The 106,208-nt window shown below is 38.6% G+C and overlaps 6 protein-coding genes, 3 long non-coding RNA genes and 2 pseudogenes across 11 annotated transcripts; 4 read left to right on the top strand and 7 right to left on the bottom strand.

The window, feature by feature from the left end:
• Window positions 1-1,548: 1,548 nt before the first annotated feature.
• LOC125200884 (uncharacterized) lies at window positions 1,549-13,732 on the bottom strand. Its single transcript, XM_048098698.2, has 20 exons — window positions 13,408-13,732; window positions 13,079-13,334; window positions 12,745-12,850; window positions 12,524-12,665; window positions 12,051-12,315; window positions 11,535-11,893; window positions 10,040-10,110; window positions 9,213-9,363; window positions 8,894-9,068; window positions 8,074-8,308; window positions 5,910-6,413; window positions 5,260-5,317; window positions 5,090-5,177; window positions 4,647-4,721; window positions 4,281-4,364; window positions 3,501-3,644; window positions 2,844-2,925; window positions 2,479-2,561; window positions 2,339-2,393; window positions 1,549-2,151 (listed from the first exon to the last, which is right to left on the bottom strand). Exons 1-20 carry the CDS (start codon window positions 13,694-13,696, stop codon window positions 2,092-2,094), a joined length of 3,282 nt encoding a protein of 1,093 aa, XP_047954655.1. The 5' UTR covers window positions 13,697-13,732; the 3' UTR covers window positions 1,549-2,091.
• Window positions 13,733-17,533: 3,801 nt separating this feature from the next.
• Window positions 17,534-21,085, top strand: LOC125197691 (putative late blight resistance protein homolog R1A-10; annotated as a pseudogene). The gene is made up of 2 exons (XR_016135291.1): window positions 17,534-20,194; window positions 20,522-21,085. The product of XR_016135291.1 is annotated as a putative late blight resistance protein homolog R1A-10 (transcript).
• A 7,020-nt stretch (window positions 21,086-28,105) lies between these two features.
• Window positions 28,106-29,513, top strand: LOC125197675 (protein FAR1-RELATED SEQUENCE 5-like). The gene is made up of 3 exons (XM_048096330.1): window positions 28,106-29,010; window positions 29,200-29,430; window positions 29,486-29,513. Exons 1-3 carry the CDS (start codon window positions 28,106-28,108, stop codon window positions 29,511-29,513), a joined length of 1,164 nt encoding a protein of 387 aa, XP_047952287.1.
• Window positions 29,514-29,995: 482 nt separating this feature from the next.
• LOC148932686 (uncharacterized) lies at window positions 29,996-30,952 on the bottom strand. Its single transcript, XM_089064719.1, has 4 exons — window positions 30,893-30,952; window positions 30,685-30,807; window positions 30,457-30,600; window positions 29,996-30,364 (listed from the first exon to the last, which is right to left on the bottom strand). The coding sequence occupies exons 1-4, from the start codon at window positions 30,950-30,952 to the stop codon at window positions 29,996-29,998; spliced, it is 696 nt and encodes a 231-aa protein (XP_088920845.1).
• Window positions 30,953-31,566: 614 nt separating this feature from the next.
• On the bottom strand, window positions 31,567-32,342 carry LOC148932685 (uncharacterized). Its single transcript, XR_016135516.1, has 2 exons — window positions 32,269-32,342; window positions 31,567-31,806 (listed from the first exon to the last, which is right to left on the bottom strand). It is a non-coding gene; the product is annotated as an uncharacterized LOC148932685 (long non-coding RNA).
• Window positions 32,343-38,236: 5,894 nt separating this feature from the next.
• LOC148932684 (uncharacterized) lies at window positions 38,237-39,527 on the bottom strand. Its single transcript, XM_089065204.1, has 2 exons — window positions 38,447-39,527; window positions 38,237-38,241 (listed from the first exon to the last, which is right to left on the bottom strand). Exons 1-2 carry the CDS (start codon window positions 39,525-39,527, stop codon window positions 38,237-38,239), a joined length of 1,086 nt encoding a protein of 361 aa, XP_088921330.1.
• Window positions 39,528-41,843: 2,316 nt separating this feature from the next.
• On the bottom strand, window positions 41,844-42,619 carry LOC148932683 (uncharacterized). Its single transcript, XR_016135517.1, has 2 exons — window positions 42,546-42,619; window positions 41,844-42,083 (listed from the first exon to the last, which is right to left on the bottom strand). It is a non-coding gene; the product is annotated as an uncharacterized LOC148932683 (long non-coding RNA).
• A 525-nt stretch (window positions 42,620-43,144) lies between these two features.
• LOC148932682 (uncharacterized) lies at window positions 43,145-45,106 on the top strand. Of its 2 annotated transcripts, none has more exons than XR_016135514.1 (2): window positions 43,145-43,730; window positions 43,835-45,106. It is a non-coding gene; the product is annotated as an uncharacterized LOC148932682 (long non-coding RNA). The 2 variants fall into 2 exon arrangements; XR_016135515.1 differs by having other exon boundaries at window positions 43,820-45,106.
• A 963-nt stretch (window positions 45,107-46,069) lies between these two features.
• Window positions 46,070-48,509, bottom strand: LOC148932681 (uncharacterized). Its single transcript, XM_089065203.1, has 3 exons — window positions 48,428-48,509; window positions 46,850-47,628; window positions 46,070-46,684 (listed from the first exon to the last, which is right to left on the bottom strand). The coding sequence occupies exons 1-3, from the start codon at window positions 48,507-48,509 to the stop codon at window positions 46,070-46,072; spliced, it is 1,476 nt and encodes a 491-aa protein (XP_088921329.1).
• Window positions 48,510-58,561: 10,052 nt separating this feature from the next.
• Window positions 58,562-61,761, top strand: LOC125212516 (protein indeterminate-domain 12-like). The gene is made up of 4 exons (XM_089063705.1): window positions 58,562-58,779; window positions 58,891-59,251; window positions 59,339-59,735; window positions 61,029-61,761. Exons 2-4 carry the CDS (start codon window positions 59,089-59,091, stop codon window positions 61,591-61,593), a joined length of 1,125 nt encoding a protein of 374 aa, XP_088919831.1. The 5' UTR covers window positions 58,562-58,779; window positions 58,891-59,088; the 3' UTR covers window positions 61,594-61,761.
• Window positions 61,762-78,237: 16,476 nt separating this feature from the next.
• LOC125197659 (uncharacterized) lies at window positions 78,238-84,230 on the bottom strand (annotated as a pseudogene).
• Window positions 84,231-106,208: the final 21,978 nt, after the last annotated feature.

The following is a 106,208-nucleotide window of genomic DNA, read 5'->3' as shown; positions in this document are numbered from 1 at the left end:
GCGTATAATATAGAATAAGCAATTTATATAAAAGAGGAAAGCAATACAAGGTATTAAATCAAGTAAACATGTGATTCAAAATCAGTGTTAAATAAAGCACAAAAAGCACTTCAATGCAAGCACAGAAGCAATAAGTATTTAAAGCAATGGAATTGGTCGTCGATTATTAATTTGAGAAAGCAACTTGAGATATTTTAACAACTAACATATGCAATTTCAGCCCAATACATCAAAACATATTTAACCAAGCAATCTGACTTACGAATTCTATGTGTTGTAATAGAACAACTCATTTACGAATTCAACTAGGAAGATACAAATATCAACTCCCTGAGATTTAATCACAAATTAAAAAATTTCATTTACGAATTCAACTAGGAAGATACAAATATGAACTCCCTGAGATTTAATCACAAATTCAAAAACTTCATTTACGAATTCAACTAGGAAGATACAAATTCGATTGTTCACATATCAAATTCGTGAAGTTGACTTCACATATCAAAATTTACAACTACACGATTACACCGTCCGCTAGTGGCCTCTCGTGTCTATTTAAAAGAATTGGAGCTCGGAAACTTGCACACTACTACATAATTATATATGGATTTATCAACCACAATAATCATTTGTTAATTAATAAAGTTATAATTAAACTCCCTAGTTACCGTATAATAACAAACCGTAATTAACAACGGCAAGAAATAATTAGAAAGAAATATTACAAAATATTGAATTCGGACACTGGATTCCAACTGCTTCGCTTATGACTAATTGGATGCTACCACTGGTGCCAAAAGTATTGTACCAACTATATTCCTTCAATTGTTAATGTTAGTAACTTATAAGAGTACGTGAATTTTTAAATAAGTCCCTCTACGTACGCACAAGCCTACACTTCAAAAAAATAAATTAAAAAAATATGGTTGATATAATTTTAAAGAGTATATGATGCACACTCAAATATTGTTTGGTGTTGGTGGGATGTTTAGAATCTAGCAATTGATGATTATATTGTTTGTTCCGTCAAAAACCTCTAATCAATCCAATATACTGATATAGTATATTCTTTTTAAGATAAGATTGATGGGTAACTCACTGTTAAAAAAATGTGCCTCTCTCACCTAAGTTACGTGCGTAATATGCCACTAACTCTCTCTCCCTAAATAAATGGAAAATTATTATGTTCACCTTAATTATTTCCTTCAAAAAATCTTAATACAGCTATTATTGAGAAAACAATCATATTGCCATTAAAAATTTATGAAATCTACTGATGACTTATATTTCCAGTTCCAAAGGTTGTGGCGCATAAACAATCAAGATTCAAGACCAAAAAAACAAGCAACGTGGAATTATAATTATTCCACCTACGCCATTTATTGATGAATGATGATATTAAAAAAATCCATCTCTCTGTTATCCAATTGGATGCCATCTGCATCACAAGCCCCTCTTATGCTTTTTTTTTTTATATATATAGATGTCTTTATTCCTATAAATAACTCTATTAATTTTTAATGTTTGGTAATTATTTAGAGAAAGAAAAACTAGAAATTGAAAGCACTTGAGAATTGAAAATTGGAAACTGTAGTAACAGAGTGATAATAATATTGGACTACAAGTAGAATGTTTTGAAGGATTCAAGACAAACACAAGCAATAAAGCTCCCCCTAACAACACTCTTCTGCTTCCTGCTGATTTTTCACTTCCATCAATCTGGTAGCAGCTTTCATTCGATTTTAAGACTTGCTTGGCCATAAGCAGACGATGACCAACCCTAAACCCGATGACCACCTCGGGGTGGCTGTACAGCAAGACAACAGATGGATGCCACCTGGCAGGCCACAGCTCAGATGCTAGGAACCATTGCTCTTTACGGGCATACGATTACCAAATTTGATATTTTCCTCCATTTTCCATCCACAAGTTGGGTCTTTTGATCATAGTGACTTCCAGGAGAACCTGAAATTTGGATGGAAAATGGGGATAGCTTCCCATTCGTTAGAACTGGCTCCGTACTTGCTTCTCTTCCCCCCCCCCCCCCCCCCCTCAAAAAATAAGGACGTCAATGATAAGGATTGCCAATCCTTAAGAAGCTGATGTAAAGTAAGGATGCCTCAGAGCATCATCAACACTCAGCCGGCTCTCCTGATTCAAATCCCATATGTAAGAAATTCATACGATCAACACAGTTCAGATTTAAAAAGTCAACATGAGTAACTACATTGATGGAATAACCAAACCAACATATGTATTAGTAAGAATTCATTGAATTATCCAGGATAACTTTTTATAGAAATGACTTAAATACTAAACCACTGAAGAGCAAACTTACAGGATCCCACTCTAGTAAGCCACGTACTAAACGCAAAGCCCATATATTTGGAAATCTGATACAGGGAAAAGGAAATTTGTTAAATAGTGAGGTCAATCCATCAACTAAAATGCACCAATAAAGGGAAAGAGAAGCCTGACCCTAATTGAAGAGGATCTCTACTCCGTATTAGATAAGAGAAATACTCTTCAGAACACTTCCACGGAACTGGTGAACTAGAACTCTGTACACAAGCCACAAAATCGTCATTCTTTGGATGCACGTAATAACCTTCAACAGCTGTTAAACTAATCTCATTTATTTGGCTTGTGACATAATTTATCATGCACATAACACTTAATTGCAAGACTAAGAATGGAAACTGTTAAAAAAGACATTCTAGAGACATCAAAACATAAAACATGAAGTGGGATGATTACGGTTTACCCCAACAAAAGAGCCATTTGACATCCACTTAAGGCATATAGGACCTGGACTCAGAATTCAAAAGGAGAAAAAAGCTCACCTGGCTATTTGTACCCCCATTCTGATGGAGCTTTGAGGAAATTCCAGGGATTAAGATGCACATTTCCATCAATGATCTAAGCCTGGCATCGAAAAACATATTTTTTATTGTTTCCAGTTGCCAAAAAAAGTAAAACACCTATCAATAACCAAGTACATAGACATATTTGTAGTCAGAAAAAATTGGGGGGATATTTGAATTTCAGAAATATAGAAATTAGTTTAATGAGTCACCAATAGATTTATTTGTGTAATTTGTTGTGTTTATGCAGTGATGAAAATACTATATTTTGTCAAATTTCTTATGTATTTATGTTTTATTAGTTTATCCTGTTTAGTTGTGTTAGCTTATTACACTATTGTGTCACATTAGTACATATGCTATTACATAGCATGCAAACAAAATTGCAGGTGGTTTTTCTTCTAGATGTGGTGATTTGAAGGAAGCTTCATCCGATGACAATCAAATCTTAGACGAGCACAAAAACCTTCCATGTTAAGAGATTCACACTTATAAAAGGTTAAACTTCTGATGATGTGGTGTCAACACCAACCTAGAAGTGCCTGAGCTAGAGTCCAGTCGTAAGCAAGCACAACAAGATTGTAATCTATATCTGAAGGGACTGTAATGAAGCTAAAAGTAATACACTGTTCTTACTTGTACGCAAGCTCTTTCAAGTTATCGTTCCAACCTTTGAGCTGTTGATCAAGAAGTGCTTGCGTTTTAGAATTTATTTGAAAAACATTTGGTGATCCTAAGATCATCTCCATGATTACCACACCAACACTCCACATATCATACCTGCCAAGGAACAACACTGAAAAGATCAATCAAATTGCATATAAAAGAGTAATGGATGCATAACAAGATTCTTAGTGTTGCTATAATTTTATTATAGTGGTTATGAAATGCAATTACAATGATGAATTGTTTTCTCACAAGTCAACCCATGCTATTGAGAAAAGTAATGCCAACAGTCAGAGCCTTGAGCAGAAAATAACCATATAAATGGAGACCCAAACTATGAAGAATATAACAGATAGTTGTTTACTAATTCCTCTTGACAATGAGACACATACACGATTAGCTAAATGTTGAGATGCTGGGACCATCCAACAAACTATTTTCTGAGAGTCTAAGAAATGATTAAAAATTCCAGCTAACAATAGAATGTTTGATTTTTTAATGGCAGAATGGATTCAACAACAGGATTGCATGCATGCATTCAAGCTTATAGAATTTGATTCCGAGTTACGTGGAAAAGTTTCTCAAGCACAGAATCACAGATAATTATTACACACCTTAACAGAGGAGGAAGGGTATTCGGATATAAGGAAAGAGAAATCAGTTTAAATCGGTCCAATTAATTATCCTCTCATCTCGCAGAAAAGTAAGTATGGAAACGCAAAAAACAAATTAAAAGAAAATCCAACATACTTTGATGTAACAGTTGAAGGCCCCTTATACCAGCTGACATTCAGAAAAGCTTCCGGGGGAGCATACCCTGACGTTTGTTCATTGCTGTAGGTTGAAAGCAAATCACAGTCAATTAGCAATATAAGAACATAGAAGATGCATCCACGGATAAGATCGGATAGCATGTAAGAATGAGAGGATGGTGGTTCTAACCTATAAATTATGCTTCTGTAAGACAGTTAAAGAAGGTAGAAATAACCTCAAAACCAAATCATTCAGAAATAGAATTGTGGCTTTCTAATCTATTCTAGCTTTGATTCCTCTGTATAAGATCTAGAAAATACACTTGAGGGATGGAAGTAACATGCCATCTGGAGAATGTATTACCTCGATGGTCCAAGAGATCCATAGAAATGTTTCACTGTGAAATCATTCACAGCACTACCAAAGTCAATAATGCGCCTGCAATTGGTAAGAAAAGGGCGTCAGACAGTAGTCCGAGAAATTAAACACATTTGGTTTGATCAATACATCAGAACTTAGTAATGCAGGTTTGCAACAATTGCCTACCAACAAGAATGCTTGTTTTACAGGGATAACCAGAGAAAATCATTTGAACAACAAAATATGGAATACTGTATAATAGTATTCATTGGATTATATGCTAGATTTGTTGTAAGAATGAATAACTGCAGAATACAGTCCAGCTAAAGCAGATAGCTTAAAGGAAAGGTCGTGCATATCTTGGCAGTAAAATAGACTGTACAGTTATCAATTTTTATGAACCAAGATACTGAAACACAAAGGTAAAATATACTAATAATCAGTACATTTTAGTAGTGTAGTTCTCGCTACTATTTGGAGTTGATGTCAAGCAGCTTCCCGAGTCTGGGTCTTCAAAGCATATTACCATGTTTTCTTGCAAGATAACAAATCCTTGATTAGATTTAACTGTGTAGATTTAGGCAAAATAAAGTACAAACCTCATACGCCTTCTTACCAGGTTTGATATCCCTGTGAGTGATGTTGCGATCATGGCAGGACTTAAGCGCCATCAACTAAACAAAACACAAAGTGATGCATCACAGGGCTGAAGTGAGAATCACAGATTCTGTTTTATAATCAAACACCACCTTCTTTTAGTTTTATTTAATCATGGTCTAAAATTGTAAACTATTCCAAGTCCAAGGTGTATCTGGACTCTAATTTGTTATGAGACAGGCAGACGTGTTCAGTGGTGCAGACAAGCCGGAACCAAACTGTTTGACTATGAGAGTGAAACCATACCATGGGTGTGGTTATGTACTGTAACCGAAACCACGGTAGATAAGAGTTTGGTTTCAGTTTGAAGAAGATGGGTTCCCGATTTTCCTTTTAATATCTTCGAATTGTTTATTTTTATATTTGGATTAATGCTTCAATGGTCGAGATTTGTTAATCAATCTTGATGAACGGCCGACATATGTTCACCGTTGGAGGGAAAAACCACCAGTTTTCCTTTTTCTAATTTGTTTTAAACCACTTTATGCGCTGAGGTTTCAGAGCATGAAGTCAGTGGTCCTTAATCATTATAGACCTCTAGAGACAATAAACTAACAGAAGGTGTTCATGCTTCTTAATGTACTACTTAAGTAAATAGTAGTAGCCTACCAACTGCCATATTATATCACGAAATTCCTCTTGTCCAGTTTCTGTTGTCTTCAACCAGTGCCACCATTTTGAAGCACGTAATATCTGAATACGCTTCCCATGATTGCCTCTTTCTTTGTCAGCATCACTGACCACATCTTCTGCAGTATACAGAAGTTTTGACAAGGAAAAACCTTCATGATGAAATACAAGCCATATCTCGTTAGACCGTGATTCAAAAGATTCAACATATCTAGCAATGTGATTTAGTCCTTCTTCATATGCTGTTTCACCCAATCTTTTTTCCCTAAAATTCACATCTTCTGGAATTGAGGAGTCCTCAGTGTCCCGATTAACCGATTTATTTACATTTCCAGAGCCATGTGTACTGCAATGTGACAATTTCCAGAAATCTGGTTCTCTAGGTGGTGATGAACCTTGTAGCGAATTGGAAGCATTTAAGAAGATTTCACCAAAATATTTCTCTCGTAACCCACTCAAGTAAGCACCAATTCCTCTTTCAACCTGCACATAGAAACCGCAAATTGTAATATCAACCATTTGATGACTAATGACTAAGTAAGATCCCAGTTGCCGGTATATTATCCATATATACCGATGCAATTTGCTAGATAAATTAATCAAACACAAAGTGACTAAGAAATATTTTGACAATCCCCATAAAAAGAGAATACGGAAAATGTTACAATAGCATACTTATTCAGATTGTTGATTTAAAATTAGAATTTCAGACGCTTTAAAATCCAACAATGATTGCTTTACATTGATTGCAATCTCGGCATCTAAATAAGAGTACATTTTACTTTTCTTGACACCCAGTGCTGACTCAATCTTTTGAGTTTTATGTGTCAACTAACTGAAAAAACTGATACGTCATTCAAATTAGCAAAACTTACACCTAAGACAATCACCCAGCATAGATACTCAGTTCTACAATGAAGACTAAATAAAGATGAAGGCAATCATCGAACAAAGACTTAGGGGTGTTTGGCTGAGCTTATAAGCTCCTTTAAAACATCTTATGTTAGGGGCTTATAAGCTCTCGAAAGTGTTTGGAAAAGTAAGCCCAGATAGAATTCCTATTGTTGAGATCCCTCTTGCTTTTCTCACATCAACTTGGTAATGATCATGTCTCTTCTATATATATTTGATAACCCTGCCATTTTATAAGGTCTTTAAGGGGGTGGGTGACCCATTTCTACATTAATTCTACTTTTTTGTTAGCCTATTCACAATTCCCTAAGCTAATACTCCCTCTGTCCTACTAGAAATGAAACGTTTTCCTTTTTGGGTTGTCCCATTAAAAATGAAACGTTTCTTAAAATAGAAATAACTTTATTTCTACTTTTCCCTCTCTCTTACTTTACTCTCTCTTCTTTATCTCACAAAACAACACTACATAAAATCTTGTGCCGAAAAGCAAACGTTTCATATTTATTGGGATGGAGGGAGTACAAGAGAGGCCTCAATTTATTCTAGTAAATCTATAATAGAAATCCAATCATTAAATCTCCAAAATTTTAAAAGTGGAAATAGCTTCAAGGACAATCCTACTCAAGTTTTAGTCATTAAGATATGTTGGAAGCCTTGTACATATAGGGGAGAAAAAAATCAGGAATTATAACTTCAAATGAATGTGATTCTCATGTGTGCTTAATGACTTTAATATAGTTCAGTTTTTCTCCTTTCTTAGAAAACGGACATCAATGGCCACTAACTACCAACTCTCCTAGGAAGCATCAAAAAGACTATATTCCCCCTGCATATTTCATCACTATTTTGTTTCCAAAATTACCTCGGGTTGTTCTCATGTAATTATGTACTAGTTTAGAACTGCATCTTCAAGAAAATAAATGGTTTCAACTCCACAATAGCAAGTATTACCTTATGTTTTGTTTGTTCATTTTCTATGGAATGTCATTTCTTAATATAGGTTTGAGTGTACCGTAGTGGCAGAGTGAAATCTTCTAAAAATTCTTATGAAGAAGTTTGTCTATATGAGATTGAAAAGGTTGCCTAGAACCTTAACATTCAAAAGATTGAGGCAATAGCAATCAAGAAAATAGCACAGTGCACCTTATCTGCTTCAAAATGAATTTATAAAAACATTGAGATACAACATGTAAAAACACATCGAAAGAAGATAACGGATTTGATTACATACCATTATACGCTTCAAAATGAACATGTTATCATCAGAATTGCCTCTTTTGCAATCTTCAAAGAACATATTTGTATCTTCATTTTCGTTATGCACAGTACTTCTCTCGTTACTGTAGAAACCATTTTCTTCTACAAACTTCCTTTGGGAATTCTTACCAACTTGAGAACAGTTCCAATTGAAAGCAAGCCAAACTTCACCATATGCTCCACGATCAAACTTCTTCTTCAGTATGTACCTAGAGTGAAGGCATGAAAATATTCGAAATACATAATAACATTATTGGCTAATTGACAAAATGAGACATATTAAATACAATTATTATTTAGGGATATTGGAACAGCTGCTCTATTCAACATACATCTAGGTCATTTCCAGACTATGTCAATAGGCTCATTCAGGTTCTAAAAGAAACAAAACAACCTTTACCTGGAAAAACAATTATGACGTGAAAAACATGGCCATATCCAATTCACAAAGTTATAAATGAGTTTTCAACAGGAAATTAACCAAAAAAATGAGGGGCCCAGTAAGGAAAACTTAAACTCATACAGTTACAATATACTAAGCATTTTATCATGGAACCGTCGTCATGTAAATTGTGTAAAGTAATATGTCGACCTAATAATTTTAACTTGATCACCTAATGCATCAGCTTACGGAATAAGAGAAGCCTAGACTGTAAAATGAATAACATCTGCGGATGACAGAATTAACTAACTCAGTTCATATCAACATCAGCATCTAGTCAAAGTCCCAAATGTCCTTTCACCCTTGGAGCATTAAGAGGAAAGTTACTAACTTCACTAGAGAACTCACCCACCTTGTGTCTGATGTCGCATGCTCATTTTGACCAGAATTGTGTAAAGGAATTGATCCCAGAAAACCAAGGAATCTTGCAAAGCCATCAGAGCTCATGCAGTGATCTTTCTCATCATCAATATATGACCCAAAGTGCATGCATGTGTGCTGATCACTGTAGAAATCAATAGGCCGGCCTGCATATCAAGTTTGCACAAATTTTACCAAGTTTCCACACATTTTATCAAGTGGCATTGTCCGTGAAAAAACTAACAATATGCCACCACTTTATGAGAGCATCAGAGCCAATTCGTTTTCATGAAAATGGAACTTTAACTTACTCCAGGTAAACTGATGTGCACCACTTAAAGCAGTTAATTGCTCCGACACAGGTTCACGGCCATCTTTGTGGATCCAAAATGTGTAATCATCGTTTACATCAAGATTCTCGGATAAATAAAAGCATCTAAAATTGTTGTGTTTTCCTTCAACCTGTAGTAAGAACCAAATTACCATAAAATAATACTCCCTCCATCCCATTATAAGTGAGGCGTATTCCTTTTTAGGCCGTCCCATTATAAGTGAGACATTTCCTTTTATGGAAAAAAGCAACACTCTATAAATCTCTTACTTTATCCTCTCTCCTACTTTTTCTCTCTACTTTTTTTTCACTCCTAAAAACCTGTGCACAAAAGAAATGTCTCACATGTAATGGGATGGAGGGAGTACAATTCTCTCTTTGATCATTTTGAAGTAAGATTGATAACTGAAAACAGAAGGAATAAGTCTAATTTGCTTATGAACAACAGGTTACAAACAAAAGAAACAAACAGTAAAGGTATATAAAAGTATTTGCATCATTTTCTCATATAATTGATAATGATCAGTGCAGCAATGTATCATAAAACAGTCATCCAGACAAAACTATGCACACAAGAAGGATACTAAAAGTGTCTGAAAGCCAAATAAAACCAGCTTAAAAGGACAGAATAACTGTAGGACAGTGGACGACTGGACTCAGTATAGTTACTAAAAGTGTTGGTTGTGTGCTTTTAAATGCAAGCATTGGAGTGAAATTTGGAAAGACACAAGAAAAAAATTGTATAAAAAAATCAAGTTGCTAACCGAAATAGAGGACAAAGCTTGTATTTCTTATTCTAGAACTTACCAGTAATCTATCAAACTTGGTAACATCTGGAAGCGGCCGCAGTTCTGCGAGTATTGAGGTGTTGGCATCAGCTAGACAAATGATAAAGGAGCAGATCAGATTTCAGATGCAGATAATTAAAATATGATTACAGACTCAAAAGTCTCAAGTGAGAATGATACATATGGGAACCAGACAAACATGAATAACCTTGAAACAGCATCATAACTAGGTCAAATAGACATGGTTCTGGGACACCAACGGCAGCTGAAAACCGATTGCTTGAATAATATGGGCTACTGATTGAGAAATATTTTTGTATTTAAAAACAGCAGCATGCATGGACAGGGACCTATTTGCTTCCGTAAAAGATTGAACTTGTTCTTTATGTCAAGATTTGGCATTGCAAAGAATCGTGTACACCATGGTCAAACAGAACACATTGAGATAGATCGACAGTTCATTCCCGAGAAGATTTAAGACTCAGTTATACAACTTGTATACACCCCTACTACCCTACTAAGTCTCAAACTGCACATATACTTATCAAAGCCCTGCTCATGTGCAAATTTGAAGAGCTAAGTCACAAGCTGTGAACATACACTGTAATGATGGAGATTCTGGTATTATATTCCAGATCTCCTCATTATATTGTTCCCTTAATTAGAGTAGGATTTTGTTTTATTCGTTCCTAGGTTTATCGCTCAATATGTTGAGCCTTTATATATACTCTTGTACATACTCAAAAAAATCATACTCCCTCCGTCCAATAAAAATATGTGCAATTGAAATGGCATGAGAATTAATGCACAATTGGTAAAGTAAGAGAGAGGGAGAGAAATGTGGTTGAAGTAGTGTTAGTGGATAGTGGGACCCACATTATTATTAGGGTTTAATGAGTTATAATATTGGCCCATAGTGGTATATGTTGTAAATAAATTGATGTGTATGGGTAATGGGTTGGGGTTAACTTTCTATATAATGGAAATGCCCATATTTTTATGGGACGGACGAAAATTGAAAGTGCACATATTTTTATGGGACGGAGGGAGTATGAAGCCTTTATTAATTCATCAATTCAGATCTGCTACGGGCCCAAGTTATCCAAGTTTTGTCAACAATAATAGTGGCAAATCAACTAATAATTACAAAGTTAAATCATACTTTTTCAATCCCCTGTAAGAATAAAATGATGATAAGAAGCATTTTATTATCTAAAAAAATTTCAGAAAGCTTTTCAACTATTTCCTCGAGAATACCTGGCACTGAGTTGTGACCTTTTAAACATATATTTCATAATAAGGGGAGACCGAAATAATGGTTAATATGTTGCTGTGAATTATTACTCCGCAAAAAGTGAATTTATACAAGAAATAAGAAGATGCAAGATGTCATAGAAATTTAGCCATGCCATGTTTAAACCTAATCTTGGATCAGATATTTATCATGTTTGTAAGTGTATAAAAATTATCCTAAACAATGAGAAAATGTAAACTACTTCGAGAAAAGAGATCACCTGAGTTCACATATATCTTCCGTTCATCTACTACTCCCAAGTAATCAGGTTCCCTGTAAATCTTGCCCCCAAAAGTCGCAATGGAACCAGCTTCTCTCATGTTAATCACTAGAGCTGCCAAATTATCCATACTTCCTTGTTCAAAAGCAGCATTAACTATGCAATCAGCCAATGAGGTTGAACACGTAGAATTGAGTTTCTCCCGGATAGTGAAGCCAGCAAGGGGTTCCCATAGTATATCACAAATGTCTTGGGGGCTAAGCTTTTCAAAGACACCATCCGATGCAGCAATAATATAACTTTCATTGCCAGACAAAGGTTTCCAATCTGTCACCTCAGGCACTGAGATTACGCCAAAGCTGTTAGCATGATAAAAAGAATGAACTGGTCAGTTTCCAGTCATTTTTTTTAAAGTGTAAGTGAATATCTGTAAAGACTAAGTCCCTTGGTTCAAGGTCAGTTATCAATTTGAAGGGCATGTATCAAAATAAATCCTCACAAAAGAAATAGTCTTACTTTTTAAAATGAATGTCCCCGATTGCTCTGGTTACAGCCAATTGGCCATTGACTCGAGCTACACCAGCCCATTTTGAAATATTGCCCCCAGCAGATTCAACCCGGGATTTTTCTACCTCATTGTCAGGATGGTGATCATTTGTAAGCTCCTTAGCAATTAACACTGTCCATCCATTAGACGCCATTCGTTTTAAGTGATTGCGTTCATTTACAGATAAAGAAACACCCTCAGCCCTTCTCTGCTTGATGATCCTAAATACAGTTGCTACAGTTGGCAGCACCAATTGGAAGTTAGAAACAGGAGTTCTCCTCAATTGAAGATACATAGATACAATTTTTTAAGAAACTGTTGTAAGAAGTTTGATTTTATTTAGCATATTACATGGTCCAAGTGAATTAGTAGTCTTCTGCTAATACATAGGGCAGCATAAAACAGTAAATTGATTCTATTTAAACGGCAAGTATGGTCAAACCTTTATTCTCAGGTGGAGACTGATATACTTCAGAGCATAAAAATGCCTTCGAGTCACCTAAATTAGCAACTAGAATTTGAGCTTCTGCTAGGAGTACAACTGCTGCTGTAGTGCCGGAACTCAGGTTGTATCTTGCTGCATCCTTCATTGACCAGATACCCACATAAGAAAATGGCAGGTGACCAGTACCTTAAATCTTCAGTTACCTAAATAAAACTCACCATAGTAAACTTTGCATCAATGTCATGAATTGCTCTTAGCAATGCTTCCCTCAATAAGTCAAAGGGTAAAGATCCATCTAAAATAGTTGACAAAGTCACCTTGAACCTGAAAAACGAGTTCCGTTTACTAATGTCACCTTCATCCCTATGAACTGAAAGGACAGGAGAAAAACACAATGTAAATGAAGAAAACATAGCATACACTCATCATATTTGAACTTATGAATCTTACATATAAAGAGTCCAAACAAATAGATGTATACATATGGTAAAAAGTCATCAAAATTTAGTTCAAGACAAACGCGCACATTATTAATAACAAGAAAAGAGAGACCTCCCGATATTCAGAGTTCGGCCATCAATATCCTCGTATTGAATCTTCTGGAAACCGGCAGCATCTTCCATTTTATCCGGCAGCCTTTTCATCAAATTCCTCGACAAGAAAGCGTAAGTAGTATCCAGAAGAAAGTAAGTATGCAGCACAAAATACTCCAACAGCAACTCAGATGCCATTTCACTAGCTTCCGAACCATTATGTCCATCAAAAACCGCCATTATCCCAACATTAACTTCCTTAACCCCCTTCGGACCTTGATAATAACAAAATAACGGAGTATTCAACCACCGAAATTCCCAGAGACATAATTTTCAGCACAAAGGTACCTGGAAAAGGGATGCGAAGGTCGACAGCGCAAAGAGTGCGATCCTCCTGTGATTTCCGGCGGCCTTGGAGTGTAGCCGACTGACACGTCATTGAGCGCGACTCTAATCGCCGATTGGACTGGGATTTGAAATTCGAGAGGTTCCAGCGAGGGCATTTTGGGGATTGGAAAACCGCCGTCGCGCCGCCTTCGCGGTACACCGCCAAGCACGTCGGCGATTCTCCTCCGACGGGAGAGGTCAGAGCCAAAATCAGGAGAAGTAGATTAAACAGGATGAAGATCATCATCATCTGACGATGGAACCAAAAGGAAGAAAAATTCTTGAGTTTTCATAAAAGTAACGAATTCGGGCTGGCGCGAGACTACCTTTCGTGTAACGAGTTTCCATTCAAATTGGGTTGGGCCTAGGGCCTAGACTTCAGGGCCCAACCGCTTGCAATCTTTACTAAGGCCTATGAACATTTGAATTCTTTCCCCTCTATTTAGTTTTATTACTTTAGATGTTGTTATTAAAGTCCTATATAAATTATACCCACGGACGGAACTAGAAATTAGAATGAGCCGGTGCTGAAAATTAATAACAAATATGGCAAAACATGTGATGCTCTTGAATCTTTGGTAGCGACTAGCCTTTTCTAATAGTACTAATGGTCTATAATGGTGTGTCCAGGATTTTCGATTTGAGAATCCAAAGAACACAGATAGTGATATCTTGATATCATAAGAGCCCACAAATTGAGTTGTTAAGATATTAATTTAATATAAATATGTTACTTCATCCATTTGAGCTTATTTATCCTACTTTGACTCATTTTAAAAATCAAAAAATATTAAGAAAAAGGTTAATGAAACGTGTGTCATTTTATATGAAATATTAATTTTATAATAAATTAAAAGTGGAATGTGCTGTCTATTTTAAAATTTAGTAAATGATAAATGAATATGTATTAGCAGAAAGACCGAATATGATATATGAGATGGATAATTATGGACAAAAAATTAATAAATAAATTGATTAATACAATACTCCTCTCGTCCCACAATAAGAGTCACATTTTGCCATTTCAGTACGTTCCACAATAAAAGTCACATGTTACTTTTACCATAAATGGTAAGTAGGTCTCACGTTCCACTAATTCACTTCACTCGCATTCTATTATAAAAATCAATATAAAAAATGGATCTCATATTCCACTCTTTTTCCAACACACTATTCTTTATACATTTTTTAAAACTTGTGTCCACACCAAATATGACTTTTCTTGTGGAACGAAAGGAGTATATTAAGTACTATTTGATTCTTAAAACATTTTTAAAGATAGAAGAACAAATATTAATTTATTCCTAAACTAATTAGTGACTTAAACGCACTCAAGCATGAAAAATTAAGTCTCAGTCTTCTTTATTAGTTATACTCATTTTTCTGCCATTAAAGTATAGGATAAATAACATTTAAATTATCAAGTTTGGTCAAAATTTGGTCTATTTCTCAAAGTTTGAAATCTGCTAATTAAATCACGAAGTTTCAATCTTTCTAATTTATCCCATGAGTCGAATTTTAGGTGGAATCTTTGTTGGGGTGGATTGATTTCAAGATGGATTGAGACTTAAATCACGAAAAGATGTGTGTATAATCCAAAGTGTAATCACAAGGAGCTTGATCTTAAAGTTGGATTGAGATTTCAAGATGGATTTCAATGTAGAGATGAAAATATTCCACCTAAAATTCGACCTATGGGATACTAGAAAAATTGAAACTTTGTGATTTAATTAGCGGATTTTAAACTTTGTGGGATGGACCAGATTTTGACCAAATTTGATGATTTAAATGGCTATTTACCCTAAATTATACCTTTGAACTGAAAATATATTCATGTAAATTAGGGATGTCAATTGGGTAGACCTATCGGGTTTTAGGTCAACCCTACTCGTGTTGTGGGTCAATCGGGTGCAGGCTAATCGGGTTGTGATTTTTTTCGGGTTATAAACATTCAACCGTAATCCTAAAAAGTTCGGATTTCGGGCTAGCCTAGCGGGTTAATCGGGTTACTACCGATAAGAATAAGATGCGATCATCCAATAAATCATGATGAAAATTAGTTATATTTGTAAAGTATAAAATATTTAATTATGACAAATTTGAGATGTATGCTTAAACTCAATTATAAATATTATTAAATACTAATATTTGAGATATTTCGTAAAATTTTAATGTATGTTTAAGAAATTTAAATACTCTCTTAGTGAGTTTAATTTATTTATCAATTACTATATTAATAAAAATTCAATATATAATTGTACATTTAATATAAAGCTGAAAGTTATTTTTTTAGTTACCTATATCATAAAATTAGTCAATGAAGTGTTGAATTAGGAGTAAAATAAAATAATGATAGAAATTTCATTGGGTTTTTGGGTCTAGCCCTAACGGATTGTGGGTTAATCGGGTGCAGCCGTGCAGGCTTATCGAATTTTAATTTTATCGGGCTAAAAACTATCTAATTTGATTTTTTTTTATTAAAAATAAAATAATGTCGAAACTAACCATTTGTGTTAGTGAAAATGACAACTATAACCATAAAACAAAATAATAAAAGTAGCAAACTATCTAATTTGATTTTTTTTTAGATTCATACCAAAGCATTAAGGATATCAACGTAGGGTTGCGTTAGTGTGCTAACTAATTTAGAGTAATAACTAATAACTTTCAATATTGTGCATTAAAATTATCAACACAAAGACATAATTATATCAATACAACATGTAAATTTAAAATGTCAACACAAAGACATAAGTTTATCAGCACAAGAAGATTGATAAATTTTATGTCTTTGTGTTGATGTTTTTAACATACAAAATTAATATTAGTTATTAGTTATTACCATAACTTAGTTAGTATTTGATCACACACCTATCAACCAGGGTTGCGTTTGTCCTATTAGTTATTAGTTATTACCATAACCAGGGTTGTATTTGATAAATATACACAAAGAAAGAAAATCAAATTCATACTAAATAAGAATATAATTGAAATAAAAAATAAAATACAATATGTACCTAATCTTTGAAATAGAAAATAGGCTAATTGAATTCTAAAATTTTATTTATTACTTCCTCCGTCCATGAAAGTTTGTCCTATTTTTATATTTATGTCTGTCCTTCAAAATTTGTCACATTCCACTTTTTACCATTTATGGTAGTGGACCTCATATTTCATTAACTCATTCTTACTTCCCTTTTATTATAAAACTAATACTCCATCCGTCCCCGATTAAGAGTCACACTTTTCCATTTCGGTCCGTCCACAATTAAGAGTCACACTTAATTTTTACCATAAATAGTAAGTAGGTCTCACATTCCACTAACTCAATTCACTCACATTTTATTATAAAACCAATATAAAAAAATGGGTCTCACATTCCACTAACTTTTTCAACCAACTTTTCTTTATATTTCTTAAAACCCGTGCCCGGTCAAAGTGTGACTCCTAATTGGTGACTGAGGGAGTACTATATAAAAGTAAGACTCACGTTCCACTAACTTTTTCATTACATTTCCTAAAATTCGTGATGGGTCAAAATGGAACAATATTTGGGGGACGGAGGAATAAGTTTAGAATAATATAGTACTTAATTCACAATTTAAAATTTGGTTTCACGTTCTGATTGGATTGGTTTTATGCTATTTTACGCTTTAGGTTTCAGTGCGTTTAACTGGCTGGAGGGGTAGCTTTCAATGGTTTTGCTGGAGATGGCGACAATTTCGCCGGCTGATTTTTTGGCTCTATACAAGAGAAGAAATATAAAGCGAGAAAGAAACAGGATGAGGTGGAAGAGAAATTAGTGACAACTAGGAGACGTAATTCAGTCGGATCAGTTTCTGAGCTTTAGGTAAAAAAACACACTTGATAAATTTATCTTTTTTAATTCCACTTTTAATAGTTTATAGTAGAAAATAACAGATTTAGGAGAAAGCTAATGGTTTAAGGACAAAAATCCCTTAAAAGAAAAGAGAATTGTAGTAATTTTTTAAAATGGAAAGGGTCTATCTATGAATATTCGTGCGTTTTACTGTCCAGTGAGCTTCCTCTCACTGTAACTGTAACTAATTAATGGCATTACTTTACTTCCCTTTGTTTCTTTTGTTAGAGATCTGAAAAATGACTTACAATCTTCAACCACTCATCACCATTCTCCAACGAATCCTTAATCCTGACCAACCAAGATGGATCGTTGATGAAAACAACCCTCAACTTCAATCCCTTATCGATAAAACTACTTCTCTTCAGCAGCTTCTTGATAAATCTTCACTCATTAAACTAGACAACCAAGTCAGAGAAGTAGCACATCGAGCAGAAGACATCATTGAATCCCACATGGTTGATCAAATGCTCCCTGGATATGATTCTGCGATTTTCACTTTTACCACACCAGATCTGCAGCAAGTAATACTAGATTTTGATTCTCTTACAAAGCAAGCAGAGAAGCTCGTGGAGATGGAGGATGAGAAGATGCTTCGAAAACTTGATTCTCCTATGGAACACTTGAAGCTCGTGGAGATGGAGGATAACAAGATGCTTGTGGGAATTGATGGAGATCTGAGGCAGCTCAAGGATCGGCTAACCCGTTTGGAGAAGAAGCTGGAGATCGTCCCCATCGTTGGTATGGGTGGAGTAGGTAAAACCACTCTTACTCGAAAGCTTTATGGAGATCCATTGATTGTTGATCACTTTGCATACCGTGCTTGGACCACTATCTCACAAGACTACAATATGCAACAAGTTCTCAAAACCTTCTTCGTTGCATAATTGGAAGAGAATGTGATCAACCTATTGATAAGTTAAAAGATATGTTGTACAAGAGCTTGTTCGGTAGAAAATACTTGATTGTATTAGATGATATTTGGAGTACCAAATTTTGGGATGAGATGAGGATGTACTTCTCAGATAACAACAATGGGTCACGCATTGTGATCACCACTAGGGGATCTCATGTGGCGAACTATGCTAGCTCTTCGAGTCTGCAATATCAGGTGCGGTTGCTTAGCGAGTCTGAAAGTTGGAATCTGCTTCACCAACTTGTGTATGGAGAAGAGGAGTGCCCACCTATATTACAAGAGATTGGTCAGAAGATCGCCAAGGATTGCGGTGGGCTACCTCTAGCCATCAGTGTGATTGGAGGACTGCTATCTAAGATGGAAAGATCAAAAGATACTTGGGAGAAAATTGGGAATAATGTAATAGCAGCAATTTCTGGAACAGACGAGCGATGCTATAGTATATTGTCTTTAAGTTATAACCATTTGCCGAATCACTTGAAACCATGTTTCTTATACATGGGAGTTTTCCCTGAAGACTGCGAGATTAAAGGCTCCAAACTCGTACATATGTGGGTGGCGGAAGGATTTGTAAAATCAAACGGGGAAAGAAGTTTGGAGGAAGAGGCGGAGGATTGGCTGAAGTCTCTATTAGATAGAAATCTATTTCTAGTTAGAAAATACAAAAAGAATAAAAAACCAAAGAGTTAATGCATGATATGTTGAGGGATATATGCATTAAGAAATCTGCTGAAGACATGTTTCTTTTTGGTCCCAACAAGTTCACATTCTCTAATCCACGCCGCATGAGTTTTCACACGTCAGATGAATTGGTAGATGTTTATGATTCAACAGAGTCAATGTCACTAACTCGATCTGTTATATGCATTGGTTTTCAGAGTGATGAGTTATCATTTGGTGTATTTTTCGCAGCAAGATTGTTAAGGGTGTTGGACTTAATTGATATAAGTTTTAATAGTTTTCCAACTGTAATATTTGAATTTGTCAACCTACACTTTCTTGGTGTCAACTGCTATTTCGAAATACCGGAAGGAATATCAAGATTGTGGAATTTGCAAACCTTGATTGGTTATTGTGAGTTTGAGGTGCCATCTGAGCTGTGGCAGCTCTCCGAGTTAAGGAATCTCAAGGTGTTTGGAATTGGGTTGTTAAAAGATGAGGAAATAAACTACAATGTCCTAAAGAAGCTGCAAAGGATTTCATTGAATCTACGTAAAAAAGAGGCAACAACTTGGGATGGTTTCCTCAAAAGCATTCCAAATATAAAAAAATTGTCAATTAATGATTGCCTCCGAACTACATCCACGACAATTGATCTTTGCCATCTTCACAAGCTTGAAATATTAAAATGTTATCGGATCAGAACTATATACTTTCCAGGCGGTTCCGATTGTTGTTCCAGAGTTATATTCCCTTGTAATATCAGAAAACTATTTTTGGAAGGTTGTGTAATAAATTCAGGAGTGTTGAGGACTTTGTGTGGACTAAATAAGCTGGAAGTGCTCACGATAATTGGATGCAAGTTTAAAAGAGAGGAGGAGACATGTGATGAAGAGCGGGAGGCAACAAATTGAGATGAGTTTGAAAGCGAGGAGGAGACAAGTGATGAAGAGTGGGGGGTAGCATATGATGAAGATTGGGAGGTATCAGATGGAGATGTGTTCTGCTCATTGAAGTTTCTGTATCTTGTAGGTTTGAATCTTGTGCGATGGATAGCTGATGAGACCAATTTTCCTGGACTCTGCCACCTCCGTGTACATCGCTGCCACTGTCTAGAGGAAATCCCCAGCGGCATTGGAGAAATCCCGACACTCAAATTAATTGAGTTAACATATTGCAGCGAATCCGCAGCTGCCTCAGCAGAAAGGATCGAGGAGGAGCAAGTTGAAAATGGAAACAACGATCTCAAACTTCGCATAAAGAGGACTGAGCCGTGATTGCACTTCGAAAAGGTAACTAACCATTTCTTTAGTTTACTAGAAGATGATAAATTTGTGGCACGGTTTAAAAGAAATGTACATGTTCGTAATTGGGCTTCGGCCTTTTCCTTAGTTTTAGGCTAACTAACCAATTTTATTAGTATTAGGATTAAAAACCATCCAAATTTATCTATATCGTAGATTGTGTTTATATTTCGAAGAATTGAAGATGTTACAACTTAGTAAGGTGGAACAAATTAAGAATCATTATTCCTCTCAGACTCCTTAACACGAATGACTAAAGTCGGAATTTGAATTCTCTCATATGGTTGGTCTTACGATTTAATGTTCTATTTGAAGTTAATTTCAGGCAATCTGGAAATAGGGAATGGATACGGTGTACCTGTTGGACGTGCTTATCATGGTGCTCCGCTACACAGTGGTAAGAATATTCCAATAAAAAAGTTGCTTTCACAAGAATGTTTTGAGAAGCCTTGATCCGTATCATCACAAAAGAGCCAAAAGAATGTCGAGCCTCGACAGAATTCAGATGCTCTGTATAAGGCTCTTCTTCCTATATTAACTCATATCACTATATGTTATTGATGTTTGTTGTGAGTTTTTCGAGTTAGTCTGAGTCTCATCTGCGTTTTCTTCCCCACTGTCTTCATAAAACTCTAGAGATTGGATGCTCAATCAACTCAAGTCACAGCACCTGGAAATTATGATTCTTTATCAATGAGATAGTTTTTAACTAAATTACTGCCTACATCAATGTATCTTTGTTGGATTAAAAGTTGGATCAAGTAACAATTCAAAAGAGCAGAACCATTCTCTGCTGGTGTTTGCCTCTCATCTCCAAACTTTGAATTCTAGGGCCCTCTTTTCCGTCCCCAGGGGAGGTTCTACGTAAAAATGCTTAAATTGCATCTCCGAAGAAAATGCCAGAATTCTAATCCACAAAGCTCTCCTTATTAGAAAGGAAAAAATGACTAACAATGGAGAGGACTAATTTTAGGGGATGATTTAAAATGATAAAAAGTAGACTATTTTTTGGAGGTTAGGGGAATATAATATAAGCGTATAAATGGTGTGTTTATAATTTAATTTTGATTTTTTTGTAATTTGATCTATATCTATTCAAAATAGCATTATGATATTTTAGTCGAAAGATAAAATATCATTATAGATATAAATAAAGATATTATGTTAAATAGAGATTGTGTAAAAAATCATTTACCTTTAATGTAATTGTTCTTAACTGTGATAATATATTTTCTCATGTTCGGAAATGCAATTTTGTATTGTAATATAATCTATATTTGGTTGTGCAAACACTCTATTAAATATCGCTAATTACTCTTCTAAATTTCTAATTAATTGTGAATGAAAAAGGAATTGTTGTTCCTAGATGATGAAATTCACAAGTTCCTATTCCTCGTTTATGCGATTTTATCAAATAGAATCATTTTAAATAGAAGAATTTCCATATATATTAACAACCAAATCTATATTCATCATATTTAAGAGGAATAGATGATTGAAGACGATTTTGATTTTCTTGTTAATAATTGAAATTAGAATTATGTAATCGCTCACCTCGTTGATTATTATATTAAATGAAAACACTTAAATCTTTTTCGAAAAAGCATTAAATAAACTCCAAAAACAAAAACATTAATTTCATAACTACAATATACAAATTTGTGTATATATGACTGAATTGTTTTAAAAGTCTAACATTTACTAGATGTATAACAGTATAAGCTCGCGAATATGTAATTCAATTTTTATTATCTAATACTTTAAATAGTGTAGTGTTTTGCAATTTTCAAATTAAAACCAAGTCCCACCTATTTTCAGGTGTTGTTTTAATGCTCTACATTGTAGAAGAAGGAGCAAAACTTATCAAGTTTGAAAAGAATACGAAACTGGAAATAGTTTGAAATTATAGCCACATCCCTTCAAAGAAACAAGTGTTTAAGAATTATTCCACTTTGTTGAAAGTGGGTTAAAAATTAAGGGAATGTGTGTCTTTTATTATATAATAATTCGTTAATAATATTTGAGTGAGATCGAGTTATTGAAATGTGAAATTTATTTATTAAAGATAGTGAAAGTAAAATAAATATTTAATGATGGACAAAGGAAATCATATAAAGTAAAAAGTAGCTTATTGTAGAAAATATATAAATTAAATATTAATTATATCAGTTTCACATTTTCAAATATCATATAAAATAGATATATTGCATTAGAAAAATCTACTAAGAATTAGAAATTGTAAGGTAGCGATTGCAAAATCTGCCTATTGTACTTATAACAAACCTAGTTTCATATGTCATATACAAATTACATTTAAAAATTGCCATGTATAGATTGCAAATTCTACCTATTGTATTTATAACAAAACCTTTCATATAAATTCTAAATCATAATTCTTATTAAGTAAATTATCCAATTCAGTTACATACCATTAATTAATAATATCAATTTATTAATTTTATTACACAATTCAGGTCTATATATATAACAGACACCAAAGACATTAGTAGTAGAACCTTCTGAAAAAAAACAAATCATCAATAATGGAAAACCTACAGAAGAAGCATTTCACACTTGTGGTAGTCCTTTTCACGATCATTGCAGGTTGGCACTATTACAATATGTATATAAATTTGTAACTTGATAGGAAAATGTTGATGTCAAAGTGTAAGTTTTTATAAAATAATGAGTACAGTATAAATAAATTGATTATATAAATGAGATATTTATATGTATGTGGCGATCAAGTTTTTTATCTCGTGCAATTCTTCCTTACCTCTCTGTTGCATATAAATTTTATTAATGTGATAAAACTCACATTTTTAGTTTGAACAAATAATTTATTTAATTTTATTTGTGTTGTTTTAGTGAATGGATTGCGTGTTGATAAGACGTGCAATTTTATACCATTTCCGGGGCTGCCGTGCAGTAGAAGTTCGCCGAATACGTATGAACGTTGTTTAACTGTTTGTCAGCAGAAATTCGGATCTGTCGCAGCTGCAGAGTGTATTAAACAGATTGGAAAAGGAAGTTTCTTCTGTTTGTGTGTTGATTGCAAAGATCCATGAGAAATCTTATGATATCTCAATTGTACAAATTGTGACCGTTCATTGTAAATTGTACGTGGCATGATTTATTAATAAAGATGTGATTTTTCATGGAATAATCAAAAATCCAAAAGTATTTGCTCAAAGATTTGCTCTTAAAAATCTCACCAAACAGCTAAGGAAAAAAAAGAATGGCTTAACCCACAAAAAACCTAGAACAGGCTAAGGGATTGAAGGGAAAGAGATGGAGAATGTGAGTGAAGCAAGAAGCCCAATTGGGACATTAGCTTCTTCTCTAAACCAACCAAGACAACCTGATACAACTCTCACCAATAAACTTTGCATTAGTTTCACAATCCTAAAATCAGTATACTAGAATGCATAGAATGAATAAAGCAATTTGGACTTGATTTTAAAAAAATAAAATAGAGAATAAAAACTCCTAGTAAGGTAATAATATCTTTATTTTATTTTTCAACTATTCCGTGGGCAAAAATGATTATTTTTGAGAATATGGTATGTTATTAAGAATGGGTAGTATTTTGGGCCTTTTGCAAGCTACAATGGAGAAAGTAAGCCCACATTGGCCCAAATACTAGAGAAGGTAAATCCTTGTAGGCCCACATGGTTAAGGCATTTTCAAAGAGAAAAAAGTTTTGCTAGATAAAATTAGTTGATATCAGTAAAATAACGCTGCATCGATCCCATAAAAACCATAAAAATATGTAAACTTTCTATTTTCTTTATCCCATAAAAATATGATTATTTTTATTTATGTAAAATATATGTAAACTTTCTATTTTCTTTATCCCATAAAAATATGAATATTTTCATTTATGTAAAGTTATATCAATTTATTGTTCTTATATATATATATATATATATATATATATATGGGAGCGATCAATTGCTAACTCATCATTTAATTGCTAACTACAACTAATTTAAGGCCATAGGATTTTAGAAAACGTGTGGTCTACAATTTGCCACGTGTAATTTTCGTTTTTATTAATAAAATCAAAAAAAGATAAAAAAAACTCGCCAAATTAGGGTTTTAGATGAAAATGTCAATATAGTGTTTCGGAAATATCAACACAATGCTTTGAGAATGTCAACACGATGCTTTAAGAATGTTAACCCATTGCTTATATTGACATTCTACATGTATTATATTGACATATTTTATATAGTATGTTGATATTTCTGCTTTACGAAAAAATTGAAAAAATTTCGATTTTTTTTTTCAAATTTTGACGTCGGAACATATGCATATATGATATCGTTGGAATCCTTATAAAATTATCTTTAATTTGATATATGTTATATGAATTTAAAGTTTTGGAATTTCTTTTAAAAGTTAGTTATAACTAAACATGTAGTTAATTGACATTAATACCCCTATTGATATTTTATGGAATTAATCCTATGGCTTTATTGACGTATTTTGTTGATCGTATTGATATTTCTTGGTTAATGATCTAGACCCTTAATTTGAATATCTAATGGCTATTATTTAGTTGTAGTTAGCAATTAGGTATTGAGTTAGCAATATAACACTCTCATATATATATATATATATATATATATATAGGATTGTGTTAAAATGACAACACCTCTTAAAGTAACACCATACCACCATTCCTAGCCAATCATTTGTACATGTGGACGAATAATAAGCTGCCATGTGGCAATCATAAAAATTGCTCAAGGGTAAATTTTCACGGACTGCAATATCCAATACACTAGACTGCAATTTTTCCCGACTGCAATATCCAATACGCTAGACTGCAATCTATAGATTGCAGTCTAGCGTTTATACTATTGCAGTCTAGCATATATAATATTGCAGTCTAGCGTGGTGTCACAGTGTCATTTTAAGAGTGTTGTCATTTTAACGCACCCCTATATATATATATAGTTATATATATATATATATATAAAGAGTTGTGATCAATGTCGAACCCTTCTTAAAGACCAAACTAGAGACCAAATTTGGGCCACTCATTTTTCTTTATCTTATGATTATGATTAATTTAGAATTAATTTAATATTTTATTAAATAAAAATGTTTTTAATATATTTTTTTAAATTGTTTTAAATTTTTTTTTAAAATTTTTTAATTTTTTTAAAAAAAATTTTAATTTTTTTTTAATTTTAAAAAAAATATTATAAATTTTTTTTAATTTTTTTTTCACTACATAATGAACTAAATGAATGTATGTTATGAAGTAATTTTTCGCATTCATTATATACTGAATTTACTTCAACTGAAAGATAATTATGTCATAGCATATTATGAAGTAATAAACTAATGAAATGAAGTAGTAAACTAATGAAATGAAGTAATAACATAACTGAATGAAGTAATAAACTAACGGAATGAAGTAATAACATGACTGAATGAAATAATGAACTAATGGAATGAAGTAATAACATGACTGAATGAAGTAATAAACTAACAGAATGAAGTAATAGCATGAATAAATGAAGTAATAAACTAACGGAATGAAGTAATAGCATGACTGAATGAAGTAATAAGCTCATAACAATAACATGACTGAATGAAGTAATAAACTAACGAAATGAAGTAATAACATGACTGAATGAAGTACTAAACTAACGGAATGAAGTAATAACCCTAAACCCAACTGAAAGATAATTATGTCATAACACATTATGAAGTAATAAACTAATGGAATGAAGTAATAGCATGACTGAATGAAGTAATAAACTAACGGAATGAAGTAATAGCATGAATAAATGAAGTAATAAACTAACGGAATGAAGTAATAGCACGACTGAATGAAGTAATAAGTTCATAACATACATTCATTTAGTTCATTATGTAGTGAATATAGTTCATTATTTACTCCAGCAAGTTTTTATCGAATAAAAAAAAATAAAAAAAAATTTAAAAAAATTTAAAAAATAAAAAAAACGTTTTTATTTAATAAAATATTAAATTAATTGTAAATTAATCATAACCATAAGATTAAGAAAAATGAGTGGCCCTAATTTGGTCTCTAGTTCGGTCTTTAAGGGTGGAGTTGTGGTTAATAGGACTCTATATATATATATATAGGGATGTATTCATATACTTTTCCCATCTTTTATACTTTTTCCTTCTCAATCTCTACCATCCATATCAAGATCTTAGGGCCGAAATTAGAGCCTCATTTAATCATTTTTAATCATTAAAAATTGAGAAAATGGCGTTTAGGGAGATTCACATGCACGTCTGTTATGGTAAGTCTTTGATTCACTCCTTCTCAAAATATTGCAGCGATTCCAGACTCAAATATATCTCTCTTCTTCACCGATTAATTTCTCATCATTCTCCATTGAAGGCAATTCTTGTTCTAAATAATCTCACGAAATTTGCATGATTTTGATAAGTCGTTGATAATTATATTTTGTCGGAGCGTCCCCGTAATTTCTTCTACAATGCAAGAAGGTTGTTCGTCTCCAATGGAAGAAGATTATTCTTCAACAATGGAAGAAGGTAATCTTTAGCGAAATCTCTATGAATATTCGGCCCATGTTTCATTTATTCCAAAGGAGAGACACAATCGTTGTTGCTTGTATGTAGGCTGTAGGGTTTTCTGTGCTCGTTTCCTAATTGTATCATTTTTTATTGGTGTTACTGCCACAATCGTGTTCTAGGATCAAGAGTTTAGTTATGGTCTCGGCTAGGGTTTAGAAATCTGGGCGGCCAGGGTGTTATTTGAGTAGATAAAATTAATGTAGATTTAGTACTGTGTAATTTAAAATTTCAATTATATAATGCACGTTTTATAATTCGTAATGCGTTTGTTAGCTGAGACTTGTATTTTGTGATTGTATACAGTGGTTGTTGTTCCTGATTGCTCTTCAGATTTGAAGCCTGTGGTTGGGCAAAAGTTCAAATCATTAGATTTTGGTTTCGTGTTCTATGATGTGTATGCGCGTGCTGTTGGTTTTGATACGCGTAAATCCCAAATGAGGAAAATAGATGGTGTTACTACTTGGTATAGTGTGGTATGCAATAGGGAAGGCAACAAGAAGTCGAGCGAGGATGACCAAGCGAATGCACGGTCTGGTTTTTCGATCAAACGCCGATGGTTATCCAAGCGGTGTGGATGTAAAGCGAGGATATCTTTCAAGTTTTTCTCCGAATGAGGAGTTCCAGGTTATTTTATCGAGGATTTCACCGAGGTTCATAACCATTATATGGTTGAGTCAGAGCATCAGCATTTTATGTCACTCAATCGAAACTTGGAGGACGTACATCACCAATTTATTTTGGATTGTTCGAAGGCTAATATAGGCCCCACACTTACGTTCAATGTTTTGAAGGAAATACTTGGTGGTTTTCAGCTAGTTGGTTGCAACGTTGGGGACATCAGGAATGCTTCTCGAGACATCAAAGCATACGCACATGGTATTGACGTGCAAATGGTTTTGGATGATATGGCTAAGAAGAAGGAGATGTCAGAGGCATTCACATACGAGTACGAGGTTAATGCTAGCAACCAACTGGTTGCTCTTTTTTGGTGTGATGGTTTGATGAAGAGGAATTACCATATGTTCGGTGATATAGTGGCTTTTGACACCACCTATAACACCAATAGGTATGCATGACGTGCATTATAACATTTGAATATGTACATTATTACATGCATTACTATTTTTGTTTTTATGCATTATATGTTTGGAAGTATGAATTATGTTTGCCTTTGCTACGCAGGTATTGTATGATCTTCGCGCCATTCACGAGAAAGGACAATCATGACCAGTAACTTTCGCTGCTGGTTTGGTAAGCAGCGAGAAGACAGGCGCTTTTGCATGGTTGTTTAGACATTTTGTCCAGTGTATGGGGATTGCTCCGAAGATGATCGTTACAGATCAAGATTTGGGCATGAGATCGGCTATTGAAGAGATTCTTGTCGGGACACGCCACAGATGGTGTATGTGGCATATCATGCATAAGTTGGCCAATAAAGTTCCTGGTCGGTTATTGAGGGACGGAGATTTCAAGAAAGAGTTCAATGCCTGCGTCTGGTCGGATCTACTTGAACCCGACGAGTTCGAAGAAGAGTGGAATGGAGTACTTGAACGTTATGGCCTGGAAGACCATGGTTGGTTGAAGACATTGTACGACTACAGGCAATTATGGATACCTGCATACTTCAGAGATTTCCCACTTGGGTCGACGATTAGGACCACCTCGATATCTGAGTCGGAAAACAGCTTCTACAAAAACTTTTTGAAGCCACGCAACAATATTGCCGAATTCTACTTGAATTTCAACCAAGCTTTGGAATTTCAGCGGGATAGAAAAACAAAGTTGGACTACCAAGACGCTAATGCCTTGCCTATATTGGCCACTACCTTGCCGTTCAAGAAACATGCTTCAACGATGTACACAGATAGTATGTTCAAGAAAATACAAGAGGAAATTGTTGAGGGTAATGACAGATGTCGCGTGTTGGGGTTCTCCTCTGTAGACATGGTCGACAACTACAAACTTGGAGACAACCTTCGCAATTCTTACTTTGTTAGACATGATAAGAGTGACGAGTCATACTCCTGCTATTGCAAACTTTTCGGAAGGCAGGGATATCTGTGCAGTCGTATCTTCTTTTTGTTCAGGAACAATGAAGTGAAAAAGATTCCGGATCAATACTGCGCAAGTAGATGGATGAAGACTCCGTTAGTCAAGGCTGTTCATGGTCAGTTTGATGACACTCTACCTACCAAGGCCATCGTTGATGAAAGGTAAAACGTTTCAAAGCAAGGGATTTCGTTGTTCTATGGTTTTCTTCGCCGATTTGAGTCGGACATTGATGTCCTTCGAGCGTTTGTTGGTGGCCTTGAAGATCTTAGAAATTCTCTTCAAGGTGGTAATCCTACAACGTCCGCCTCTGAAAAAAGGTGAATGATTGAACAGTTTTATGGAATGGAAAGGCCCGAAGTTGTCGAGGTCCATCCTCCGGATGTGGTAAAGACGAAGGGGCACGCGAGCAGCTCCGCTAGTCGTCTAATTTCCAAGAGAGAAAAGGCTATCAAGGATGCTACTAGGCCCCTTAGACGGTGTAAGGCATGCGATGAGTTGGGCCATCACGACTCCAGAAATTGTCCAATGCTTAAAGAGCTGGAAAAGGAGAAGGAGCAGCGTAAGAAAGAGGAAATGTTGTTGTATTTTGATTATAACAGCATTATTTTTTTAATTTTTTTTGCATTTTATGTTCAGTATTGAGGTCGATGTCTTCCTACTGTGAACAAGGTTTTGGAAATGATTGGTCATTTTAAATTGGTTTTTGTGCATTATTGTTATCTATATCTTACATTACCATAATGTGAATAACCTTGTATTACATACCTAGTTTCATACATTATAAATGCAGATTTATTACATTATTTTGTTATATGCACTGGTATGTCATTGCATTAGTATCCCGGAAAAGTGCACTATTAATTAATTTACTTACATTATTTGTTTTAATTACATGTTGATTATAGAGATTGTTGTGAAATATTATTTATTCAATAGTTGTGTTCTACATTATTCCCTATATATTTTACATTATTAAGCAACAAATTGTCATTGCTAACTTATGCGCGGCCATTATAAGTTTTTTTGCTGCAAAAATTTAGTACCAAAATATCTAAAACATACCAACCCACAATTTCGATGTTCACCCTTCCAGCATGAGTTATAAAAAAAAACATCTAGTTCATATCCAAATTAAAAACATCTAGTTCACTCGATCCCATAATTCTCGACCCACTTTTCGAAGCTGAATTTAGGCTGTTGATCCATCCAATGCTTCGTGGCTTGTGTTTGGTAGGTCCCAGTCTTCGAGTTATGTGGAGAAATTAGCAGAGCCGTTGCAAACTTCATTCGCAATATTTCCAGACTCTTTGTTCCTTTGGCAGTTAGTCCGCAATCCCAATCTTTCTCCCTCTCTCCAAAGTACGTCTCCATATGCCTCATCACATACACCCCCGTGTCCACCGTGCTGTTGTTGTTCCTCCACGGCATGGTCACGACATGCGCATTACATTTTTTTACCCGTGTCGCCATTTTTGAAACCTTGGACTTCGTAAGTGCTGCTGCAAAGAACTTTTTCTACACCCAAAGAAAACAAAACTTTAACAATTGCATATGATGTTCAATTCGTGGTATATAATGCATAATTGATGGAGTTGAATGTATAGTACCAGCACAGAGGGAGTCTGCCCATATTTTTCTCCGAATGACCCGTGTGTTTCAGCCAAGGTGTGGTCAATGATGTTCATCTTGGAATCTGGAAGATCAAAACAGACCACATACTGATGGGTCGTCCCCCAAACTGGGAAGAAGAACTGCACAACGAAAGGAGCATTACAACACATAATATTATCTCCACTACAACTAAAAATCAACTACATTATTTTACTATAACTCACCATTTCATATTTGTCCCACTGATAGCTGCCCGTTCCAATTGTTTCCTCCAAAACCCTGGTCCAGAACGTATCAAACTGGAATTCTTCTGTCCATTCGGGTTGTGCGTCCACCATTGACTGAATCTGTAGTTTGTTTGTGTTATCAGTTACAAACTTGAAGTTATTATAGTAATTTGACAGAAACATAGAGGGAACGGTGTACACTCACGCATGGTCTTGTAGAGAAGAAAAGCCTAGAAACCGTCTCTGGCGCCTTGTCCTTTTCCATTGTATTCAGGTAAGAGCTCCACGTATCGATAACATCGGGGCTCACCGCCTTGAACGGGGCTAAAGCTTGCAACTCGATCTGCACAGTACTCTTGAAGTTGTCGTGGTAGACAACTGAATCCCTTTACATGTTTGATACGTTAAAACAATTTCACATGTGCCAAAAATAAGAACGTCTAAAGTAAAACATTTACTTGTTCTTATCCGCTGTGCTAAGAACCCAATAGTACAGCTGCTTGTCCACTATGTGTGGCTTTGCCGTCACTCTAACTGCTCTCTCGTTGAATGGAGAACGGGCAGCCAGACTTGGTTTTTTCACTCTACTCGTTGCCTTGTTAACAAAATATAGATAGACATAAATTATAAAAAACACAGCAACAACCATACATGTTACAATTCACATGTCTACTTCTTTAATGTTTGCCTTAACTAAGATTTTTGATACCTCATCCGCACCCGAATCCTGTTGGATGTGTTTCCCTTTCCCTTTTCCTTGATCAACAACCTTCCCAATAACCTTGTATTTAGGACTCACACCTTTTGTCACGACCACAAACTTCCTAATGATAGTGACTGCATCTAAACGTGATTCAATAGCACCTTAGAGTCAAGGGATGAAAAATAATCATGATTTAAAAGAAGAAGCCTAGGACAAAAGTCCCGCAGGTGAAAGTGAAATGGGACAACATAAAGTCAGAGTGCGGTCTAGGTTCACAATCCTTCTAACATAGAATCCTATTACAGCGGAAACGTCCAAGACAAGGCAGTATGTATGGAGACATACTACCCTGGGCTACCTATTGACTTATGCGAGGATTCATGCCCAACACCATCGCCTGCCCGTCCACGTTCAACCTGCACATTTAAAAAGAAACATGCAGGGCTGAGTATTTGATATACTCAGTGAGCACATTGCCAAAAACAGTTTTAATTTTAATTGTCAAGCCACAGTTGAGAGATTCACGGGGTTTTTATTTAAAAGGCCCGAGTCTCTAAATACTTTTCCTTTCATAAGAATTTTGATTGCGCAATCACGTACCATAGATATACCATATCTGAACCTTGTGTGAACCGGGAATGTGGCCACATTCCACGACGGTCACTGGACCGGCCAACCCCTTTTGTTAGCTCACGGTCCCCTTATGTGTACACTAGTCCGAGTAGGGTTTGCGGCCCTACTGGGACCCGAATTCGATTTAACATGAATTGGCATAGCCAAGCAGATAGGTAATCATAAAACAAAACATGGCATGACAACATATTTAAACAAGGATTTCACATTTTCATACTAAAATCACATTTCGAAAGGATGCCCACCTCAAAAGCTAAAGCTCCTTCCGGAAATTCCTTAACTTGGTCTTAGATGACGTTCGAAGACGTCCCTTTAGGAAATAAAAGATACTTAATTAGACTTTTGAAATATCCATTAAGCTTAGACATGAATGCATCCTAAGTGCGATGATCATTTTATTCTTCCTTTAAAATTTTCTAGAAGAGTCCTAGAATTTTTGAATATTAATTAAATCGGTAGATTTAATTAAATTAGAGGAATTGTTCACTTAACTAGAGGGTGCTACCTCACATGCCATTTATTTAAGTACTAAAAATTAGGCTCGAGGTCTATTCATCGTTAGCGTATTATAATTTCTTAAAATTAATCATCCGAGCACTTAAGCTAAGGTCCGGAAAAAATTAGACTTATCTTCGTGGAATTAAATTGCGGACTGTTAATTAATCCATAACATATAAAGGCCCATGATTTAAATAAATTCTTAGTCCATACTTTAAATAATTGGTGGCCCAACCTATTATTAAAGAGGCCCAAAGATTTAATTAGCTTCCTACTATTTACTTCCATTTAGTTAGTGGCCCAAACATTAATTAAGAAAGAGGCCCAAAACTCCCTCATTCCATCGGTCTCTCCCCCTCATTCCATCACAAATTTCCCAAATTCCAAACACCAACCCTAATCAACTTCTCTCTCTTCTTCCTCTCGGCGGTATCGCCGCCAACCGCCATCGTCCGCCGCCGCTTCGTCCTCGTCCGCGGCCGCCCGACGAGCAGGGCTGCCGCCTGCGGCGTCGCTCGGCGCCGCTCCACCCCTCTCCGTTCCCTTATCTTTCTCTTTCTTCCTCCATCGGCGAAATCGCCGCCTCTCTGCCACCGGTGCTCCCTCGTCGCCACCGCGGCTCCGTCTTCCTCTCTTTCTTTCTCTCTCTGTCCCGCTCGTGCCACCGCTGCAGCAGCGAGCGCGGCGGCGCACCGCCGCTATGCACGACCGATCTCCTTCTCCTCCTGCTCGGTCCGCCACTACCGCGGAGTCCGCCGGCATTCTTCCCTTTTTGGGGTCTGTCGCCGCCGCCGTTGTGATAGCACGGGCAGTGGTTACGCTGCCCTGCTTCTGCCCGGAGGTCGCCTTCACAGCAGCCCGGCCTTCCCATCACCGGACGGCCGGAGAGCCCTCCGCCACTGTACTCTCTCGCCTCGCCGTTATTTCGTCAGGTAAGGTTATTTATCATTTTTCCCTCTTTTGTTCTTATTTTCTAAGGTCTTGTCCCTTGAGATTAAAGATTGGTGTTTTAAACTTGTAGCTTTGCAATTGCTAGGTTGTAGTGGATGGATCGGAGCGTGGGGCTGTCCATCGGAGAGCCGAAGCTTGCTGCCGGAAGTCCGGCAGATTCACCTCCTCCAGATAAGTTCTCCAGTTGGCTTAGTCATTAGAGTGTCTACTTACTTCTGTTACTTCATGAATTCAGTGATTTTTGGAGCATTAGTCTTTTTGTTAAGGATGGCTTAGTGGTGGAAGGAGATGTTAATTTGTTGTGTATTTATTGGTGTTACTTGGGCAGATTCTACTAACAATCATATATACACATGCTTGAGAAAAAAAACAAAAAAGAAGAAAAGGGAGGTTTGGGGGAGGGTTTACTGATCTTACTTATGTTGATTGAGGCTTCTAAGTTATAGAGCTTCTATATGATGACATGAAACTTGATTTGAAGGAGAGAAAAGGGGTGGAGGTGCATTACCTCTGGAAAGGTTGAAGGAGTGGCTGTCTTTGTTGAAATTCTCGGCTATGTGCCACTCTTCACTCTCTATCTTGCTGAAAATTTGAAGTGTGGGTGAAAGGAGTTGGTGTGTGGTGTGGAGGGGGATTTATAGGCAGATTGTGTACTCTTGAGCCTTAAATGGCTGCTGCATCGTTTGTTGTCATGCTGCAGAAAATATCACTTTTAGTGATCTCCTTGTCTCTCCTTCATGGCTGCAAAACTTGCATCTTTATGAGTAACTAGTACTAGTTATAAATTGGGGTTTGTTGGGATTTTGGCAGAGATTGAATCTGGACTCTTTGGCTCCTTTCTAGCTATTCTTTTGGTGGTCTATGGAGTAGGTACTCGTGAGAAATAAATGGCTGATGTGTAATAGTTGTTGCAGGGCTGACTTGCCTTCTATGGCAAATCCTTGGTCCTCTATAACTAAAGGAAATGTTGTTCTTTTCTTCAATTAATAGCCCCCTTTATTTTCTTTTGTTTCCTAGCCACTAAACTTGTTTTTTTTTTTTTTACTTATTTTGTAGGTGAAAGAAAAGGCTTGGCTGCCTTGCTGCTGCTTTGAGACGTGGGCCATGCTATCCCGGGCTCGACGGCTCGTTCGGATATGGCGCGGTGGTAGTGCGGCGTGGGCTCGGGAAAAGAAATCCAAGTGCAAGCTACCCTAGACTTTATTTCCTTGAGCTTTCGGTTCATTCAAGAGTATTGTAACATTAATATCCCATCTCATCCTTTTGTAAGACCATCATGAACTTCCAAAGAAACAAATTTTTGGGCATTATGTGGACCTTTTCTTTCGGGAACACTTGAATAGCATTCCTTTTTTTATTCCGCAGCGTACATTAGTTGGTTTAGTTCGTTTGATTATTTCTTTAACTTTTACTTTGCAATTAACACTATTAAGTTCATCAAAGGCTCGAGTTCCATTTATTTTCACGAAACAAGAGAACGATAGATTTCTAGTTCGACGTTAACATATATGAAAAGATAATAAAAGAAGCGGGTGCTACATTCTACCCTCCTTAAAGAAAATTTCGTCCCGAAATTTTGCTTATGTTACTCAAACAGTCCTGGGTACTTTTCTTTCATCTTGTCTTCCAATTCCCACGTAGCTTCCTCGTGACTATGATGTTTCCATAGAACTTTCACCGTTACAATAGATTTATTCCTCAATTCCTTGACCTTCCTATCCAAGATTGCCTCTGGCTTCTCTTCATAGCTTAAGTCTGGTTCCAACACCATCTCCTCTTGGTGGATTATATGTTTTGGGTCGAACACATATTTCCTCAATTGAGACACGTGAAAAACATTGTGCACGTTCCCGAAACTCGGTGGGAGTGCCAATCTGTACGCCACAGGACTCACTTCTTCTAAAATTTCATAGGGTCCGATGAAACGTGGTCTTAGCTTGCCCTTGACGCCGAATCTCGTAATTCCTTTAGACGGGGATACTTTCAGAAAAACTTTGTCTCCCGCCTTGAACTGCAGATCGGTTCGGCGAGCATCTGCGTAAGACTTTTGCCTATCTTGAGCTTCCTTGATTCTCTCACGGATCTGGCGGACGATCTCTATCATCTCCTCTACTGAATCCGGTCCCAGCGTCTTTCTCTCACCGACCTCATCCCAATAAAGCGGTGATCTACACTTCTTCCCATACAGTGCCTCATATGGGGCCATGTTTATGGTTGCCTGATAGCTGTTGTTGTACGCAAACTCTATAAGTGGCAATACTGGCTCCCATTTTCCTCCGCGGTCGAGCACTACGGCCCTCAACATATCTTCTAAGATTTGGATTGTCCTCTCAGACTGCCCATCAGTCTGTGGATGGAATGCCGTACTGAAATTTAACCTGGTGCCTAGCTCTCGCTGCAAGCTTATCCAAAACCTAGAAGTAAATTTTGGGTCACGGTCTGATGTGATCGTCACCGGTACTCCATGTAACCGTATGATCTCTTGCACATAGATCTGAGCTAGCTTGTCCGATCCGTAAGTGATACGAACTGGTACAAAGTGGGCGCTTTTGGTGAGGCGATCTATAATCACCCAAATAGCAGTATTCCCTCGTTGTGACTTTGGCAATCCTGTCACGAAGTCCATTGCAATGTGCTCCCATTTCCACTCGGGAATTTCCAGGGGTTGCAATTTCCCATAGGGTCGTTGATGTAGAGCCTTCACTTGTTGACATGCTAGGCACCTTTCTACAAACGACGCTATGCTCCTCTTCATGCCATCCCACCAAAAATGCTTCTTCATATCTTGATACATTTTTGTACCTCCTGGGTGAGCGGTATAGGGTGTCTCATGCGCTTCGCTCATGATCTCTTTTCTAAGAGCCTCGTCATTGGGCACGCATATTCTCCCTTCAAAAGTGAGGGCGTTATCCGCTTCTTCGCGGTAACTCACCTCTTTTCCTGTCCTCACCTTAAGTCGAATTTTCTCTAATGCTTCATCACTCCTTTGAGCTTCAACAATTCTGGCCCTTAAGTCTGGTTCAATCACTAGAGTGGCGATCCTACTTTCCACCGTCTCTGGTGCTCCCACTATTTCTAGCCGCATCTTGGAAAATTCTCGTATGAGCTCCTCATTCTGTGTGAGGAAAGTGGCCACTTGGGGAATGGTCTTCCTGCTCAAGGCATCTGCCACTACATTAGCCTTGCCTGGGTGGTAATTTATGCCACAGTCATAATCCTTGACTAATTCGAGCCATCTACGTTGTCGCATATTTAAATCCTTCTGCTCGAAAAAGTACTTAAGGCTCTTGTGGTCCGTGAAGATCTCACATCGAACTCCGTAGAGGTGATGTCTCCAAATCTTCAGGGCATGTACCACTGCTGCTAATTCCAGATCATGAGTGGGGTAGTTTAACTCGTGTGGCCTGAGTTGGCGTGACGCGTATGCGATCACCTTGCCATTCTGCATCAATACGCATCCAAGTCCGACTTTTGAAGCATCGGTGTACACTACATAGCCTGCTTCTGGTGCTGGCACGGCTAGGATTGGTGCGGTGGTCAATTTTTCTTTTAATAATTGGAAACTTGCTTCACACTCCGGCGTCCAATTGACCTTAGCTCCTTTCTTGAGCTGTTGAGTCATTGGTCTGGCTATTTTAGAAAATCCTTCAATGAACCTCCGATAATATCCAGCCAAACCTAAGAAACTTCGAATTTCACTCGGTGTTGTCGGTGACTGCCAACGTTGTACTGCCTCCACCTTGGCAGGGTCCACTCGGATCCCATCTGCCGTTACTATGTGTCCGAGGAAATTCACCTCGTTGAGCCAGAACTCACACTTGCTAAACTTAGCATAGAGCTTCTCGGCTCTCAACGTCTCTAAGGTGGTTCTCAGATGTTCCTCGTGTTCCTTCTCGTTCTTCGAGTAGATGAGTACATCGTCTATAAAGACTAGGACGAACTTGTCCAAGTATGGGTGGAACACGCGGTTCATTAAGTCCATGAATACTGCCGGGGCATTTGTGAGTCCGAATGGCATTACAGTGAATTCGTAATGGCCGTATCTGGTGCGGAATGCTGTCTTGGGTACATCGTCATGTCGGACTTTCAGTTGGTGATAACCTGATCTCAAGTCCATTTTCGAGAATACACCAGCCCCTCGAAGTTGGTCAAACAGGTCGTCAATCCTTGGTAGAGGGTACTTGTTTTTGAGCGTCAGTTTGTTCAACTCTCGGTAGTCGATACACATTCTCAATGTTCCGTCCTTCTTCTTCACGAAGAGCACTGGTGCGCCCCATGGTGACACACTAGGTCGGATGAAGCCTAGGTCTAGTAACTCCTGTAGCTGTATTTTGAGTTCTTCTAACTCTTTAGGTGCCATTCTGTATGGTGCCTTCGATACTGGGGCCGATCCTGGTTCGAGATCAATTGTGAATTCTAATTGCCTGTCTGGCGGCAATCCAGGTAGTGCGTCTGGGAAGACATCTGGGAATTCTCGTACCACTGCTACATCTTCAATCTTACGGTCCTCTTTCTCTTCTCCATTCAGGTAAACGAGGTATGCCGGGTATCCTTTCCTTATCATAGTGGTTGCTTGTAGTGCAGAAATTATGGACTTTCGTCGCCTCATGGAGATTCCGTGGAAGATTGTGGGTTCCCTTCCTGGGTATTGCAGCGAGATCTGCCTTTCCTTACAAAGAATGGTAGCGTAGTTTTCGGCTAACCAATCCATTCCCAATATGATGTCGACGCTCCACATCAACATCACATGCAAATTGTGAGCCACTAACCTAAGGTTTCCCATATTGAATTCTACGTTTGAGCAAGTTCGTGTGATGTCTATAAGGCCTCCTACGGGTGAGGACACCCTCATCTTATGTTTTACTTCGTCAGTAGGCAGTTCTAAGGTATCCACACAAGGTGCTGATATGAACGAGTGTGATGCACCAGTATCAAACAAAATGGCTATAGGTATGTTGAGGAGAGTTCCCATACCTGCCAGATTGCCCTGCTCTTGGTTCCCTGGCTCCGTCTTAGGCTGCCTCTGTCTCAGTGCAAAAGCTCTGGGCTGAGTGGGAAGCCTCTGCCGTAACTGCCGCTGGTGTTGCGGAGCTTGGGGTAGGGCCGCTTTTCCTTTCGGCTCAGCTTGAAGTGCCCGCAGTTGTGGACGCTGCCCTTGGTAGTTCTGTCTCCCTCTGACTCCAGCGTTCCTATCCGGGCATTCTCTGGAGAAATGTCCGCCCTTGCCACAGTAGAAGCACCTATCAGTCCCAGCCTTGCACTCCCCATGATGATTCTTCGAGCACTTGGCACAGGCAGGGGCTCTAGGTCGGTACTCCATCATCTGATTTGGAGCAGTTTGCCTTCCACTATTCTGCGGTGGCTTCAGAGCAAGTTGTGGTCTCTTAATTTCATTTGGAGCACGATCTCCATCCCACCTCCTTTTCTCTCGGAAGTTTTGCTGTTGTTGGGGTGGTGCTGCGGCAACAAGTACAGTTGACTTCTCTTTGGGCATGGCTGCCTCAATGTCCAAGGCTCGACTCAATGATTCAGGGTACGACAACCCTCCAAGGCTTGCCAAGGCCATCTTTATTTCGTACCTCAGACCGGCACAAAACTTCTCAGCCATCTTCTCATCAGTATCGACTTGGTCAGGCGCATAGCGAGACATGTCGCAGAACATTCTATCATACTCAGTAACGGACATCCGTCCTTGTTTCAGATTATAGAATTCCACTTCCTTAGCCTTACGGTAACTCTTCGGGATGTACTTGTCATACATTCCAGTTTTGAACTCATCCCAAGTCATTTGAGCCAGTTGTTCCGGTGTTAAAATTTTCTTTCGTGCCTCCCACCAGAAATCAGCTGATCCTGTCAGTTGGAAGGTCACACAAGTCAAGCGTTCCTGATCGTTGCAGTGCAGGAAGTTGAAGATACGTTCCATGGCGCGTATCCAGTTTTCAGCCACAACTGGGTCCCCTAAACCATTGAAAATCGGAGGGTTTTGTCTCAGAAAAAGTTCCTCTACTCGCCGCTCCTGTGGAGGTGGAGGCGGCGGAGGAGGTGGTGGGGTCATCCCTCTTCCCGCTCCATTTCCTCGTGGTACATTTTGTGGCACCTCGCCATTCCTTCTTGGCCGTCCGGCACGTCTCCTTGGTGGCATTCTGTTCTAAGGATAACAAGGTTAACATGGATTTATACTCGTCGAATGTCATGATCGCAAGCATTAGGTTCATTAAATGCACCATTCTTTTGAACATAAGGAGTAAGATCAATAAAAATCGAATAACATAGCCAAGAAACATCACATGTCATAAGTTAAGGGAAAAATTGCCTCTAGCGAGGACTTAAAATCTGATACATGTGAGGGCAATAAGGAAAATAAGAAAGCTCCTAAAAGGTTCGATACATGGAAAGAGAAAACATGATGCTAAACTACTACGATAAACACGCCTGAGGCCTGCTCAATCAGTCCTGCTCAGAGTCGCTGCTGATCCACATCGGGTCGCCATGACTAGTCCCCTGATGGGACGTCTCGATCGGAGGCACCGGCTCCTCGGGGTGCTCCGGCACTGCCACCGGCTCTGATGGCCCCGGGGCTGCCACTGGTGCAAAGGGAATATCGGTCCCGGCGGCCAACTCTCTGCGCATACGCCAAATGCGATGATACAGCTCGCTGAAAGAGGTCAAATCTATCGGTTGCTGGGACAACCGTAGTGTCTCCGGGTGGGGCTCCACCGGGGGTGAAGGTATCTCTGGTGGTGGTCCGGCTGGTGGTGGGGGAATGAACTCCAACTCCAAATCAGCGAGGCCGCCAATCTGTGGCTCCTCCTCAGCGGAACCATCCTCCTGCATCTCGCCCCACTCCAAAACTTCCTCGGGCTCCTCATCCGAGTCCTCTTCACTGACCTCATCGTCGTCTACGCCCTCTTCCTCCGAGTTCTCGTCGTCATCCTCATCTGCCGCGCTGCTCCCCACAGACCCGGTCTTATCACTCGAGTCGGGCGTAACCTCTACTCGGCCCCTCTCGCGGGCGGGAGCTCGAGACGACTGCCCCTCCTCGAATACTCCGCCTGCACCCCGCATTAGGGCCAAGAGTGGCAACCTGCGGAATCTCTCGCTTCCGGGCGCCTGCGTCTCTGGTGGGGGCCCATCACCGAAGTGGAAGCACCCTGCTGAGACCGCACTCAGGAAGCCGGGCATATCCCCAATAGGCTCATACGTGGGAGGCGGGGACGACGTGTACAACTCGGCAGTGGCCGTCATCCAACTCTGCCACTCCTCAGGAAACAGACCGACGAGCCTCATGATACCCTCATAGGGCTTCACCCCATGACAGTTGGCCTCCTCCCATAACTTCGCGTAGTGTGCCACGAATTCCGCCAGCGTATCCCCATGGCAGCGGCGGTAGGACCGGAAATAGCGAACCACTGCCTCGGAATCCGCGCCAGCTCGGAGCGGCCTACGATGGGTGTAGCGCTGTCGTGCCATCTGTACGAAAGAATGGGCTCTCAAAACGCGAAAAGAGAGAATAAGGTATAGAAGTAATATGCATAGTGAAATATATATAGTACTAGCCGTCGTATCGATAACCTATTAGGGTTTTTCTCCGATAGGGTAGATCGTATTAGCATTCGTTTTGAGTGACTCGTGGGCCCCTCATAATTTTTGGACGTTCTTCCTCTTTTTAAACGTAAAGGTCGTAATACAGTACGCCGTAGTTCGCATTTAAAGTTCTATTTTCAAGACAAGTTAGGGGTTCGCCCTATCTTGCATCTTTCCGTTGATTTCATCGCTCTTGGAAGCGGTGTAAGAGTCGTCATTCACGACTATTCGTTCATAGATATTCTAGCCTAATGTACCTCCTTAGGCGTTCTAGGTTTGCATGCATTAGTCATTTCGTAACTTTCTAAAAACTTCCTCGAGCTATCATCATACTTCACATAATCAGGCATGCATAACTAATAATACTTTAGCATTTGTAAGACGTCCTTATGCTTAACATTTTAAACTTGAAATTCTTTGGTTCGTAGAAAAATGAAATTTACATGCTTTTCCTTGAAATCCTTGAATATTTTTGAAATATCTTTAAAAGAAATCATTTTCCCTTTTATCAAATCCTTTCGTAAATAACGGAAAATTTTCTGGTAAGAACTTCTTTCTTACCTCATTGCTGCGGTTGAACGTGACGAGTCGAGGTGTTGGGTCCTTTAACTTTCCATTTAAGTCATGTTCTAGCCTAGTGCTATCATTCTAGACTAAGGCTTGAAGGAAGGTTCTTGGGTCCAGAGCGAAAGAACGGTGCTCTGATACCACTCTGTCACGACCACAAACTTCCTAATGATAGTGACTGCATCTAAACGTGATTCAATAGCACCTTAGAGTCAAGGGATGAAAAATAATCATGATTTAAAAGAAGAAGCCTAGGACAAAAGTCCCGCAGGTGAAAGTGAAATGGGACAACATAAAGTCAGAGTGCGGTCTAGGTTCACAATCCTTCTAACATAGAATCCTATTACAGCGGAAACGTCCAAGACAAGGCAGTATGTATGGAGACATACTACCCTGGGCTACCTATTGACTTATGCGAGGATTCATGCCCAACACCATCGCCTGCCCGTCCACGTTCAACCTGCACATTTAAAAAGAAACATGCAGGGCTGAGTATTTGATATACTCAGTGAGCACATTGCCAAAAACAGTTTTAATTTTAATTGTCAAGCCACAGTTGAGAGATTCACGGGGTTTTTATTTAAAAGGCCCGAGTCTCTAAATACTTTTCCTTTCATAAGAATTTTGATTGCGCAATCACGTACCATAGATATACCATATCTGAACCTTGTGTGAACCGGGAATGTGGCCACATTCCACGACGGTCACTGGACCGGCCAACCCCTTTTGTTAGCTCACGGTCCCCTTATGTGTACACTAGTCCGAGTAGGGTTTGCGGCCCTACTGGGACCCGAATTCGATTTAACATGAATTGGCATAGCCAAGCAGATAGGTAATCATAAAACAAAACATGGCATGACAACATATTTAAACAAGGATTTCACATTTTCATACTAAAATCACATTTCGAAAGGATGCCCACCTCAAAAGCTAAAGCTCCTTCCGGAAATTCCTTAACTTGGTCTTAGATGACGTTCGAAGACGTCCCTTTAGGAAATAAAAGATACTTAATTAGACTTTTGAAATATCCATTAAGCTTAGACATGAATGCATCCTAAGTGCGATGATCATTTTATTCTTCCTTTAAAATTTTCTAGAAGAGTCCTAGAATTTTTGAATATTAATTAAATCGGTAGATTTAATTAAATTAGAGGAATTGTTCACTTAACTAGAGGGTGCTACCTCACATGCCATTTATTTAAGTACTAAAAATTAGGCTCGAGGTCTATTCATCGTTAGCGTATTATAATTTCTTAAAATTAATCATCCGAGCACTTAAGCTAAGGTCCGGAAAAAATTAGACTTATCTTCGTGGAATTAAATTGCGGACTGTTAATTAATCCATAACATATAAAGGCCCATGATTTAAATAAATTCTTAGTCCATACTTTAAATAATTGGTGGCCCAACCTATTATTAAAGAGGCCCAAAGATTTAATTAGCTTCCTACTATTTACTTCCATTTAGTTAGTGGCCCAAACATTAATTAAGAAAGAGGCCCAAAACTCCCTCATTCCATCGGTCTCTCCCCCTCATTCCATCACAAATTTCCCAAATTCCAAACACCAACCCTAATCAACTTCTCTCTCTTCTTCCTCTCGGCGGTATCGCCGCCAACCGCCATCGTCCGCCGCCGCTTCGTCCTCGTCCGCGGCCGCCCGACGAGCAGGGCTGCCGCCTGCGGCGTCGCTCGGCGCCGCTCCACCCCTCTCCGTTCCCTTATCTTTCTCTTTCTTCCTCCATCGGCGAAATCGCCGCCTCTCTGCCACCGGTGCTCCCTCGTCGCCACCGCGGCTCCGTCTTCCTCTCTTTCTTTCTCTCTCTGTCCCGCTCGTGCCACCGCTGCAGCAGCGAGCGCGGCGGCGCACCGCCGCTATGCACGACCGATCTCCTTCTCCTCCTGCTCGGTCCGCCACTACCGCGGAGTCCGCCGGCATTCTTCCCTTTTTGGGGTCTGTCGCCGCCGCCGTTGTGATAGCACGGGCAGTGGTTACGCTGCCCTGCTTCTGCCCGGAGGTCGCCTTCACAGCAGCCCGGCCTTCCCATCACCGGACGGCCGGAGAGCCCTCCGCCACTGTACTCTCTCGCCTCGCCGTTATTTCGTCAGGTAAGGTTATTTATCATTTTTCCCTCTTTTGTTCTTATTTTCTAAGGTCTTGTCCCTTGAGATTAAAGATTGGTGTTTTAAACTTGTAGCTTTGCAATTGCTAGGTTGTAGTGGATGGATCGGAGCGTGGGGCTGTCCATCGGAGAGCCGAAGCTTGCTGCCGGAAGTCCGGCAGATTCACCTCCTCCAGATAAGTTCTCCAGTTGGCTTAGTCATTAGAGTGTCTACTTACTTCTGTTACTTCATGAATTCAGTGATTTTTGGAGCATTAGTCTTTTTGTTAAGGATGGCTTAGTGGTGGAAGGAGATGTTAATTTGTTGTGTATTTATTGGTGTTACTTGGGCAGATTCTACTAACAATCATATATACACATGCTTGAGAAAAAAAACAAAAAAGAAGAAAAGGGAGGTTTGGGGGAGGGTTTACTGATCTTACTTATGTTGATTGAGGCTTCTAAGTTATAGAGCTTCTATATGATGACATGAAACTTGATTTGAAGGAGAGAAAAGGGGTGGAGGTGCATTACCTCTGGAAAGGTTGAAGGAGTGGCTGTCTTTGTTGAAATTCTCGGCTATGTGCCACTCTTCACTCTCTATCTTGCTGAAAATTTGAAGTGTGGGTGAAAGGAGTTGGTGTGTGGTGTGGAGGGGGATTTATAGGCAGATTGTGTACTCTTGAGCCTTAAATGGCTGCTGCATCGTTTGTTGTCATGCTGCAGAAAATATCACTTTTAGTGATCTCCTTGTCTCTCCTTCATGGCTGCAAAACTTGCATCTTTATGAGTAACTAGTACTAGTTATAAATTGGGGTTTGTTGGGATTTTGGCAGAGATTGAATCTGGACTCTTTGGCTCCTTTCTAGCTATTCTTTTGGTGGTCTATGGAGTAGGTACTCGTGAGAAATAAATGGCTGATGTGTAATAGTTGTTGCAGGGCTGACTTGCCTTCTATGGCAAATCCTTGGTCCTCTATAACTAAAGGAAATGTTGTTCTTTTCTTCAATTAATAGCCCCCTTTATTTTCTTTTGTTTCCTAGCCACTAAACTTGTTTTTTTTTTTTTTACTTATTTTGTAGGTGAAAGAAAAGGCTTGGCTGCCTTGCTGCTGCTTTGAGACGTGGGCCATGCTATCCCGGGCTCGACGGCTCGTTCGGATATGGCGCGGTGGTAGTGCGGCGTGGGCTCGGGAAAAGAAATCCAAGTGCAAGCTACCCTAGACTTTATTTCCTTGAGCTTTCGGTTCATTCAAGAGTATTGTAACATTAATATCCCATCTCATCCTTTTGTAAGACCATCATGAACTTCCAAAGAAACAAATTTTTGGGCATTATGTGGACCTTTTCTTTCGGGAACACTTGAATAGCATTCCTTTTTTTATTCCGCAGCGTACATTAGTTGGTTTAGTTCGTTTGATTATTTCTTTAACTTTTACTTTGCAATTAACACTATTAAGTTCATCAAAGGCTCGAGTTCCATTTATTTTCACGAAACAAGAGAACGATAGATTTCTAGTTCGACGTTAACATATATGAAAAGATAATAAAAGAAGCGGGTGCTACACCTTTTACGGGTTGTGTTGTTATCACGATTCCCTTAAGTGGTGCTGCAGTGTGTTCCTTTAACAAGGAAAAAATCAAACAACCGAATAATGCATGACATCAACATAATAATGTATCAAATAAGATCTTTAATTAAGATATCCAACCACTTTTTGAATGTCCAACTGTTTTCCCTTGCCTCCCTTAGACGCGCCCTCCCTAATAGGTTGTTTTCTCTTGGTAACCGGGGCGTCAGCGCTTTTCTCTTTGGTTTTCTGATTAAAAAAATATATGACTTTAACAAATAATCAATATAATGCAGCCAGACAGACATTTAATGTAAGAAAAAAATGTCAATAATGTAAATTTACCATTACACTGCTGAAGTATTGCTGAAGACGTATTTACCTTGAGGGTCTCCTGAGCGGCTGCATTCTTTGATGGTGCGTTTTTTTTCTCGGCTTTTGTCTTAACCCTTGAATCCTCCTCTTTTCCAACAACATCTTCAGCAATCGGATTAGAACCCTGCACACAATGGGAGAGCTATTCAGAAATTATAATAATGTACATAATTACAAGCACTAACGGCTATAGTTTCTACATACACTACCTCAGTGTGCGAGATTGGTGGATTTTCAAGTCCATCACCACCAGCAGCTTCGTGAATGATACCAGTGGTATCATTGCCTATCGGCTCGTGCATTTGGATGTCCTCTACCAGGTCATCAGCAGTAGGATGGTCACCAACTGGCACATGTTGGGGTATATCATCATTAATCTTAACCCCTGAACCACCAACACCTTATGTCCTCTGTGTTGACTGTGTAGTAAAGGGGTCAGGACAGTCAAAACCCTCCAGCACAAATGAAGGCCTATCGAATCCTCTTGTTATCGTCTTCTTTTTGTCATAGGCCGCCATCATTTTTTCCATCTCTGCAATCCACTCTGGACTGTACTCCTCTTCGTCTTCCCTTGCTTGAGTCAATTGTGTAACAATTTCTTCATCGTGAACCTCTCTCTCCTCCTCTAATCCCAACAACTTCTTTCCTATCTGACTCCCTACGCGGATGCATTGATCCTCCAGCAGTTCAACAGGTATCAATTTGAAATCCTCTACCCACGTCGTGATGGCGTGGCCCATTAGCACGCTTGACGCGATGAACTTATCTCGAATACGTTTTGCTCTATTCGTGTTTGGTGCTGCACCATCACCTCTGTTTACAGCCTCCATCCTCCTAGCTTCCTCATCCATCAAATACTTTTCTTTATCCACACGTTCCTCCAACCTCCCAGTACCAAACTGGTGACGCTCGGCATCCTCTCGTTGTTTGAGGGTTTCTGTTGTCCAACCCTTTATTGTTGGCCAGGAACGGCTGACACGCCTCCGTATGTGAACCACGCGATCCACATACGCACACTGACAATAAACACAGTTCGGAAAAAGGTTAGATCAACTAGGAGTAATGCATACTTTAACTGAATAATGAAACATGATCAAACATAAAACAGATCAATAATGCATGTTATTCTGTGTAAGTAATGAATGTACATTATATACTAATACAGTAATTGTTTCACTTACCAACAAAAAGTGGATAGGTCCCGTAAAATACACGGTTTCACCTCTGTCCCAGGTAGGATACGTGGCCTCCAAGACGGATAAGACGTACCCACACCAATTAAAATTTCTAATCTCATCAACGTCGTTGATGAAATGTAGAATTTTGGGCTTCAGATTTCCGTCGGCTGGTGTCTCAATCACTGCATTCTCTAGCATGAACATAAACATGCGCTTGAAATCGGGCCCACCATTCACCTCCACCGTGATCAGTTTGGCAATGTCTCCAGCCGTCATTTTGTACTGACTCTTGCCACACCTATCCGCAACGTAGTCATTGAACTGGAACTCAGTTTGTTTATCGACGGGCCTTGAGATTGGTGTGGGGCCTCTAGGAAAACCTAGGGTCAAGTGGACGTCCTCCTCATCAAGTGTCAATGCCCCACCCCCACACAACGGAATTTGGCACCTAGCTAGATTAAAGGATTTTAAAACCCAGTAGGCAATGTAACCTGGGATTTCCTTGACGTTGAAGTGGAGTATAGCGCCGAAACCAAGGTCATGCACGGCCTCCTTCTGCCGTGGAGTGAGGCCTTTCAAACAATTGAGGAATTCTGTAGTGCTGTGACTATATAAGTGGTCAACATTCTTTCCTCTCTGTTTCCTCTTGTCGGCTTCTTGATCTGACGTACTAGCCTTGGCCGTATTCCCTTCCATAAGTCTTTCCCGGAATTTTTGCACAATTGCTATTGGAATAACATCATCAACTGCATCGTCAATAGCCAACCTTAGCAGCTTGGATGCTGGAGAAAAAAACAGTAGTCAAATCAATTACTGCAACACAATAACTTTCTAACGTGCACATCTGATAATGTTAACAGAGCATAGAATAATGCTTAATTTTAACCTAATAATCCAGCATATGTGCATAATAATGTTACAACAAAGGACAACACTTCAAGCAACACTTGAACAGAGATTTAATAAACTTATAATGCAAATAATAATGATACAAATGCACAACAAATACTTAATGATGCACCAAAATAAAAGACAAGATAGTTTCAATAAATGATAATAGAGCATAGAATAATGCATAATTTCAACGTAATAATCAATATTACAGAACACATACATCAATAAAGTTCAAATCCAACCAAATAATCCAGCATATGTGCATAATAATGTGACAACAAAGGACAACCCTTCAAGCAACACTTGAACAGAGATATAATAAACTTATAATGCTAATAATAATGATACAAATGCACAAAAAAACTGAATAATGCACCAAAATTGAAGACAAGATACTTTCAGACCGTACAATAATGTTAAAAGAGCATAGAGTAATGCATAATTTCAACCTAATAATCAACTAAATAATCCACATACATCAATAATGTTCAAATCCAACCAAATAATCTAGCATATGTGCATAATAATGTGACAACAAAGGACAACACTTCAAGCAACAATTGAACAGAGATATAATAAACTTATAATGCTAATAATAATGATACAAATGCACAAAAAAAACTAAATAATGCACCAAAATGGAAGACAAGAAACTTGCAGAGTGTTAAAATGGCGCAGCATTCTCACCTTCGGTATGCGTCGGCTGACTTTTGTATGGGCGACCTCTTTTCGACATCCCAACACTAACAAAAACAACAACAGAAACCATTTTAGATTTTACACCGAACGATAGCTCATTCGTTTACGGAACCAACAAACATACAACCTATACCCAAACCTAAAGCAAAATCGACAAATTTAGGACGAATTCAACCCAAAAAACTAACATCAAACCAAATACAATTCAGAAACCAACAATAAACATCCAAATATTCATAACCCATCTTCTAATGCTCACAATTCCACATTTTTTCAAAGAAATCAGACTAAAAATCGCGACTTTATAAGCTTACCCTTTATGAAAATCGGAGATGAATTGTTGTCCGACGGCGCCCGCGAACTAAAATCAGAACTTTGAGACTCGCAATCGTCCACCCACGGTCGATTTTCACAGTGAGAATCGAATGAGAGACTAGTTGTCGGCGGCGGCTAGGGTTTGAATGGGTTTGAAAAGGGAGAGAAGTTGTTTTGATTGTGGTTTGACGTGATAGAATGAGAGAGAGTAAGAAGTTGGAAGGTCTATGAAAAGCCCGCTTAATTATCGGACCTTCCGTTTTGAAACGTGTTCCAGACATTACATTTTTACTATTATAACCTCATAATGCAATACGGGATTAAATTCATAAATCTAATCTTGACCGTCCACTACTCTAATCTAATGGAAGTGATTAAGAAGGAAATAGTATCTTAAAGGTTAAAAGGAGCTTAATGCTCCCCTATATATATATATATATATATATATATATATATATAGGGTCTTGTTAGGTTGAGATTATTTAGCTAAATTGAGAAATGAGATGCAATATGGGCCACTAATCCACAAGATTAACAAAAGGTCAACAAATACCATATTATGTCAACAAGGGGGTATAATTGTCTTTTCATTAAATTGTGTTTGAAATCATTTTCTAAAATCTCTCTAAAACTCTAGCTGCAAAGTCTTCAAATCTTCAACATTCAAATCTTCAAATCTTCAACATTCATATCTTCAAATCTTCAACATTCAAATCTTCAAATCTTCAACATTCATATCTTCAAATCTTCAAATCTTCAACATTCAAATCTTCGAATCTTCAAATCTTCAACATTCAAATCTTCAAATCTCTTCAACATTCTTCAAATCTTCAACATTCAATAAAATAACACTTATTAAAATGCCAACAACTAAAAAATAACACTCACAATTCACATATCAATACGCAACAACTCGTATTAAAATGTCAACAACTAACAAATAACACTCACAATTCACATATCAATACCGAGAATATCGAATGTCAACAACTCGTATGAAAATGTCAACAACTAACAAATAACACTTACTATTCACATATCAATACCGAGAATATCGAATGTCAACAACTCGTATTAAAATGTCAACAACTAACAACAAACGTTATTTATGTCAACTAGGGGGTATAATTGTCATTTTCGCACGATGTCAACTACAGAGACATTATGTCAACTACGATGTCAACAACAAACGTTATTTATGTCAACTACGATGTCAACAACAAACTTTATTTATGTCAACTACGATGCCAACAACAAACTTTATTTATGTCAACTACGATGTCAACAACAAACTTTATTTATGTCAATTATTATGTCAACAATAACATTTTACAAATAATTAATGTAAAAAACAAATATTTTCATGTCAACGACGTATATTATTTATGTCAACAACAACGTTTTACATATAATTCATGTCAACAACAATGTTTTGCATATATGTGGTTGACATTATATGTGTGTTGTACATTTTCATGTCAACGACAACGTTTTACATATAATTCATGTCAACAACAATGTTTTGCATATATGTGGTTGACATTATATGTGTCCTGTTAACATGAATTAGTCAATTAATTGCAGGTGATTTTTGATTATGATAGAATTAAAAAAGTTGCAGCTGATTTTCGATTTCCCCCCAATTTGAAACCCTAACTAGTCAATTAATTAACAACATTTTCATTTTCCGATCAGAATCCGGGAAAGTGATGGGGAGTATGGCCGGAATCAACATCAGAATAGTCGTCGGAGTCCAAACAATCGGCGAAACACAGAAGATCTGGAGAAGCTTCCAAGCTCTCGGCGCCATAGCCTTTGCCTACTCCTACTCATTAATCTTAATCGAGATTCAGGTACTTGAATTTCAACATTTCACCTTCTCCGATCCACGATTCAGTCATCAATTACTAAAAAATCATTGTTTAATTTGAATCAGGACACGATAAAATCGCCGCCGTCGGAGTACAAGATTAACTTCTCTCTTCATCGGAATCGCAGCTATGGAGGCCTCTCTCTTCAGATCTCGGTTCGTCGCAGCAGAAGCGAGCCTCCTCTCTGGCAGAAACGAGCTAGATCCGAAGGATTTCTCCAACAAAACGTGATTCAACGGCTTTGCCACGACACCGACGGAGCTTGATGCCGCTGCGGTTGCGTTGAAACACTTCTGACAGAGATTATTAGCGTCGGAGGAGTTTCCAGCCATGCCGTACAACCTTGAACTCCGTCTCCTCCTTCTCCGTCCTCTGCGCCATTTTTAACTCAAAAAATTAAAATCTGAAAAACAAAGAACAAATGAATCCAGACAGAATCGTTGGCGGATTGATCTCTAGAGAGAGACACAGGGGCGTGTGGAGACCGGAGAGATAGAGGTGGAGAGAGTTGCGGGCCGGCTTTGGGAAGGGAGAAGAGAGTTGTTAGATAAAAAAAAATTACCACCATGCCCTTTCATAATAAATTAATCTAAAAATATTTTTTGTGTGTCAAAATCTGGACCACTCATTTAATAAAAATGAGTGGTTGATATTGCATCTCATTTCTCAATTACTCTAAAAAATCTCAATTGATCATGGACCTATATATATATAGGTTTGTGTTAAAATGACAACCCCTCTTAAAATGACACTGTGACACCGCTTATACAACAATATTATAAACGCTACACAACAATATTACAAACGCTACACAACAATCTATAGATTGATGTATAGTGTGTCGGATATTGCTGTTCAAGAAAAATTGTTGTATAAAGACCAGCACATTGCTGCCCGTCTTTTTCCAGATTTTTTTTTGCCACGTGGCAGCTTATTATTCGTCCACGTGTACAAATGATTGGCTAGAAATAGTGGTATGGTGTTATTTTAAGGGGTGGTGGCACCCTAACATGCCCCTATATATATATATATATATATCAAGTTATCATTAAAACACTAATAATAATGGAGATCTCACTATCTACTAACATTACATTAACTATCCTTCTCATCTTCTTTCTTAGACTCTTAATTTACTAATTTTATCTTAATTCTCATATTATATGATATGCCCATATATTTATGGGACTAAGGGAATCTTGTTCTGTACACGAATAACACAAACATGCAAAAACAAAGTGTCCGTATGAGATATGACAGCTCAGAATAGTCAATATTAGTAAAAATGTTGCAATATTTTTCAGAATTATACAATATAAGTGTTTTGGATACATGTGAATTTAATTGCTACTCCATTTATTAATCAACTTTTTAACTGTTATTTAATTTACATATTTATTCTATACAGGCGTATTTTAAATCCCTAACCATATTAGAATATATCAATTGAATTAATATCGTCATCGTATGTCTAGTACTGATCATGAGAAGCAATCTTAAAACTAGAACATGTAATTAGTAGTGTAATTAATTTGTTTTAATGATTTGAAGATAATTTTGTTCATGTATATACTTTTAGTAGAAGGAACAAATCTTATCAAGTTTGAAAAGAATACGAAATTGGAAATAGTTTGAGATTAGAGTGAATTGCATGAAAGGTCCCTAATTTTTGCACTTGTAACACCAGTGATCTCTAAAAAAAAAACACCAGAAGGACCTGACGTTAAATATAATCACGAATCATGTTTTTTAGCCACTTTTCGGACGAAAATGTCCAAATAGTTTGAAGGGCATTTTTGACCATCTCTAAATTCGCTGACATATGAATTCTATCACAATTCTGTCAGCAGCTTCTTAAGTGATTTCCTAATAAGTTCTGGTACTTCATACGTGATTAAAGTTTTGTCAATATTTGTACCAAAAAAAATTCTTATGTTCCTCTATTCCTAGTTAGTGGTAACAATATAGTACTTATATCATGTAGGAAATTCATCGAGGAACAAAAATATGAAAAAGTGAAGTTATTTATGCAAAAAATCCGAATCAATAATACACTGAATAAAAATTAGAAAGTGTAAATAATGACAAAATTTTAATTACGTATGAAGTACAAAAACTTATTAGAAAATTACATAAGAAGTTGCTGACAGAAATGTTGCAGAATTCACATGTCAGCAATATAATGGAGTGACAAAAATGCCCTTTTAGGGCCTGAGGGTATTTTGGTCTAAAAAAACATGATTCATGATTATATTTAATGTTAGACTCCTCTGGTGTTATTTTTTTTTTGTTAGGGTCACTGATATTATAAGTACAAAAGTTAGAGACCTTTCATGTAGTTCACTCTTGAAATTATAGCCACGTCCCTTCAAAGAAACAAGTGTTTAAGAAATTATTTCACAAAGTGGGTTAAAAAATTAGGAGAATGTGTATATTAATTCTGTAATAATAATATAATATTTGAGTAAGATGAGTTATGTGAAATTTATTTATTAATTGAAGATAATAAAAATAGATAAAATATTTAATGATGGACGAAGGAAATCATATATTCATGCTACATAAATATAAGTAGCTTGTTGTAGAAAATAAATAAAATATTTAATTTCAATATAATTCGTGTAACAGATTACGTCAATATAACTTGCAAAATATGTCAGTATAATACATTAATAAGGTCAATATGAAACTGTATTTACGTTTTCATGTATTCGTGTTGACATATTTACACTATATTTACAGAATGTTCCTCAATCCTAAATTTGGTTTATTCTTATCTTTTCAATATTAAACAATAAAAAATGAAATTACACGTGACAATTTATAGACCATTAGATCTCCAAACTTCTATGGTCTTAGATTAGTTGAAGTTAATAATTAAGGATGAGTTAGCAATTGATCACACCTCATAGCATTAGAAAAATCTATTGCGAATTAGAAATTGTCATGTATATATTGCAAAATCTACTTATTGTAATAACAAGCCTATTTTTAAATGCCATGTATAGATTGCAAATTCTTCCTATTATATTTATAACAAACCTGTCAGATTGTTAAATATTTTTTCAATAATTGAAAAATCAACTTTTATCACATAAATTCTAAATGGTATTTCTTATTAAGTAAATTATCCAGATATATATCACAATTCAGGTCTATATATATTACAGACAACAGAGACATTACTTGTAGAAACTTCTAAAAATCATCAATAATGGAAAACCTACAGAAGAAGCATTTCACACTTGTGGTTGTCCTTTTCATGATCATTACAGGTAGGCACTATTACAATGTGTATATAAATTTGTAGTAACTTGATAGAAAACTATGGATGTCAAAGTGTAAGTTTTCATAAAATAAAATAAATCGATTATATAAATGAGATATTCATATGTATGTGTACGATCAAGTTTTTTTCCTCGTGCAATTCTTCCTTACCTCTGTTACATTGATGTATATATATACTTTATGAATGTGATAAAACTCATATTTTTAGTTCAAACACATAATTTATTTAATTTTATTTGTGTTGTTTTAGTGAATGGATTGAGTGTTGATAAGATGTGCACTGCTATACCATTTCCAGAGGTGTCGTGCAGTAGGGATTCGCCGGCTAAGTATGAACCTTGTTTAACTTTTTGTCAACAGAAGTTTGGATCTGTCGCAGTTGCAGAGTGTGTTTATCCGATTGAAAAAGGAAAATTATTTTGTTTGTGTGTTGATTGCAAAGATCCACGACAAATCTTATGATCTCAATGGTAGAATTGTGACTTAGACAAATTAATTATATTCAATGCTTTTATTCCAGTTTAAATTGTACGTGGCATGTATTAATAATAAAGATGTGATTTTTTATGAAAAAATCCAAAAGTATTTGCTCAAGACTTGCTCTTAAAAATCTCACCAAAACCACTAAGGAAAATAGATGGCTTAACTCACAAAAAACCTAGACCAAGCTAAGAGATTATAAAAAAAAAGAAAGATTGAGAATGTGAGTGAATTGGGATCTTAGTTTCTTCTTCAAACCAATTAAGACAACCCGATACAACTCTCACCAATAAACTAGTTGCATTAGTTTCACAATCCTAAAATGAATTAAGAAATTTAGAATTGATTAAAAAAAAAGTAGAGAATAAAAGCTCATATTAAGCTGATAATATCTTTATTTAATTTTTCAACTATTCCGGGGCAAAATGATTAGTTTTGAGAATTTGGGATATATTCAGAGTGGGTGGTATATTGGGCCTTTTGCAAGCTACAACGGAGAAAGTAAGCCCACGTTGGCCCAAATACTTATTAATGTATGCCCATACTGGAGAAGGGTAGGCCCACGTCGTTAAGGCATTTTCAAAGGGAAAAATGTCATTTTGGTAGATAAAATTAGTCGATATCAGTAAAATATTATTCTGTACACGAATATATATAACAAATATTAAACATGCAAAAAAGTGTCCATATAACAGCTCAAAATAGTCAATATTAGTAAAATGTTGCAATAATTTTTCATATAATTATACAGTAGTATAAGTTTTTTGGATACAAGTGAAATTAATTGTTACTCCATAATTAATCAACTTTTTAACTGTTATTTAATTTACATATTTATTCTATACAGGCGTATTTTAAATCCCTACTAATATTAGAATATATCAATTGAATAATATCATCATCGTATGTTTAGTACTCATCATGAATAGAAATCTGATACTAGTAATTAACAACATGTAATTAGTACTATAATTAATATATCCTGCAGACTAAAAGGATAATATATTGCTGAATCTGAACCTGGAACTCTATTCGCGCCATTCATATTTGTTATTTCATCTTATTTATGCGTAATTAATTACTTTTATTGATTTGAAGATAATTTTGTTCATGTATTTACTTTTAGAATCACAGAGTGTATTCTTTAAAAAACAAATACAGTAAGAAATTAAAAAAAAAAAAGGGTGAGTGAGTTATATGACTAAATGAGCCATGAAAGAATCTGAGAATAGAAGACCCGTGAACAAAAGCATCATTCAGTTCATGACTATCATTTTGCTTATTCCTTCCCTCTTATCATATATTCTCTTTTCTCTACTCATCAATCATCATCTTTCACTTCCAAACATTATTGCCATTTTTTCTTGGACGTCCCTAACTAAATAAATTATTAGACCCAAAGCTTACATATACTAATATAATGCTAACAACATATCCTTAATCTGCTAGATAAATGGGAAAACCAAGCCACCTAAAGATGATAGTACTTTATTTATATATTATGACAATAAGAAATATAATAAAACAAATGTAAGTAAGTCGAGGAAATCTCTCTTTCAGTAAGACAAAATATACGCTTCTACCAGTATTCTCATATGACATATTGTTGTAGATAAAAAAAACTTTCTTTGAGCATGTAGAAGTGCCTTAAACTCGATAGACACCGACAAACTTATCAAAGTTTTGAGATTCGATCGAACAATGCACCTAAATATCACTCCTTATGGCATAGGGGAAACTTAGAAGATCTCGCCATCAAATCACATCAATACATGATGATGGTCCCGAAAACATAATCCTAACTCCATTCTCATTAGATTTTGAGCTATGGTCGACCACACATTACATAATCTACAAAAAATTAGCACTTTCAATTCCTGAAAAATCGAACAATTAGTGATTCACTAAAGTTCGTGATAATTGATAAATTAGAGTTAAGTTGTCAATGGCGTAGAACAACAATATTTTCTTTAGGGTTTCAAAAGATGGATACATATGTGTGCAATACAGAAACCTAATCTTATCTCATGAAAAGGGAAGAAGCAAAAAGAAGAGAAACTGAATCTCAAATGAAAGATAAACACATGATCCTATATTACATTGGATACTCAGCAGTTTTTAATTAGTTTCAAGAATCTCGAGATAAGCATGCGTCTTGGGTCATATTCTTCCATTGCTCACATGTTGTTTGTTGCCATATACTTAAATAAATTTGAGTTCTAGCTAGTTAACACATTTAATATTTAATTATGTGTTTATACTCTATATAGATGGTTTAATAAAGTATTAGTAGTAGTATACATACTATTAAGGAAAAGTATTCCTGAATTATTATGGAATGGTTTTTCAAGACCAGTTGTCTAGTCTAATTAATTTACATGCTTTCTGCCCCTATAATGATTATATGTATGAAATTATTATTATCAAGACTGTAATGATTTTCAATGGATAAAAGGGTGGCGGGTTCTGCAATACATCATATGTCTTTTGGATACAAATTTGGAATAAGAAAAAGTTACAAAAGAATATTTGAGAAAAAAGAGACCTTCAAAATTCCCTCTAGTGGGGCTTCGGTTTTGAGAAATTAAGTAGTGCAATCCAGGGATGAGATAAGCAGTAAACATGTAAACATCACGAGAAATTACATTTCATGGAAAAGGAAGTAAGTAAGCATATAATTAAATCCCCAATTCAATTGAATATTTTGTCTCTGCGTATAAAGTTTGTTTGAAACTCCTAAACTTTTCACATTTTAAAATTTCAATATTACCACCAACATAATTTCAAGCATGTTGTTCAATTTTTCTCGTTAAATGTTTACAAAGATTACTGCATTAAATTTGAACTTTGATGTAAATTGGGTGTGTAAATTTTATGGCTCTAGTAATAGAATAGTAATGTGGGTAATGCCTGTGATAAAGATCTAAAGTTCGAATTGGCGGTGATGCAGTCATTTATTCATTTATAATGTTGTAATTATAAAAAAAATTATGGCAAATTAAATCCAACTTTTAAATTGTTTCAATAATATGTCGCGACCTCTTTATTGTAGTAGATTCATATTGCTTCTAGATTTCTGAATTATTTTGGACCAAAGATTCAGAGATTCATTCGGTGTCCAGATTCAAATGGATTGATGATTTATGTTTCTTTGTGATCAATTTTAACATTGGATGTAGAATTTGATGTGAATCAAATATTTCATATGTTTCTCATAAATTTTACGAATTTTTACTATGTTTTTAATTCATAAATGTCTATATATATTCCCTCATTAGATCGGAAATCTAGCTACACAGCTGAACAATAATTAACGATTCATAAAAGAAGAAAAGAAAATAATGAGATAACTAAACTCGTATTTGGTGCTCATATAACATTAGTTTGACAATTCATATAATATGTAAAGTATTTGAGAGCGTAAAAGAAATGCAATTCTACATAGGTTCAATTAAAGAAGTAATACAAAAAATTGAGTCCAAGTCATTTTTATTTCCGACAAGATTAAAGAATGGAAAACAGAATAATTATAACTTTCAGACTAAGAATAATTATAGTATACATTTAGAAATAACTAGAGCTTTTTGTCTCCAATTGCCTTATACTTATATAAAGTATATAATGGTTCTGAGTGTGTAAAAATATCATCAAAAATTGTGAGCTGATGATAGTCAATATGATAATTTAATAATGACAACCATAGCCGTGGGGTTACATAAAATTGTGGGAATATATTAGAAAGAGAGATATAGCCTCATCAACATCAACTCTTCCACTTTGCCTTTAGCCTTTAAGCTTTAGCCTTTTGGCTTTGCCACCATTTCCATTACATTTATATCCTTTTAAGCTTCTCAATTTTCTATGTTAACAAATATACCTCCATTTCAATAAAACTTTCAGGGGTTTGGGTGTTTTATAACAGGAGCAAAAGAAGAGACAAAAAAGTACCCATGTCAGTCCTCTAATTTTAGGAAAAACAAAAAACAATTGCATATAATCCATAAGCGACAATTAATTAAAAAAAGAAGAAGAATATTTGATGGTTCAATAATATTCATCACCAATTCTTGATTTTTCTTTGTTATCACACACACATACTTTACTTTGCAGAATTCTTGCTTTTCTTGTTTTTCGAGCCGTTTATTTTCTGGGATTTTTTTTTTTTTTTGTAGTTTTATATTTTTGGAGGCTCGACATTTTTATCTACTTAGGTTGGCCATTTCTCACCTCTCCAAATCAACACACGCATTCTTGTACACTGTTTGTGCACCCAAATACTACACCAATTATAAAGATTACTATTCTATTGTAGACTTGTAGTTGTAGCTTCCTAAGAGAGGAGAAAGAGCAGAAATGCTAAGCAGCCTTATAGTTTAAGACCACAGAGTTAGATTCCTTCTGGTTTTGTTTCTTTTCATATACAAGAAAAATCAAGAAAATACATATGCGAATCCATCGATTATAAGTATTTACTGGTCAGATGTATTAATTTTCCAGGTGGGATTTAGCTATTTCAGGGCTGTTTTCCGCCACCTGTTGGATTCAGTTCTAGGGCTTTAATGAGGGTTTGTTACAACAAGACTTGTTTTTTTCATTCATAAAGATCCAATTTTTATTTCTATTTTTGCTCCATCTCTCAAAATTCAAACACAGTTGCTCCTCCTTTTTGTCTGAATTCACCTAAAGAAAACAATCATGTTTCCAATGGTGATTCCAAATTCAAGCGAAGAAGGCACCAATTCTTCAAGAATCCATCAATCTGATTTGGGCACCCTAAATTCAATGCTCCAGAATTCCAACGCCATCACCACTCCTCAGATGAAAATCAAGAAGAAAAGAAACCTCCCTGGCAACCCAGGTAGTTGTAATAGTAGTACACACACCCACCCACATGTGTATCTGTGTTTTTTACTTCACTTTAATTTAATTTTGTGGTGTGTTGCAGACCCTGATGCTGAGGTGATTGCGTTGTCTCCGAAAACCCTGATGACAGCGAACCGATTCGTGTGCGAGATCTGCAACAAGGGTTTTCAGAGGGATCAGAACCTTCAGCTCCACCGGAGAGGGCACAATCTGCCGTGGAAGCTGAAGCAGAGGAGCAGCAAGGAGAATCGGAAGAGGGCTTATGTCTGCCCGGAGCCGTCGTGCCTCCACCACCACCCTTCTCGGGCGCTGGGCGACCTCACCGGAATCAAGAAGCACTACTGCCGGAAACACGGCGAGAAGAAGTGGAAGTGCGACAAATGCTCCAAGATCTACGCCGTTCAATCCGATTGGAAAGCCCACTCCAAAACTTGTGGAACTCGAGAGTATCGATGTGATTGTGGAACCCTCTTCTCCAGGTAATTTCAATTTGATTAATCTCGTGTTTTATTTAATTTTTAAAAAGATTCAATTTTTTTTAGTGGGCTTATGTTGTTTTAGTTATAAGTGCAATTAATGCATGTGTCTGTCAAATAAAATAGGAAAGGGGAAATAAAATCTTGTTATTTTTCAGATAAATGGATGGATTGTTATGTTGGGGGAGAAATTGTGAAATGTGGAACAGTGGGAAACCTGCATTTTCATGCAAATGTCTGTCTTTTCTTTCACAACTTTTGCTAATTGTAAGTACTATAAAAGGAGTCTAGGAAACAATGATGAATGGTTCTTAAAGAAAGTTATGGAAGCTTGAATACTTTTGTTGATCATGGCGGAGAATCCCTGCAAGATTTCTCACTATTTACTGACAGATGGGGTAATAATTTGGGAGGCTATAATCATCAAAAACTGCAAAAAGATGGAATTGTTGTGTTGTGTTGTTTTCGAGCTGCACATGCACTCACGCCCTACTGTGTGTATGTGTGTGTGCATGATCAAGCTCTATTTTCAAGATCACCTTTCGTCATCGTATATGCAAATTGATTTTCTTTTTATTGCTCATTTTTCATTGTGCATGCAAATCCATCTCTCTCTCTCTCTCACACACACACACTTTGGGGCTCACAAGCTCAGAAAAAATCATCTACATTTTCTTCTTGGCTTTTGTTTTGAAAGTTTATAGTGACCCACAAGACTATATTGCCCCCCCATACTAATTATTGAAGAACTTTATGTCTTCTTACTCCCACCCCCATAATTCACATGTTAATTTCCTATGAATTTCGCTTTGGGTTAAAGAATCTATGACTACTCAATTTGATAATTTCATTATTTATATTGTGTACATTACCTCGTCTTACAATAAGAGTTACATTTTGTCATTTTAGTCTGTCTCACAATAAAAAATTTATTTCACTTTTGTTATAAATGGTAAGTAGGTTTCACGTTCCACTAATTAACTTCACTCACATTTTATTAACTTCACTCACTTTTCTTGAAGCCAGAATAAAATAACCGAACTTAGCTAGCGGCTATAGGTTTCCATTAATACCAAAAAAGAAAGACAACAATACTGTTGCGTTCTCTAGTACATGTACCATATTGTGGACTCATGATGGTGGTGAAGATGGTGGCATGCATGCTAAGATATGAAGATCATGATGACAATTGAAACACAATATTCCACCTTGTCATTTAGCCATTTCCCCAAACAAAATAAATGATCATCATGTCATAGTAATTTACATATTTTCTACTTTTACTTTCATGTGCAGGAAGGATAGCTTCATTACCCACAGGGCATTTTGTGATGCATTGGCTGAAGAAAGTGCAAGACTCTCAGCTGCCACAAACTCATTAATCTTGCCTCAACAAAACCCTAATTTCAGTACCACCACCCTACCATATCTCTTCAGCCCCCAAAACCTCCTCCCATTCCGCAACCCGTGGGGCCCTCCTTCCCAAAACCCTAACCCCATCAATCTCTCATCGCCACTCTACCAAGAGAACCGGAGCTTGATCATATCGTCGTCTCCCTTCGGAAACTCCCAGGCCGGGGCGGCTCCTCTCTCGGCCACCGCGCTCCTCCAGAAGGCGGCCACGATGGGGGCAACGGGCAATGTGGGCTCCACCATGGCCCAGCTCGACATGCACAAGACTAGCGACGGATTGACCAGGGATTTTCTAGGGCTGACCGGAGACCAATGCAGCGGCGGCGGATTGAGGGAGCTGCAGCTGCCGCTGGTGAAAGTATCGGCGTTTGAACGCGATCACAACTCTGTGTTGAAGCAGCATGGATTCGGGTTCACTGAAACCTGCTCCGGGTGGGGCAATTGCTAGAGAGGAAGTGTCTCCTTTGTTTAGTAGTACAAACCCAAAAGGAGGGAAACTACAAGAGAGCTCGTTTATGATTGTGTTTTCAATTCAAATCATGCATGGTTTCTTTTGTGTGTTAAATGTGGATTATCTGTTACCGAGAATAATAAATTATCTGCGGATCTTTTACAAGTTGTGGGACTGATTAATTTCTTGCTTAGTTTTTAAAGTTGAGCTGTTACGTTTCTTATCAAAAATGGGCACATGTAAAGTCATGAACTTTCAAAATAGTTTGATTTTCCCCTTTAAACTTTAGATGTTGCATGAAACGTCATGAACTTTGCCGGTCTATGTAAATTTCTCATCCGACCCGATAGATTTTCGACACAAATTTATCGCGCCGGAGGCGTGGCTTGGCAAATGACAAATTTAGTGTTCAATTCGAATTGTGGAATTAATGTTATTTTTATGCTAAATTCGATTTAGATGTTTATGTCGATATGTATGTTGAATTCGATTTGTATGTTTTCATTTGTGCTACTTGTATGTTTGTTATAAGTCCATGGGTCAGAGATTGCAAAGATAGAAGAGAAACAATCAGAATTAGTGGAGTTTTTCCAAGTCACACCTCCGGCGCATCATGTAGGATAAGTTTGTGTCAGTCATCTATTGGGCCGGGTCGGATGGGAAATTTATACAGTCGGTAAAGTTCATAACTTTTCATGCAACATTTAAAGTGCATGACTTTACAGACAATTAGACAATTTAGACAATTAGACAATTTGAATTAGATGTGAAACAAAATCTATGGCTATGCTATACTAGTATGTATAGTTTAACACGTTATTCCATTTATTTATATGCATACTCCAACATAAAAATGATACTACTGCCATGAAACTGTGAATTGCAATGTAAAGGAGTAGAAATTAATGCAATTAGATTGAAACTCACTTAGCTAATATATTTGGATTTTAGTAGAATACATAGAAAGTGAAATAAAACAATTATAGTACTACCATAAGTGCAAAACTAAATCTAAAAACTAGTCCATTTAATACGTGAATTTGAAAGAAGAGGGAAACACGTTTAAGGAGGTGATACATAGTTGAAAAAAGAAAGAAAAGTAAGTAAGGAATAGTGAACTTGGTGTAAGCGTGAAGGTTAAAAAGTTGATGCTATTGCTATGTGTTTCCGTGCTGGGCTCTTAGTGTTAGTGGTGGTCCGCCAATTTGTTAGTGAACCAAAAGCCATTTAAATCATCAACACACTCTTCATTATTGTCAACGCTTACCAAAAAGATTCATTATTCATTCATCAATTTTAAAGTTTGGATTCTCTCTTTTCCCTCTGTTTTTGTGCAAATGCATCCTCTTTCCCATTTCTTTTTCATTTTTCACTGCCTATTGTTTCGCCATTTTTTATCAACGAATACATCCTATAAGAGAACAATTTTGTTACTTGTTAACACAACCAATTCGAGAAAACTAACATCAACATTCTCAATAAAGTAAATCAATGAAATTAAATAAGTTTGTAATTTGAGTCCATATATACCAGAAGAATAAAGTTTTCTATAAGGATACATAATAGTATATATATATGCTCAAAACCCAAGATGGAGTTAAGGAAAAAGATGAGGAATTGAAGTAAAAGTTGGCAGAATCAATCAACAATTCCTTTAGCTTTAAGAGGTATATACAAAGTGCATGATTAAGAAAAGATAAGCTGCAGTAAGCATATGAAATGGACCCAAAGGATAGACATACTCCTAAGTGCTAAGCTACTTTGGTCTGGTATATCCAAAGCTTTTAGAAAGTAGGGTGTAATAAGTTGCAGGTTAAGGTAGCAATACATACCATTTGCCTCACTACAGAAATGACACATTCTCTTTCTATCTTGCTATGCAGCATAAAAAGACAAAACTAAAGCTTCTATTCTATTCCATCTCTCTCTCTATACAACTTGCATATGTCATGTTTCATAAGGGAATCTCATCTCCACAGGCCTGCCTTTTGTTCCTTTTCTTCTTTGTTCCAAAGCATGCAAATAATTACCAAACCTTGCTTCATCTACTTTTACTATTATCTACTGCAAATCCCCATGCAGAATACTCCCTCCATTCTCCAAAACCTCCAAAACCTGACACATTTTGCTATTTTTGGGTGTCTGCCATTAAAAAACACATTTACCTTTCTCAACTTTTGGTAACTCATTCCACTCACATTAGTACTCCTATATAAAAATGGAATTCATATTCCACCTACTTTTTTACTATTCTTTGTAAAGTCAAATAAGTTCTTAAAATATGTGCCAAGTTAAAATATATCTTTAATTGGCGGACGGAGGGAGTATGTACTACTCTCTCCCTCTTCACCACATAACATTTGAGTGTCACAATGGCAATGAATAAAGAGACTCAACCCAAATTCAAAATTATGTTCCTATCAGTATTTGGCTCCACCCACAATGAAGAAAAAACTGTTTCAAGATTCCATATTCTCATAGCTCTCAGGATTCTCATAACTCGATAAAGTGTAAAGCAAATAATTCTTCACCCAATATATAGGCTGAAATTAACGTCTGGATAATTAAGGGAACTAAAAGTAGCTAGCTAGTAGCAATCGAACCCAATTCACGTATCATTTTGAGTGCATCATTGAATATATATAGTCGTATAAATAACAATAATACATGTATACTAAAAGGACATGAAGATTGGTATATGGAGTAGTTAGTTATATGCATAGTAAAGGAGGTGACTAATGACATTCAAATGCAGACATCACAACATTCAGCTGTATTTAGTAGTTCAACTTTGAAGCCACTTTAGCTTTTTACATCCACTTCATTATGTAGTCTTTAGCTTTTAATTATGGATTCCACTTGACTTTTATCATGGACCATGAAATAAGACAAATTAAAATATGAAAATTTTGTCCTCAATGGTTGCATTTAAGATTCCAGCATCACAAAAAACTATTATAGGGGTCACTCCAGAATCGATTTCATTGCTTTTAGCATAATGTAAATCTACAATTTCTTCAATAAATCAATTATCAGCATTTTAGGATAAAACTCAAGCTTGAAAACAAACGTTAGAATCCATGAAGAAGAAAGCAAACATTCAATATACTAGAAATAACAAGAGATGTGGAAATGACTGTTTCATTGATTAATTGTAAATGATACTACATTACAAACTTACAGCATAGCTAGGAAGGATCTAGAAGTCATTCCTGATCTATGTACAACTCGATAATCTCGTGCTTGCAGATTTAGTCGAAACAGAATCATGAACCATTCGTCTTCACCATTCCTTTCAAGTTACATCTCTCATGTACCTTTGTGGTCTTGTGCCTTAGTTGTTGATTCGGTAACAAACTTCTCATTAAAGTGAGCTTGTGTACATCCGGCCTTGGATATATCTCGTCACTTGTGCTCCAACATTGCATGCAACCTTAGCTTGATCTTTGTTTTGATCTTAGCAAGGTTCTCTAACACGCCCCCTCAATTCGAGTGAGGCTAGGGAAATTACACCAAGTCTGCTTCTCAGCTTCACAAAGGATTGTCTGCTTGCATTGAAAATATATCAATCCAAGGTGGGAACATGTCTCATTTCTATAAATGTACATCATATCTGATAGGCACCCCGTAATAATGAATGTGACGGATTCTGAATTATGGAGACAACCACCACGAGGCCATCACCGACTTTGTGTAGTACACGTTATAAAACATGTAAACATCCATACTATTCGGGTAATTCTTTTTACAATCATGATATAAACTCAATCACGTTATCCGTGTATTTGAACTCATATTGCACGTTAAACTCTTTCATATGGTAATTTGCAAGTAGTCAAAACCACCAATGAACAAATTCCGATTCGAAAACGCCTTCTACTCCTTCGCTAATCCATTGAAGACCTTCCAATTGAAAACATTATCATCAAAATGCAAATAATGAAAGAAGAAAAAATCCATGTGAATACAAGTTAATTATGCATTTTTCGTGTGTGTGCGCATGAAGCAGAATTAAGTCATCACTGCGGGACATCTAAGTTTTATGACTCACATATGTGACATGTGATAGAATCCTAAGTTTTATGACTCATATATGTGACATGTGATAGAATCCTAAATAGAATTGAATTTTTCATATAATACATGTATTTTTCATATAAGACATATTTTTTCCTAATTAATTAACTATCAATTAATTAGTATTATATTAATTGAAATGAAAATGGACGTATAATTAGTATTGATATGTTGTTGATCAACAAAATCAAATCAATAATATTATTGTGATTAATTATTTGATTTTGATTTTGATATTACTTGGTCAAAAAGAAACGTCCTAATTAAATAGCAACTTTGATGGAAAGGGCATTAATTGTTTATTGTTAGGATTTGTCATCTCTCTGTCTATAAATACAAATGTGGTGATCTCATCAAATCACACATATCACAGAGAACATATAACGAGAGAAAGAGAGGGAAACAAATCATTGGAATTGGAGTTGGAGTTGCGCTACTGCACCATGAAAAGTTCGAGGAAGTCGTCTCCTTCTTCCAAAATCGCTTCTGCTATGTTGTTCAAAGATTTTGCTCTATTTATATTCAATTATTATACTATGACTATAAATAATCTCTAACAGGACATTGATACACGAGAGCGTATTGAGATAGACGACCGGTGGCGGGATGCCCGGCAATCGTAGGTTCTATGCGCGAGAGCGGTTCTCGTCAAAGCAGTTGCTGAATTTGTAAAGAGAGATTGGATTGTGGAGAATAAACTTATCATTCATTAGTATGTACATTGCCAAGTCTCTCCCTTTATATCTAGGACCCTAGAGTGGTTCGACCTCCTACCTCCCGGGAAAGAACCACAAAGAAAATCCGAGACGGGGCGTATAGTTACGCCCGACACTTACAACCTATTAAACAAGAAAATACCAATGTACAATATGAAAATACAAAAGCAGTCCTATCAAATAAGCTAGCACACTTCAGCACACAACCGACAAGGCGATTGGGTGGCCATGTCTTCCTCTTCGGACGAACAGGCTTCCTCCTTCCATTGTTGGACTGTTGACCCTGATCGACGTTGTTTGTGTCGATGTCGTCCTCGTGCAGTTGAACCGCTGGAACGGTTTGGATGTCGAACAGCTGCACACTCGTAGCAGACATACATTTGTTGTTGGAATCGTAGTCCGGTCAAAGCAATTTGGCGGGTCGTACAAGTGACGGATTATTTAATTTTGAAATAATTAAATAATTTATAATCGATCTACGCTCCGAGTAGATGATTGTGGTATATTCAATTTTTCTAAACCGATTCTCGGTGAATGAGAAATAATATATTAAAGTATGTCACGATATATGGAGATATGTAATTAATTAATCAATTAATTAATTAATCTTATTTTGGACACGTAAATAAAACAATATGGCAAATGAGCATATGGAGAAAGCTTCGTAGAATACGTGCACATTGATCGGGTTGTCCAGATACATTTCTGGAATGAACAACTACGTGAGAGGTGTCTATGTACATCCGTCCAAGTTCATGCTCCATGATTGACGTTTGTAACGTCTAACATTTATAACCACCGACCGTTACAAATTAGCCTTAATGGCAGATCTGACTCCATATCCTCCCATGGCCTATAAATAGTGATGCACATTGCATTCTCCACACCAAGACATTTCAAGATATACTTGAAATCTTTACCCTCATAACATACTGATAAGGCCAATTTCATGCATTGGTTATGGGGTTTAATTCAACGAATTTCTGGGTCTAACACAACTTTTAAGTCAGGTGTGTAGAAGAAATTGCCAAACCCAGGAATGAAGGAAGAAAATCACATGGTGAAGGAGTTTGACGAGAAAGTGAGCAGAAAAGAAAAAAACTTGCCAGACGTAGGAGATTGCTAGATGGAGGGCAAAGAAGGGAATTCAAGAAGATTCTAGAAGATCACCTCCACGTCTATCAATAGAGAGCACGCAACACACATGAATCATCGACACATACATTTTGCTCTTAGCTCACTTTCACACACTTCCACACACACTTGGGGGATATCGGAAATTCATGGGGTTGGGGTTCATTTTTTGATTTGTTGTTGTGTACCACTGCCTCCACGTGAGGCGAAGAAACAATTTATGTTTTCGTTTTAATTTCTGCTCTAAATTTCCCCGAGTCTTCGCTGTTCGAAGCTCGACGTTGTTTTGTTGTTGAATTCTTAATCGTTTAGCTATGGAAGTTTATGTTTTGTTTTCGTTTTATATTTGCATTGATTGTTGCTTTACCTTGGATGCTTTTCGCACTTGATTTGTTTTGTTGAAGTTGAATTGTGTTGGAATTGTAGTTGATCGGAGGAATTTGGCTAGATCGGAGTGATCGGAGATGAAATTTGCTGGGTTTGTTGTGGATGGCTTGGATCCGGAGCGGATGAAGCATTTGATGTTAGATCTGTTGAATTCTGCATGGTTATTGGTTTCTAGTTACTGTATTTAGTTTACTTCTTCTAGTTATTGTAGATCTGAGCATTTTCCGGTGATTTGTGTTTTTTCGACGTTCGAATTGTCATGTTCTGTTTGAGTCAGGGTTGTTGCTTTGTTTCATTCATGTTTATGCTTGAATCGGTTGAAGATATGAAGATGGATGTTAGTTAAGTTCATAGTTAGTTATTTGTAGCTTTTCATTCGTACCTTTGCTATTTTTGGAAATGGTCCCCACAGTCTCTTCTTCGTCTGTCTAGTCATTTTAGGAAAATTGTTCACTAGGTCTGGTAAATTTCGTTGTTGAAGTGTTACTTGTTTAGATCTCTGTTTTCATCATGCCTATATTCTTTATGTTTTCCTTTTCCTAGGTCTAGCTGTTAGAGTAGATCATTTGCACTTCCCGAGTCTAGTAGTTAAGTTCTCAACCCAAGTTTGCGTGGCAGCAACCAAACCAGTCCAAAGTCCTCTTAACTCCCACTCGCGTCCTATCTGTCTCTGTGGGTTCGACCCTTGCTTCTCTATGCTAGTTACAGTGTAGTGGGTTGAGGTATTATTTTCTTTGACAGTAGACTGAAGGTGAGTCCAACGACCGTAATCTTCCTGGTTATCGAGTTCCTAGACCTTGCAGTCTAGTAAATTTCCTTGACCTGAGGATTATGAATTAATTGATATGTACTGTGCTATCAGCCCGACCTCTCAAATGGCGTCGTTGCTGGGGATGGATGGCGTAGTTTGTGTGAGTGTTTAGAGATTTTGGCGTATATAGTTTTGATTTTCTTTTTTGTTTTTCTTTTCAGTTTATAAGCAAAGGCTCACGGTTTGGAAACTGGAGTAACTCGTCTGGATCAAGAAACGTTCAGTTCAGGTGGCAGGTCAAGGATTCAACATTTACGGTCACCACCAGATCGGGGTTAACGACAAGAAATCCATTTCTGTTTGGTTCAGACAGTGACGAAGATTGGAATTCGTCAGGCAGAGAGGACCTTAAGTCTTCATCAGAAACAGGGTACTTAGAAATAGAGGAGGAAGCAGTCAGTGACATGGCAAACTTAGTTGATCCTGATCCTGAGAACGGTTCACTCACTGCACATCTAGATGACGAACCAGCTCATGCTATTGTTTCAAATCAGCGTCAAAGGTCCATCGACATAAAGACGAACGTGCTAGGTGTTCTACCCACTTTTGCAGGGCGAAGGAATGAGTGTCCATATGAATTCCTGAATGAGTTCAGCAAGCTGTGCAGCATCCAGAAGAAGCCAAATGATGCGACGGAGGAGGACTATTGCCTACGCACAATCCCGTTGGCTTTGAAGGGAGAAGCCAACACATGGCTGTTAAAGCTGCCACCGGACTCAATTCATACCTGGAATGATTTCAAGTTGGAATTCCTGGATTACTTCTTTCCTTCGAACAAAACCAATGCCCTTAAGAAAGAGATGCAGGAGTGCAAGCAAGACTACGATGAGTCTTTGAGTCAGTATTGGTCTCGATTTAAGGGATTGCTTGATGCTTGTCCCAACCACAGAATGATGGAAGCTGAAACCTACAACCTGTTTTATGGGGAAGCTAATCATGAGTCCAAGGATCTGATGAATTACTCGAGTGGGAGAAATTTCACCAAGAATAAAGCAAGTGAAACACGAGAAACCCTTGGGAGGTTGATCGATGCAAAGAAGGCCTATGATAACCCGCGTACTCTTATGAGAAGAAGCTCAGCAAATGCAGTGCAAGAGCAGGAAGGAGAAGGAGTGGGTGACAGAATAGATCGATTGGCAAGGGCACTTCTAAGCGCAATTGAAAAAAAAAATCCCCATGTCTCACAGGAGAAGGAGAAGTTGCCAAGTCAAGAAGAAAATCAACTCCAGCTCTATTATGGTCCGTCAACCGATGGAGAATACCAAGCCCAGACGAACGCTATGGGAAATTGGAATTAGAGTAACCAGAATACAGGCTGGAACCAATGGAAGATTAAAGAAGCCCCATGGAGAGACAACCCCTGCTTCAGATGGACTGACGGGAACCAACAACCTCAAGTTCAGTATCCTGGTCCAACTGAGAACCAACAGAATTGGCCTAACCGGGATCAAGAAGGGCCGTATCACAACTCGAACTGGTCAGGGAGTAGTCAAGAAGGGCAGAATAACTGGGGCTACCGAACTCAAGGAAACCAGCCTAATTGGGGCAATAGGAACCGGAACAACCAAGGAAGCTCTTATATGCCACCACACCAGAGAAACACCACCGGGAATAATCAGAATTTCCAGCCTAACCACCAAGGAAATCAAGGGTCGGGAAACCAGCACAACAACAATCAGGGAGGTCAAGGGAACTTTCGCCAGAATCAGGGGAGTGGACAGAACCATGGTTAAGGATCGAGTTCCAGCCAACCTAACTATAAACCCCGGAGGAATCTAGATGATATAGTGCATGACCTAGTCAGCTCTCAACAACATATGCAGAACAACATGCAATCCAACAATGACGTGGTGCATAAACTTCAGGATGCACAGCAGGAGCAGAAAGCTGCAATGGACATGTTGGCTAAGAAAATGTCTCAGATCAATACTTCGTTGAGAAACATCAGTCAGATTACTCTGAGATTAGGGCGTGGCTATGAAGGTCCAATGATGAAAGATGATGAAGATGTACCCCCCGTGATAAGCAAGGAGAGGGAGAGTTTAGTTCCTGACCGAAGAAGTACGGAGACAAGGAGCATCAGAGTAGAAGACAGTCTTCAAGAAGGCGATTTGGAAAGACCGCTACCCTGAGTGGCTGATCCATTTTTCCTAGACCCAGAACCAGAGGTGGAGATTGAAAAGGTAAGGAAGGAAACTGGTGAGCCATCCGTTGGAGGTTCCACAGGTACATTAAAACGAATGAAGTCGTTCCCTTACTGATGAGATGCTCCAAGTTTCGGTAATCGTCTGCGAGATCTTCGATGTATGGGGGATGGACTTTAAGGGACCGTTCCCATCCTCCTATGGTAACACCTATATATTGGTCGCGGTGGATTATGTGTCCAAATGGATAGAGGCTAAGGCTACACCTTCCTGTGAATCGAAAGAAGTAACAAAGTTTCTGAAGGCGAATATTTTTAACAGGTATGGAGTGCCTCGAGCTATAGTCTCAGACCAGGGAATACACCTCTGCAATCGCACCATTGAAGCATTGATGATGAAATATGGTGTCCACCATAGGTTATCTACTCCTTACCACCCTCAGTCTAATGGCCAGGCAAAAATTTCTAACAGAGAGATCAAGGCAATATTGGAAAAGACCGTTAATCCGTCAAGGAAGGATTGGAGCAGGAGGCTCGACGATGCATTGTGGGCCTACAGGACTGCATTTAAAACTCCTATTGGGATGTCACCTTACAGGTTGGTCTTTGGAAAAATGTGTCATCTGCCCGTGGAAATAGAACACAAAGCCTATTGGGCAATCAAGGAGATAAATATGAAGGCACATGCCTGTGAAGAAGAGAGGAAGCTGCAACTGTAGGAGCTGGAGGAACTAAGGTTGGAGTCATATGATGCAGCAATGTGGTACAAGGAGAGAACAAAACTTTGACATCACAAGAACCTCCGGGTCAAAGAACTGCAAGTCGGGAAGAAAGTACTCCTTTTTCAATCCCGGGGAAGTTGAAGTCCAAGTGGATCGGTTCGTACACCATTGTTGGCCTTCGAGCGAATGGAGCTGTAGAAATCCAGGGAAGCGCCTTTAACTCTGTTTCTTTCTTTGTTAATGGTCATCGAGTGAAAATCTTTAGAGATAATTCGGAGTTGTGTGTAGTGGAGGAAGTGCCACTATGCGTACTCCCTATCATTGCCTAATCGGTCAAGCAAGTGAGTATTCTCGGCGAATTCCTGGGTCAGGTAAATGGCAATGCATTTCTGATCTATGCACTGACCCAGGGGATCTCGAGAATACTCAGCTGCAAGTGTAAATAGTTTAATTGTTTTTTCAAAATAAAAAATAAAAAATAAAAAATAAAATCTAAACAAAGAAAAAATTTTAATCTTCCAAAAATATTTTCGAAACACCAAGCTCCTCAGGGAAATTGTTTTGTCTCATCTATAAATCCTTGACCTGGGAACGTGGCGTTTCACCTTTGTTTTTTTTTTTTGTGATACTGTGAGTTGCAAGGGGGAGGCGAGATTTTCGGATCAAATTTTTAGAGGGAAGTTGGACATTTTCGATATTCAAATTTACCTTTATGGGGAGGCGTACGGTTGCTTACATCATTCCTGGAACCGTTCCTCTCCCTTATCTAAAAAAAATACAATATCCTTTTTCTTTCCAAATTCACGAAAAAAATAACCGACTTTCTCTCTCTAATCTATTCTCTCTCACAATACCCACACCCCTCTAAACCTAATCCAAATTCTTCCAAGTTCTCGTGATCTTGCAGGAATAAGCCATGAAGAAGGTACGAGCTTATACCACAAAGAAGGGAAACCCTACCTCGAAGCCACCAGCCGGTGATTCATCCAAAGCACCGGCAGAACCGGTCGTGAAATTGCCAGTTGTTGCGCAAGCAACCGTTCCTTTTCATGATATACAAGCCGAGAGGCGACCGGATTCTGTTCCGGAGTGTTCGACAGAGAAGCCTACCACCACCACAGATCCCGGAGAAGTGGCGCTCATGGAGGAATTGACGCAGAGATTCAGAAGCGAAGAAGAGGCAAGGAAAGTTTTCGCCCTCTTCTCAGCAATGCAAAAAGGGAAATACACCAGAGCCACAACCGCAGCACCACCGCCGCCAACAGTTCCAGAGGAAACGACGGCCCAACCCTTGATTTCACATACCGAAAGGTCTCAGATCAGAGCCCTCGCTCGCGATCAATCACATGCAGAAACTAGGCCAAGCACAAGCAGCGGAACGAGATGAGAAGGAGACCGGTGAACAGGAGGATGGTGGTGATCTGGAGGAGGCTATGGAACGCATGGTGGTGGATGAACTGGGAGAAGAGAAAGTGGATGAGGGGGAAACCCTTGCTTCTAGTGGAAGGGATGAAAGGGGAAACCCCTGTGTTTAAGTCTGGTGAGGGGGAAACCCCTGTTTTGGTTGCTGTTGGGGAAACCCCAAGAAATTTTGAGGGGCAAACCCCGCTTGTGTATGTTGAGGGGGGAACCCCATTTGTGTCTGATGTGCGGGAAACTCCGAAAAATTCTAAGGGGTAAACCCCAGGAAAGTCTGCAGGGGAGGAAACCCCCGTTAATGCTGAAGTACAGGAGCCCGGAAGAAGGGCTAAAAGAAGTCGTGGATCTGGTAAACGTACCAGAAGAAGAGGACTCGCTGGTAGATCTGCGGGAGTCTAGGCGAAGGGCCCGACGGAGCTTGTTGGACGAGGTAGATGACCTCGACCAGCCCATGACACTGGAGTTCCTTGCCCCTGGGGCAGGAGGCGAGCAGGAAGAGGAGGCTCCTGGGTCTGAAGAGGAGGTGGACGAAGCGGAAGAACGCCGCTTGGCCGTGGAACGTAAACGCAAGGGAAAGCATGTGGCCACCCCCCAGCCCAAGAGATCAAAAGGAACTGCCTCCGTCAAGAACGTTGAGGTGACACTCCCCGCTCCAACCAAGGCTTCTTACGCGAAGGAACCAGCCAATCCTGGCCTGGATAGCAAGTCGGAGTACGAGGAAGAAGAAGAGCAGGAGGAGGAGCTCAAATACGAGCGAACAGAGGTCTGGGTGACCAAAAAGCTGCTGGAGGATATGGGGAAGTTTGATGATCCGAAAAGGGCAGTGACTTACAAGGAGCGAGGCGTGATCGGGAAACTGGCCAGGTCTGGGAAACGCTATGACCCAGAGGCACTCAGAGGGAGATTGGGTCTGAGCAGGAGTTTCTGGCATTCATCGGGGACATAGGATTTGAATGGCTGCTAAAGCACAGCACAGCCGAGGTGCCAATTGCCCTGGCCAAGGAATTCTTCTCCACCTTTCGCCTCAAGTCCACAACTGATCTAGACGCTGACTCCATCACCTTCAGGCTGTTCAACCAGGAATATGAGATGAGCATAAGGGAGTAGTCCTTGAGGATAGGTCTGTTCACCCATGCGGAAGACGAGAATGGCATCTGGAATGAATGGATGGTCGGATCCCCCAAGCATACCCCCGGATTCAAGCCGCAGACAGCATGGGAATTCATCACACATAAGAGGGTGGGGACCTTCAAGGCCAGTTACTCCAAGGGCTTCCACATCACTAACCACATCCTCCGATTTGCTCAAGTGTTTATAGGATACAATTTGATGGGCACAGCTAACTCCGCCCTCACTACTGCAGAGCTCTACTTCGTCTGGTGCATGGCCAAGAGAATCAAAGTCCACCTAGGCTACTGGCTGGCCCAAGCTTGCCACCAGATGACTGCCAAACCCTCCCAACACATGTACATCTGCCATTTACTCGGTGCCTACCTTCAACGCAACATCGTAATGAAGATAGGAAAGTCGGCACCCGAAGTACTAATGTGCGAGCCCCACGAGCTGTTCAACATGGAATACTTCTTCAACAAGGGGCTCTTGTACATGGATGGACTGGAGGTGTGTTTCTACGATGTGGGGACGGTGGTGGACAAGGTGAAGAAAGAGGTGGATGGGATAGAGGCCGTGGTGAGTGCGGACTATGAGGAACTGAGGAAGGAGATGACAGCGGTACGGGAAGAACTCAGCAGGGTCCGAATGGAGATACAGGCCATGAAGGGGAGTATTGATGTCCTGGCCGAGAGATCATTATCTCAAAATGATAGGATGACTGATGCGGTCAGGTTGATGAAGAAAATGGCGGAGTGGCAAGAGGAGAAACTCTCCCAGACCCAGCAAAGGTTGCCTCCTGGATCCGATAGTGCGGCCAGACAGCCCGGTCAAGGCAGCTCATCTCTCCAGCGACCACAAGAATTCTACAAAAAGGTGTTTAGCTACTCATGTTCATGGAGAAAACTAAGTTTAACACAAAGAATCCGAACAAAAACATGAAAGATAGATACTAAGAACTCCTGTGGAACGAATCTATGGAATGAAGTCTTCAATCTTCCGATCTGGAGTCTTCAATCTTTAATTCTCTCTCTCAAAGTGTTCTTGGGGGTGTGTGTGAGTGATGGAGGCGGTAGGTGTAGAATGAATGTCGCAGAATGCAACCCTAGCCTTTTTCTCCTGATTTTTTCGTCAAAAATCGCGTTTTCAGAAGTCAAACCGGTCAAACTGACTTACCCGGCCGGGTGGAATATTTGTGCTGGAAATCTACTCGGCCGGGTGGCCATTTCAGGCCCCTTTCTGGACTCATCACGTTGTTTTCATTGTGCCCGGCCGGGTGGAATATTTGTGCTGGAAATTTACCCGGTCGGGTGCCATTTTTCAACCCATTACTGATCTCATATGCTGATTCCGTCTTACCCGGCCGGGTGGAATTTATCAGGGTAAAATGCACCCGGCCGGGTTTAGCCTTTGAAGGATCTGCTGCCTCCTTTGCACAATCGGTCGGGATTTTGCGTCTTTTTTATCTATTCATCCTAGAACACTCAACAAACACATGAAACTCCAAAAGATTGGATAATTGGCTGAAAATAGACAATTCAAGCATCAAAACTCAACATTAAGTACCTCAACAGACCAATTAAACCAACTAAAGCATGAGTTTATCAACTCTCCCAAACTTAAAATCTTATTTGTCCTCAAATAAGAAGAAGAAGATCACAACAATAAACATATACAAGAGGTGAAATTGGGCTTTGCTTCAGATATAAATTTAAAAGACATGGCATGGAACATACACAAATCAATCAAACATTACCTTGAGTTACTATCTCGTGTATCACTTGTTTCCAATGTCCTCGCAGGTTTATGAAGTGTAATATTTTTATGTCTCTCTCACTCTCAAGTGTATAGAAGCTCAACAATAATCACTCAAATCAAAATACGAGTAGTGTTTACCATAGGCTTGCTCAAAGTCAAACATCTCCTCTACTAGAATGTGAAAGTGAATCTAAAATCAGAAAGGGCTTTGTTAAGGTTGTAATGTGGCTCTTTGGACGGTAGGGAATATTTAGGCTAAAGAGGCTGAAAAGAATACGAAGCACAAGTACCACATATTGAATCTCCCAACAAAAGACCATTTCCCAATACAATTCTCAGATAAGTAATACTTTGTCAAACTTCTTCCTCCCATCTGATTCCCACTTATTTAGAAACCCAACCAATAACTCTTCTAGACTTCGTCTAGCTTATACATCCACAAAAAAAATTTGTTTTTTTTTTTTACTCTAGACTTCGTCTAGCTTATAACCTCTCTTATTTTCGTACAACGCCCCATATGTGTTTCTAAGTTTGTAGGCTTGTCACTTTTGAGAGTGATCTAGCAATTAATCAACGACCGACACTCTTTTTATAGGCTAGGAGGGTTGACTAAGGATTAAGACAAAATATATACACTTGTGAAGGGAAAATCAAAGAATGCCTAACGTCATCTCCTAAATTCACATTCACTATGTAGACTCGAAAATGATTAGGAGCAAGTTCTAAAAACAACAACAAGTACTTGATAAAATCACACAGAAGCGAATGTTAGGCTCAAATCTCACTGGGAATTGGCATTGAACAAGGAAACAAGCAATTCACTCAAAAGCAAATCATAACCGATTAAGCATATTCCCGCCATTTTCACAAAGCATTTTTCAGACAACAAAAGAAATCATCATAAGCGCCCCAAAAATACACACCTCTCAGTATGGATAATTATACGATCATTACATCCTCATATTCAAGTCCCACAGGAGGGACAAACACAAATCAAATAGAAACAAAAAACCGATCAAAATAGTTCACGAAACATCGACCAATCAAGAAGTTCATCATCACCAAAGATAGTGGGGAGGGAGAGCATCACCAATCCACGTCAGACCCCCCCAAAATTATTCAATGCGAAGGACGGAATAAGTTTGAAGAGAAGTGGATGATGTGGTTAACTCTACTCAGATGGAGGTTGAAACCTCGCATAATAAGCTTGGTAGAAGGCTTGCGCCTCAGTCCATCGGGCATCCCCCTGAGCTTGAAGGTGCTCAATCCGCGTCTCACAAGCCTCAAGACGGGATTCTTGACAAGCCATCAACAGTTGGTTCTCCTGGCGCCATTGTCGCATAAATTCCCATTGGTTGTCTTGACCCATGCAGTCACTGGATCCCTGAGGTAATGTCTGTCATTCGGTTGTCCCTAGAAGGGCGGCCTACTAGGCGGCTTCTCCTTGGTCGGCTGCTCCCTTCTGGCTCATGCTCTGTAGCCTCTTCTTCTTCATCTTCGTCCATTTCTTGTTCAGCTCGGGTAGGCAATCATCGGGATCTCTGGGCGTTGGAGTAGATGGGCGCCCACACGCATAGGTCGCTGACCCTCGCCCTAGGGAGGGTCACTCTCCATTTTTTCCAAATGGTCATCTGAGTTCATCTTCCAATTGTCCTGATAAATCCATCCCCAGACAGCAGTAAGCATAGGGTCGGGGAATTGGAAAACTGTCTTCGGGCCTAGGATGAAGTACCCGGCGCCCCTACTGTCTACCGTGATCATACCCGACTTCTTCAGAAAATCCCAATCAATGGACATTGGCCCCGAATATGGAGCCCGCTCTTCCACGTCGACCTGAAAATGGAGGGCCAGGCGGGTGACCACACCCCCACAGCATAGTTTCCCACTCTTCTTCTTTGCTTGTCTCCCCAGATGCTTAATCATGTAATATCCGGTATTGATTCTCCGGTGGGCCAAGATGCCCCATAGAATGAATAGTACATCAGAAGAAATGCTCCCAGTTCCTTGTGAGAGAATTGGAAGCATACTAAGGCCTTGGACATGTACCTCAGTACCAGATTCCGGATGGAGTTTAACTTAGCGCGGGAGGGAGCATAAATAGGGCTCTGGCTGGACGTGGCCTCATCCAGTGTGATGCGGCCCCAGAAATCATTCCTGTCATAGTCCTGAGGCTCTTCGATGTATCCATTCCTCATTTTTGTCGAGCAAATAGAAGATGGAGTTGAACTCCGCCAGCGTGAGTGTGTGCTCGACATTGTCCAAGCGGAAGGTGATGGAGGCCAATGCTCTATTGTTGTAGTTCAATTGGAGAGTGGACATGAACTCCAAAGTTAAGACCTTGTATGATCCATAACGATGTGCAAATTAGAAGTTTAGGTGGCCCGCTTCCAAGAGAGCTTCCCACGATGTTTGAATGCCCATGTCTGTGATCAAGTGGTTGACCGGGTACCTGGAAGGCATACTATCCAATGGTGCAAGAGCTGCCCATCTTGCCTTCTCCTCCTTGCCTCTTAGGGTGACATTCACATTCTGGGGGTTAGCAAGGTTGACCATATTAGATGTACCTTAAATAAACCACAACAAACAGCTAACTCTCCCAAACTTTAGTCTCATAATCAAAGATTTATGACTGTAGGCAAGATAAGGTGAAATTAGGAAGATGGACTCAATTCCTAAGATCAGAAGCACTAACGCCAAGCATGACATGTAGGGCAAGCAAACAAGTAGGATTTTAGAAAGATAGACTCAATTTCTAAAACCTATGTCACAATTCAGTCAAATTAGGGAGATAGACTCAATCCTTATGCCCATTCTTCACACATTAATCAAAAGGAAGATAGACTCGATCCCTGAAGCTCACAAAATTATCGCATTCCCCAACAATTCCACAAGCCATTCAATTTCTGACAAAAACATGAATTTCACACCCCACATCAAGCATCAACTCAAGCCATTTAACAATGTAGCACCAAAATTCATCAATTCATAGTCTATAACTTTACCACAATCAAGAATCCATCAAATTACACCATAGCTCATCACAATTCAACTCATAAATGCAAGTAACTTCGTACCCATTACAAAATTCTACAATATACTCATGGATAACGAAGATTAGGGTAGAGAGGCATACCTTTGTTACTTGGGGATGGTGAAATTTCGAAATTTTCGAGCCCCTTTGAATTCTTGAGCAAAACCCCCAAATTAATCGGTGAAACTCTTCCAAAACACAAGTAATAGTGATGGGTGGAGTTGATTTGAGGTGGGTTTAGTGGTTATGTGTGAATTTGTGAAGAGAAAAAGTCGAAATTGGAGGGAAGAAACGGGTAGGCGGCGCCGGGTGGGGAAAAAATGTGGAAATCAGAAAATTTTGTACCTTTATACACCTAGGGCTCGCGACGACTGACCCGGCCGGGTAGGACTTTTGAACTAATAATCCACCCGGCCGGTTGGCACTTTTAGACCCTCTTCTGGACTCGGCTGCAGCATTTCCATGACTCGGCTGGGTAAGATTTTTGAACTAATAATTCACCCGGCCGGGTTCCCTTTTTCGACCCTTCTCTGTACTTCGGAGAACATTCCGTTCGACCCGGCCGGGTATAATTTTTGCAATGTAAAAACACCCGGCCGGGTGGCTGTTTCTGGGCGGTTTCTGTCCATTTTTTGTTCTCCTCGATGCCTCTTCCTTGTAGAATTCAAATTCCTACACAAAAACCAACACCATACCAAGCAAATACCAATTCCAGATACTCAAGGAGAGAACTATCCTAAAAAAATAACTAAGAAGAAGCACATTAAAGAAAAACACACAAGCACCAAGAAAAAAGAAAACAAGCCAAAAACAAAAACATAAACCACACACAAAAGCAATAAAATTACCTACTAGGGGTTGCCTCCCCTATAGCGCAACTTTTTACCGTCGTATGCTCGACGCTTCAATAAGCTCATTGGGTGTGTTCCAATGTGAGCACGAACCTCTTCCTTCTGCTCATAGCTATGGAATTTCTTCACATTTTGGCCATTAGCTGTGAAAATTCTTCCATCATCACCTTGAAGATATATGGCTCCATTCTTCATCACTGTCTTCACCTTGAACGGCCCGGACCACTTAGACTTTAGTTTTTCAGGGAAAAGCTTCATTCGTGCATTGAAGAGTAGCACGGAATCTCCCGGGACAAACTCCCTCTTCTCAATCAACTTTTCATGATATGCCTTGAGGCGCTCCTTGTAGATGGGGGAATTTTCAAAAGCCTCATTTCTAAACTCATCGAGAAGGTTTAGGTGGAGTTGTCTCTCCTTCCCCGCCTTGTAATAGTCTGCGTTGAACTGCTTCACTGTCCAATAGGATTTGTGCTCTAACTCCACCGGAAGATGGCAAGATTTGCCAAACACCTATTGATATGGTGACATGCCAATCGGCATCTTGTACGCCGTCCTATATGCCCAAAGAGCATCATCAAGCTTCATCAACCAATCATTCCTATTAGCATTCACCGTCTTCTCGAGTATCCCTTTAATCTCTCTATTAGCCAATTTCGTTTGGCCATTTGCTTGAGGGTGATAGGGGGTGGTGATTCCGTGCTTGACACCAAATTTTTGCAACACGAGCTCGAGCCACCTATTCTTGAAATGGGACCCCCCATCACTAATCAACACTCTTGGAGCCCCAAACCTTGTGAAGATATTTTTCTAAACGAAGCTAATCACGACCTTGGAGGAGTTGGCGTGAGTGGGGATAGCTTCTACCCACCTCGAGACGTAGTCGATCGCCAAAAGTATGTATTGATGCCCGGATGAAGGTGGAAAGGGACCCATGAAATCGATCCCCCATACATCAAAAAGCTCCACCTCCGCAATAGTAGTCATGGGCATTTCTTTCTTCTTCGAAACTCCCCCGGTCCTTTGGCACTCATTGCAATGGGGTACAAAGGTTTGACAATCTCCATAGATACTCGGCCAATAGAGACCGCATTGGAGCACCTTCATTGCCATTCGGTTAGCTCCAAAATTTCCTCCACTAGGACTAGAGTGACACTTCCTCATCACATGTTCCCATCCATCATCGGGAGCGCATCTTCGTATCACCATGTCGGCACATCGCCTAAACAGGAACGGCTCATTCCAAAAGTAGAACTTGATGTCGTGGAAGAACTTCTTCTTCTGATATGACTTGTAGTCCTCCAGAATGATCTTTGCCACCAAAAAGTTCACAATATCTGCAAACCGCGGAGAAGAGCCTTGAGCATAGAAGAGATGCTCATCGGGGAATTCTTCATTGATGGGAATCTTCAAATTCTCCCCTTAAAAACAGTGCTCTAATCTCGATAAGTAGTCAGCTACCATGTTCTCGTATCCCTTCCTGTCTCGAATCTCTAGATCAAACTCCTGTAGAAGCAGGACCCACCGTATTAGTCTCGGCTTGGCATCCACTTTGGCGAAAAGATGGTGGATGGCGGCATGGTCTGTAAACACAATAGTCCTCGCCCCAATGAGATAGGGACGGAACTTGTCGAACGAATACACCACCGCCAACTTCTCTTTCTCGGTAGTAGTATAATTTGCCTACGCTGCATCTAGGGTCCGGCTTACATAGTAGATCACCCTGAAAATCTTGTCTCTTTTCTGGGCCAAAGCAGATCCCACGGCCACATCACTAGCGTCACACATGATCTCGAATGGCTGTGACCAATCCGGTGAGATGAGCACGGGTGCACTCACAAGCGCCTTCTTCAATGTCTCGAAGGCCTGCAAACATTCAAGAGAGAAATCAAACTTAACATCCTTAGCAAGTAGATGACATAAAGGCCTAACAATTTTAGAGAAATCCTTAATAAACCGCCTATAGAACCCGGCGTGACCAAAGAAACTCCTCACAGCCTTCTCATTGGATGGTGGTGGCAACTGCTCAATCGCCACTATCTTGGCCCTGTCCACCTCCAGTCCTCCTGCAAATATTTTGTGCCCAAGCACAATGCCATCTCTCACCATAAAATGACATTTCTCCCAGTTGAGCACCAAGTGTGTCTCTTCACATCTCATTATATCTTCCACCATGTCGTGAAAGATGGACATCATACACCTCTGAAAGGTGGTTGGGACATTGCAAAGGCCATATGACATCCTCCTGAAAGCATACACACCATAAGGACAAATAAAAGCAGATTTATATTGATCCTCTGGGGCAATTAAGATCTGATTATATCCGGAGTAGCCATCTAGAAAGCAATAGTACTCATACCCTGCCAACCTATCTAGCATCTGGTCAATGAATGGGAGGGGAAAATGGTCTTTCCTAGTTGCAGCATTAAAGGCTCTATAATCTATGCATACTCTCCACCCGGTTACCAACCTAGTGGCTATCATCTCATCATCTCCCCCCTTTTACTACTGTCATCCCACCCTTCTTAGCTACCACTTGGGTGGGACTTACCCAATCACTATCTGAGATAGCATAGACAATCTCGGCATTTAACCACTTAAGCACCTCCTTCCTTACCACGTCTTGCATTATCGGGTTAAGTCTCCTTTGGTTTTGAGCTTTAGGTTTAGACCCCTCTTCTAGAAGAATTCTATGCATGCAAACCGTAGGACTTATCCCCTTAAGGTCTGAGATGGACCACCCAATTGTACCCATATGCTTCCTAAGCACTCTAAGAAATTTATCAAGTTCATTAGTAGTGAGTGAAGATGATACAATTACCGGGTAAGTAGCATTCTCCCCGAGAAATGCATACTTAAGGTGTGATGGCAACGGCTTCAATTCTTCTTTCTTCTCTTCTTCATTTGGATCCCCCAATGGTAAGAATTTCTGTCGAAACCTAGGGATCTCCTCCGCCGAATTAAGAGCACCTACAAAATTTAACAAATCGGTATTAGGCTCATTAATATCATTATAATAAGGAGAGAAGATAGATTGCGATAAGCATCGCTCCAATTGGTCTTGTCGTGAGATGGCTTGGGCCACCTCATTCACACAGTCATCGACTACTTCAACCATGTTGCAGTGCTCCACTCTCCATGCATCTTCATCATCGTGCCTCTGCATTGCATTATAGATGGAAAATGACGCTCTCATCATTAAGTCGGAGTGTGAGCTCTCTCTTCTGCACATCGATCATTGTCTTCCCTGTAGCTAGGAAAGGTCTTCCCAGTATAAGAGGAACATTCCGGTCTTCCTCCATATCAAGCACCACAAAGTCCACAGGGAAGAAGAAGTCATTGACTTTGACGAGTATATCTTTAACAATCCCCCTCGGATACGACACAGATCGGTCGGCCATCTGGAGTGTGATGGTGGTGGGCCTCAGTGTCCCAATCTTCAGCTTTTGAAAGAACGAGAACGGCATAAGATTAATGCTCGCTCCCAAGTCACACAGTTCCTTGCCCACTTGGCTATCCCCCACTATGCACGATATAGTGAAGCTTCCAGGATCTTTCATCTTAGCGGACAATTTCTTCTGGATAATGGCACTACAGCTTTCCGTCAAGTTGACGGTCTCGTGCTCCACCCATCTCCTCTTCTTAGAGATAACATCTTTCAGAAATTTGGCGTAGCTAGGCATTTGCTGCAACGCCTCTACCAACGGAATGTTGATGTGTACCTTTCTGAAAATGTCAAGAAATCTAGAAAATTGATCATCTAGCTTCTTCTTCTGCACACGTTGTGGGAATGGAATTTTAACTTAGACTGGGGGTGCAGGTATCACAGTGTTTGCCTTGGGAGGCGGTACTTCCTCCACTGGCTCTTCCTCTTCTTCCACTACATCTTCTACGACCACCTCTTTTTGTGAGATCTTCTCCTTCTCTGCAGGTATGGTTGGACCTTCATAGCTTTTTCCATTCCTCAGATTAATGGCTTTGCAGTCCTTGGGATTGACAATGGTATATGAGGAAAACTGGTCCGGTTGATGTTGAATACCCACAGCCTGTGAAATCTGGCTCATCTGAGTATCGATGCTCTTCATGTGAATGCCCAAGCTTTGCACATCTGTCTCTACTTGCTTCAGTCTCTTATCAGAATTGGCCATAATTTCCCATGTCTGCTTCATAAACGTCATCAAAACATCTCCAAGCTCATTCTTCTTCGGCTCAACGACTTGTCCATTCGACACTTGAAACCCCGGAGGTGGTTGCAGGGCATTGTGAGGATTCCCATAAGACAAATTGGGATGTGCCTTATTCCCAAAGTTGTTGAAGTTACCACCCCCTTGATTATGGCGGTAGTTGTTGTTGAAATTTCGATTGTTGCCTCCTTGGTGCATGTAATTCACCTCTTCACTTCCGAGCCCGGTTGGCTCTGTTTCTATACTGCCGAACTTACTATTCAAGAAATCCAGCTGCTTGGACATCATGTCCATCTTGTCAACATCCGATGCGGACGCCACCCTGTAGGTTTTGCTTCTCTCATTCTTCCATCCATCATCGTTGGAGTCCACCCTCTCAATCACCTCTAATGCCCTCGTTTTCTCCCAACTTAAGGAGTGACCCCCCTGCGCTCATATTCAACTCGCGTATTGTCTCCGGAGTGGCTCCCCTGTGGAAAGTTACAATCCGTTGCCCGGGCTTAACCCGTGGTTGGGGCATCTCTTCATCAAGTATTTGAATCTCTTCCATGCCTCGTGAATATTCTCTTGAGGCTGCATTGCATAAGAGATGACTTCAGCTTGGCGCTTGAGTGCCTCGCTAGGTGGGTAATATTTGTCCAAGAAGAGCTCAACCATCGCATCCCAAGTTGCGACCGAGTTGGGATCCATACTATCGTACCAGTCCCTAGCATCATCCTTCAAAGAAAAAGGGAACAATCTGAGGCGAATCTGATCATCGGAGACCCCATTAGCCTTCACCGTGTTGCTGATTTGTATGAACTTGGTCAAGTGCTTGTTGGCATCTTCCGAACCTGTTCCACCAAATGCATGTGCTTCTGCCCTGTTTATCAATCCCGGCTTTAACTCAAAGTTGTTGGCCGCAATCCCGGCATTATTGATTGGTGGATTAGCAACCCGTCTATATGCATACAGATTCTGCACAGGCTGAACTGGTGGTCTCGCGTTCTGCTCATCCAACTGCCTCTGCATGTTAGCCATCTGCTCACGGAGTTGACGAATAACGGGATCCTCATTGTTGTTATTCTCCTCGTTGTCCTCATTGTTGTTTTCAAAGTTGTTGTTCTCCTCGTCTGCCATTAGGATTGGAGACCGCGGCTCGTACAGTATGGGAGATGGACTAGGTGACGGAGTTCTCTGGATAGGAGAAGGTAGACGCCTATGACCGGGTGAAGACACCCGAATCCTTTGGTTTAACCTCCTCTGTGCGTTCCTCTTCATGTTGGATGCTTCAATCTCATGATCGATTGGCTCTAAAGGTGGACCTTTAGAACGCGTGTGCATACAACCTGCCCAAGGAAACACAAGGATTAGAGAACTCAAAAATAAAAATAAAAATAAAGCAAATAAAATCTAGATTAGTAATCTCTATTATTGTTACGATATTAAGCTATATTGACACAAAATTGTCCCCGGCAACGGCGCCAAAAACTTAACTCGACTTATTTTAACACAAGTAGTACCCGCAAGTGTGCGGGGATAGTGTAGCAATTAGCAAGCAAGAGTATCGTATCCCACAGAGACATATTTGTATTAACTTAACTACCACGAACAAATATTGACTACTATCTAGAGAATCATGAAACGTTTGGTTGTTTTCTAACACTACGAAAAGCATATAATGAGCAAATAAACAAATAAAAGCAAGTAAACACGGAATGAAAAGATAATATGGAGAAATTGTAGAACTCAGGGATCCGATGCATAATTCCAAGCTCTTATCCAATCAAATTGCCTTACCTTTTGGTGTCTCTAGAATTACTAAGTCGACCACAATTATAGATTAAACCCCCTCCCGAGGTGAGAAACCTGCATATTAGGTGCTAGGATTAAAGTCCCCTTCTAATCCTAAAACCCCTAACTCCCAAAAGGTCGATTAGGTCAAAGACCTCACTCAAAACCTCAACTCTCCCGAGTTTTATTGCATTAAGGTGTGAATTATTCTTATTTTCAGATTAATTATTTCATCTCCCGATTAATCTAATTAATCCTACATAATTAAGTGGTGATCAAGCAATTGAAAGGAATAAACCCAAGAATAATCAAATAACTACAAGAGCAAGGTAAGAACAAAATTAATTAGATAAAAACTATGGAATCAATGCATCATCACCAAGAATTCTACAAAAAGGTGTTTAGCTACTCATGTTCATGGAGAAAAATGAGTTTAACACAAAGAATCCGAACAAAAACATGAAAGATAGATACTAAGAACTCCTGTGGAACGAATCTATGGAATGAAGTCTTCAATCTTCCTATCTGGAGTCTTCAATCTTCAATTCTCTCTCTCTAAGTGTTCTTGGGGGTGTGTGTGAGTGATGGAGGCGGTAGGTGTAGAATGAATGTCGCAGAATGCAACCCTAGCCTTTTTCTCCTGGTTTTTCCGTCAAAAATCGCGTTTTCAGAAGTCAAACCCGTCAAACTGACTTACCCGGCCGGGTGGAATATTAGTGCTGGAAATCTACCTGGCCGGGTGGCCATTTCAGACCCCTTTCTGGACTCATCATGTTTTTTTTCATTATGCCCGGCCGGGTGGAATATTTGTGCTGGAAATTCACCCGGTCGGGTGCCGTTTTTCGACCCATTTCTGATCTCATATGCTGATTCCGTCTTACCCGGCCGGGTGTAGCCTTTGAAGGCTCTGCTGCCTCCTTTGCACAATCGGTCAGGTTTTTGCATCTTTTTCATCTATTCATCCTAGAACACTCAACAAACACATGAAACTCCAAAAGATAGGTTAATTGGCTGAAAATAGATAATTCAAGCATCAAAACTCAACATTGAGTACCTCAACAGACCAATTAAACCAAATAAAGCATGAGTTTATCACAAACACCGATTGAGGAAGAATAATCGGAGTCGCCGGTTAAAAAGAAAGTCAAGACGAACCGCCCCAGTGTACCACCTAGGTCTGGCTCCCGAGAGGGCCAGACCCAGAATTGATACCTCCTCAGATGACCAAGTAATTTTACATTTCAGTTTTTATTTTTCTGTTTTCTTTTCTTGTGCATATTTATGTTTGTGTGTCTGTTTTTTTTTTATGCTGAGCATTTTTATATTTGTTTATGAGTGATCTCCCACTTAGCCCAATTCTTGGTCTAAGTGTGAGAAGTTTTTGTTTTTCTAGTATGCTTGTTTTTGTTTAGTAATTATGTCTTCTCCCACTTAGCCCGGTGCCCGGTCTAAGTGTGAGAAGTTTCTTTTGTATGTGTTTAAGTTTTCGTGAAATTTGTTTTATTTTCTGTGTTTTGTTTTGTTGTATGCACCAACTTCCTTGTTTCCCCCCTTCACTAGGATAGCTTGGAGATAAACTGGAGTGAAGTGGGAAGGGGGAGGAAGTTAGTGCAATCTGTGCTCAGCATGCGTAAGAGTCATTAGGTCTAGGAGTTAGTTTTTTTTTAGGATTTATTTGTTTTAGCATGATCTGGTGAAAATAATAAGGCAAGATCCCCTTAGTGGGAGTAATTGAAGATAAGATGCACTACAACTTTGAGGCCAATTTCCTTAATAAGTCAAAATCAGTTTGGAAGAAGTAAGTGAAGGGGTTGGCAGCAGAAGCATGCATTAAATCGACTACATAATAATCCTGATCTATTTAGTAGATTATTTAGACAAATTCTATTCACGCAATTATAACATGTATCATGCTCATAACTCAAATAAATCATGCTTTAAATTAATTAAAACCTAAAACATGCTTTTCTATGGTTTAGCTATTTTACCTTGATGATTCTCCAAAGAATCGAAGATAGCTAGCGCCTTCTCCACGTGAAGATCTTCAGTACTAAACCACGGATCTTTTGTCTGGTTCCCGAACTGTAAACTGATATCAGGGTGGGCTGATCTCACCAGTTTACTAGGACATAAATAAAGAAGACGGAAAACCTTTCCCACGAAGGAGAAAAATCGTCCCTCACAGTATAGGAGAGGGGGACAAAAATTTTGAATAAAATTAAGTTTATTTTCTGTCTCCTTTATTCTCCTATTTATATTAAATCACATATTGGGCCCAGACAGGGATCTATGGAAAGTTTTGGATATGGGCTTCTTCAATTAGCTTTTTACTAATTAAATTGAACCACAATTTAATATAAGCTTATAATTGAAATATTACGAGCAGCCACTACATAAGTAATATTGCACTCCCCATCCAAATCCGTAATTACAAGTAATCCGGGTTTCCATTGCTTGATATTTATTTCCCGCGCTTAAGATAGAAAAACATCCATTAATTAAGCATTGTCTGTTATGGACTTAATTAATTAATATCATATTAATTCCAAGAGTGGACTCAGCAAAAAATTCTTATTTATTATTCTTAGAGTAATCAAACTCCAACTAGCTAGGTTCCGAATAATAAAACCTTATTTCAAGCTCCTCTTGAGGATGTTATCAAACGAGACTCACCTCGCACACGATTAAACATAATAGCAATCCTAGCACCGCTAGATATTAATCATCACTACCCAATATACCAGGTTTATTGGGTTGCGAAAAACCCGCACTATTGGTAAGTCAAAGTAGTGCATAATCAATATCGTATGCTCAATGCTAACATACATTGATTAAGAAACAATAATTTACAAGACCTCGTCTTTCAATAGATAGCATAAAGACATGTCTCGCTGTTAGATCCAATTCAGTGCTATACCACACCAACGTCATCTTATTTCAGTAAGGCTTAGAAATAATCGGACTGACATTGCAACCTTTCACGATAGGTAGTCTAAGCCTATCTAAGTTGTGAAATTCTTCTTTTTCTTTGTTCAGAACTGACCGTGTTACCTTAAAGTGAACGACGCCCACAACCGGTCTACTAAAACAAAGACTTAGACTTTGTTAAGTTACTTATACATTTAAACATGTAATAAACATCCATTAAATGTAAAACATAACAACATTATGACAAAAATAATCTGTTTATTCCTTTGGAAAATAAAATAAGAGTTTTAACAGTATTCAATCACTCGAAAGGTGATTTCTAGTATACAAACTCTAACAGTAAGAACGATAGAGAATGCCTTAGCTGACCTAGTTGTGAAGCCCCACTATATAAGTGAGTTATAAGCCTAAATACTGTGTACTAACATGTAAAAAAAGGGGCTACCATCTGATGAGAGAATATAGAAAGGAGGAAATAGGGGTGAAAAAAAAAATTGGAGGAATAAGTTGGACGAAGTCCAGGGGAGGAATTATAAAAAATATAAAAAAAATATATAAAAAAAAACTTGGAGGTATAAGCTAGACGAAGTCCAGGGAAAAAAAAGAGGTTTAGAAGGAGAAATTCTCATAACCCGAGGCATCAGTGGTAGGAAAAAACTTAGAGTGATCGATCCTAACATTCCTGGTGAGGAATGAGTGATCTAGTGAATCCAACAATTGGTGAAGCTATAGGCTATCTTGACAAACTAACAGACCGACTAGGTGGACGAAGGGAAGGGGAGGATTTGAAGAGTGTAGACTATTTGATTGACCTTGAGCATGTGGGGACGACTGCTTAAAAATTTGAGCTAGTTCATGCATATGTGTTTGTTTTTATTTTTCCTTAAGTATGTGTTTTCTCTGTGTCTAGGTCTAGGAGTTTATGTGTCTTTAAGGTCGGTCATAAGATAACCATGCATTGAAATTCGAATTATTTTCTTTTTCTTGTCTTTATACTTGAGGTGTGTAGAAGAAATCGCCAGACCCAGGAAGGAAGAAAGAAAATCACCGGGTGAAGGAGTTTGGCGAGAAAGTGAGCAGAAAAGGAAAAAAATTGCCAGACGGAGGAGATTGCTAGATGGAGGGCAAAGAAGGGAATTCAAGAAGATTCTAGAAGATCACCTCCACGTCTATAAATAGAGAGCACGCAACACACATGAATCATCGACTCACACATTTTGCTCTTAGCTCACTTTCACACACTTCCACACACACTTGGGGGATATCGGAAATTCATGGGGTTGGGGTTCATTTTTTAATTTGCTGTTGTGTACCACCGCCTCCACGTGAGGCGAAGAAACAATTTACTACTTTCATTTTAATTTCTGCTCTGAATTTCCCCGAGTCTTCGCTGTTAGAAGTTCGGCGTTGTTTTGTTGTTAAATCCTTGTTGAATTCTTAATCGTTTAGCTATGGAAGTTTATGTTCTATTTTCGTTTTATATTTGCGTTGATTGTTGCTTTACCTTGGATGCTTTTCGCACTTGATTTGTTTTGTTGAAGTTGGATTGTGTTGGAATTGTAGTTGATCGGAGGAATTTGGCTAGATCGGAGTGATCGGAGATGGAATTTGTTGTGGTTTGTTGTGGATGGCTTGGATCCGGAGCGGATGAAGCATCCGATGTTAGATCTGTTGAATTCTTCACGGTTATTGGTTTCTAGTTACTGTATTTAGTTTACTTCGTCTAGTTATTGTAGATCTGAGCATTTTCCGATGATTTATGTTTTTCCGACATTCGAATTGTCATGTTCTGTTTGAGTCTGGGTTGTTGCTCAGTTTCATTCATGTTTATGCTTGAATCGGTTGAAGATATGAAGATGGATGTTAGCTAAGTTCATAGTTAGTTATTTGTAGCTTTTCATTCGTACCTTTGCTATTTTTGGAAATGGTCCCCACAGTCTCTTCTTCGTCTGTCTAGTCATTTTAGGAAAATTGTTCACTAGGTCTGGTAAATTTCGTTGTTGAAGTGTTACTTGTTTAGATCTCTGTTTTCATCATGCCTATATTCTTTATGTTTTCCTTTTCCTAGTTGTTAGAGTAGATCATTTGCACTTCCCGAGTCTAGTAGTTAAGTTCTCAACCCAAGTTTGCGTGGCAGCAGCCAAACCAGTCCAAAGTCCTCTTAACTCTTACTCGCATCCTATCTGTCTCTGTGGGTTCGACCCTTGCTTCTCTATGCTAGTTACAGTGTAGTGGGTTGAGGTATTATTTTCTTTGACAGAAGACTGAAGGTGAGTCCAACGACCGTAATCTTCCTGGTTATCGAGTTCCTAGACCTTGCAGTCTAGTAAATTTCCTTGACCTGAGGATTATGAATTAATTGATATGTACTGTGCTATCAGCTCAACCTCTCACATACTCTATCTCTCTTTGAGCACTGTTCTTGTATGAAGCTTTGCCCTTGCCTCCATCCAGTTCGCCGGATCTCTGCTAATAGTGGTGTTGCTTAATTAGAGACGAAGTCGTTTTATGTTTGGAGATGACACGCCAATCCAAGAGCACTTCAGGGGCGTATCTCATCTTGCGGAAAGAGGACTCCTCGACTCGGCTAATTACTGTTTTATGGTTATTGTTTCGAATTCTTCATTGTAATTTTGTTTCAATTTACTTTTCTTTATTTCTTCTTTTGGATTGTATAATGTCTAGCTAGTGTTTATTTCTTATAATCCAGTATCCAACATTTGTAACATTTGTACAATCTAAAAAGCTAATTCTTTCGGCGAAGGAATACCGTTGATTCGGTATATTTGCATAAACTTCTTCATTTCTGCTGCATCTAGTTGTATAGGCCTATAGCTTTTGCTCAAATACGAAACCCATGCCAAAATCACACATTGCCATTTTTACGAGACCTATTAGTTATTGAAATCTGATTTCAATTTTGCTATATTTATTAAATATTCAATGAATTATAGTATACTCTTATAATTCAGGAGTATCAATCATATATTATTATAAAATTTTAATTAACATCCTCTATTTTTTCTTTAATAACTACTCCCTCCGTCCCTAATAATTTGTCACCATTTGACCCGACATGAGTTCTAAGAAATGTAAGGCCATCCGCATCCCTATCTCTTATTCATCCATTAACCGTCTCATCCCTTAACTATGCATGGACCTTACTGTACTTTTCAGTCCATCTCTTAACTAAGAGACAACACCTGCATCCCTCCATCTCTTAACCATCTCATCCCTTAACTATTCATTCAATTTCATTTTTTATTTTTATTTCCAACAAATTCAATTAATAAAAACACACTTTATTAAATAAAATAAAATTACAATTTAAAAACCTAAAAAAATAAAAAAGACATAATTTATAAAACTAGAAATTACAAATTGCACACTTAAATTCAAATCACAAAAAAATGGATACAATTAAATTTGGGAGAAGAAAAAAATAAAGGAATGATTTATAGAAGTGATTGGAGAGGAAAGAAAGAGAGATGAGAGAAGAATAGATGTGTGTTTGTGTGTAAAATGGAGAATGAAGAGTATTTATAAAATAAAAAATTAATTAAAAAATTAAAAAATTCGACCGTTGAACGGTCATATTACCGTTTTAAATTAATATTTTTTTAAAAAAAATCGAATTTAAAAAAAAATCAAATTATGACGTCATAATTACGACGCCAACTCGCGGACCGGTGAGTGGGCATCACGCCAACTCGCGGGCCGGCGAGTGGGCGTCACGCCACGCGCCACGTGGCGAGACAGCTCGTCGCGGGACCCTTCCGCGCGCGATGCGGGACGGGATGGCTTGTCCCGACGGGACGAGATGGCATTTGCAACGCCGTCTCGTCTCTGCGGGACGAGTCCGAGCCGGCGACGAGCCGCGCTGCGGTTGGCCTTAGTAATGCAAAGTGAATTGATAAAATTAATGGTAATTGAATCTACTTTATATATTAGCAATAAAATTTATGCGAGAATGAGTTAGTAGAATGTGGGATCCCATACAAAAAATTGTAAAAGTGAAATGTGGTAAATTTTTAGAGGTGGATAAAAATGGAAAGAAGTACTACTTAGAGCATCTCCAATGGCGGACTTCCCGTCGCCCTTCGGATAGGCTTCGGGGAAGTCCGCACAGGAAGGGCGCCATTGAGGCATGGAGGGGAGGACGCGGACGTCCGGTGAGGACACCGGAAGACCACAGCCATCGCGGGAAGGGCGGGCGGATGTCTGCCATTGTGGCGAGGTGCAAATGTCCGATTTTTAAATTTTTTTTTTAAAAAAAGAAACTCTATATATACGGCTCGTTGAATTTCATTTCATTCGTACCACTTGTGCTAACAAGTTTCTCTCTCTAAATCTAAATTTCTTTTTTGTTGAAGATAAATAGAGAACGATAGGAACTCACCCACCACGAGCGAGTCACATACGTCGACTTTCTCTGCCGGAGGGGAGGGAAACGTTAGCGGGAATGCGGGAATGGTTCCCCAAATGGCGGGGATGCATCCCCAAATGTCCCCGTACTACAATATGTACATTTGGATGGGTGGGATGGGTGGTATGATGCCGGGAATGATGCCCGGGGCAGCGGGTATGGGGAGGGGCATGATGCCCGGTATGATGCAACCCATGCCTACCGTTTGCGGGGGAGGGGGTAGCAGAGGCCCCCAAACACTTGTCGACAATGTCTATCGTCCATATATGGATCTATTGTCTAGTGATTCCCCCCAGAGTACTCCTCTGGGTACTTTGTTCACCGGCATCGAGGGCATCAACACTATTTCTTTTGAGGAGTTGGGGCTATCTCCGGTCAGGGAGACTCCAACTGAGATAGGGACAGCGGCAGGGGCAAGGGCAAGGGCAAGCGGAAAGGGCGGGCCTCTTCCTCGCGTACGGGGGCCGAGGAGGACAAAGAGGAGACGGGAAGGAGGACCGTCTGGTCCGTGGCGGAAAACGTCGCGCTTGCGAAGGCCTGGGTCGGTGTTGTCGAGGATCCCTACGTCGGGAATAACCAGCACATCGACAGAATGTGGTTTCGCATTAGTCAAGGCTACCTCAAATGGAAACCGACTGGGAAGCTTCACGGTCCCGAGCAATGCCGGAAACAGTGAGAGCGGTTGAGGCCTAAGCTTAGTCGATTTGTCGGCCTCTACCAAAAGAATCTCCGCCAGGCAACCAGCGGTATGACCGAGGAGGATGTGAAGATCCGTGCCATGCAGCAGTATCCCGACAGGTCGTTGAAGTTCCATGAATTCGAGCATTGGGAGGTCTTTCTCGTGGTGAAGAATTCCCAAAAATTTAGTGCGGGGGTTGAAGTGGGCTGGCCGAAGCGGACGGAGATCAACGCTTCCGGCGAGCATAGCAGCAGTGCCGCACGAGCTCCCGAAGCCGAGGCAGTGATCCCGACCCCTCCATCGTCTTCTCGTCGTCGTCGTCGCCCGATTTGGCAAAAGACTGCGTAGCGGATGGCAAGGGGAAGCGCCAACGGGTCCGACGAGGTCCATTCGGAGGCCCCTCCAGAGTACAACAATCTCGCCGGCGCGCAGCAAATGGCTAACCTGGTACGGACCATGCATAGGTGGTATAACACGACCGATCCTACCTACAAGAGGATGTTGAAGGATGTCATCGACACAATCCGGCGCGATTTGGTGATGCCACCCATTGGAGATGATGGCGCCGAGACTGGCGGCGGGGATGACGGCAGCGGGAATGACGACAGCGGCACCGGGGACGGGGACGACGCGGAGGACGAGGAGTGAGCCGGGAGTCACATTTGTTGAAGCTTGGGTTATTTTTTTAATGACTATGTATTTTTTTATGACTATGTAATTTCTTAAAAATTAATGAAGTTGTTGCATTTTCCCCGTCCGTATTTGTGTCGAAATTTAAATTCCGTAACGTAAATTGAATATTTGTGAATTTGTGAATTTTTTTAATTGCGGGAAGGACGGATTGTGTAGTGGGAAGTCCTTATAACGTGGCAGGAAGGTGGGAAGTTCTTATGACGTGGTAGGAGGTGTATTTGGGAAGGGCGATAGGAAGGGTGTGCGGGAAGTCCTCCCACTGGAGATGCTCTTAACAAATTTAGGGGGGTGGTGGAGGGAGTAACACTTTACTTGTTGATGAATGGAAAAAGTAATAAGACCGTAGTTTCGTATTCTTCCTGCTTTAAAAGGGATGGCTAATTTCATTTCATTTTTGTAATTAAATAAAATTATATACTACCATATACCTAGCTTATTTATTCCATCAAGTCGTATCTTAATTTAAAAATGACCATCTTTACTCTTCTTAATTTTTTTATCCAAGCTTACTCTGTCTACACTAGTAACGTTTATAAAACTGTTCAAAATGTCCAAGAGCAGCAGTAAACAGTCGGCCCATTTTATTTGGGCCGTGGTCCAAGTAGCACACAAGGGCTGCAGGTTTTTCAAATCCAACAAAATTATAAAGAAATTCTCAATTTTTAAGAAATGCAAATTTTGACCGGTCAGCAAAACCTCTACCGTTTTTCATAATGACAATTCAACTAAGGAGATGTATACAAGAGCACTCACAACGAGAGACTTAAATCCGGAGCTCATCTCAGAGTTTATTTCTATTTCCTTCTGTCATATCAGCAGTCTATTTCTCTATATTTGGAGCACATGTCAGAGTCTATCTCATTTCCACATTAACATTATTTTCTTTTATTTTTAATGTCAATGTTTAATTAATTTAAATTAAACTACGTAATAAATTATTTCTCTACTCATATTTTTCTCTCACACATAATTAAGGATGAGGTATTTATAAGGAAAGAAATTTAATAAATTAATTTAAAATAATTAAAAAAATTGGCCCCGGTGCCCCGCAATTAGGGGTGGCAAATCGTGCGGATTTGGTCGTTATTGGGTCAAACTAATAACAGCCCAACCCAGTAAGGCCTAACCCGAACCCGACCTGTTAAGGAAACTGTAAATCCGAACACGAATCCGACCTGCTACCCAGGGACGGAACTACAGCGGCCAAGCCACCGCTCCAGCGGGGGCTTGGCCGGTCCCGGAACCTCCTTACCTATGGTCGCCTTCCGCCTCGGCGCCCCAGCACCCCGACACCGAATGCGAAATGTTTAAAGCTGCGTCGCCACATTTGGGGAAAAAGATGAAGGAAAATGGGCTTGAACTCATGCTGGAGGATTAATTTTCCATTGGGCCTTTGAATTTTATATGGAGTAATATTTATTGAGCTATTTTTATTGAATATTATGATAATAAAACAAGCCCAAGTTTAAACAATTAAACACATAAACAGTAAAACTCAACCAAGAAATTCCACATGCTATGCAGCCGAGCATAAATTCTTTTTCACAATTTTGATTTCTTCTTTTAATTTACATTTTTTTTCTTCCTATTTTATTTTCCTTTTTAATCATGAGTAGGACACTTGTCACCAAATTGTCCAAATTTTAATTCTTAAAAGAATATGAAGTTTGCAAACACTATATTTTCAATATCCTTACCTTTAATTTAAAATTTCAAAGACAAAATATTTTGAGTACAAACATGATCTAATCATCAATTTCATAGACTTTGTAATTTGAATTATTTAATTTAGTTATTTGAAAAAACATAAAATCCAATTAAAACATACCTAAATAAAATACATCTTAACTTGAATTTTTATTTTTATATTTCTTTTATAGATACATTAGTTTTTATTCTAATATTCCTTTATAGATATATTTTGGTTGTAATACATATTTTAACTTAATTTTTTACTACATGATCACTTGTTTTCGGATTTCAAATAAAATATTAGGTTTGCTAAATTTGATTGCATATATTTATTTTAAAAAAGACATTGAATGAAACAATAAATAAAACTGTATAGTATATCAATAATTTTTTTTAATATTATTATTGTTTTAAATAATATTATTTTTTATTAAATTTTAGTACTGGCTAATTTATATTTCTGGTCCGTCCCTGCTGCTACCCTCAAACCTGAACACGGCCCGAACCCGACACGAACCTGTTAACGAAACCATATAAAATGGGTTGACATGACACGATAACGACCTGAACCCAATATTAAACTGGATTTACATGATAAAAATCAAATTTCCATGATTTAAACCCGATTTACAACAAATTAAATAACTAAACTAAAGCATTTTTTTTAAAGAAATAATATAAATAATAATATTATTTCTTATTGTGTTATCTGTAATCAACCCGAACCCAACCTGAAATTTTTGGGTTCTTAATGGGTCAATCCAATAAGGACATGAACCCATTAAGATTTGGCCCAAACCCATTATTTTCGTGCGAATTCGTGTCGGATTATCGTGTCGGATCAAAAATTGTCAGCTCTACCTGCAATTGGGGCCTATCTCGGGGCCGATGGGGAGACGATGGCTCAACCTTGGGGCAGAGGCATTGGTGAGTGGAGATCGGCTCCTTCTCTACAATGGGAGCTGATAGAAGACGATGAGGTGGCTGATCGTGAGTGCTTTAATGACAAACAAAGCTTAGAATCAACCGAATCTACGTATATATGTAGATTCAGATTTTCTTTATTATGAACTGGGATTATTAATATTCAATTTTATTTTGGACGTAAAACAACATAAGAAAAGAAAGCTCTCGCAACATTGTAAAATTGTAAATCAATTTTGTTATATAATCCTAGTATTCATAAACGATAATGGGGGACCCAGGGGTCAATGTAGATCAATTATTCACTGCGTGATATTCGCGCCATCCCGTGTTTGAAACTAAGAAATAGCCAAACCGCGTGGCCCCCATTTATCCACTTATTTGGTTTCCTAAACTAATCTAATGGCCCATGAATATATACTACTCCGTCTCACTTTAGGAGTCACAGTTGAATTTAACATGAATTTTAAGGAAAGTTGATAAAAAAATATAGTGAAATATAAATCTTATTTTTTTATATTAATTTTATAATAAAATGTGAGTGAAAAAAAGGTTAGTGGAATGTGTGGTCTAATACCATTTATAGAATATTCCAACCGGGTCTCCTAAAGTGGGACACCCGAAAATGGTAAACCGGGAATCCTAAAGTGGGACGGAGAGAGTACTACTATAGTCTATAGCATTTGTATTTCCTTTTAAAAAAAAAATCATTTATTCCTTACATATCTTTAATTTTCAAATTTATTAGATTTTGTCCAAGATCCAAAATTTTGATGTCATATGTGGACAGAGATAATATATTCATGGCCCACTACCATGACTTTATTTATTAGATTTAAGTGACAACACTATTATTTTTTGTTTTTATCGTATTTTCTTCGTTCACAAAATAATATTTCAATTCACTCTTCTGGAATGTCCATAATTCAAAATCTAATTTACTATTTTTCTATTTTAGATAGTGGACTAGTGGAAATTACACTCTACTAAATTCTATATAAATCTTAGACAGATAAAGTATTTTATTAATTTTATAGTATTAAAATTCATTTCATCTACTGTTATAACTATTTCTTTATCTCTTCTTTCGTATTTTATCCTATTTTTACTTTGAGTGAATTACATATTTAGGACTTATACTTATCACGACGCACGTTTGCGGTCTCTATACTTACAAAATATCATTTGCGGTCTCTATACTTGTATTTATGCACGTTTTAAGGTTCTTTTCTTTTTTTGACATTTTTTAGGACACAAATACCCCCAAATAGATGAAGGGCAAATTTATATATTACTATTTTCTCTCCTTTTTCTTTCTTCTTCATATTTTTTCTTTCTTCTTTTTGTAAATGACTTGTATAATTAGTACAAAAATTGAGATGAGACATATTTGAAGAAGGAAATTAGACAAATCAAATGTTCAGCTAAGAAGTTTATTTTACATTATTTTGTTAGAATTGCGAAGATAAATTTCTGATGTGAGAACCCACATAAGTCGCGGGCGCTGCGCACTTGCTAAATACACACAACCAAAATTACCATAATTTCATACATTCCATTTATCGCTTATTATTCCTCACTTTACGATTGATTAGATTCAAATATTCACTGTTGAAATTCGTCGTTCAAATTTTTAATCTTTTATTTACGGGATCATTAACTATAATACTCCACATTTGAAGCATAATCACAAATACTCTAGTGTGATGAAGAAAAATGACGTGGAAATATAAATTTTATCATCATATGATTAAATTTCTCAAAAAATTTAACAGAATACAAGGAAATAAGATTAACAAACCCATAATTTTAGTTCTAATTTTATTATAGACAAAGGAAAAAGAAAGAAGGAGGATGAAAGAGAGAAAATAGTGTATAAATTTTTTCTTTGGGGGTATTTTTGTCCAAAAAAATATTAGAAAGTGAAAAGAACCTTAAAACGTGCATAAGTACAAGTATAAGGACCGCAAATGATATTTTGTAAGTATAGGGATCACAAACGTTCGTCGTGATAAGTATAGGTCCTAAATATATAATTCACTCTTTTACTTTTCTGTCTCTTCTCTCTTAGGATTTTTAAAATTGTGTGCAAAAAACAACTTATGTAATGTTAAAAGGTGTCAGTAATTAATACTTTACTTTATGGAATTCGTAAAATAATACTCCATCTAACGGATACTTGGGATTTTTTATTACTAGCATATAAGAAAATAAATAATCATATATACTTGTGTGTTTTGTCATTATGATTGTTGCTAGTGGAATACCAAATACGTGTCAAAATGTATGTAGATTTTGTTTCTTTTTTGTTGATATATCATATACTCATGGCTATGTCATAATCATCTTCATATTTCTAGAAAAATGGAATTATTAGTTTGTAGATTAAACATTAAGTAAAATATTTATGTGCATATTAACTTATTTTTCAAAAACATATTTGAATCACAAATGTACTTAGAACAAAACACACGTTCAAAAGTTGGGAAAATATTAATCAGTAATAGTCTTATACTGTGATCATATGTATTTTTTGCAATATACTAAACATCAGAGGTACTTAATTATATTTTTCAATTGAATAACTACAATTAGCTTAGTCTATATTTGTTCATTAGTCTTGAAAAAGACTCGAAATATATCACATACATGTAGCCCAAAATATGGCCAAATTCTATTGGCTAATTGAAATAATAATTGCGAAAGTGCGTGACACAAACAAAATCAGAGTTGACAATATTGCTCTAGTTTTTGCTTAGAATAAGAATCATTCTCACCTAACATCAGCCTCACTTGCTAATAAAGAAACAACATGATTTATGGGTGTGTTAAATTGACTTGATCACCCATTTTTCGACTTGTTTAATTGCAACAATATTAATTGGGAAACTTCTTCCTAGTGATTAGATGTTGGGCCATGCTCATCTTCTTACATTACCAATCTTGGTTGTGTTGTTGATATGGACAACGATTGACTCTTCAACCTACTTATATTTTCTCTTTTACCATGTCAAATTTTTATTGTTTGAATATTACGATTAGGGTCCGTTTGATACCCATGATATTCCCAAAAAATATGTTATTTCTGGTTAAACTCTAATGTTTGATACCCTGGTTTAGTTTTTCGCTGGCCTGTGTAAAATATCGCGGCCCGCTGAGGCCCATGAATGTACACTGGCATACGCCTGTTAATTTATCGGGACTATTGCCCCCGATAATTATCTCCCTCATTAATCGAATCCAGAAATTAAATCTCCCTTCCCGTCAATGCCCTCATTCCTATTACGATGGCTTGAAAACTTTACCAAATGAGTTCATAGCGATTTTTTTGAATTTCTGTCGTCAGCGCTGTTCGTGAGAAGGAGGTGGAGCTTTTGTACAAGAGAAATCCGAGTTAAGTTCACGGTAATAAACAATTCTCATGTTATTTGGTGCAGCATTTCAATTTTTTATCTGTTACAAAGATAGCAGATCTGGAAATTGAAGGAGACAAATCCGAGTTCAGTTCGACGAGCACTCACCCCCAATTTTTGAACAGTAAATTGAATTGTGAAAAGGTTTTGTTTCATTGTAGTCGTAATATTTTTATCTTGTTTGCTCTTAAATTTTGTGCAATTGATAATATAGGTTGAGGAATAATGTTATGTGTCTTAATTTCTCGTTTAAGATTAGAATTCTAATCAATTTGATGCAAGAATTTATTTAATTTGAATTGCACAAATTGATTTTGTTGGAGTTTCCAATTTTTTTTTCTGAAACTGATTAGTAGTGCAATTTGAATGCCTAGAGTAATTGCATCAAATTGATTAGTGAATTGCATCATTTCTTTGCCCAAAACTAATTGACGGACTCAATTTTGTGTGGCAGCTTTTCCAAATACAACAAAGATGCCTACTAGTGGTTTAAACATAGAGTCTTTGGTTGTGATTATTTTGGATATAATTCGTTTGCATCAGCTACGGATTATTTGTTGTTTGGATGAGAAAGGGCTGCTCGGAAATGGAGATGTAGCTGAAGACGCAAGGAGGATACGCCGTAAATTTAGCCGACTGCAAAGGATCCCCACTCAAGTTCATCGATTTACAAGGTTGGTGAAAGTAAGTGACCGGGATTGTGTAGAATTGTTTTGGCAGACTATGTATCCTACTTCGCGAGAGGGGAGGTCTGGAAGATGGAAAATATGTTTTAGTTGAAGAACAAGTTGCAATGTTCTTATGTGTTCTCTCACACCATAAAAAAATAGGATTGTTGGCTTTGATTTTTGGAGATCTGGTCAAACTGTGTCACACTATGTTCACGCTATCCTCAAAGTTGTTATCATGCTTCATGAACTATTCCTTGCTAAACCTGTTCCTGTGGATGCTCAATGTCAGGATTCTAGATGGAAATGGTTCCCGATACAATCTCAATTTCAACTCATGTCTTGTAGTATATTTTTTCTATTTTGCAGCTCAAAAAAACACATGTTTGATGTGGCATGTAGGGTTGTTTGGGCGCTTTAGACGGTACATATATTAATGTGTTAGTCGGGAGCAATGATAAGCCACGATATCGAACGAGGAAAGGGCAAGTGGCTACTAACACATTGGCTGTATGTACTAGAAACATGAGGTTTGTCTATGTCCTGGCAGGCTGGGGGGGGTCTGCCGGAGACGCTAGGGTACTACGTGATGCTGTAGCACGCCCGCGTGGTATAAAGGTACCGATAGGTAATTGCTACATCACTTTTAGTCGTTAAACATTTTTTAATGGAAGTCCTTTTCCCAATTTTTCTTATGTATATTTTGGAATCAGGCCAATACTACTTGTGTGACAATGGATATGCGAATAGCAACAGATTCCTAACCCCGTTTAAAGGCGTTCGATATCATCTGAAAGAATGGGGACCGGCGGCTATGACTCCACAAAATTCAAGGGAAATGTTCAATATGCGACACACCAAGGCAAGGAACATTATAGAACGAGCTTTCGCTGTGGTAAAAATGAGATGGGGTATCCTGCATAGTGCCTCGTTCTAACCGATCCAAACACAAATTTGGTTAATACTTTCTTGTTTTCTTTTGCACAATTATATCCGTGGAGAAATGGTTGTTGACCCAATAGAGCTAGAGTTAGACAATGCTTACAAAGAGATGGCCCCTCAAGAGGAGCATGGTGATAACGTCTACGTGGATATGATTGAGCCTACGGCGGAGTGGAATAACAAGCGAAATGAACTTGCTGAGGCAATGTGGCTAAATGTAAGTACAAACTTGTATGTATGTATATCTCACTTCGCTATGTTCTTTCCGATTCATAAAAAAGTTTTTAAAAAAAAAGTACAAACGTATGTAATTTCTCTTTTAAATAAACACGTAAGATTTAGTAAATAAACTATGCTTTTCATGGTCAAAGTCTGACTTATTTTCTTTCCAGCCCTTTTCTTATCAAAGCTATCAAACACACCCTTAGTGTAATAATATCTCAGTTATAGTTAGTTACACTTTTCTTTCTCTTCTTTGGTAATTAATATGACAATTTTAGCTTGATAAATCATTATATCATGCTCAAGCTTAACTTAATTGTTAGAAGATATTAGAAGATATTACAAGAAATCATGTGAAGATATGGGAGTATATTCAGCCTAAAATAGAGGAGTAATTATTGTAAATTAGGTTTACCATATGTAGATATTGTATAGCCTATATATCCTTGTAATCTCTATCGTCTAATTACAATGAATAAGAATGATACAAATTACCAACTCTTTCGTTTAACATGGCCTCAGAGCAGATCGATCCTTGGCTCAGAAAAAGTTCATCATGGCCGATAATACCTTTCCCGACCTTTCTCCAGCCAAAATCAAGCCAGAAATCAGAAACTTCCCCGATCCTTTTCAGCCAAAACCAATCCAGAAATCAGAACCCTACAATCAAAATGTCAGACTCGGAGGATACAAAAACAAATCCAGAACAGATAACAAGCCTAAGGAATAGCAAAAGCATCACTGTCGCATTTAAACTGAATGAAAAGAACTACCCCCTTTGGTCACGACTGATCAAAGTTAAGATTGGAGGCCGAGGAGCCTATTCATACATCCGGAACGAGCCACCGAACCCAGGGAGCAAAGGGTTCGACGAATGGGAGGAGAATGACTTGGTGGTGTTCTCGTGGATCGTCGACAACATCGAAGACGACATTATCGCCGATTTCGCGCACCACCAAACGTCCAAAGCGCTGTGGGACAGCCTTGCTGTAACTTTCGAAAACAAAGCAGACCGATATCTCATCTACAACCTGGAAGAACAAGCAATATACATCAAGCAGGGTAATATGGACCTAGAGACGTACTACCGAAAAATCCACGGGCTGTGGATTAACATCGATCGATGCCAAAAACAACCAATCAGTTGTTGCGATAAAGGAATCGACCAATTCCGTGAACATTCAAGCGAGAAACGCCTGATTAAGTTTCTGACGGGGCTAAATCAAGAATATGACTCAATCCGGCGAGAGATACTGAAAGAAGATCTGACCCCATCAGTCGAGGCTGCCTACGGAATGGTGAAGAAGGAGGCGGCTCGACTAAACATCATGCCACCGGCATCCTCTCCACCGACCGGAGGAGCTCCTGGAATAACCGATTCATCATTTGGGGGGGAGATCGGACAAGGGTTCGCCGCCCAAAGCCATCGCTCCACGAACCGAACCGGTCCTCCACCGCCGCGCCCCGCCGCTACCAGCCGCTCAGGAAACCGGCCGGACACCTCGAAATTGTGGTGTTCTCACTGTGGGAAGCAGAAGCATACATGGGAAACATGCTTCAACGAGTGGGATACCCAGAATGGCGGGAGGAACGACAAAAAGCGAGGTCGACGACAGCTCAGGCGAAATTGGCCGTCGGAGTAGGCGGTGAAGAGACCTCGCGGAAAAACGACGGAAACACTGGACAGACAACCGGAGTCCAATCGGAGAGCCAGCCGACCAGCGGCAACGTGCGAGGCGTCGGAAACTTTGCGGGACGGACGGAATCAGTCAGCGGCGGTGCCGCGAGTAGAGGTAAAGGGTTTGGTTTAAAACCAAACCCTAATTCAAAGTTTGGATATTCTGATTTTGCTCCCCAGGAAAAGTTAAATTATGAAATGAGACCCCATTTTATATCATGTCGCCCCCCAGATTATTGTGTATCCGAAATTGAACCCAGAACTTCTCAATTATCCCAAACTGGCCCGAATTTTGTGTCTAAAAATCAGTTTGCCCCCTTAATTTCCGCTGCATTCCATGTTCAACATATATCTGATAGAAATTCGAAGGGTTGGATTTTTGACTGTGGAGCAACTAATACCATGACACCCGACAGAGATGATTTTATTGATTTTAGTGAAGTGGCAAAGACATATATAAGAACAGCCAATGGGGAATTAATTACTGTTGTTGGGGCGGGCACAATTCAGATATCACCTACTCTGCGACTTACAAATTGTTTATATGCCCCTACTTTATCTCAAAGGCTGATGTCTATTAGTCATGTGACTAAGGAATTGAATTGCACACTTCTGATGCATCCCGACTTTTGTATTTTACAGGATATTCAGACGAGGAGGATACTTGGGCGTGGCACTGAGAAGGAAGGGCTCTATTATGTGGACGAGATAGCTCAACATGACAGTGCAATGCTGGCTCACGGGTCCACGAAACAGGAAACTTGGCTTTGGCACCGAAGACTAGGACACCCTTCTCCTGGTTATTTTAAATTACTTTATCCGAACCTTTCTATTCCGTCTGATTTTTCTTGTGAAACTTGTCTTTTGACCAAGAGCTACAGACAATCATTTAAACCAACAAACACTCGTATGAAATCCATGTTTTCTTTGTTGCATTCTGATGTATGGGGGCCAGCACCTATTGTTGGAGGGAACGGTTTTCGATATTTTGTGTTTTTTATTGATGACTGCACTAGAATGACGTGGATTTATTTCTTAAAACATAAATCTGAAGTATATGATAGATTTGCCGCTTTCTTTAAACTTATACAAACACAATTTCATACCACTATCAAAACCCTTAGGTCAGATAATGGGAGAGAATTCGTTAACAGTACCATGAACCAGTTCTGTAGAGATAACGGCATAATCCACCAAACTTCTTGTGCATATACGCCGGAACAAAACGGGGTGGCTGAGAGAAAAAATAGAACCATTCTAGAAATGACCCGGGCTCTCATGATTGAATCTAAAGTCCCTAAACATTTTTGGCCAGAGGCAGTCGCCGCTTCCATCTACCTCATCAATCGCCTACCCACCAAAACCCTTCATATGAAAACTCCTCTCGATATACTATCTAAACAAGCCATCATCCCTGAACATTTGAACCTCCAACCCAGAGTCTTCGGTTGCACCGTCTACACTCACATTCCCAAACATGAGAGAACCAAGCTTTCACCTTGTGCGACTAAGTGTGTATTCGTGGGGTACGGGGTAAACCAGAAAGGTTATCGCTGCTTTGATCCACTTACCAAGAAAATTACCACAACCATGAATTGCAATTTTTTGGAAACCGAATTTTTCTATCATACCCACCTTAGTAGTCAGGGGGAGAGTGATCCAGGTAGTACAATGGACTACCTAAGTTGGGTTGTGCCAGTGCCAAGCTCCTCGATTGAGGATCTAACAGAACCAGAGGTCGTCACTGCCGCCGAGCACGTCTCACCACAAGAGTCATCTCATCCAAGCCCAGGGAATCCCCCTCCGACGATATCCGAGGTAATTCCTAAACCGAGTCTAGTTGAGAATTCGGTTATCACTGAATCTGCCAATACAGAGCCCTTGGGCGAGGATAACACAGTTGATGGTGACACGGGGCGATACATACTTCCTCATCGGATTACAAGGGGAGTTCCTCCCAAACGTTACTCCCCTGAGAAGATTGGGAAGAAAAGCCGTTATGGAGTAGCAAATTTTGTGCAGGGGAATCTGACTAAAATGGCACGGGCATTCGAGGCTGCACTATATGAGGAAGAGGAAATTCCACAGTCAGCAGAAGAGGCAATGAAACATAAAAAATGGAGAGAAGCGATGCTTATTGAGATGAAGGCACTTATGAAGAACAATACATGGGTGAAAGGGAAATTACCGGAAGGAGTGAAGACTGTCGGATGCAGATGGGTATTCACAATCAA

This window comes from Salvia hispanica, chromosome 2 (assembly GCF_029641045.1).
Source record: "Salvia hispanica isolate PSC_SH4W2 chromosome 2, Shi_PSC_v1, whole genome shotgun sequence".
Taxonomy (NCBI): domain Eukaryota; kingdom Viridiplantae; phylum Streptophyta; class Magnoliopsida; order Lamiales; family Lamiaceae; genus Salvia; species Salvia hispanica.
The sequence above is the reverse complement of the archived record's forward strand: the minus strand, read 5'-3'. Positions and strand labels throughout refer to the sequence as shown.

Excerpts from the sequence above, each read along its gene's own strand:
- LOC125200884 (XM_048098698.2), bottom strand. The coding sequence starts at position 13,696 with ATGATGATGATCTTCATCCTGTTTAATCTACTTCTCCTGATTTTGGCT. Across the intron at positions 4,722-5,089 it reads GAGAACTACACTACTAAAAT|GCGCATTATTGACTTTGGTA; the intron begins GTACTGATTATT and ends TACCAATTGCAG. Across the intron at positions 2,152-2,338 it reads GCTTACTAGAGTGGGATCCT|GAGAGCCGGCTGAGTGTTGA; the intron begins GTAAGTTTGCTC and ends GATTTGAATCAG.
- LOC148932686 (XM_089064719.1), bottom strand. The coding sequence starts at position 30,952 with ATGGAAAAGGACAAGGCGCCAGAGACGGTTTCTAGGCTTTTCTTCTCT. Across the intron at positions 30,808-30,892 it reads TCTTCTCTACAAGACCATGC|ATTCAGTCAATGGTGGACGC; the intron begins GTGAGTGTACAC and ends AACAAACTACAG. Across the intron at positions 30,601-30,684 it reads AGTGGGACAAATATGAAATG|TTCTTCTTCCCAGTTTGGGG; the intron begins GTGAGTTATAGT and ends TTCGTTGTGCAG.
- LOC125197675 (XM_048096330.1), top strand. The coding sequence starts at position 28,106 with ATGGGGATTGCTCCGAAGATGATCGTTACAGATCAAGATTTGGGCATG. Across the intron at positions 29,011-29,199 it reads AAGGCCATCGTTGATGAAAG|GCCCGAAGTTGTCGAGGTCC; the intron begins GTAAAACGTTTC and ends TGGAATGGAAAG. Across the intron at positions 29,431-29,485 it reads AAGAAAGAGGAAATGTTGTT|TATTGAGGTCGATGTCTTCC; the intron begins GTATTTTGATTA and ends TTTTATGTTCAG.
- LOC148932684 (XM_089065204.1), bottom strand. The coding sequence starts at position 39,527 with ATGACCCCACCACCTCCTCCGCCGCCTCCACCTCCACAGGAGCGGCGA.
- LOC125212516 (XM_089063705.1), top strand. The coding sequence starts at position 59,089 with ATGTTTCCAATGGTGATTCCAAATTCAAGCGAAGAAGGCACCAATTCT. Across the intron at positions 59,252-59,338 it reads AAACCTCCCTGGCAACCCAG|ACCCTGATGCTGAGGTGATT; the intron begins GTAGTTGTAATA and ends GGTGTGTTGCAG. Across the intron at positions 59,736-61,028 it reads TGTGGAACCCTCTTCTCCAG|GAAGGATAGCTTCATTACCC; the intron begins GTAATTTCAATT and ends TTTCATGTGCAG.
- LOC148932681 (XM_089065203.1), bottom strand. The coding sequence starts at position 48,509 with ATGGTTTCTGTTGTTGTTTTTGTTAGTGTTGGGATGTCGAAAAGAGGT. Across the intron at positions 47,629-48,427 it reads TCAGCCGACGCATACCGAAG|CATCCAAGCTGCTAAGGTTG; the intron begins GTGAGAATGCTG and ends TTTTTTCTCCAG. Across the intron at positions 46,685-46,849 it reads GACCTATCCACTTTTTGTTG|TGTGCGTATGTGGATCGCGT; the intron begins GTAAGTGAAACA and ends GTTTATTGTCAG.